Source organism: Cupressus sempervirens, chromosome 3 (genome assembly GCF_028749045.1).
Source record: "Cupressus sempervirens isolate cs-2001-9-10 chromosome 3, ASM2874904v1, whole genome shotgun sequence".
Classification (NCBI taxonomy): domain Eukaryota; kingdom Viridiplantae; phylum Streptophyta; class Pinopsida; order Cupressales; family Cupressaceae; genus Cupressus; species Cupressus sempervirens.
In genome coordinates, this window is record NC_143120.1 from 264,995,364 (window position 1) to 265,137,314 (window position 141,951).

Consider the following 141,951-nt stretch of genomic DNA (forward strand, 5'->3'; position numbering starts at 1 on the left):
CAGGAGGTTTAGGTATGATTTGGAATCCTAGAATTTAAGTTACTCTAAATATATTAAAATCAAATAACTCTTGGATGAGTAGCAGAGTTAAAAGCATTAAAAATTAACCTATAGTTCATCTTAATAAATATTTATGGTCCAATCTATAACATAGATAAAAAAAAAAACTCTTATGGGCACAAATTATTATATTTATTAATAATCATAGTTATAAACTCATTCTTATAGGTAGAGACTTTAATATTGTCTTAAATATAGATGAAAACTATGGAGGCATCCAACAAACCTCCAAAGCATTTAAGGAATTAAAAAATTGGATAGATCTTAACAAACTAATTGATATTCCATTTAATAGTGGTAAGTATACATGCAATAATAAAAGGAAAGACTTCTCTTAAATATAGATGAAAAATTGGATAGATCTTTTCTTAGAGGAGAACTAAGTGAATTAAATTTAGATATTCAATTCTCAATTCTACCAATAGCAAGCTCGGACCACTATCCTATTAGAATTAAATTTTATGAACCTAATAACCTTATTAGAAATCCTTTAATGTGTGAAAAAATATGGTTTTTAGACAAAAAAAATTATGGAACTTATTACAGAATGGTGGAATCAAGGCAATTTTAAAGGTTCTAAAATGTATATATTTGTTTCCAAGATGAAAATGATTAAAGAAAATATACTTAAGTGGAATAAAGAAAAAATCAATAATATATTTAAATAAAAATTAGACATCAAGGAAATATTAAAAGAATTAAACACAGAAGTAATTAAAAAGGGTATGAATAATGACAACTTTCACCTAGAAAAAAAAATTACTTGGTAGGTAGGAAAACATTCTAGCAAAGGAAGAAGTCTTTTGAGACAAAAATCAAGAGAAAAATGGCTAGAAGGAGACCATAATACAAAAAAAAATTGTAACAACACCCTACATAACAAAGCCAAAAGAAAAATAATAGAAATTAAAGATTCATTAGGTACTACCACTAAAAATGCTAACAAAATAGCTAAGACTTTTGTGAGTCACTTTCATAATATATTAAATAACTTTGATAGCTCGAATATGCTAGCTCAAGCAGAAATGCTTGAAGCTATTTTAAGAGTGGTTACTATAGAATATAATAAAGAATTAATTAAACCTATATCTCTAGAAGAAGTTAGATCTATTTTATTCAACATGAATCCTAACAAATCTCCATGTCCAAATGGATTCTAGGATTTCTTCTACCAAAAATGTTGGGACATTATCGGTATTGATCTTTAGAAAGTCATTGAGGCATTAAGAAATGGTGGATCATTACTATCTGAAATCAATAACACCTTTCTTACCTTGATACCCAAAAATGATGATCTTGAAAACCTAGGGTATTGTAGACCTATAGCTCTATGCAACACCATCTATAAAATCATATCCAAAATTTTAGCAAATCGACTTAAATTGATTCTTCCCAAGATTATATCAGAAGATCAAATCAAATTGGTTCCAAGAAGATCGATCCTAAATGGAATACTCATTATACAAGAAATGCTACACTTAGCCAATAAGAATAAAGCAACAAGCATGTTTATGAAATTGGATATCCAAAAAGCTTATGACATGGTTGATTGGATATTTTTATGCAAAATCTTAGAGGCCTTTGGATTCTCACACCAATGGATTAATATCATGTATTAGTGCATCTCAACAACTAAAATTTAAGTCCTTATTAATGGAACTCCTGAAAGCTTCTTTGACACATCAAGAGGTATAAGACAAGAAGACCCCCTATCTCCTTTCCTATACATTATCATGGCAGAAGCCTTTGAGAGAGAAATTACCAAAGCTCACAATGATGGAAAAATAAATGGAATTACTATAACTGAAAATGTCCCCATTATTAACCACCAACAATATGCAGATGATATCATTCTACCAAGTGAAAGCACAACAAAAGAGGCCTTAAACATCAAGTCTATCATTCAATGGTATATGGAAGCTTCTAGTCAAAGAGTGAATCCTGTAAAATTTGAAATCTTTTTCATTAACATCAAATCTGAAATTGAAAAATAGATCTGTAGTATTATGGGATATAAAATAGGTACATTCCCATGTAAATACTTAGGAATAGAGTTAAAAAAAGCTAGTAATATGTAAGGACCCTCCTCTTATGTATTTCTAAAATATGAATGCTCTATTAAAACCGTTATAGGAGATTGAAATGGATATGAAGTAATGCTTCTATTGTGATTGTCTTAAAAGAAACTAAGATTAGCTAATTCAATCATGTTTTATTCCTTAGTGAATCAAGAACTACTACATTATCTCGACTGTTAAAATATTAAGTTAAAATATTAAAATTTTGCTAATGATGATACGAACCATTTTCACTTGATGATAAGGGTGTTGATTTGAAACCTCAATGATTAAGTTTTATGCTTTAGCTAGTTCAATATTCTTTAATTGGTGTTGTTATGATGATTAGGTATGCATGCCTAATGATGATTATTTTGGTACTTTAATCTGAATTAATGAATAAGTTATGTTATATTGATTATGTGATTTCGGATGATTAAATGTGGGTAGAAATGAATTAAATAGTTGATTTTATGAAATATTCATGTTTTGATTTATGTAACTATTCAAATAGGTTTTTAATATATATGCATGTGATTTTCTTGAGCTGCTGATGTGTGCAATAAGTTTGCAGGATATTTTAGCCAAAAAATTTAATGGAGAAACAAAATTGAACCTTATGTATCAATTGTGGAAACCAGGGTTAAATTTGATGAAAGATACAAACCCTGTTGTTCATGCATTAATTGTATCATGGATTGAATGAATGTATCATTTTGTAATCCTTAAATGTTAATGTTCATAACAATGTTTTTTTTATAGTGTCACTTGAATTGTATATGCATTCTAGCATGATAGTTAGAGGGAACCGAGTAACCTAAAGATTTAAGTTGGATCTAGTTAGTTAACTTTTCGTTAATTAGTTAGTATTGAGATTTATTACACCTAATTAGGATTAGCAAGTTATCTCCATTTTGAGGGTTGTTAGTAAATCTTAAAAATTTTCTAGCTTTTGTTAGGTCTCTAATTAATCCTAAAAGCCTAAAATCATTAAATCTAAGTACCTAAGGGGTATGGGTATGGGTTGGGGACATTTTCCACCCCCTTATCCACTTTGGTGACTTTTATGGTCACTCAAAGAGTCCATTTTTGCTTTAGTGTGAAAATTGATTGCTTCCTTCTTAACTTGGTAACCTTGACTCCACCTTGAGGTTTACCTAATGTATAGTTGAGTTAGGATCATATTTGGAGGCATCTTTGAGAAGTTTTGGGGGGTTACCCAATCTCTAGTTTTAGGGAGAGATTTTGAAGATTGAAAGGAAGGAAAAGCTCATCCCAAACTGGTTGTGAAGGTAGGATTCTTCAGCAAATTTTTTTTATGTTGTTCATGTTGTTCATGCTTTTTTCACACATATGTTATTGTGTTTCCATTGGTATGCTTGTATGTATGTTGGGAATGCTTGGGTAGGATTGACACATGTTTTCTTTAATGCTTTTCCTTCATGTTTTGCTTGATTTTTGAAGGGATTTTGTGGGTTGTTTTGGCATTACTCACCCTTGGATAGGGATGAAGTGGCCATGTACGGGGGAAGGGCTTTAGTTGGACTCTGATAGTGTAGAGTCTTTTCTCATGATGAGAAGAGGGAAAGAGGGTAGGGTGTTATGGGCCCCTACTTGTCATCACATACCATGTTTTGAAATTATGAAATTTGAAGAAGTGAACGAATGAAAATCCTTGTATTATTGGCCTCGAAAGGGCATTTGTGGAAGAATGAAAGTTCTTGAAATTTTAGCCTCGAAAGGGCTATGTTATGGTATTGTGGTCAACATCTCCTATTGGAAAAATCCACTTTCTCCCTAGTCTGGTTCAATGTTGAACCTATTGTGCAAATTGGGATGGGAATGCATGCTTGATTTGTTCTTCATGTTATGTTTGTTTTGGCTCCAGGTTAGCTTTCACCTTCTCCATGATCACCATGATGTATTGAAGTTATTGAAAAGGATTCCTTGTTAAGGACCAAGAAGAGAATTCAAATTGTATTGTAATATTATAAATAAATTTAAAAAAAAAAAATTAAACTCTTGTTGAAGTGGCAAGGATGTCGGGCTTTCTTACTGGTTCTTTCCTGACTAAGCCTTGAACCAGGTTGAGCAATAGAAGAAAAAAAAGTTTAAGTAATGTTCGTGCATATGAGATTTTTGTATTTTAGTTTTGCATATGTCATTTGATAGTAGATGTGATGATAATTCTACCTCACTGCGGCATTCTCATGTTTTGTAATCATATGCATTTAATCTAGACTGATTTGATAGAATGACGATATACTGTTATACAATTTAAGATTCAAAGTTTGTTAAAGAAAATTTGATGCTAATTTGGACTTCATTGTATTTTCGTAATTTCATAGGAATCAAAGTAATCCTATGCCTTGGTCTAAAGCACAATAATTGAACTCAATGAATGTAATCAACATTAGAAAGAAAATCAATAATTTTTCCCTTGATGTATTAGATATGGTTGGCTTAACCTAATTAGAAAAGAAAAAGGTATATACATTCCCTTGTCAAAGATGAAATTACATTAGAAAATTTAACACTTAGGGAAAAAAAAATTCCCCACGAGCAAAAACACTCTCTCGATTTTGTATGGAAAGCAAATCAAGTCCCTTTTAGACACAAAGAATATTCTAATTGATTCCTTTAAAAATAATAATAATAATTTCTTTTTCTAAACTTAGTTAATAAAAAAAAAACGGGGAGGGGGACTTTAGCCTTATAAATAAATACTTGAGTCAAATATCCTCATAAGCTTATCCCATAGTCCCACCCACTAATCTTTATGTAATAACTTATGCACTTATCACCCCACTCAATCATTTCCTTGGCATCATATTTGGTCAGAGGATTAGACCTGAACTAGTAACCAAAGTCAATGAAAATGATGGTGGACATGACCCTTGTACCCTCCTAGATTTGCGCAGGCTCACATAGACCATGAATTTGGCAAGGAAGGTGGTTTGATGTGGGGGGGCATTTAAGCCAAGGTCATTACATGAGTGTTTAACACTTTTTCTTGCACCTTTCTTAGCACCTGACTTTTATGGCTTTGTCCACATGCGTGGGAGGGGACCAGACCTACCAAGGTAGGGCTTGGGCAGTGTGTGAGTCTTGGGGAGTGTCCAAGGGAGTCTGGATTAGCGTGTGGCCAAGTGGCCAAGTGGGAGTAGTAGGGTTGGTAGGTAGTTAGGGTAGGTTAGGTTGGAGCTTGTTTTAGTTAGTTTTTTTTTTGTGTATAGAGTTTTTTTTAAATTTAGTTAAAGTTTAATATTTAGTAGTTTTATTATTATGTTTTTTTTTTTAAAATATTAGTTTGTTTTAATATTAAAATTTAACAAAATTTTAAGTTGGGATGTAGTATGGCAACTTTCTAGTTAGTATTGTTAAACTAGAATTTAGTACTAATAAAGTAGTAGTTAGTTAGTAGTAGTATAACTAGTATTATTTTAGTTTTAGATATATTATTTTAAAACTAGTTTCTTTTGAATGTTAGATCTTAAAATTAAGTATTAGTTAAAAGTAAATTGTTATAACTTAGCTTTAGTTACAGGGTGTTTAAGTTAGTTTCAATTTCAAGTAATTGATATGTTAGTACTTAGTTTAGGATATTAATTAGATTTAATTTCAAATGTCTTAATTTAAATTTAGTACAATTTAGATAATGTTAAAATAATAGTTAGATGTATTAATCAAGTTATTATTTAACCTTAGAGTAATGATGGAATTATTATGTCAGTTTGGAATCAAGTCGAGTTATTGGAGGTTGGAGGTTTTGTTTATTTTTTATTTAATAAAGTTTAGCTAATTTCATGATAGGTGTTACTTTAGATAGTTAGTTCTATGATTGTGATATTTCTAAATAATTAAAGTTATATTTATTTTAAATTGTTATTAGAAGAATTCAATTATATCGATTATTAATATTTTGATTAGTTAACGTTATAGTGGATCATAATAAATGTCTTAAACCTTTTGAGTGGGCCTCCCATTCTAACATTAAGTTTGTTAAGGAAGGGTATAATGCTAATTCAGTATTTAGTAAAGTTTTATGTTATAGAAAAGCTAGTATCATTATTGGTTAATATGTTGTCTAAGATAAGTTACTTAGTATATTTAATCTGTTTTAAAAATAATTGAGAATTACTATAAGTGATTATATGGTTCTTAAATCAAAAGTTTTTATTATTGTATATTAAAATGTTTTAGATTAGTAAAGATTGTAAAATTAAGATAGATCATTAGATTAAATTTTAACTGTTGAGTATACATCTAGATAGTTGTTTAGTATCATGGGTTTAAGATAATTTGGTTTATTTAGTTTAATTATAATAGATTACTTTAAATTTAAAGTAATAACAAAACAAATGTCAAAATTAATTTAATAATGAATGCTTGGGTTTAGCGATCTTTTCTTCTCTTTGATTATAAACTTAAATGGAAATGGTAGGACATCATGAGGAGATCACATATATGTTTCTCTTTATGCCTATACTTTATCATGTGCAATTAAACATATCGAACTTAGTAGTGTGATTAACTTTAAAAAGTGGATTTAATTATTATTGTATTATTTTTAAATTAAAAAAAATTTGTGTTTTTCCCCGTATTTTGGGCATGACATAAAATTAATGATGGTTGGCATAGTATTCTTGATAGAATGGATGCTAGGATAGGAGGTTGGAAAGATAAATTGCTTACAAAAGCTGGTAAAGTTACCAAGATTAAATCAGTGTTGTCTGCTCTTCTAACATACCATCTTTCCTGCTTGCTTTTATCTAAATATATCAATAAGAAGATTGAGACAAAACTTAGAAGATTCCTTTGGAATGACTTTGATGATAACAAAAAATTGGCTCTCATAAAATGGGATATTGTATGTAAGCCAAAGGAATTAGGAGGCTTACGTATAAAAAACTTAAGTTGGCAAAATGAAGCATTAGGGGCAAAACTTACTTTGCATCTTTTTGTAGAAATGGAACATAAGTGGGCTAAAATTATGTATAACAAATACCTTAATGTAGATGATCCCTATTCCATCTTTAGAATGAGAACCCTCCCTAAAGGATCTGAAAGTTGGAACTTTTTAGTGAAAAGAAGAGAACTTATTAGTAAATATCCCACATGGGATGTTGGAAATGGTGATGAGGCTCTATTCTAGGAGCATTCTTGGGATGGTTACCCATCAGTAGATAACATGGGGATCCCGACTAGCATCAAAGAGTAATTAGTTAGACTTTGGGGGTATAAGGTCAGCAATTATAAAACTAAAAAAGTTATTAGTGGAATTACAAGTTGGGAATGGAAATTTGTGGAGAATATAGACATGGAACCAGCAATAAAAAAGAATACAAAAAAATAATTTAGGAAAGGAAAATAAAGTAGTTAGAGAGAAACGAAAAACTCATTTGGGCAGCATTCAAAAGATGGTAGGTATAGAGTTAAAAATGGATATAGACCTATCAATCATTCCCAAAGATGGGAAGAAGTGAATATCCCACTTAAACTCCATTAGGATTCATCCTGTCTACCAAAGGAAGGTTTCTTTTTGTGGATGGCAACTCAAAATAGGATCTTAACTATTAATAAAATTAGTAAGATGGGTATTGAGGGACCATCAAGATGTGTTCTATGTAAGAAAGACAATGAAAATATTGATCATATCTTATAGAAATGCCCATATACACAATCCTATTCGAAATGGATTAGAGATATATTGGGTTAGACTACCCGCATGCCAAAATCCCTAGATGAGTTTCCTAAGGGATGGCCAACAAATAGTAGTAAATGTATATAAAGACAATTATGGAATATTTCCCCATCTATCCTTGTGTGGGAGGTATGGAAAGAAAGGAATACGAGAATATTTCATGACAAGGATATGAAGAGAAATGAGATTATTAAAAGAATTGAGGTATGTGTAGTTGAAACTTTAAACATTCACTTGAGGAAAACCCAAATAGAGGAAGGATCATTTTAATTCTAGAATGGATTAATGAAAAATAATTTTAAAAATCTAATTAATCCTCTACTTATTTATAAAAAGAAGAATAAAGAGCCTAGGGACAAATGTAGATGGATCCCACCACCGAATGGGTAGCCCAAATTTAATTTTGACTGAGCCTAAAGTAGCAATCCTAGTACTATTGGAATCAGATGTATCATTAATAATTATTCTAGCAAGTGGATTACCAAAAGGGCTAAATTCATAGGACCAACCACCAACAACCTTGCTAAACTAGAAGCTTTGCAAGAAGGTCTCCAAATTTTCCTAAATCTAGGTTTATCAAAACTTATTATTGAAGGAGATTCACAAATTGTCCTAAATGCCATTAGGAAAAGGAAGATGCCTAAGTAGGTCTTAAACTCAAAAGTAGAAGAAGTACTAAATATTCTACACCGCATCATAAATATTCAGATTCTTTAGATCTTCTGGGAAGGTAACAAAAAGGCAGATCAACTAGCAAATAAGGGTGCTGATGGAAAAAAATATTTTAATCCATAATGATTAATAATTTAAACAGGAATTTCTTAAACATATAAAATTTCTTATTACTTAATTGTAAGGAAACTAATTAGAAAATAAATAGTAGTTTTAAACAAAATTGGATAATGTATCTTTAAGTCATTTTAGCTAAATTAGCCTCGATAGACAATTCAGATAATAATGATACAAACAAATATAATATCTCCATAACTTTTAAATATATATGCACACATTCATATCTTAGTATATAAATACTTTATATATATATATCGCTTTGTATAAACTTGAAAACATTCACTCCACATAGCAAACATAGGGGAAGATGGAGAAAAATGATAAGGACATTCAAAATGGTGATAGAATTGAAAATATAATTTTAAAATAAGAATATAAAAGGTGTTTTTAATTTAAAATAACAAATTTAAGATAACATCTTTTTCAAATATGAATGGAATTCAACAAATTAATATGAGAGCACATTTTTGAATACTATTAGATTATTTATCACTAGATCTAATCATTCTCTATGTTGCATTTTTATGAGTTTCATCTCAAACATTTGTATCCTCTTTATTACTTCCTTATTTTACCCATCATTTCGTGACACTAGGCATCATCATATTCCATTATGATTTGGCTCCATGTAGGTGGCATCATCTCATGGCATCAAAAACTTGAGATTCTTCTAGATTTGAATAAGTTGAAATATGAATCATTATAAAAGAGAAAATATAGGTCTAAAGTCAATTTTTGTTTTTTATTGTTCTAGCTACATATATTATCTATAGCATAATCTAAGATCAGAAGGAAATAAGTTTATTTCCTTGCAATTTTTTGGTGGGAACTAGACCCTTAATTTCTAGCATTTTTTGGCAACTAAAAAGTTATCTTTAAAAAATAGGAAATCTATCATTTCATTTTGCAAATAATTATTAAAAACTATAATCCTAAGCTTCATCCATTTCTACACATTTCATTAGTTTACTTCATTTTCAAATTCTAAAGAATAGTACAAGATTTATATCATTGTAGTTGAACAATTATACTTTTCTTAACCTTTTCCTTTGTAAAAGGGTGACATAGGTTTGTATTTTTACCCTTATACTCAAATTTATATTCACTTCTCGTTCAACTTGAGGTAGCAACAAGCTTAATATGGAAAAAAAAAATTATTAGTTTATTCCACACTACAGATCATGGCATTTAGAGGTAATTTGAAACTAGAAAGATGGAATCAACTTTTAAACCTAGTGCATGACTAGAATTGTTGTGAGTCATGTCTTAGAGGAAGGTATTTTTAACTATGATTTCTCTTGGAGAACAAATTATGACATTGTAGGTTCATTTATAGGTTGTCTAGCCAGAGCCAAAGTAGAGAAGTGGGAAATGATTAGACTTTTCTTTAATGTTTTCAATCTAGTTTGGTGTGTAGGTCTAGAAGAAGCTATTCTGAGTATAGATGAGAAACTTAGGATCCCTCTCCCAAAAATTTACATGGCACATCCACCTAGAAGCTTTGACTTGGCCATCGTACCTAGACACCCCTATCTGGTTATTAGAGAGAATGTTGTTATTTTCCAAGAATGGTTGAAAATGGAAGTTAGTATCCATTTTCTTCTTAGGTGGAGAGGGATCTTAAAAGACCATAGCAAGGCTTGGCTTAGGAAATATATTTGTATCTTTAAGTCTCATACTCATCTAGGTGTGGAGATTGATAATCTGGAAGCATTGGAGTTCTGTATCCTAAATATGAAAAAGTCCAGTAGGGAGAAAAGTGCCTTCAAATTTCCAACAAATTTCCAAACTGAGAACCCCAAGGACATCACAGAAATCATCATTGTGTATTGGAAATAGGATAATGTTGTTATATGGATGTATCATATATGTTGGTTCTATTTAGATGTCAAATTTTACTGATATTGGATGTTAGTTGGAGGTTTTCCCTTTTTGGTTCTCCTATCCTACCTTCGGCCTATATGTAATTTGGTTAGCTCTTGTTTTTCCTAGGCAATTAATATGAATTTAACCAATGTTTATCTAATTTTGGAATAGAATTATAGATTATAATTATCTGATTTGAGTCTTTGCAATATATATAGTATAATTCTAGGCTCTGCATATGGGTCGTTTTATGAATGTATGAATAAATATCAAAATTTTGGTACCAATTTCAAAAAGTGGTTTGCAAGCTTGGTAGCAATGTATAGAAGCTCAAGCCCTTCCTTATCTAGAAATCTTTGTTTGTAAATTCTTGACTATATAAATAAATGTAAATGTTATTATCTCTATTAGTTTGTTGGGATTGACTTTTGTTTTTCCCCCCTTCGAATGGTGTATGATTTATCATGGTTGAAACTATTAAGGATGAATTATATACATTATAAATTCCCTAAATAAAATTGGGTCCTATCATCTTTGGGTTAATTGTTTAGATGTGATAGAGGAATTGATTTCAAAATGAAAGAGACTATCATGATTTATACTAATCTTGGGAGTAGCACAGAGTAGTTTTTGATGGTCTAGACTACTTGAGAATGGTTAAATTGGGAATCAGAATCTAATTTAAGCATACTTTGTTAAGTATAGGAAACCAAATACTCAATTCTAAAGTGAACAAATTCATAATATGTTAATTGAGATGGCATTGAATTGACATGTAAGGGCAGATTTCCTACTTTTCATTTGGGAACTATTGATCAACAAAATTTTATTAGACCTTAGATAAGTATAGGGCTTCTAAATAAAAACCATTTTAAGTAGGACTCGGAATAATTAACAAAGATTTTTATCTAATTTAAAGATTGTTAGGTCCAAGCTTCCAACACAGATGGATATTATGTTAGAGCTTGAGTGAGATCATCCACAAATTTATGACTGATTCTAGTAATCTTTTCCATAATGTTAAACAAAAAACTAGTGGTTTCCAGCTAAGAACTCAAGGATATCTAAATCATTGTTTTTCACTAATAGTACTAAAGTTCATTTTAAGTTGCATCACTAATCAATAGGTTAGCAAGGTGTAACCATTCCTTCTAGAATAGCTAAAGAAGAGGTATTTACAAAGTACATAAAGATATGGTCAAATTTTTCACTCTCATCTTGGATACAAAATAGTATAAATGATCAATATAGAGATCATTAGAGCTTACAAAATTCAAACAAGGATTCTAGGACCATTTATTTTGTATTTAAAAAACTAAAATTGAAAATTGGTAACTAGGGTATGCCCATTTTAATAATGTAATAATAAAGGACCACATTCCTAGGCAAGACTAGAGGTTTTCTTCTCTATTCTTTCCTACCAGTGCCTGTTTGAACAGAGATACTCTAGTGTACTATTATTAAATTAATATAATCAAAGGCTTAAAATTTATTTTATTTTATTTTATTTTTATAATTGATTGACCAGTCGATTAAAAAATTGCAAGTATATGGTGAATGGGATGAACTAATAAATATATTTACTTAAATGACTATCTCAAAAATGTTTGTAGGAATGCACCTCAATATTTACATTGAGTCGAGATACAATTGAAAAGTAGAGAATGTGGAGCATAATTTATGTGATGTATAGTGTGAGACACATGCAAAATATTTAGTCTAACGTGCTTTCCAGGTGATGCAACACAATGGCTTTTGGGTCATCTACTTTTTTCTTAATGCATACCCAATAATAGGGGGGAGGACCCAGTACTTGAATGCATTCCAATAGTTGTGATAGGAGTTGTTCACTTGATACCTACACTTATTGACTTAATGTCCAATTTTTTTGACAACATTGTACCAATACTTGTGACTTTAAAGTTGTTAGTACAATGCTAACTACCCAAAATTGAATAAAATGCACCCTTAGTTATAAAAAATTAAACAATAATGTGATGCCACATCTATTTTTCAACTATGGGTACCTTTTATGCATGACCATTGGTCTCAAATCCTTTTGAGCTATTTTGAACAACTTGGCAAAAAGTATGCTGATGTGGCATCATAATAGGTGATGCGGACTTGAAACCTTAGTTATAAGTAGATAACTCACCAAGAAAGATGTAAAAAATTGGGAGCAATTTGAAATTTTTACGTAGGGTTTTGATAAGCATGAAGTTAGGGTGTTCAAGTATTGGGTCCTCTCCCCTAGTTACCCTAAGTGACATCAGACATTTAAAAATTTTGAGGATTTTTAACATAGTTCACAGAGCTCGCCCCTCAAAAATATTGTTGTATAAATTTGAGAGTTCTTTCATAGCCAGAAAAGAATAAAGTTTTAAAGAAAGAAGCTACACAGAAAAGGAAGTGGCATCCTTTAGACTTTTGGTAGCATTTAGATACTAAAATATGACTTTGGTGATTATGTCTCTAGTTTTCTATTTTTTGATGGCCCTGTTCTAAATAATAAATAAACAAATAACAAGTGACGTGATTTGTATGCACTGCCTATCAAGGTAATATTATTAGGTTTTATTAAGAATGGTTCCTCGTGGTAGGTAATATGTATAACTGGTGGCTTTACAAATAGATTTCATTCAACGTGTCCATTTATATCATATATGAGAATGTGTGGAATTTGTATCAAGTGGTTGGTTCTAACAATTTTAACTAATGCTATAGTTGAGGATATAATTACTTTTGAAGATTATAGATATATATTCTAGTGGAGTTGTATTAATCCTTGCTTTTTTATTTAAATTAAAATAAATATTGAGGGTAAATATTCATAATTTAAGTGATAGGCTTTGTGTAAATATTTTTTTGGCTGGAAAATTGTCAATTCTTATTGTTAATTATTTGCAAACCAATTTTTATCTCACTCCACTTATATCTTGTTTTTTTCTCTTCCTTTACAATTTGGCTGTTAGAATATGATTTAGGAATTAGAATTTGAAATTCTAGATTTAGAGTTCTAGAGCTTGAAATCCATATTAGGATTTTTAGAATTTAGTTTAGATCCATTTGGTTCAAGCCCAAAGATATTTGATATTCTAAATTTATTATTTAAAACTTTTTTTTGGGTCAAATCCAAAAATCATAGAGATTCATGAGAAGCAAGAGATATTGCAACAAACAACCATGAGATTGATAGATTGAGAAAAGAGATTAGACATTCCTTTCCAGTTCATACACATTCTAACTTGGCTTGAAAGCCTTACTTATGACATGCTAAGTTTCAAAATAGGGGATGTCATTGCCAATAACATCTTGGTCTCTTTAGCTCCCATGAGTGGTTATCGTAGCTGAAAATTACTCTTGATACCCCTCTTGTCTTCTCACTACACACAATCTTATCTTGAAATGACTCCTCCTTAAAATGGGTTCCTCATCACTTCCCTTATTACATAAGGTACTTCTCACCAATAGATTTTCTCTAGCCTCAGGTCCACTTGGTGAACCCTCATCATTTCCTTTAATCACAACATTTCTATTACCTTGCCCACTTTTAGAGGATCTACATTCAAAAGTATTGGATACAATTTTTTAATTGTGTGTTGTCTTTGATGTTAGACAAATGTCATATCATTTGGTAGACAATGCTTACCAAGCTTAGTTGGTTAGCAAAGAAAACTTTAAAGTCTATCAAGCAATCCCAAAAATTACTCTATGGAAACAGTGTCTACCGAGCTCACTTGAGCATCGAAGGAAATGTGGAAGAAAGTCAATGTTAACTGATCTCACATGGTTAACAAAGGAAAGTCAATGTTTACCAAGTTCACTCAATCTCCAAAGGATTTTGTAAGGTTCACAATGTTAACCGAGCTTTTGTTGGTTAACACAGGAAATATTTTTAGGATCAGTGTTTACCAAGCAAGGTTGGCCAATAAAGGATTTTGTTGTTTTGGGGAATAAAGTTTAATTATTTCAAGTAATGATTATAGCTGACTAAGTTAATAATTATCAGTAGTTGTAAGTTGTAAATAAATCGACTTGACAATTTGTAAGGTATAAATAAAAGGTCAAATTGAGAATTCAAAAGTGTAATGAGCGAGCATGCAAGTGTATTGATTGTTTGAAGAAGAAAGTGTGAGCAAACTTTGGAGGATGGTCAGATATCATTGAGGAGCAGAAAAGATTTATTTGATCAGGAAGGATCTAATGGAGCAAAATAGAGATTCGTATTAGCAATTTAGTTGCATCTCATTTAGGTCACTTCATTGTTACTTTCTCACCATTGTAGCAATGATTCATAAATCTCTTAATAAAGTTGGTTTAACAACCATTTGTAAATCCTCTAACAAGGTGACAATTCTATTGAATTGTTCTAAAGACCTCTTGCAAGGCCACTCCTAACAAGGTGGTTAAATCATCTAATAAGGTCACACCTAACATTATGTTTTGTAATATTTAACCGAGTTGGCTCCTAACAGGGCTCACTTCAGAAGAGTGAAAATCAGTAGCTAATTACTTGATGGTTTTTCCCACATTGGGTTTCCACTTTAAATCTGGTGTCTCATGTGTGCATGTTATTTCTTTTATGCTTAAATATTAATCATTGTGAATGCTTAGGATCTATTAAAGATATCATACACTACATCTACCAAGTTACAACATTTTTCTGTATGGTTACTGAGTGATAGCAGTAAGTAGTTTTATTAGACATCTAAGGGAACTATGGATTTGTTTTTATGGTAACTAATTAACCCCCCTCAGTTACTCCATCTATATTTCCAAGAATTGGTATCAGAGCTTTTGGTACTTTTAGGAAGGATTTCAAGGATCTAAGCTAAAGATCAGGATGTCTTACAAGAGGGAAATTCCAAGGCTTAATAGGGATAAATTTTCAGCATGGAAACGTCTCATAAGACTCCATCTAGATTCCATTGGAGATATAGGATTGAAATATCTTGATGAAGAATATACAACTCCTTCTAGTACATTATCTATAAATGACATTGCTGAGAAGAAGACTCGTAACACCATGATGATAGACATTGCATCTACTCTAAGCTATGAAGAATTTGATGATATTAAGGACTACAAAACTACTTTTGAAATGTGGAACAAGCTAAAGGAAATCTATGGAGGTGATGACAATGTGAGGAGAGCCAAAGTAGAAAGTCTATAAGGACAATTTGATCAAATGAGGATTAGAGAGGATGAAAACATTGCCAAATATGTTGAAAGGATCAAAGAAAGTGTCAGTGCAATCAAGGCTTTTGGAGGAGACATCAAGGAGGAAACAGTTGTAAGTAAAGTTCTTAGAACTCTAATTCCCATTTATCCAATTATAGTATCTACAATTAAAGAAAGAAGATGTGAAGCAAATCATAACATAAATTTGGATGCCATAGTAGGAAGGTTGATAGCCTTTGAGCTAGATAACTATGACAATTATGTTCCAGCTTCCAAGAACATTGAATCAAGCTTTCACTTAAAGAAAAAGGCAAGAAGATAAAGGACACTCAGTCAAAAAGTGAAGAAGAATCAAAGGAGAGTTCTGACAGTGATCTTGAAGTAGTTGAAGCTCTACTTGCAAGGAAATATTCTAGAGGCAAAAAAAAATACAAAGGTAAAGTTCCCCTAATCTATTTTTCATGTGAATAAATTGGTCATATTGTAGCTAGGTGCCCAAACAAAAAAAGAAAGGATAATAAGAAAGGTCATAAATGCAATGGCAAGAAAGACTTCAAATTATTCAAGGACAAAGGTAAGAAAACATGTTTTATGGCTAAGGACTCTAAAGATTCTAATAATAGTTGGGATGAAATTGTTTGCATTGCTATGAAAGATGAATTTGATAATGATGAGGAAGATAAGATGGCACTCTTCTCTCATGTAAGAAAAAATGATACATGGATCATAGAAAGTGGTTGTTCTCATCATATGACTGGTGACAAAATAAAGTTTGAACATTTTGAAGACTATGATGTGGTAGTGTAAGGTTTGGTAATAATGAACCTGTTGCATAAAAGGAAGAGGCTGAATCTCATTAATCAAAGAACTTGCATGTGATAATGCCTATTGGGTTGAAGGACTGAAACATAATCTGTTGAGTGTCGCATAGCTAATCAATATTGGACTCAAGGTGGAATTCATGCATGGAAAGGAAAGATTATTGGGTGAAAAAGGAAAGCTAATTGGATTAGACATACAAACAAGATGTAACTTGTTTTATCTTGAACTTAGTGAGTGCTCATGTTTTATTGCTCAAGTTGAAGAAAGTTGGTTATGGCACAAAAGGTTAAATCATGTGAATTTTGATAACATGGTAAAGATAAGCAAATTCAGGAGAGTAAGAGGCATTCCTAGTATAAAGAAACCTAATGTTGGTCTATGCAAAAATTGTTAGATTGGTAAGATGGTAAGGACTAGATTTAAAAATAAAAACTATTTGTCTGAAGATATTTTGAAATTGTGCATACTGACTTGTGTGGACCTATTGGAATTCAGAGCTATACTAGAGAAAAAAATTTCATTTTTTTTGTTGATGACTGCTCTAGAATAATGACTGTTATGTATCTGAGAGAGAAGTCAGAAGTATTTGAGAAGTTGAAATGTTATTTGGTGAGAGTAGAGAAGGAAACAGGGAAAAGACTAAAATGTTTGAGATCAAACAGAGGTGGTGAGTTCATTTCCCATGAATTCAACAACTTTTGCATTGAAAGAGAAATCAAAAGATAGGTATCAGCTCTTGGAACTCCTAAGGAGAATGGAATAACTAAAAGAAGAAATATATCTATCATGGATTGTGCAAGGACTCTAATGATTGAAAAGAACATTACTATCAAATACCGGAAGCAAGCTATTAACACTGCAGTTGATACCTTAAACCGAGTATAGTTGAAGAAGGACTCATTCAAAACACCCTATAAGTTATAGTATGGCTATAAACCCAATGCAAGTTACCTAAAAGTATTTGGAAGTAAATATTATATTTTGAGAGAATCAAGAAAAGGAAAATTTGATGTGAAAGGTGATGAAGGAATATTTTTGAAATATTCTTACAAAAGTAAGGCATATAGATGTTTGAATTTGTCTACTCACAAAATCATAGAAAGTGCACATGTGCAAGTTGATGAGTTTACAAAAAGGACTGAAGAAGAAAGCAAAAAGGAACTAGAAGATTATAGGAGATTTTCTTTCATTGAACCTGATATAGTGCCAAATACATCTATCAATTAGGAGACTTCTACTCCCGAGTTTTCATCAGTCACCAAGTTGCAAGAAGTTCAAATTGAGTTGCAAGAACCGAGTCACATTTTGAAGCCACCAAGCCAATGCCTACTAAGTCAAAGCACCCAAAACCTAAAGTTGAAATTCAAAAGGATGACAATGTAATTCATTCAAAAGGCAAGGAACCTATATTAGCTAAGTATGTTAGGAGACATCATGCACCAGATCAAATTATTGAAGATAAATCAGAAGATACTATGACAAGAAGTAAGCTAAAAGGTGCTTGTTTCCTTGCTGATTTTGAACCTAGAAATGTCAAAGATGCATTGGAAAATGAAATTTAGATTGAGGCTATAAATGAAGAGATAGAAAAATAGAGAAGAACAAGATATAGACTCTTGTACCTAGGCTTAAAGATAAAAATGTGATTGGAACTAAGTGGGTATTCAGGAATAAGTTAAATGAAGATTGTAAGGTATCAAGGAACAAAGCTAGATTGGTATGTAAAGGCTACTCTCAAGAGGAAGGAATTTATTATGGGGAGAATTTTGCTCTTGTTGCAAGATTGGAAGGTGTCAGGACCTTACTTGCATATGCTACATACAAAGGATTAAGGGTATATTAGATGAATATTAAATCAACATTTCTCAATGGTATTCTGGGTGAAGAAGTCTACATTGAGCAACCTGAAAGTTTTGTTGATCCAAACAAAAAGGACATGGTCTACAAATTACACAAAGCATTGTATGGTTTGAAACAAACCCCTAGAGCATGGTATGAGAGATTGCATAACTATCTTATTCAGATTGGTTTTTAGAGAACTAATAATAACAGTAGCTTGTACATCAAGAAAGGATGAGATAATAAGATTGTTTTGGCAAAAATATTTGTGGATGATACTTTGTTTATAAGGAATGATGATCTATGTAAAGAAATTCTAGAACAAATGAACAAGGAATTCAAAATTTCTATGTTTGGTGAAATTAAATTCTTTGTTGGTCTTTAGATTTAGCAAAGCAACAATGGTATCTACACACTCAATCTAAATACAACAAGGAGATACTCAAGAAGTTTGGTATGGAAGATTCAAAACCAGTTGGAACTCCCATGTGTACTAGACTAAAACTTACCAAAGATGATGATTCAAAAGAGGTAAATCAGACCTTATATAGATCAATGATTGGAAAAATATAGTATGTAGTTCATACAAGGCTTGATATTGCTCTTGCAGTTGGTATAGTGGCAAGATTTTTATCAAAACCCAAAGAAAATCACATAATGGCAATCAAGAGGATCTTGAGATACTTGAAAGGTACTGAAGATTATGGATTGTGGTATAAATTTGGAGGAAATTTGGACTTGAAAGTGTTTACTGATGCTGATTGGGCAGAAAACATTGATGACAGAAAGAGTACAAGTGGTGGAGCATTCTTTCTTGGAAAGAGGTTGGTATCTTAGACAAGTAAAAAGAAAAATTGCACATCCCAATCTACAGCTGAAGCAGAGTATGTTGTAGTAGCAGTGAACTATTCTAATATTGTTTGGTTTACATAGTTGTTGGAAGGCATAAAGGTTGAAATCAAAGAACCATTTGTTACGTTTTGTGATAATACTAGTGCAATTAACATATCGAAGAATCCAATGATGCATTCCAAAACCAAGCACATTGCTATGAAGTACCACTTTGTCAGAGAATTGGTGCAAGAGAAGGAAATCAGATTGGAATATGCCCATACAAAAGAACAATTTTCCAACCTATTCACCAAGCCATTACCTAAGGATGCATTCTTGTATCTAAGAGGTAAGTTAGGGGTCATTCCACTATCTAAAGCTCATTAAAATAAAATTTTAGTGATGCATCAATATGAACCAAGTTGAAGATCTATTAGTTGATGTAGCATAGTCATGGAAACATTGCATATGAATCAATACTCAAGGTACATTGTTACTCATTTGGTATGTGTTGTCTTTGGCATGTGATATCAAAGAGGGAGAGTTTATTGTCATATCTTTCTCAAATTTGAATCTATTTGAGGGAGAGTTTTCTATTTGGTAAAGAAGCTATGTAATTCCTTCACAGAGGGAGATTACTGCATAAGTGTAGTTTGTGACAAAACATCTAAGAGGGAGAAAATTTCTATTAGAGAAAGACTTGTTTTCAAATTTCATTGTGCTGGGACATGTTGTGCTTCCATCAATGCCAAAGAGAGAGATTGTTGGATATAATTGTTTAATTGTGTGTTTTCTTTGATATTACACAAATGCCATATTAGTTGGTAGACAGTGCTTACCAAGCTCAGTTGGTTAGCAAAGAAAATTTTAGAGTCTACCAAGCACTCCTAGAAATTACTTTGTGGAAAAAGTGTCTACCGAGCTCACTCAAGCGTTGAAAGAAAGGCAGTAGAAAGTCAGTGTTAACTGAGCTTAGATGGTTAACAAAGGAAAGTCAGTGTTTACCGAGTTCACTTGGTCTCCAAAGGATTTTGCAGGGTTTGCAGTGTTAACCGAGCTTTTGGTGGTTAACACAAGAAATCTTTTCAGGATCAATATTTACCAAGCAGGGTCAGCCAATGAAGGATTTTGTTGTTTTGGGAAATAAAGTTTAATTATTTCAAGTAATGATTGTAGCTAACTGAGGTAATGACTATTGGTAGTTATAAGTTGTAAATGAGCTGACTTGACAATTTGTAAGGTATAAACAAAAGGTCAAATTGAGAATTCAAAAGTGTAATGAGCGAGAATGCAAGTGTGTTGATTGTTTGAAGAAGAAAGTGTGAGTGAACTTTGAAGGATGGTCAGATATCCTTGAAGAGCAGCAAATGTTTATTTGATCAGGAAGGATCTAGTGGAGCAAAACAAAGATCTGTATCAACAATTCAGTTGCATCTCATTCAGGTCACTTCATTGTTACTTTCTCACCATTGTAGTAGTGATTCCTAAATCTCTTAACAGAGTTGGTTTAATAGCCATTTGTAAATCCTTTTACAAGAATATTTAAATTTAAAAGACACAAAATGAAGCAATGTTATGACCAAAAGATACACCCACAACCAAAACTAGTAGAACAAATCAATGTGATCTAAGAAACTAACAATCTAACTAAAGAAAATAAAATAAAAAAATAGACAACGATATCGAAGAATAAGATAAAATAATTCCTCCACCATTTCTTTTAGCTCTTGTTGAATGCTTTTGATCTTCTCAATGACCTCTTTGATGTCTTATTTATCAATCTAGGTCTCTTCCTTCTACTTCTTCTTAGTATTGGATTGGGTAGTTTGCCAAGACCAACATCCACCTATTTCTTCTCATTTTCCTCTGGGTTAAGCACTAGCTTCACCTCCTTACCCCACTCCAAGTTACACAACACCCTATTCATACACTCTATATTATCTTCAAGAAAACCCTAGCATCTAGTTAGTGCATCTCTTGTCACATTTTCCATTTAACAAAATTTATGTTCATTTCTTCAATCATCTCCAAATTCCCCTTCTACTATACCTCCTTCTCATTTTTCCCTTGGGGTGAAAGTATGGATCTGTGTCACCTTTGGTGCTAACTTTTAGGTTTCAACAGGATTGGATCCAATCCAATCTAGAAAAGTCATCAACTAGAATCATAAAATACCTTTCACCATATAATCCTCTAGTCTTCATAGGACTGCTAAGATCTGTCTGTACAATCTCCAACTTCATTGTAGTGGTAAACTTCTTGCTAGGAAAAGAAGTTCTATTATGATTTTCCAAAACACACTACTTACAAATTATGTTAGTAGGCTTTACAATCTTTGACAAATCTCTACCAGCAAGCATTCTACTTGTTCTCACAATGTTATCAAAGTTCATATGATAGAATCTCTTATGCCATAACCAATTGTCATCTACCTTTGCAACGAAACATGTCATTTCAGTAAGATTCAATTGAAATACATTACCTCTAGATCTAGTTCCTATTCCAATTACCTTTCCATCTTTATCTCTAATCACGCATGTCTTTTCTAATAGTTGCAACTAATAACCTTTGTCTACTAGTTATCCAACACTCAAAATATTGTGCTTTAAACCATCAAAAAAGTATACATCCTTAGTATTAGTTTTACCATCAAGAGTTATAGATCCAATACCTTTTACTTGGCATGTTGCATTGTTTCCAACTTTAACAATTCCTCCATCCTAACTTTTGAAGTCAACAAACTTGTTCATGTCACTAGTCATATGATGTAAACAACCACTTTCAATTATCCAATTAGATTTCTTCTCAACTTATGATACCAAAGCTACCTTCTCTAGAATTTTTTCCTTAATTTCCACAAATCCAATTTCATCATCACTGGCACTTAATGCTTGTTCATCATAATAATAATCTTCATTTGTATACAAAAAATCTCTATCTTTTCTAGGCTTATGATTTCTCTTATACATTTTCTCCCTTTTAGGACACTTAGATGCACAATGATCATATTCATCACAAATCCAACATTTAAAGATTTCCTTACCTCCTTTTTCTCTTCTTACCAGAAGGCCTACTGCTTCATCAATCTTTCTATCATCTTCGAATCTATTGCTGCTAGCAAAATCTCCTCTAGCACTTGTGCTTCTTGACAAGTTAGGTTGAATACTCAAGGCACTGAAAGTTGTCTCCATTTTGGTCAATTCTTTGGACTATCTGAGTTCATTCTCAACTACTTCAAGTCTTCCAAGCAACGTCTCCTTTGTGAAATCTTTGGTACATGATATCAACAACTATATCATTTGAATTGCTGACTTGAATGGTGGTGTTAGAGTCTTTAATATCTTCCATATAACTTCATTATCATCTTTGGTTCCTCCTTGAGCCTTAATACCTATAGCAATTTTTGATATCCTACCTATATATGTTCTTATAGATTCATCTTCCATCATCTTAGCATCTTGAAATGTACACAAATCCAATTTTGTAGCCTCAACTTCTTCGAGTGTTCATCACCTTCAAAACTATTTTCCAAAGCTTTTGAAATCAAATGTGAATTAGAAAGTGTTTTTACTTGATTGTACTCAATTTTAGGAAGTGTAATCAATAGTGCTTCTCTAGCTCTTATGTCACACATGAAAAGATCTCTTTCTACCTTGATGCAAGTTTCCAAATCATTTTCTTCAATGATTGTCTTTGTTGATATTGCCAAGATACAATATCCCAAACCCATACATAACAAATGTATCTTCATCTTTTCCTTCCAACTATCATAGTTTGTTCTATCAAACTTTGGACTATCTTTTCTAAACATGTTTGCCATGGATCTCCCAAAGTTGTTAAACTTTTTCTTCAAGGACTTGATGCTCTGATACCAATTGTTAGAAACAATAGTCCACCAAGATAGCTGGAGGGGGGTGAATCATTTATCCAACAACTAAAAAACTTATCTTCTTTAAACAAACTTAACCATTCAACCAAAGTAAATAACAACCATACAAAGATGCACATAAAAAATTACACTAGATATGTTGACTAGGGAAGCCCTTGATTAGAGGGAAAACCTTGGTGGTAATGATGGCCACAAGATGATTTACTAATATAAATATTCCATCTTAGAGGATGGACCTTGTTAGGATTTTATTCTAACACTTAGTACAAGGGGTCCCTATTAGGAGACTTTGAATCCCTATTAGGAGATTCCAACATTGTTAGGAGTTGTGGCATAATGTATGCAAGAAGAGCACATTGCTCAAATATGCAATTTTTGTTGGTCTTAGATGGTTTTGATATTTGAGTGTCAACACACTTAACCACTTTCTACGTTGAATCTGAGTACACTATGTATGTCAAGCCATAGTGTGTGCCAAGTCAGATTTCCAATAGGTGTCAAGTGACTTCAAGTGCCCAACAGTATATAAGTGCCAAGTGATATATAGGTGTTGAGTCATAGTTGATGTCAAGCAAGATCGAATGCTTCATATGCTGAGTGAACCAGAATCATTTATGTGCCGAGCAAGATAGAGTGTAATAGGTGCTAAGCAAGCTAGGATAGTATGTGTGCCGAGCACCAGTAGTCTAGTATGTGTCAAGTAACATAGAATCAACATATGAGTTTGTGCCCTCACAAACTCAGATGTAAACCATTTTTGGAGCTGACATAGAAGGATTTTGAAAGAGAAAAAGGATAAGGATGAATCTTTTATGGTTCCTATGCGATCAACATGTAGCCAATCAGAAAAATGGAGAAGGCATGCAACCAATGAAAAAAATGTAAGGAATGAGTGGAAACTTGAGATTCAATATGGATCATAGATCCATACCTAACCCTAAGTCTTCACAATCTTTAAAAGGAGGTCGAAAACCTCATTGTGTGTGTGGAAGAGAACATTGTATGGGGAGATTATAGGGAAATTTAGAGTGAAAGTGTAGAAGACTTAGAGGAATAGAGAAACAATTATACATCTAGTTAATCAGAATAGTACAAGGGACAAGAGACATGACTAAATATTAGATCTCGGAGGATCAAGGTTAGAAGGAGCAGAACAATTACCTAAAATCAGCAATTGCAATCAGGTCAAAGATTTCTAATACTTTCTTGCCATTGTATTAGAAGTTGGAGATCCTATATTGATAGGTTAGCTTAACAGCTATGTAGGAGAACCTTTGGAGAAGGTGATTGAAAATCCTATTGTATTAGATGGGTTTAATAGCCTATTGTAAATCCTTTAATGGGGTGACACTTCATATAAAGTGTCTATAAATCCTCAAACTAGGTCACTATTGATAGAGTGTAAAGCCTTTAATAGAGAAAGCCTTTCACAAGGCAGACCATCAGATGTGATCAAACATTTATTGCTGAAGTGATTTTTGTGGGTATCATCCCCACCCCAATTTTACCTTCTTATTCCTGAGGGATTTTGGGTTACCAAATATGATGTTATGTGTTATTGCACATGTTTACTTTATGTTCATTTATATGTTTACATGGATGTAGTTTACTTTTCACTGATTTGATTTAAATGATTTGAAAAGGTTAAAAGTGTGATACTTCTGATTCACCCCCCACCACCCACTCTCAAAAGTACTCTTCCCATTTTGAACATTCCAAAAATTGGTATCAGAGCAGAGGTTCTCACAAGGAGAAGCCTAACAACTTAAAGAAAAGGTCTAAAGATGGAATTCTTCAAACTTGGAAAGATCATAGACAATCATGTGATTGGTGTGCACCTAGCTCTATATAAAGTGGAAGAAGCTAGAGAAGAATTGAGAAAGTCCTTAAAAAGAAGGAAGGAGATAGCCATAGCTTAAAATGACATACATTACAAGGAGATTGATAGCACACAAGTGTTTTCCAATGGAGACTCCAAGGAATTTGATGCAACAATAGTAGAATTGATGGAGAGAAACATAGCACAAGCTGAAGAAATCAAATTACTCAAGCTTGAACAAGAATTGCAAGCCATAATACTTTGTGAAGTGATTGAACAAAAGAAGAGAGCCATTGAAGACAAGGCCATGATAGAAGATGACAAGAGAAATTTTTCCAATATACTGGAGGAGAAGATAATTGAGTTTGAAAGGATCTCAAACATGTAGCTGGACACCTTAAGTCAAATGATGAATGCTCATCATGAACTGAATATGAAGGACATTGAAATTTCCACCTTGAAGATGTAGAATGAACAATTGTAGAATGAATTGAAAAGAGAGAAGGAGATAGCAGAAAGATACAACAAACCCAATGAGGCTATCAAGTACTTTGGGCAACTACTGAAATCACCAAGGGCTAGTAATGATACTTCAGGACTTGGTTACACTAGCACTGAGCTGAGAGAATCATCCAAGACTACAAAAGAAAAGACCATCAAAGCTAAGAATACTAAACCTACTTGTCATTTATGTGGTAAAAAGGGACATACCTCTAATGTGTCCAGGAGCAAGAATAGTCACCAGCATGATAAGCCTACCAATGCAAGCTTTTGTCACAAGTGCAAAAAGCAAGGACATCAAGCACATGAATGTAGAACCAAGACCATGAGGGCATCAAGATTTGAAGGTCACTGCTACAATTGCCAAAAATATGGACATAGAGAATTTGAATGTAGATAAAAGTCTATGTGGACACCTAATTAGCTTGCAAGAGGAGACAACCATGGTCATCACTACAATTGGGATTACAACACCAGGTATAGTTGTCACTATTGTCAGGAGTAGGAACACATTCCTAAAAATTTCATTAGGACACATTTTAGAGGGAGTTATAGTAGATGGTTAAGTCAAACTACATATTTCAGTTGCTTGAAGACTAGACATATCAATAGAAATTGCTCAACAAAGTCAAAAGCATCCAAGATGGAAGTCAACAAAGGAAAAGAGAAGGTTGATGTTGAACAAATAAGAGGGGAAATGAACAAGACTTGGAAGAAGAAAGGTGAGTGCAGCACATCAAATGGAGAGATCACTTAACCCAAGAGGTCAAGTGATCACACTTCATCCAACTAAGCAAAATGAAGGTGTATGGGACTGATATACAAAGCTAAATCATACATCAGTTCCAAAGAACAAAGGAGTACTACTTGAGGAAGAAATCTACATAAGAAAAGATGCTAGGTCAAAATCTAAAGTTTTTTTTTGCAAATACTACCGAACTATCCTCAGATGCCAAGTAAATCTCTAATGGATGCAGAGTTTCCAATAGCTATCGAGCTGATAGTTGAAGACGAGTGAAGTAGAAGTCTAGTGGAGGCCGAGTAAATGAAATACAATGGGAGCCAAGTCATGGTGAAACCTTCAACTACCAAGTTTATAGTTGTATGCACGAAGCATTTAATGCTAAGTCTTTGATAGCTATAAGGTCAAATTTGGTTCATTTTCATGCCATTTGAACACAGAGAAAAGATGAGAAGAGTGAAGAAGCAATCAAGTAGCAACCTAACAGCCATTTGCAAGGATTTCAATAGCAATTCAAAACACATTTATCAATTCAATGGTATTTATTAAGTGTTGAGCTACGTAGAAGTTAAAATTTTAATACATTTAAACCCTAGTTTAGTAAAATGGCCTCTAGTTCAAGAAACCCCAAGGCAAAGGGAGGTCATGAGATTCAATTAGTTAGTAATGAGGTCAAACAACCTGAATTTAGGCCAATCCCTAAAGTTGCCTACAAAAATGACCTAGCTGGTGCATTATCCATCATTCCACCTAAAGTTGTCATGGTGCAAGATGTAAGAAAGTGCTACAACTGCAAAATTAGTGCCATAGGTGATCTTGAAATCTTCCATGCCTATGATAAGTTATGTGACAATGGGATATTGAAGGATGAGTTCCAAATTGTTGAGAAGAAGGGTCTAACAAAAACACTAGTTTTTCCTATGGTGTTTAAGATAGAATGGATTCACATTGTTTTGAGTAGAATTTATGATGGTTGTCTATGGTTGGAGACAAGACCTGTCAAGATTACAAAGAGGATAGTGCATAGGGTTACAAGACTCCCAACCCTAGATTGGCCAAAGACCTTGAGAAGCAACAGAAAGGAGGTCATTGAGAAGAATACAAGAGCCAAATGGAACAATAGGGGAATGACCATTTTCATTGTAACTAAACCCCTACTTGACTTTGCTATGAGAATAATTTCACACAAATTACACCAATCTAATAGACTGAATAATGTACCCTACATAGCTATTGATGTAGCTTACAAGTTGGTAAAGAAAGATCATACCTATGATCTCACAGAACTAATGCTTTAGAAAATCAATGAAAATTTGGGAGCTATAAGAAGATCCAAGGGAGCACAATGCAAATTTGGATCAGTATTAGTCTACATATTCTTTTATGTTATGGAAGAATTCCCTTCAATTGGGAAGGTAAATTGAAATTCCAACAAGTCTTTGGTCACACAAATCAATGAGTTCATTGATCATATGGGAGATAACTTTGAGGCTCAAATGACTAGTTAGTTTGAAGACTTTAAGAAATTCATGAAGCAAAGAATGAGAATACTAGTCTCATTGGTTGAGAAACATGTCAATGACATATGCTTCTTGGTTGGCATTGACTACACCTACATCTAGGTAGCAATACCAAGAGTAAGATGGCTAAAGTCATTGGGATATGAGCTTGATGTAGATGAACCCTCTGCAGCAATCACAAAATTGCTAGCAAGAGAGATAGATAAGAACGCTCCTCACGTTGGAACATATGATGTTGTCAATTCCAAAGTTGAGATTGAATTGAAAATAGCTTCTATTATAAAAAAAAGAGAGATAAAATGGTAAAGAAGACATTTGGAGCAAGCACTGAAGGAGAAGCAGGTGAAGAAGAAGAAGAAGAAGTAGAAGGAGAAAATGAAGAAGAAGGAGAGCAAGGGCAAGGCCTAGTAGAGCTAACAAAAGGCTTAGGAGAAGACAAGGAGGAAGGTGATGAGAGAGAAGAAGTCAAGGAAGCACCTACACCTACCAAGCAAAAGAAAAGAAAGGCTAAAACTCAGCCTGTAGCTCAACCAAAGGTCAAAAAGGCAACTAAGCCAGCTCAAGCTAAGCCAGTTCCAGCAACAAGGGCTAGTACAAGAGCATCTACTCAAAATGCTAAAGAAGCATCAAAAGAGAAGAAGAAAGCCATTGTATAGCCTACTGATGAGCCAAAGAAGAGAAGAAGGTATGTGGCATAGATAGATACAGATGAAGAAGAGCGAACAAAGTTAGAGGACATCAGCTAATTTAAAGTGGTAAGTCATCCTCCAAAATCTACAATTGATAAACTTTGTGATAAGATTAAAAATGCAAATTTGAAAAATTTTAAGCTTAATTTCAATAAGCTCAATAGGCAAGATAAGAATAGAGTAGAGGAATCTGTGTATGCCATGATGGCAAAATTTAAAAACACACCTCTAGAATTTGACAATACTATGCCTAAGGAACTATATGAAATAATTGAGAATAAATGGAATTATTGTCTAAGAATGGAAAAGGAGATTAGAGAATCCACCTTGGCTCAAGTAAAGCTTGACATGACAAAGACTCAAATAACTAAGGCAAATAAGAAACATGGTGGCAAATCTGCACCAAAGTATAGAGCCTTCAGCATCCTTCAAAACAAGATTGAGGATGTTGTGAATAAATTCACACAATTGTGGAAAACAATTTATAAAATAATAGATGACAAATTAGAAGAAGAAAATAAGGCAGAAACTAGTGCCAAAGAGAAGGTAGAGGAAAAGAAAGTAGAAGAGCATAAAGGAGAGGTAGAGGCAAAGGAAACATAGAAGGAGGAAGAAGAAAAGAAAGAGGAGAAAAAGAAAGGTGAGGAAGAAAGAGGAGAGGAAGAGAATAAGGAGAAAGAAGAAGAGGAATCGGCTAAGGGAGAAGAAATGGCAATAGTTAAACATTAGCAAGAAGAGGAACAAAGTGTGCAAGACACACAAATGCCACCTCCTAGCCCTCCTCATACAACCATCACACTTGCAGAAACAGTAATCATTAAGGACATTCCTAACAAGTCAACTCAGAACATGAATCCCCTTATTGCAAAGGATCTCTCCAAGATCCTTCACCAATCCACTCTACAGGCATAGTTATGCTCAAGCCCTGTATTGGTGAGTGTTGATGAGTTATGAAAGGTAGTAGCAACACCACAAAAAGAAAAGGTGAAACCAAAGGAACCACCGTTCACATATACAACTACTTGCACTAAGATTTTGATGCTTCCACCACCACCTCCACCAAGAGCAACAAATAACATTGTTTAGATGCTAAGTGCAGAGGAAAGGAAGTCAGATGAAAAAGAGGATACCTCAAGAGAAAAGGACCAGGCCACCATACAAACATTGGTAGAACTACCAAAGATTGGCACTCCTACAAAGATCATTCAAAAGTTGAGCACTGAAGCCACTCCTTTGCAATTCTCAACTCTAGGCTTGAGTTCAACTAGAGTGGCAAGGGTACTTCACTATGGAGACCCTGAATTAGATGAAGATATTTTTATAGCCTCCTATGATTCCAAGACCATCAAAATGGCACAAATGACTGAAATGCAAACTGCATTAGATAGAAGGATGAGGCAGGAAACACTTAGGAAAGAATTCAAACATAAGCAAGCACTTCATGAGATCAAAGACATCTTTATCGATGCCTTTAGCTTGTAGTCACCAGATGAAACAAAGCCAATAATAGAGCAACCATCAAATATAGTTGACCAGATGACCAATAAAGACCAAGATAATAATGTTAAACTCATGGAATGGTCAGAGAGAAAATTTCAAGGAAAAGTGAATGAGAAGATATCAAGTGGCATAGCACTTAAACAAGTAGAGTTGGCCAAGAAAATAGATAAGGTCAAAGTTGTCCTTGAAAACATTTTTTCATTGTACATGAAGCTGTGTGATTTTTCCAATTTCACACAAGAAAAAAATTAGAGAATAATGAGCTTGGAAAGAAATTTGAAAATTTCTAGCATGCAACTACCAAAAGATCCAGCTCAAAGTGAGAAGCATTTTGCACAAACGCTTCACACTTAAAGGGAGTTAGCTGTACTTATAGCAGAGGAAGCCAATATTAAGGCTAAATTGATGCAAATCCAATCCTCCATAGCCCCACATTTAGAAGTCCTCCACAAGGAGCAAGTGTATGCTGAAACAATTTTAAAGAAAGATCGAAATCTTTCTAGACTTGATGGACTTGTACACCTTATTGCAGAGACTTCCATCCAACAAAAGTCACTTGACATTGCTTTGGAAAATTGGGATGTAGCTCTAAAAACAATAATGGAGGTAAATAGTAATTTTTTGGCTAAGTTTGGTATTACTCCTTAGAACCCTTTGACATTAGTGTTAGAAAGGGGGAGATATATGTTTTAGGGGAGATATAAGAGAGATGTAATATTTTGATGAAGATATAAGACAAACTGAGTGGGAGATAAAAAATCAAGCATATAGAATACAACAACACACAACTACAAATTACAGATACAGGGCAGAGGTAAAAGAATGTCAAGGCACAATCAGCTCGAGGAGAGTAACAAGGTATTTTGAATAAATTTTGAAAAAATGTTGAATTTTTGTGGACGAGGTACTCAAAAGGACAGATGAATAAATGTCTAGTTAAGTGTTTTTGACACTCTTGTCAAAGGGGAAGATTGTTGGTCTTAGATGGTTTTGACATTTGTGTGTCAACACACTTAACCACTTTCTACATTGAAGCTGGTTGAGTTAGATTTCCAATAGGTGTCGAGTGACTTTAGGTGCTAAGCAGTATATAAGTGCCAAGTGATATATAGGTGTCAAGTCACAGTTGATGCCGACCAAGCCAAAATGCTTAATATGTCGAGTGAACTAGAATCATTTATGTGCTGAGCAAGATAGAGTGTAATAGGTGTTGAGCAAGCCAGGATAGTATGTGTGCCGAACACTGGTAGTCCAGTATGTTTCGAGTAACATAGAATTAGCATATCAGTTTTTGCCCTCACAAACTTAGATGTAAACCATTTTTGGAGCTGACATATAAGGATTTCAAAAGAGAAAAAGGATAAGAACAAATCTTTTATGTTTCCTATGTGATTAGCATGCAACCAATTAGAAAAATGGAGAAGGCATGCAACCAATGAGAAAAATGCAAGGAATGAGTGGGAACTTGAGATTCAATATGGATCGTAGATCCATACCTAACCCTAAGTCTTCACAATCTATAAAAGGAGGTCAAAAACCCCATTGTGTGTGTGGAAGAGAATAGTGTATGGGGAGATTATAGTGAAATTCAAAGTGAAAGTATAAAAGACTTAGAGGAACAGAGCAACAATTATACATCCAATTGATTAGAATAGTACAAGGGACAAGAGACACGACCAGATATCAAATCTTGGAGGATCAAGGTCAGAAGGAGCATAACAAGTGCCTAAAATCAGCAATTGAAGATTGTATGCAATTAGATCAAAGATTCCTAATACTTTCTTGCCATTGTATTAGAAGTCGGAAATCCTATATTGATAGGTTAGCTTAATAGCTAGGTAGGAGAAGCTTTGGAGAAGGTGATTGAGAATCCTACAGTATTAGGTGGGTTTAACAGTCTATTGTAAATCCTTTAAAAAAGTGAGACTTCATGTAAAGTGTTTGTAAATCCTCTAACCAGGTCACTATTGACAGATTATAAAGCCTTTAACAAGGCAGGCCTTTCATAGGGTAGACTATTAGAAGTGGTCAAACATTTATTACTGTAGTAATTTTTGTGGGTATCATCATCACCCTAGTTTTACCTTCTTATTCCTAGAGGGTTTCTGGGTTACCAAATTTGGTGTTATGTGTTATTGCACGTGTTTACTTTATGTTCATTTATATGTTTACATGCATACAGTTTACTTTTGAGTGATTTGATTTAAATGATTTGAAAAGGTTAAAAGTGTGATACTTCTGATTCACCCCCCCTAGAAGTACTCTTCCTATTTTGAGCATTCCAACAATTTCAACTATAAGAAGAGCTCACTACTCAAACAAATAATTTACTATTATTTTCTTCTTTTCTTATTCATTCCTCTATCCTGCCAATTAAACCAATTACTATCACACCTTGTAGACAAGGTCATAAACCTTAGATCCAAATTCCAAACCTCAAATCACTCATCAAAACCTCAATAATGAAGTTTCTTTCACTTCCGCACTACTTTTCTCAACTTTGCATTCTGCACTCTACTACTTTCTAAACATTCAACATTTGCATATATCCATGCCATGATAAAGGAAAATATCCTTCGTTTATACCAAGTCCATAAAACAATTCCTTGAGTCAATTGTTAGTCTTTCTTAATTAATTATTATAGGACCACATTAAGAACATGTTACACTTAGCGATGACACAAATATTCTTCCTTGCAAATTGAATAACACTGCATACACATAATATTATGAAGAGCAAGCTTAGCCACATTGTCCTCAACATGTCTTCTCCATGTTGTTAACCTCGACCCTCAAGATATCAAATCTGCTAAGGGATAGAACAAGTTTACTAGAACATGCCTCTATAAACTCTATTTCAGAATAGATATCACCAAAACTTACATAACTTCTTCTAGACTTATACTTTCTGCTTCTCACATTAACCACATATGCCAGATACTAAGAAGTATCTCTCATACCGCATATGCTAGATACTAAAAAGTGTCTCTCATAACCTCAAGTGGTTATCATGCTCAACTAGCCATCCGTATCAACTTGATCTTTCCATTGTTCTTCTATCTGATACCACAGAAGACATCACACATTCTATTATGACATCAATGATGAACTCAATCATGAATGTGACATATCATCATCAAACCAATCTTCCAACAATCTCTCTAAACTTCCAACATTATTACCACAAGATAACCAATCATCTCATTCTTAACAAAACACAATGAGGGAGGGGAAACTAGGACATTACCACCCCCAAACAATCTTTCAACAAATTCATAATTTTAAACTTCATCTAGAAAAATTGTATCCATCTTCACTTTCCCCTTCAGCTTAGTCACTCATTTCTCTTCTTCATATTCACTTTCTTCTTCAAATTCCAAGATAAGCTTCAAATAACTCACCTTGACCTGCTTTCTTTTAGTTGGTCTAGCATAATCCATACCTAATTCCCCTAAAATCCTTTTACCTTTTCCTACCTTTTCCCACAACCTATCATTTTACCACTATGTTATGAAATCTTCCTTAGAATAGGGCTAGGAATAATTTGTTTCACATAAGTATTAATTATCCTAATTAGACCCTCATACAAGACGAGGTTTTTTTATTAGACCTTAAAACATTAATACAATGAGACAACTAATACATTAGATAGAAGGGGACAAACACCTTGTTATATATCTAAAGTGATTAAGAAGTACAAAGTGGTAGGTATGAGCCCTATCATATCTCCCTTGAAGAAAAATATATTCTATTATAGCAATAATAACATGCCTCCAAAGTATCTTAATTGATGAAACAACATAAATACCACCCTCCTTGTTCTCAATTGACCATTCATATTTTTGGAAAATTTCCTAATTGCCAGTTTCGAATATTTTAGGTCACAAAAAAAGCATACCTTTATCACTGAGATCTAGTATTTTCACCATTTCAACTACATTGAGCTGCAAGTTCCTCCCACCTAGGTTAACTTCGCCATTATTCCAACCTTTCAAGAACATATTCATGAATTTCAATTTTTCTATTTTCATTTTCTCCTTGTATGGATTTAGGCACCCTTCAACCAAATTTTCCCATACTTCCTTCTCCTTCCTCCATTTTTCACAATTGTTGGGTTACCTTCTTCTTGATTCCCACCCATGGTCACAGGTTGTAAACCTAAACTATCTAAATATTCCTCATGAATAAAGTTCTACAAGAAGAAACAAAACTAAAATGACCCATAATACACGTGGTTCTTCTATTATCGTACTATCACAGCACAAGAACTTCTTGAAATTATTACATTTTGTTTCTCAAAGTGCTTCTGTTCTGAATAGAAATGAATGAATTAACCCCATTTTTTCTTGTTGTCTTATCATGATTAATAAACATCTTTATTTCATAATTAATCCAATCCTCATGAATCCAAGATGACATGACTCCCTTTTTTACCACCACATATGTAAGTGAGTCAACAACCTTATTTTCTTGTTTAAATAAATGAGACATATAAACTTTGTCAAACTTAATTATTAAACATTTTTCTTCCTTGATGACATTTTCAATGGACTAAGAAGCATTGGATAGACAATTTAATATATTCAACGAATTCCCTTCTATCCGTATTCCCTTAGGTTTTATATCACTAAACAATTTTAACCCATGAAAAATACCTGTTGCTTTTGCAAAGTGGTTGGTTTGAATACCAAGTGAGATAATCATCACTTTTAACATTTTTATCCCATCACACATAACAATAGCATTGCAACTAGCTGGACCTAGATGTCCCTTTGTGGCTCCATCAAAGTTCTTCTTAATCTAGCCTCTCAGAGGATGATCCCATCTTGCATTTTATCTTTTACTTTTGGCCACTACATCTAGATCCTTATTTTTACTTAAATTTCCACTAGCATTGAAGTCCACTTTCACCTCTACAATGTATTGAAATTTTTTTAGTGATAATATGATTGTAAAACTTGCAAAACCTTATTAAGGTTTCCTAGGATTTCTCTCAAAACTATCTTGTTCTCAAAATTTTCATAATATATCTGACTATGTTTGTTGCATCGTGATCTTACTGTCATTCCTAACATGAAATATTACCTTTATCTTATTTGTTACACTTTCATTGAAATATTCATTTAGATCTTATCACTAATATCTATAATTCACCATTCTAATCAATCTATGTAGATCATTTTTCCTTCGATCAAGATTCAACAAATATTCCCATAACATGAATGATTCAATCCTTCTTCCAAAATTGTTCATCGCTTCCATGTTTTTTTGTATAACTGGTCAACTAGTTTACATATTATCCTTCTTTTTTTATTTTTATTGATTATTATAGGTTATTGATAATAAACGAAACTTACTTAGTACTAATAACTCTTAACCAGTTTGTCCCATTTAACGATTATGTGTAGTTTACCTATTTGAATCATTTCACCTATGGTACTAGTTCACTTGTTTACTTCTTCTCTCTGATAAGGTTTTTATGCTTACTTGTTATCTTTTTGTATTCACTTATTTATCTATCTCCTGAATGATGACTATTTCCATGATTTTTCCATTAATAGGACACCATTAGAAATAATGTTATTATAAAGCTTATCCCCAAGAAAGACCTCTTTCCAAATGACATTATGTTAAAAATTGACAAGTCATTATAAATGAAATTCCAACATTTCTTTTCAAATAAAAAATGCTAATAGAACATGTGTAATATCTTTAAGCATTTGGAAAAATTGGCAATTAAATGGTTGGATCATTTAATACACTTTGTCCTATAGCCAATGTAAAATTTACAATGTAATATCTTCCATGACTTTAAGTTTGCCTTGGAATTGATTTTTATATTCATATTTGTGCTAATAAAATTACAGTCTATATAAAATAAAAAATATTATTTTCATTTTAAATAATTAATACAATCCTAGAGAATATAAAAACTATATTGACATCTTAATCCTAATTCTATTACATGTTCTATAAAACAATAAATACAATAAAACATACATAAAATTATTCGATATTTTATATTAAACTAAACTATTATTATAAAATAAAATAATGAGCACAAATTTTAACTTTGTGGAATGAAACTAATAAATATATTTTTTAAAAGACCTGTGTCTTAAATCTACAAATACAAGGACCTTGAGTAAAAAAAATTAAATCCAAAAGAAGTTGCTACAACTGATCGTAATGTGCCGCAACAGATACACGCGGATTCATGGCTCTGATTTTATTCAAATATTCTCCGCCTTCTACAAATAAGTCAACAAGTCCCTGCTCCGCAGCGAAGTAGAAGCTCCGCAGTCTTTTCAAGAGCTCCAGTCCCTCTCCCACTTTGATAAGATTGCTGCATCGGCTTAAACGAAAATCCTCAAGATATGGCATCGCTCCCTTCTCCAGCTGAGGGAACTCCTTCAAATCAGCGAAGTTATAAATTTCTAGAAAGCGGAGGTGTGGAAATCCTCCCGACATTCCGAACGCCTTTGGAAATTCTTTGCACCCTCTATTATGAACAAAATCTAATTTGACGAGATCGGGCATTCTTTCGAATTCTGGAAAGTGACCGTATTCACAATAACTTAAAAACAATTCCCTTATACTTACCAAATCGCTTATCCAACTAGGCACTGCAAAGCGCTGCAACGTAAGTTTTTCCAGATGTTTCATACCTCTCATTGTCTCCGGAAACTGCAGAAGCTCCTGTTTACTATAACTGTAGGGAAACAATTCCAGACGACGCAAGTTCACCAGCTGTGCAACGATCTCCACCTCCATGTCATTCTTAACACATAAATGTATATCCCGAAGATGAGTCAGCTTTGCCAAATCCTCTTCAATGGGGAGCTCGATGCAGACTATTCGCAGTACTCTCAGAGAGACCATTTTTGATATTACCCTCGGCCCAAAAGAAACATTCGGGACCTCTAAATGCTGAAGACGTTCTAGTTCTGTTATCCACTCTGGGAGGGGCAAACATACTTCACATTCTTCTATTTCTGTCATTGCAAGAAACAGGAGTCCTTTCAGATTTCTGACACACTCGGGTAGCTCATTAATCATTGTACCCCTTAAATTCAGGACTTTAAGAAGTATCATCTTTCCAACACATGCAGGCAATGCAGAGATCCTTGTCCAGCTCAGGTCCAGAACACGCAGTCCCCTCATGGCATTAAACATATTTTCCGGAATGCTTTTAATCCTCCCATTCTGAGATAGTGAGAGTGTACGGACATAAGGAGGACGGCAGCGTGAGAGGGCACGATTGTCGATATCTTTCTTGGCTAGTAAAATGTGGCACCAGCCAGAGGCAGCACTTGTATGTGTAGCTTCCTCAACAGAAAAAGCACATCTATTTTCTCTAGATATGTGTATTGCCAGATCATGCAATAAATCATGAACTTTACATTGTGTGTTTAAGAAGTCAGAAAATTCTCTGTCTTCCCATAGTTCAACCAAACACAGCTGGGCAAGCTTATCTAACCAATCCCACGCCATATCCAACTGTTCATCCCCTGCTGGGATGAAACCCTCAGCGATCCATAGATATACCAGGTAGTCAGGCTCTATCTCCTCATCCTCGGGGAAGAAAGAGAGATAAGCGAAACAAGGTTTAAGATGTGGTGGCAGTGAATCGTAACTCAACCTTAAATTATCCATGACAGGGTCATGCCCACCGAAGGGATCAAGACCTGGCTTTCTGAGCTGATCGCGCTTGGACTTCCATTTACTGAGGGCGGCGGTATTTGCAAGAGATGCCGCCGTCGTTTTGATAGCCAGGGGTAAACTTCCACACTCCTTCACAATCTCGCGACCCACCTCTTCCAAGTGCGATGGCCCTCTATTTTCTTCAAATTGGGGAAAAGCGTAAAAACTGAACAGATCCCAGCCGTCTTTAGCGGACAAAATTTTCATCTCATAAACATGAGCTTTCGATTTTTGGGCAACCTCCTTGTTTCTCGTGGTCACCACAACTTTGCAATCTCCATGGGCTGGCAGACCAAGTTTATCCATGAGATTATTTTCTGTTGACAGCTCCCACAAATCATCAAGTACTATAAGACATCTTTGCCCTTGCAGACGCTCATTAATCAATTCGGCCACTGTTTCTTCAGAATAATCAATTTCACTTGCTAAATCAATGCGCTTGGCTATATCACGTTGCAATTTCTGTACAGAATAAGATTTAGATACGGAAAGCCAAATAGATATGTCAAAACTGGATTTTGCTCTGTTGTAGACATTTTGGAGAAGAAACGTTTTGCCCCAGCCGCCCATACCAACGACGGCTATAACTGGGTATTGTGGGTCTTGGAGCAGGCTGAGCATGTCTTCAATTTTGGAATCGATCCCCACAGGATGTGAATTCCTGGGAAGAAGACTGGATTTCTTGTTGACCTGTCCTGATGTACTTGTTGAGGCTCCTGTGTCTGCATGAAGGCATATCTGATCTCTTGCAACTTCCACAGATCGTGGGAAGCCCTTGGATGTCTTTCCCACCGCTTCTTCCACAGCCTTGACAATCTTTTCACACAGCGTCCCCACATCACTTGCAGTTTTAAGCCAATGAGAATTTAGATAAGTTTTAATAATCAAATATGGGCTGGTTAAGAAAAGCAGGGATAAAAGTAAACATAAACATCACGCACACTGTCACAACCATCTTTCCTCAAACAGAATAAATCGGAATTCTTTTTCCACCTAGATTTTTTTTAAAATTGAATCCTTTATAAAAGAATTTGATTAGTTTCTTAATGCACCCGTGGCCAAGAAACATTTAAAGAAAGCTTAGTGGTTAATTAATATAACCATATAATAACAGAGATGGGTAGAATCGTTGGGTACACAGGGCAGCCAATATTAGCAGGTGATTTTTTTCAGGTTTTTGGCAGTTGCGCTCACATTTATTATGGTTGTTCCGTTCGCTAATTTCCATGGATATGTAGGTGGTGGAATTCTCAAAGCGGCTAGATCATACATTTAAAAAGAAGCCTTGGAAAAACATTAGCGTTACCAAAATTACCCAAATTGGTTTTATGTTGGGTATCATTGGAGGGCATGTGGCTGCCATATACGAGAATTTGGGTATTGAAATAGGGGGCTTGCTGTGGATTGTGCTCTTTCCGGCTATGACATTGCAGATCGATGCAGTTTTTGGGCTCTAAAGTTTACAAACGAGATAAATCACAACATTGATGGAGTAATAGAAAAGAGATTGGGGAAGGAAATAAAAACACCCGACTGGATATGGCTGGTGGAAAGGACTGGCAGGAAAAGAAGCTTGGGAAATCGTGTTTCAACTAGGTCAAGACCAGGTTCTTATATTTCTAGCTGTTGCAGATTTTTTAATACATTTCTTTGTTTCAGTACCAAATTGTATGAAATGTGAATGAAGTTCTCGCTGATTGTTGATAAGTTTCCTAAAATATGGTTTGAACATACTTGCAAAAAGAATCGTTCTTTTCTAAAATTTGGATGCATGTTGGCCTCTATCTCTCTTACAGTACATTCTTGTTATTTAGAAGGGAAAATGAACCGTGGTAAGGCTTAACTTATATAGCGAAAACATCCTATTACATTATTCATGTTTTTGATGCATCTTGTGGATGAACATCTTGTAAAAGAAAACCATGGCCGTTGGATTGCATTCCAATAAAGGATATTTCAGTCAATACGATAGATGGCAGTTTTGTAGACGGTTCAAGGGTTGCCTAAACTGAGTTTTGTACCTCTGAGGCCATCGTGTCTTAATCTGGATTTGTACTAAATGAAACACGAAAAGAGGAAATATAGATGCGTAATAAATTAGACATTAACTCAAACTAAGAGAAATCAATTAGTATATCTAATATCTCCAATTAGCAATATGTGACGTGTGACTGACTTTCCAATTATATGTCCTGCTCATATTGAATTTGGTTGAGATGACCCCTGATATAACCAGCGATGTAATCCATCCACGGACACGGTGGAGGTCATATATTTTGCTTAACTTTTTGGAACAGTGGTGAACTCAAGTTACAATATTACATAACTTCCAATATGATATAGGTGAAAGAGAGAAGGAAAACAAGAAAAATGAGGTAGAGAATGAGAGAGGTGATAACGAAATGGTGATGGAGAGAAAGAAAGAGGGGGAGAGAAAGATTGGTGGACATGTTAGATAGTGTGAAAAAAATGGGGGAGAGTAATACAAATGAGGTGGAGTAAGAGGGAAACAGATGAGAGAGTATGATAACTGCGATGTTTTTCTTATTTAAACCATGCACTCAATCTAAATAGAACCCTAGCATTAATAGGAAAATAAATATCTATCTATGTATGTATCTATATATTCTCTTGTAAGATTGCATTTGTAGCATTAAAGAAAGTCAAAGATCTATATGATTCTCATTCAAAGCTTGAAATCATTCAATTGCTAAGGAAATTATACAACTTAGAGATTAAAGATAGTGATCTAATGAAATTAGCCTACAAAATTAGAGCATTACTTCATGATATTGAAGCCATAGATGTAAAAGTTGATTTGCAACTCACTACTTCTAAATGTTGAGAAAATTACAGAAAGAGAAAGGCCTTTGGGAAGTAATCACTTTCAAATGTTGAGATTTTGAGTCTTGCATACCTGGGGAAGACATCCAAAGGTGATTTTTCTAGACAAGACATTACCAACAAAGGTCGTGGAATTTTTTTCAAGGTGATTAACAACATTATACGATAGATCTTTCATGAAATAAAGAATCTTAGCATAATGAACAAGGTTGTTACTAGCATGTTGAATGAAAGTCAAATTAAGTCATTTAAATTTTATACATTATAAATAATAATAAAATATTTCACTTTTATACAAATATTAGTTCTTATTAGATAAAGCGGGATAGGGCATGAACTTGTACAAATAAGAACCAACAAGATCATATTTAAGTAACATTAAGTCAAAAAGATAAGAGATAAGAAATCCATGAGAAGTAAAATTAAAAGCATTTTGAATGAAGCCACAACCAAAGGGACCAAAATGCAATGGAGCAAAGAAACCAAAACACACCAAGTAATATGGAGTGGGAGCATTGGAAGAAGAAAGAGTCAATGCAAACCAAAAAATAAAAGTTTACAGAGAGAAGGCAACCGACAGCCTCAAACAAGAAACCAGAGAACCATAGAACTGGAACTATACAAATTGTGAGAGGGAAGAAGTATTTGAAGAGATGGACAAACAATACCAACAACACCCTTACACTCAATAGGGGAGAAACCATAGTGTAAAGATGGTTAGAAAACAATCACCAAAATGAACCAAAACACACCAAGCAATACGGAGTGGGAGCATTGGAAGAAGAAAGAGTCAATGCAAATGGTTGGAAAACAATCACCAAAATGAACCAAAACACACCAAGCAATACAGAGTGGGAGCATTGGAAGAAGAAAGAGTCAATGCAAACCACAAAATAAAAGCTTGGGGAGAGAAGGCAACCAACAACCTCAAACAAGAAACCAAAGAGCCATAGAACCAACTATACAAATTATGAGAGGGAAGAAGTATTGGAAAAGATGGAGAAACAATACCAACAACATCCTTACACTCAATAGGGGGAGAAACCATAGTGATAAGATGGTTGGAAAATAATAACCATAATGAACCACCACAAAGTCCCCAAAACCCTAGGTTAGAAAGGCAAAGCATAGAAGAAGGAGAAGAAGGAACATACAAGTCAAAAATAGGTTAGAAAAGGAGAACCAAATCCACCAGCCATGAAAGAGCGAAGTATAGGGAGAAGATGGAGAAACTAATACTACATCAACACCACCGTTGAAAAGAATGAGCATCCAAATTGCCAACGACAAAAAATGAGAACCACAGATCATGAAAACCCACACAAACTGAATACCACAGAAAAAAAGAATCCTAGTCTAGCCTCCCAACACACCACTTGAAGAAGAGGAACCCCTACAAAAACAAGAACTTCCCAACAATAACGAGCCACCTCAATAGGGTTTCTACCTCAACAAGAAGCAAGGAAGATGAAAAAGAGAAAGAAAGGCCTCAATCCCCACTGAGAAATGGACAACAAATCCCACCTCAAAGGAGGTAGCAAGACCAGGAAAAACCCAACATGTGACCATTGAGAAGAGATAAAAAGGCAGAAAGAGAAAGGCAAAACCCCCACCACTAGATCTGACCCAATAATCCTCATCGACAAAAAAAACACACAAAAGGAAAGACCCACAACCCATAAAGTGGCAGGGGATTCACCAAATGCCCAGATGATTTTTTTTTTTTTGAAAACAAGGGCTGCGTGTAGCACTAGTCCCTGCCTTAAGTGAGTTTTTGAGTTTGGTGAGAGGTGTGTAATGTCAGACACGAAAGCCAGTCTCCTGCTACTTGGCTTGCCTAGATAGACTCAAAAATGGCTATTACGTAAATTTCTATCTTATATAGAACATAGTTTCATGGTCACCCACCGACTTGATTCAATTCATTCATGGCAGAATTGGCTGATCTGTGCCTGGAATGACTGAGAAGAGTAGGGACTTGCTGCCTTCCCATTAGATGGTTTTTGTAAACACACAAGGTACATGAGTTTATATAAACCCTATGAAACCCAAACATACATAAAGAAGGATATGGACTTTGTGAAATTCAGGTACTTGAGCATTAGAAATAGAAAAATCATAAAACATCGAGAGCAATCACAATCCGACTCACCTTCAAGAGCAATCATTCTTTGAAGTGATGATTTTGAAGAGACCTTCATGAGATAAAACTACTAGTGCAGAAAACAAAACAATAGATTTACCTATTCGGAAGGAAAACCAGTTTGGAGAAAAGGCACCTTTAGCATCATCCTAGACATGCAAACAGGAGGAGTTATTGTACGTTATGAAAAGCTTCGAATGCCCGACAATGGAATGAGTCTCATCCATGTGTATCTATACGTGAAAATCAATAGTGTATATACTAGAGGAGAAGGAAAATGAAGAGAACTCAAAGCAATTTTATGTCGACTGTGAAACCCACTTTTGGACACTTGAAAAGCACTGGGCATTTGCAAGAAAATTGTTAAAGGTTAATCTTACAAAAATGCCACATGAAATATTGGGCAAATGACAGGGCTACCTAGAGGCTTATTTTCACTCAAATTCCTCCATGAAAAAATGAAAGAGAAGGCTACCGGTTCAAATAAACACACCCAATGAAATAGCACAAAATTCAGTTTGAAAATGCAAAATAGTAGGTTGAGAATAATTGACTATCCATTCAGAAGTCTTATCATGTTTAACTTGCATCCATTTACATAATCCATGCAACTATTTCACTCTATTTGCTATATTCCCTCCGTAAAAATTGTAAAATTCAGTGTGATTGTCTTATGTCAAATATGCATACATAGTATTTTGCAAGATTACCAATCCTGTTACCATTCCATCAACTAAATTTTGTCACACTACTACACACTAGCGGTATTAAAGACAATACGTAAAGACAAAATAGGTATTTTGTCTTTTAACACATTTTTTATATTTAAAAAACTTTTTAGTTCATTTTTTTTTTTAAATGGACAATAAGGAAATCGTGACTTTACCTAAAAATATAACTCATTGTTATCTTTCCCAAACTTATGGCGCTTAAATCAGTTTATGGACTACTGCTCGAGTTTTCAGCTGAGCATCATCGTCTGTTCTCAATAGAGGCGGGAAGGTTCATATGAGTCGAAGTCAGGAGGAATATCATGATTCTTTTTATCTATCATGCCCTAGCCGTCATCTTCTTCAGCGGCCTGTTTGAAATTATTCAATCATCTGCAAACAATTCAGATCTGTACAATAAACAGGTAAATACCCTATAGATCTCTTATATTTTTTCTGAATTTGAATATTATATATATTAGAGCATGGTCGGGTCTATCTCTGCCTTTAATATCAATTTTGATCTATCATGCCCTAGCCGTCGTCTTCTTCAACAACCTGTTTGAAATTATTCAATCATTCTGGAACAATTCAGATCTGCACAATAAACAGGCTAGTACCAGGTAGATCACTTGTATTTTTTTTTTTTTCAAATTTGAATATCATCTATATTAAAGCGTGGTCGAATCTATCTCTGCCTTTCTAGTTACCTCTCTTTCTAGTTATCATGGAGGTTCCCACCTCGTGTGCCATGCCTTCCTGGAGTGGGGTAAGCCCGTCTAAGCCAAGCTTGCCAACGAATACGGATAAGCTGCCCATTGAAAAGTTTTTTTAGAAGTCGTTTAAACCCTTCCTTGATCTGTTATTTGGGCAATTTCACCCTACTACTCAACTACACTTTGAAATTAATTAATTCTTTTTCTATAAAAGTTATGGTATTAGGTTTAACTTTGGCCCCGGGCTAGGAGGACCAAACACAATTTTTGTAGAATGGCACCGACATTGTTTTTTACACCTAATAATTGTTTCTGCAACAGAAGTTGGATAAAAACATGTAGACACCGTGATCTGAAATGCTGGAGAATATTGTCGCTCTCGTGGAAGCTTTGCATTATGGACGATCTTGACGCAGAACTGAAGTGAGATTAAAAATACTGTAGCATGAAGAAGGCCTCCATGAAAATGAAAATCACCCTGTTCTGCATAATTGGGATATCATTAACAGAAAATTGGGCACCGAATAAAAGCCATTTTCATTGCATTCAGGGCACCTGACCACTCTATTTTCCTCATTAACAAGCTTGTAGCTTCTACTGCATTTCAAGCATGGCACAAATCTCACTCCTTCACAGCCATCACAGATTGCACCTGGCACATGGGTCAGAATTCCCTGAAGAAGATGACCTAGTTGCCTTTCTTCATGAATCTTTAGAACCTCATCCGCACCCCCAATATACCTGCCCCTGATGAAAAATCTGGGCACTATCACATGTTTTCCCATGAGTTTCTTGAGCTCATTAGCGAAGTCCAGATGCATAGAACATCCTTCCCGGTCACACACATCTCAGAGCTCACCAGGGTATCTCTCACATTGTTGCAGTCATCAAAAGTCTTCCTAATTCCTCTTAGTGTGGTGGTATATAGATCAACTACATCAGCTCCACCAGGAGGATATTTTGGCTCAAAACTCTCAAGTGGGTCATCCTCATCGTGACATTTTGATTTCATCGTCTCACCATGACTATAATTCCCCTTTGAATTCCTTATAAAGTTCATTTCCTCCTCACTCAACTCTTCAAGAGCCTTCTCCAGAGTGACCACCAATTGGGGCCTAATTAAGGGACTATCGGGCTCTGTAATGAGGTCCATAGAAAGCCAAATTTTGGAATTGAGCCTTCTGGTTGGACTGACCTTCAAATCAATCATAACTTTGATGTATTTTCTTAATTCTATAGAAATGGAGCTCTTATTTTCCAATAAATATATAATCCTATATGCTCTCTTATCACATTAGTCACCCTCCTACCTGTATTTTTCATCCATTTTTCTTTAAACAGAGTTATGGTTAGGTTTTTAATGTTTTCAAAGTTTACAAATTCCTGTGTTTAGTCTTATGTTTATTTCTTTTCTACAAGTTGGTTGTTCGTTCTATGGTATCAATTTATTTAATTCATTATCTATTCCTCTGTTAATAATCTGTTTTTGAATTCCTTTGTTAATAATATGTTTGAAGGTTAATCTGTTTTGAGCAAAGGGATTCCTCTTCATTCCCAGGTTAATAATCTATTTTGAAGGGAATCAAAAGATTCTGAGGTTTTTTGCGTTCTCTTCTAGCTAGAGACTGGTTGATTACTTTACTGACAAATGAGAGCAAAAAATATCATAAAACTACAGGACAAGACAATCATGATGAAAACCATTACTTGATTGCACAAGAGGGAAGCTTTTCAGCAAGATCCAGAGAAGAGCATTGCATATAATGCTTTCAATGCTTTCAAAATTTTATGGTTTTTCTTTCGCAAATATATGAAAAAGAAAAAGATTCTAGATATTCATATAGATATCAGTGATACTTATTATAATAGTTGCATTTATCTCCGTCATCAATATCCTGATGTGTTGCTAACACTGCTTTGTAAGCGAGTACTATACTCCCTCAATAGTTCAAACTGAATACAACTTCTAACAACATCATCCCGAGGACCTTTGGAATGTATGTAGAATAGATGCTGGAGAGCAATATGTAATTTCTAGAATTTTCAGGTTCCAGCTTGAAAAGATGATCTTTCATTACTCCACCAAGTCTCCAGCATTATCTCTCAAATGGAGGCCAAATTTTTTTGAGCTCCATCACAAAGTATAGTCATCATATATCTTGAAAGTGAAATCATTTTTTACTATAAATTTTGAAATTTTAGAACCATGACTTGCATGGGGGTATTCATCACTTGTTGATATTCGATTTTCCTGCAGGAAACATTAGTAGTACATCAGAGTTGTCTCTGGTTTAATTCTATGCACACCTCCAAACTCAATACCCTTCCTTCATTTGAACGTATTTTGTTTTTTATAAAGATGACAGTTTTTAATTGGCCCACTACTTATGACCTGCCTCTTTACAAGCTTCCTATCTATTGCAGCATTGAAATTTATACATATCTATTGCAAAAATATGATATGTCTTTAGTAAGATTCATTTTTAGTCAAAGGATATAACTTTTATTAACTAGTGTTTGGTTTTTTGCAGGGTTGGTATAAAGATGAAGTTGAAACTTTGCATATAAAAGTTACTCTTCCACTATATTGGGTAAGTTCTATTTTTTATGGGTTGTATTTTTATATATGTCAATGTCTATTTATGTAATGATCCTAATTCGCATCCACACATTTTTCTTTGTAGATTTCTATTAAGATATCTTCTTGGTCTCCATACGAAAAGGCAGATAAGGTACTTTTTTTTTTTTTCTCCATTTAGTGAGTTGTAAGTATGTTCATATATGCCATTAAAACTGTGAAAGAAAAAAGAAAAATCTTCTATTTTCTTCCTCTCTTTTTTAACAATTCTAGATATGCAAGTTGCTCTTCCATTATGATTGATGACTCTGTTTACTAAACAGGGGTTTCCACTATTGAACTTTATTATCTAGTTTATTGGGAAAACTCTTTCTATGATTCTATGGTAGATAATACATCTCTCTTTTTATATATATTTTCAATTGCTCCCGATTGTTGATCATAACTAAAGGCTTTTACTTGATATGGCTACATATCAAATTCGCAATGTAAAATGGAAGAAGGGCTTTTTATGTGTATAGCTTTGATGTACTAGCTAAATGTAAGTTGTTTGTTGTAGATATGTACTTGGGTTTTGTTATATAAAACTCATTTCATTCTTGTGGCTCTGCTTTGTGTATACTGTTGGGATCACCATGAAGGCCCCTTGTAGAAAACATTAGTTTCTTTCTCTGTTTCTCCTTTCAAAAATGACACTCTAGTATAGATATGCCTTTTCTATTTATCTTTCTGTTCCCTTTATTTAGATCATTGTGAGCTTCGTTGCAACTAGGCTCATGACTCTGTAATAACTTTGAAAGTGTCGTTTCTATCATTTATTGCTTGACATATTGGATGCTTGTTTATTGGAATAAGGCTTATCATGACTGTTAATGAGGATTTCTCCTCATTGCGAACTGTTTCTTGAAGGCTTCTCCTACATCTAATGATTGTCATATGATTTTACTTTTCTTATTATAGGGCCTGCACAATGAGACAATCACGTGGGTTAGAACGAAATATACCATCTTATTTTGAATTATCAATGTTTATAGTTCAAAACAGAAAATGTAATAGCAGCAGTAAATGTTGACACAAAAAAACAATATTAAATTGACCATTTTAACAGAAAACCTTGAGCACTTTCAAAATTGTTAACAAAAGAAGCAAAAATTTACTGATGTCAGCCCAATAAAAATATTACAATCTTAAATCACACTTTTGTAATGTTTTAGGTGAAAATTTTATCGCACTTTTTTGAGTTGAATAAAGTTATAAAAAAGTATATAAATCATTATTTGTATATATATTAAACTTAAATTAAAATAAACATGAAGTGAAATTTTCAGATGTCCTTGTGAGTTGATTGTCACGTTTGCGAGACTGAGAGAAGGTTGAGAGGTGGAGATGGGCTCTTGTGGAAGGAGCCCTACCATTAGATTCTCGTTCATATCGGGAATGACCTGTAATAGCTTGCATTTATGCTTACTCTTTTCAGCATGCTGTGAGTTTTCTATAAGAGAGCAGCGGAAGTAGAGTTCAATTTTTATGATCTGTTGGGGTATAACCTGCTCTTGAGGCTCTTTATTTTATAGCTGAGCATCAATTTTGCTGCCTAAGGTCCTTTGTTGCAAACCTTAGGTGAAATCTAGTGGGTAAGACCCCAAATCAACTGTTGTGAAGTCCTTTCGAGAAGACAGACAGTGCAGCTTTCACATCCTATTGAGGCTTTAAAACAGTCAAGGAAAATGTATGCTTCACTAGTATGAGAGGAACTAATATGGTGGATCAGGATGAGCTTTCTCAATTGCACTACCTAGAGGCAACAATGAGAGATACCCTCCCAAAGTTTCATTCTTAGCTTGAATGGCATTACGGAAGCCTCTGTTCTTGGTGATTGTATATCTTGGTGGGGGGGGCACTTGTGATTTTTGTGTTTGGGACAATATTGTAGAATTTATTTCCAAGAGATTTTTATAAATTTATAAGTGAATATACAGGAAGGAAAGGTTATAAAAATTATTTGCCCTGGCTGAAGCCTTGCCATGCTTAATGTTGAGCGAATTGTGGCCAAACTTGGGCAGAAGTTTGAGTGGCAGAGCAAACCAGAGGGAATATTGGACCGTGTGGAGAGTGATGAGTTCATTGCAGAAATGAAGGATCCACTACAAGCCTCAGGAGCTGATCACAAAGGTCATAGGAATCTATGAATGTTGGCCTTCATTGAGCATAAGTAGCAGGCTAAAACTGAGCCGCGTACAGGTTTAAGCCTTTTTCCCTTGGTTGTGCATTGATTTTATTTATCTATTTACTTAATATATACCCTACAAATATTTCATTCGATATGCAATTGTGATATACCTGGTAAGAGTCAAAGGTTTTATATTATTTTTGATTCTATGAATGGATATGTATTGATTTTGTTCATGTATCACTTAATACATAGAAATATTTCATTTGATATGCACTGAACAATGCAATGATTGTATTTGGTGTTACAGGTTCATTGTTTATGACACAAGTATAGGGGTTTATTGTTAATGGTAGTCTTCCTGACCATATTTAAGAGTTGTCAAATATTTCATTTGATATGCAACAATGCGAGGATTGTATTTGGTGTTATAGGTTTCAGTGTTTATGATACAGGCATAGGGGTTTAGTGTCAGTTGTAGTCTGCGGGACCATATTTAAGAGCTGTCTATGTCTAAAGCATGACTGATTAGGGCAATATGACATCCATAATTTAACTTTAATATGGTGATTCCCTTCTCTATTTGTAGTTCTGGTGATTCACTTATTTGCTTTTAACTTTTTAGTTCTGGTCTTAATAATGGGGCATGGTTTTTCCAATAGTGCTTTTTCTAACATTAGTAGTGGCGACTATATACCAGTAACCATGGTTATTTTTCGTAAAATAGATGAAAATTTCAAGGTCTTAAGGTTTGGCTATTTTTATGATTTTGAACAATATTCTATGTTCAAGTATTTGGAATTCAAGGAATGCCCTATGGATGAAAGATAATTGACATTTATAATGAAGGGAAAATATGTATTTAGACAAATATTTAGTGTCATGTGTTTTTAAGAAGATAAGGTTACTGTAATTTTAATATTTTTTCTCAAGACGTTCTCTGTTTATTGTATTTTTGTAAGATAGCTTTAAGCTTTCTTTCTTACATTACAAAATGCAAAGATGGAGTCAATAGTTATTTGAGCTAATATTGTGAATAAGAAGAATTTCAAATAACCTAACTTGTTTGGAGTGTTTCAAAGTTTGTTCTCAAGTTATTATGATAATTAGTAGCAATATTTATAATGGATAAATCATTTATGTTAAAATTGTATTCAAACTAATCATTTGACGTTCAATAGCCTGGCTTACTAATCTTTTACTTGCACATTCTGGCTAATAAATATTTAACATCCACGTATCTCTTTACCTGTCTCACAGTTAGTTTCATTTAGGTAATACATCGTATGTTGCCACTGGGGGTGGTTTTTGAGCATGAAAACAATGACATATCTCTCTGCTGCTTTTCCTAACAAACTTCTGAAATATAATTTCTATAAGTTGTCAAAATTAGATTATATGAATTCTTCTGCAAGCATAGGTGTTGCATTGAGACATTTTTAGATAGGTTTGGTATAGACAATTTTTTCATTTTAATAAATTATAATGATGATAATAGTGAATTTTCTTCCATGTTTAATTATTTTCTGGTTCTTGAACTTTTAGGTTATTTCTTCTCAAAATTGGTCTAAACTCAAAAAGGATGCAAATTTGGTAATATGTTGAAGCACATTGGTGATAATTGGCTCAAGAACTGGAAAGACCATGTGAGAGGCACAGTGACCGGGGGCATGATAAAGTATGCATTGTTTTTCTTATTCATCTCTGGACCTCAAAGGTTTTCACAGAGTCTAAAAATTGAGTAAATAGACCATAAAATTTCAATATGTAATAATAGACAATAGTAATAATGTGTAAGATGTAGAAAATGTTAAATTAGTGCCAATGGCTTCTTAATAGTAGGTGACTATTAGTCTTTTGCGTTGTTTAGAGTCCTTTTATTGTATTGAAATAATGGTGCCTGGAAGAGAGAGGGAGACTGAAGACAAACACGAGTCTCTTAACCATCTAAATTGCATCTATAGAAGATATTACCATATCCTTTCTTCTTGACCATAGTAATAAAAAGTAAAACATAAGGTGGCTGCGTTTGGAAGATCGTGGAAGCCCTCTAAAAAATCAACTGAATTTTATGGTGTACGAAAAACCTGCCATAGCCAATGCAATATCAACTACTAGTCTTCAACCGACAAGGGTTAACATTATCAGCATTGTCGTCTTGTGCTTTACTTATTCAAGTCTTACCCTTGGCTTTAATATCTGGGAAGAAGTTCTTACTAGATTCATAGAGTCTATTGACATCTTCCAATCTTTTGGTTATGTCTTGTGAAGACAACAGATCTTACAGTAGGTGTAGCATTCTTGTCATTTATATCAGCTCTCCATAATTCTATATCATTGCAAGGACGGGTAGATTCAATAGTTAGTGTTTTACAAAGCTATTCTCAAGATTTACCAGCAAAATCAAAATCAAACCAAGGGCTGTCTGGTCTTATAGAACGTCAACATGAACTCTAAGGGCTTTGAAAGTGAAATGTGGAATAGGGAGACACATAATCAACTTCAGAGGTTGGTACTAGACAAAAGTCATCAAGATCAAGACAAAAAACTAATTCATCCCCTCAAATATTTCAGCACCTATTCATTAATCATCTTCGAGAAGCTCTTACGGATTAGGACCTGGTCAATCTTAGTGGACTGGAATGGAGATAGTGGATGAGAGTGCTGGCAGGATATCAGGTCAAATCTCACCCTCCCGAGACAAGTATCTACGAGACCATGGTCAAAATAGAGGTCTTCTCTTACAAACAAAGATATATCCATAGAAGAAAAGCCTCAAGAGTTTTTGGCTGATGTAGAGGAAAAATGACAGACTCTACATCAAAGATGACGACACCTGCAAACTAGTCTCTTGTGACACCACCACCAACCCTTCGTGGAGTTGGTGGTCGCTCTCTAGGTTCTATCACGTCAGGATCTATCTTGGGCACTCCAAGAACAACTCCCTTGCGGTCTGTCAGAATGTTGCCAAATTCACAAAAATTTAAGACATCTCCAAATAAGGGAGATGTGACCTCCCACCTCCTTTGTCAATAGAACAATCAATAGAAGCCTTTCAAAATTTGGGATTGTATCCTCGTATAGAACAATGGAGAGACCAGCTTTGGTAGTGGTTCTCTAAAGTTCTGCTAAATCATTTTGTTCAAAAAGTTGCTGCCAGTCATATCCAGGTTATGCAAGCAACAAGAAAGCTTGGTACTTTTATCACCATAACACAAGTAGGGAATAACGTACCAGATTTTGGAGCATCCCCTGCAGCTTTATCTGATAATTCTTCTAATCAATGGCACACAACATATACACTTGATGAGGATACTATCCTCCATCAATTATGAACTACTCTCAGACAAACATGGGATGCACCTCCTACTCCACAGCCATCATTACTAGACCTTCAACCTCCACAAGAGAAGCCTTTTGATCCTGTTATATAGGAATTCTTGGATGCTGTAACAGAGCATCAGAGGCTTTGTGCACTAATGAAAGGGGATCAAGTTAAGGGATTTCTACCACAAAGTAGTGTTCATGCTGATTACATTGTACAGCGGATCAGAGAACTTTCTGAAGGAATGATGCAGAGCTACACCTTAGGAACACTTCCCAAGGAATAATCAACTCGATGAGACATCAAGACATCAAACGACTCTATCACATCATTTCAGTATCACAATCCTCAAAAGCATTGTGAGATACAGCTTCCCACATCAAATATCCTTATTCAAAACACTAATCAACTTCCCATAACAAGGGACAACATTAAGGTTCTCCTTTTACCTCCAAATCCTATCATTCAATAGGCCTTTAAATGGCCACTCAACACCTAATACTCACCTGGTTCCACATATTAAATAATTCTCTCACTTTTTCAGCATCTATACTCTACAATTCACCAACATCCTATGCAATCATTTGCATATCAGCATTCATATAGCAACATCCTATAATCTTTGTTGGTTCTCATTCCAACACTCCTCTACATACCTCATACTAGGGATCTAAGACCAGATTGTTCACTGTTCTGTGTCTACCAACATGAGACAACACCAAACTTGTTGACTGAACCCAAACTCTTAATCCTACTCTAAACCTTGTGACAACTGGTAATTCCTTAATAGTTACCAGCACACTCTGTTCTTACACATTAACCACTCTCAACCCAACAATCCGATTGGTGTACCACCTACCTAGCATCAAGCACAATGTACTCAAGGAAGTGTTTCATTATTCTTCTACCAAAGACTTACCAACAACCTTCTATGCAATCAAACAAACACAACTTACCAGTTGCTATACTTCATCATAAAAATGCACTCCAGTTTGCAATTCCTTTGCATCAACTCATCTACTTGGTGGATCTGATCTCTTCCAACTTTCCAAGTCTTTACAATCATCTCTCCACATTTCTCTTATGGATTCAAACCACCTTTATACTCCAACTAAGTGGACAAAGGCCAGATGCAGTGTTGCTTTATCAAAACAAGAACTTCATGGCTTATCCCATAGATCTGTACTGAATTGTTTGTATCTTTTGAACCCAATAATATTTCTTTGATCGCTCCGGTGGGCGTCTTTGTAATTTGGTTCCTACAAACATATCAAAAACTTAGCACTATCCAATGGTTGGTTGCAAAGATGTGACCCCCGCACTGGGACTATTTTCTCAGACAGTCATCCTTTGTTCTTCAGCAAGCTTCCATTTTCCACTCAAAACATAGGTTACCTTCAATATAAGTTCCTGCACCTTCAATACAGTTCCCTGCCACACTTCTTTCATGAAACTATTATACATTTGTATGGCCAGCTATCGGGCCTTATTCCACATTAAGTAGATTACTAAACTACATTGTAATGATACCTAATGCCCCACCCCATGGCTAGTGGATCGATTTCAATTCAAGATTTTGACTTTTTATAACAATGAGGTGGAATTCTTTAAATTTCAAAAGATGCTGCACTCAATGGAAAGAACATATGCAATCCAAGTAACTTCAAAATATTACCATATTAAAGATCATGACCACGCTTTCAAGGCACAATAACAAGAAATCAGAATAACGTAATTTGCAGAATACTTCAATTTATTGTTTTTAAAATATCCTTATACATCGATTCATGTATATGTATCGGATTTCACTATTTTTATAGACTCACTCCCTTTTTGGGGGCAAGCAACAACTATTTATAATTGTCATTGAACTGACTGTAACTGTTCCTTAACAGTGTTAACCTTACTGTTTTTTTGGGTTGTCTAGTTGACAACAGCTCGACAAGCTTTACTGTTATCCTTGCATCTGTCATTACATATTTGTCTTAGTACATTTAAATGACCATATTAAGACTCCTCTAACATCAGACCTTAAACTATCAACCCTTCCATTTAGCCCATGTAGGCCTTTTGACAAGTAAAATAAATATAGTTCTCAACTATTGAATGCATTGCAAGAATAAAATAAGCTCAACCATGCATAACTGGTTTTCCGGAAAATTAGTATAGCATAAATTTGGGTTCGGGAGCTGTCATCATCGACTGCGGTTTGAAGCCCCAGTCACGTCTAATTTAGTTAAAGGAAAAACAAAGAAATAGATGCAACATTATCATTTAATATAAATGCAGAACAAATAGATTTACGTTTCAGTACAGCTCAGGGATTTGTATATGATCTCATCCTTGTTTGGAAGATGCTATTTGGGTAGGACTTGTATTTGACTTGGTATATGCATACCACTTTTGGCTTGCTGGATATCATAGATGTAGAACACGTTTTGAGGGAATTGATCAACTGACAAAAAAGATCACAAAATCCTTCTATTATCTTTTCTTGGAAGGAATAAGCATACGGCCAAAGCTATTGGATATCCCTTCTGATACCTTTTCTTTTCAGGCTAATGGGTCTGGTGGAATTATCATAGACTTTGGAACAACCATCACTTATTTGGAGCAGAGTGGTTATGATGTTCTGAAGAAAGGATTGGAGTCCACAGTTAAGCTTCCATAGGCTGATGGATCTTCTATTGGATTGGACCTACGTTATACTTCTGCAGTTGCCACTACAAAATTTCCAAGTGTTACTCTCCATTTCAAAGGAACTGATTATGTTTTACCAAAGGAGAATTACTTGATTCAGGATACCAGTGGTGTTGTCTGCCTTGCAATGTTGCCCAACTTCTGGCCTCTCTATATTTGGGAATGTTTAATAGCCGAACTTCCATATCCTTTCCAACCTTGGTGAAAACACCTTGCCCTTTGTTTTCACTGTTTGTGATAGCCAGTAAATAATTAAGCCTGGATCTGTGTAATGTATTGTTCTAGAGATCCCTTAAATTTGGAGTGAATTTCTTCGTTATGTATCTAAAATTGAAAGCAACTTCTCTCACTTTATAACTTGCACATAAATCTCTAATAGATTGTAAATGTTTGCATTGAATATGATAAATATACATCTTGTTACTGTCCTTTTAATGAATTAGATCCTGGAAGAGTTGATCGAAGCATATGTCTTATAGTACAGAAGAATGATTATATATCCATATACTGGAAGAAGAATAACCATAGGTATGTCCAATGTATATTGGCGTATGAGTACAGATGCACTTGTTCTCTCAGAACAATTCTCTATATCTTACTTATGTTTATAGCTGAGCTGTGATTGCAATTAAGTGCTCTCATTCATATCTTCTGGTCACCCCAGATGATGTTTACACTGCTCTGTGATTAGCCTGTACATATCTCTAATTGCTGGCTGTACTTTTTCCTTGCCACTGATTGGATACTTCCCTCAAACACAATGTGTATTGCTAGCTTCTTAATTGCTGCTTATAATCAACTAGGCCATGAAGATAATAATTGATGACTTTAATATTGACCCCAAATTTTGGGTACTAATTTGTATTGTGGTTGTTGATGTGTGCATCCCTTTATGACTTACTTTGAGGTAGTGCTAACTGAGTTTCTTGCCTTGCATATGTCCTCGATATGAATAATTTACCTTGCAACTATCTTTTATATGATATCATTTCCACTGATAGTCACGTGAGTTTTACTTGCTGACCATTATATTGGTATTGCTGACTGTTCTCTTTTTTTCATTCTTGAAGGCTTGTTGGGTGTATAATTCAGACTTCATACTATTGGTATGATATTTTGTTACTCATACTATAGTCTGCAAACTTGTCTTTTCCAATCAAATGCAAATGTCTATATGGACCAACTAGAACATCAGAAATATACAAGGAATATGCCAATGCTTGAATGTGCAGATCCGACAAGTGGAGAAAGTTTGTAGTTGATTTCCCGTGAAAGCCTCAATTTATTGTTTGAGATAACAATGATCTTGTTACCCATGAGTTTATTGGTGGTTTGAAGACTGTCTATGTCATTGGTGCTGGGAAGTTTCTCATTTTTTATTATTTCTCTTGAAGTGCATTGGGTTGTGTTTGGTAATACAATTGCAAACATAATGACCATTTTTTTGTGCACAAATTCTTGGAGATCATCTTGGCATGTGAATGCATCTTCTGTAGCAAATATTTGTGTTTTTTAGGATTACCAATGTTGAATTTACCATTCAAATTTTACTAAATTATTGTGTAGGCATCATTATTTTGGTTGTCCTTTTTTCTATTGTCTCTCAATATGCATATGTTCCACACAAACATAAACATGTGTTACTCCGTCAAAAGTCAAGGGAAGTAGGCACAGGGAGAATTTAGTGTCTACGATTAATGGACTGCCTGTGGTTATGTACCAATCGACAAATGAGATCGAATTAGTGTTTGAAGAATAAAATCCATGGTGGATACTAGAAAAGTTCTGAATCTCAAATTTTGACGTTGTAAATTTGTGTGTGTGTGTATATATATATATATATATGTCATAAAAGGCACTTTTCTTGAGTTTTACCTCTTTTGCATGTTTTACAAAATCAAAACAGAGACAGACTTTTCTAAGAGAGGCATCAGTGGAATGTATGTAAGGAAGGTGCACACCATCTCATCGATGTCTAGTGTAAACTAGAATAATTTTCTCTTTTAAGAAAAACATAATAATTTTGAATTTTCTAATCCTAAGAGCCTAGGTCATCTCTGCAGAGTTCAAACCTCTAAATCATTGAAAGGCCATAGAGAAGAATATATGTACTGCCTATTTTAAAGCTATTTTGTCATCAGAAACTAGCTAAAACCTAACCCGCTTTGCCAAAAAGTATAAATCTTGCTTTTTCCTCTATTTTTCTAGATGGAACATTATATGTTATATTATGTTCACTTTTTAATCTTCATAATAAATTAATGATTTCTAAAAAATTTGTTATTCTTTTTATTGGAAAATCCACTTTTGAGCAGCAGGTACATAATTACATTTTTGTGGATTACATAAGATAGCAGCATGTCTGCGGGGTTTTTTGAATAAAGGTTCTTTACAATGCTACACTTCAACCTTGAGGGCAATTTTCAAATAATGTTTCACACATTGTTTCTATTCTTAATATGTTCATTTCCTTAATACTTTCCTTTATTCCTAATCTAATGGATAGCTTCTTGTTTTGCTTTTTTTTTCATCATTTGGCCTGCATATTAAAGAATTAGCAACAAGTGTTAGGGGTATTTAGATCTTACATATTCTTCAAGAGAATTTCATATTTGATTTCTTAATCTTTACTTGGTTGTGGAGTAAGTATCACTTTTTCTCAATGTATAAATAATTTTAAAGGGTGCCTGCACACTTCTTGTGGTTTCATCATAATTTAGAAGTAGGTGACTTATATGCTGCATCTGAGGTCTCGCTGCTGGCAGATTATTTTATTTTGTATTTTTTATGTAAGGCATGGTTGCAGCTTTGACAAATGAAACTGCAACTAGTAAATCAGTCTATTTTGCCCATTGCACCTGAGAAATGATATTTTTAATGAATATGCTTTCTAAACAACCTAAAAATTGGCTATTTGTTTGTTGGCTGATACATATGTTACATTATTGAAGGGATGTATTGCATGGTATGGGAAGATGTTAGACAAAAGGGAATTGAGGCTGGAAATGGGTGAGAACGTCAAAGGCAAGGGAATGATGCAGGTAATAATATTATGGCTTTTCATAGGTTCTAAAGTAATCTCCTCTGTTCTTACTTCCAATAGAAAATGATTGACCTCTTCAATACTAGATGCCTGCTCAAAATATTTACACCAATATTCCTTGTGCATTTTTTTCTTCCATGGACCATCAAGAGACGATATAATTGACCCCTATATGTAGAATATAAGCAAAAATGTCTGGAAATTGACAATGTCTCCAAGTTTTCTACAGAAATTGAAAATGTTGGAATTCTTTGTCTCAACAAAATAAAATCATATTTTTGACTAAATCATCATGCACCACAAACCACATCCACTATCTAGTCCACCTAACCGTCCAACCATCCATCCCACTCATCTGCCTACTTTAGTTTAATATTATTGTTTGTGCAGGCTGTTTTAAACTACAACGATTCACAGATTTTGGCCAAGGGGAGTTTCTTCACGGAGGATCTAGATATCAATGATACCAAACTGGTGCAGAGCAACTGGATTTTGGGATCAAACTAAATTTTATCTTCGAGGGAATTTTTCTATCAATTGAATGTTATTGGTTACGTATTATGTTATATCTAGGGTTTCAGATTGAGGAAAGAATGAGGATTTTCTTTGAGATAAAGTGTCATATGATAGTTCATTAAGATTTAGTGTCATCTATAGGAAAATGGATGTTCTTTTCTTATTTTTGGGAAGAAGTACGGGCACCAGATTTCAGCGACATAAGATTCAAATATATGAGGAGAGGTAAGTGGATTCATTTGCTGCAGACCATAAATGTGTTTTTTAAAATTTTCATGATTCCGATTTGCCAATAAATTTGTATGGTTTTGGTAAATGTGTGTAGGGCATAGTATATGATAACATTAAGCCAGTGGGCTTGGATTATAGAGAGAGCTTATCTTATAAACATTGGGATGCATTGACATCTACCATTGCAGGTTCCTCTACTATTCCCTTCTTCTACAAATGCACCAAATACTCCTCGACCCTTAGAGTCTATTGTATGGAAAAAGTACACTTCTTGCAGTGGGATGGCTTGTATGGAACACTTCATACTTAGGGGGTCCTTAATACTTGTTTATATTGCAAGTTGAACACTCAAACTGAATAATATCTAGTATTTAGGTTGTTTCTTATATGGTTTGTATTTGTACATTTGCAGGTTGCTAAAGATGGCGGTGAGAAATGGAAATCTCTCTCATAAGAGGTTTGCACCTAGGCTAAAATATGGTTAGTAGAATGTGTAATTCTGTTATCAATTATGCAAGATTTTGATGGTTTGTGTTTTTATCTTTTTGATTGATTTTAGGAGAAGAAGAAATATACTGAGAAAGTTATCGAGTTGAAGGTAGAGTATGAGAAGGCCATGGCTACGTATAGAAAGGTATTTAATCTCAAAAGTTGGATTGACATGATCTATATTTTAGATATGACACCTTACTAAAGCTTTTAGTATACAATTTACAGGAGCATAGTGCAGTGTCAGAGGAAGCCAATGATCAAGAGATGGTTAGTTTGACTATTTATTTGGTTGTGCATTGTTCACTTTATTTCTATCTATTCAAGTTTATAAAATGGCTGAAATGATTGTGTTGTAGGATGGTGAGGCAAATGGATCTGAAGCATAGGAAAGTGAACGTGATGACTCAAATTTCACATTATGAGTTTTTGCATAATAAAGTGATGACCAATTACACACACACGTACTCTCTTAAGCTTGGTGATTCTCAAACCTGTATTTTAGCACAACTCTTTGTCTTTCTGTTGAGTTTTTTTATTTCTTACTGTTAATATTTTGCTTTATTTGATTTTGATACCTTATCATGTTTTTTTAAATCTTAGATTGTTTTCAGTTTCTGTACCAATTGGTAGGGTACTAAATTGGTCTTTTGAACAGGTTCCTTGGCACACAACTTGTGGTGGTGTATGTAATGGGGATTGTAACTTGGTATGGTATCTTTCTATTTCTAATTTGTTAAGTATAAGGATTTCTTTTAAAAGACAAATTTTATTTTTTTGTACATCTCCATGAAGTGGTTTGGGACAAATTATTATGTTGAATAGCTGACTTCAAGTTTATGCAATCCAGGTGTTTTAATTACTTAGTGAAGGAAAGCTTTTGAGTCTAGTGGATCCAAAATGGGAGACAATTATTGTGTAGAAGAGGTTTTGAGATTTATTCAAGTGGCCCTTCTGTGCACTCAAGGAATGCGTGCGTTTTTCTCGACCATAAATGAGCCTGACGCTTTCAATGCTATTAGGGGAGGCTTCCATCGAAGATATATATGTAGAACAAGCTTTGAAGATTCTGTAGATAGAGATTCACTACACTTATCAAGTACAAAAGCATTTCAGACCACTAGCACTTACTTCAACTCTTATGGTTCTTCATTCACTTTTCAAAAATGTGGAGGGCTATTTGGTGGGCTCTATGGTTCTTTAATCACTTGTCAACCATTTTTCCTCATTGCGGGAAAAATATAATCCTATCGGCTCTCTGTTTCATGCACATAAACATGCAACTGCTAGTGTTTAATGTCGTGTTCATGTTATGTTCCTTTTTCTTGTGGATTAACTCTCACATTAGTTTGTAAGACAACATTGATAATAAATGCAATAAAAATGATTTTTTGATTCAATGAGAAAATTGTGAACCTCTTAGGAGTCAATGAGAAAATTCAGTATAAGCAATCTCCGGTAGGAGACTTTAAATCCCTATTAGGAGATTCTAACCCTATTAGGAGTTGTGGTACAATGTGTGCAAGAAGAGCCCACTGCCCAAACATGCAATTTCAACTACAAGAAGAGCTCACTACTCAAACAAGTAATTTACTATTATTTTCTTCTTTCCTTGACTAATCTTTGATCTTCAGCTCGATCTCAGATCACCAGATAGCTCACATAAAACTTTGCCGATATCACTTTTACAAAAGTTTGCTCATCACAATTCACAATTCATAATTACATCCTCTCTTAAGATAGCATGCTTTTTTCACTAGAAGTCCTTTGCATAAATACTATGCTTTTACACAAATTACTGTTGGGTCGGCTATGAACACATTTTAATTTTTCAAGTTAGAGTAAACATCTAGGATGTCGGCCTTAATTGGACAAGTAATTGTTTTGTAAATAAAAATAATTCTTTTCTTCAATTCCGATGTCTTGCATCATCAAAACATGATTATCTTTGTTCCATACAGTTCATACAAACTTTGAAGGTCAACATGTATTCTATCTTTTGCTAGTCATAATATGACATTTGCAACATGTTATAAACAAAAGGATACATTGCTGTAAACCAAATTCTATACTTGGACAATTCTTTGATTACCTAACACTAAGTATCTTTATTTCTGAGGTTTCCTGTCAGCATGTACATCATGTGTTGCCATTAATGACAACAATTACGTAGCACTATTAGCCAATTGTCAACAATAGAAACTAGATGTTTTTAAAGTAATGAGGAATAATATGTCCGTGCATCTTATATTAAAAGTTACGTCTATAAAAGATTTAGAAAAGTATATATAAAAATTTAAAAAAATTCTATATTTTTCTAGTTGACTAACATTTCTTTAGATTTGAAAAAAGAGGGCTAAAAACTTTATTGAGCTTTAGAACATAACAATACAACACAAACAGGGCCAGAGCCCCACGAGACAGCAAAAACTACAAAAAGGGCAAGAGAAGGATCATCCCCTCCCAGCTCTATTTACATCCTCTATAAGAATCCTCTCCAACTCTTGACATAACTCGCTAGGCATCTGCACCCACTCATCAATTATCCCACCATCTATATTTCCAGATGCCCATTTGGCCAAGCTATCAGTTGCCCTATTCCACTCCCTTGGAATATGGGCAAAAGACACTGACTCCATCAAAGAGCTAACCTGTAAGATTTGCTGCACTATCAGAGACAATTGCCAGCTAACATCTATAATCTTTCTCTCAAGAAGAAGATTAACCAGAACTTGAGAGTCAGATTCACAAATTACCTTATGCCACCCTAGAGCATAAGCCCGCTTCAAAGCATAAAGGATAGCCCAACCTTCCATCCTATTAACAGTCTGCATCCCTTTATTAGCCGAAAAAATAAAAACCACTGATCCAGAAGAGTCCCTACCAATCCCACCAATCCCAGCTGGGCCTGTATTCCCTCTAGAAGAACCATCCGTATTAAGTTTCAAAAAACCAGCAGGAGGGGGAAGCCAACTCCCCATCCGATGAACTTTTTGCTGCCCCCGTCTACCTCTCCTTACACAGACTGAGGCCGGAGATATCTCATGTAATCCAAACCTATCCACCATCTCAGCCTGATCTTTCTCAAGCGGCAACACTACCTCACTCTTAGCCATGATAGTCTCACAGATCATCCCCATAATTCTGAGCCAGACCTGTTGAATCCCCAAATTTTCACTCCGAAAAATTCTACGATTCCTTTCCAGCCAGACTTGCCACAGCAGAAAGATAGGCCCCACATACCACACATCCTACAAAAAAGGGGCCAAGGAGGGGGGCCTCCCCAAAATCCCCCAGAACTCTGCCAGGGAGGAGGCATGAATGCACAGGTGTTTCCAAACACCCCACCAGAAATGCCAAAGTTGCATGGTGAAAGAACACTGGAAGAACAAATGCGGAGAGTCCTCCTCCTTACCGCAAAGAACACACCTCGAAGGGCTGGAAAAACCCCTCTTGCGAATATTGTCCCAAGTCAGGCATCGATTCCAAACCAAAGTCCAGGTAAAGCAATTGCACTTCGGCCAAGAAAACTTATTCCATACTTTCTTCCACCATTGAACCTCCCCCCCCACAAATTGTTGGGAGAGCAATTCCTGATACCCAGAAGAAACAGTGTAAACACCCTTGGGATTGGGGGCCCAAGCCAAAACATCATCATCCAAAAGAGTGCTACAGTTACGGCCAGAAAGAATGTACTGGAGCTCAACATGTTCCCCTTCCAAACCAAAGATAGGCCATTCCTCTGGGTTCTTCCATCTTGCCTCTACCACCTGCCCCTGAAAGGAAAAAGACTTAAAAGTTGTGCACCTTTGACCAACCAGCTTCACAAAACCTCTGGGACAAAGTACACAAATGAGGATATTGAACGACTATGGGAGGGTGAACATTTCTTTAGATTTAAAACATCTTAAATAAATTAATATTATTCTAAAAAAAATTAGTTAACAAAATTGTTATTTTTTAAAAATTAGAAAAACTCCATTTTCTATTATTGATAATCCTTTATGAGCTATTTGAATGTGAATTAATATGGTTAGGAATAAAGGGGGAAATATTCCTATCTCCTTACATGGAATATAAATTTTAGATTAATAAATCAATGGTACGACATTAAAATTTCTTGATTATTCTTAGACTATTTATTTAATATAATCCTATGATTAAAAAAGGGGTCTTAATTGTTTGTGCAAATATTAATTTATAACCCTAAGTATAATTAGAACCTACTAATAATCAACCCTTACCATAACTAAAGATTATCCTATAATCAAATTCCAACCCTAACTTGACCTTAAATTTATCTCTAATAATACTTTAACCATAATACTAAGTGAATTAAAACTTTATCCCCATTTGACCCCTTGCCATAATTTAACCATAACTATAACCAAATTCTTAACCCTAACCCTAATATTTCCCCAACAAAATTTCAGTTTGAACCCTAACCAAAGTGTAATGAGAACCCTAGCCTTAGTCCGAAACTTAATCATAATTCTAACCCTATGAATAACACTATATATAACACAATAATTTATCAAAACCTAATCCTAACCCTAACCCAAAGTACAATTTACACTAAAACACAAAAAAAACCTTAATTATACTTCTAAACTAAACTCTAACTCTAATGATAATTATCATCTTTTCAATTAAGATGCTCCAAACCCTAACTATGACACATACCCTAGAACCCAAATCATATTCCCAAACCAAAAATTTAATCCTATGTTAATCTAAATACTCACTCTAGCGCTAACCATGATCCAAACCATAATTTTAACCATAATTGAAGCACCCAAAACATTATTGTTAGAAACTACACTTGGAACAATTGTTATTCTGTCATTTATGTCAAACCTTATTGGTAAGATAATTTTCTATTTGATTTAACTATCATATGTAGATGATTGATGGAGAAGATTTGAGAACTGGTCATAACAATATCACCTAGAGGAAAGATTTAGTTATGGATAGGAAACTACAATGGAGACTTGATTAATTAGAACTTGAGAAGATAAAGTGATTGTTTAAATCATGTTAAAAGTGAAAAAGATAGTTGTACTGAAGCTTTGAAGAAGTCATCAAAGATTGACCAAATAAATAGGATTGATTGAGCAAAGGAGCTAAATATTAACAAAATTATAATTCTTGTCGAGTGATGCTAGTGTTGATCAAGTACTAGTATGTGTCAAGCAGAAGTAGTGTTGATCGAGCATGAGTATTGACTGAATGTTAGTATATGTGCCAAATAGAGAACAAAATAGCAATTGAATAACCTAGTGATGACCAAGCGTCATTAACATAGTGTTGGTTAAGGGATAACATTTTAACAGTTTGTGATAAAATCATGATTTCAAGCCTACAGAGTTGATTTCTTGGAATATGTAAAGCATGTTGAAGATAAGGATGAATGATTTGGAATATTTAATTCAAGAGAAACCATGTTTGCACATTTTTATGGAAGGAATCAAGGAGAAGTTTGGAGAAGTTTCTAGAAGCGAAGAGAGGAGATCAAGTGTTGGAAGGATTCAATGAATCTAACAACTCCTAATATCTACTGTGATATTTAAGTGAAAAATTATCATAATTAACTATTTAAGGAGGTACAAGGGCTAACCTAAGGGGGTTAGCATAGTAGTTGATGCTATTGATTGCTAAAGTTGAGAAGGAGGCTGAGAAGAGTTGTAAAGAGGTGAGAGTGATTTATTGAAGGGTTGTCAAGCATATTAGAGATAGAGATGATAATGAAGGCCATTTAGGGGATCAACATGTGAGATAGATTGTGATCTATATTTACAAAGTGAGTTATATTTGTTAGATCAATACTTCTTCTTAATTTCTAACCATTGTATCAATATTGAAATCCTTTAATCAAGGTTGACTTAATAGTCATATGTAAATCCTTTAATGTGGCATTCTAATGGAATGTTCTAAAGTCCTCTAACAAGGCCACTCCTAATAGGGTGATTAAATACTATAAAAAGGTCACATTTAATAGCATATTTTCTAACCTTTAATAGGGTTGTCTCCTAACATAGCTCACTTTAATAGAGTGAAATATTGGGGACATGTTACTAGTGTTTTTTTTTTTTTTTCCAAATTGGGTTTCTATGTTAAATCATAGTGTCAAACTTGTGTGGATGTTATATGTGATGTTTTATTTTTAATGTGTTACATTCCACAAGTTTCTTATTATTAGGATAGTGGACTACTAGTTTATGTTACTAAAATTTTATAATAGAGACCAAGCTGATCGATGCTAAAATCTGAATTAGTTTAAGTATTTGATTGTTGACTTGGTACATTGGGACCTTGGATAATTGATTCACCCTCCCACCCCTCAATTATTCTAAATATTCTAAAAAATGGTATTAGAGCTTTGGCGCTTGTAGAGAAAAGTTTGAAGGTACTTGAAGCTAAAGATCAAGATGTACACGAAAGAGGTGTCAAAGTTAATCAAAGAGAACTTTCCATATAAAAGAGTTTAATGAAGTTCCATCTAGCTAGAATTGGCGGTGGTGTAATATATAATACAAAAAATGCATATGTAACAATTACAATAGTTTTATTGACAATCAAGCAAATGAAAGACAAGGAAGAACACAACCAAGCTATGTTGGAGAGTGCATCAGTAGTAAGTTGTGCCAAGTTTGATGACAAAAGAATGTAAGACTGCCAAGGAAATGTGGGATACATTGCAAACCATCTATAGAGGAGACACTAATGTTTGATGAAATGAGAATTATGGAAGGTGAAAATATCATCCAATATTGTGCAATAATCAATGATGTTTTTAATGCTATAAGAGGAGTAAATGAAAAGATTGATGATGACACTATGATCAACAAGGTATTAGAAAGAGCTACTTCTTATTTATGCTATTAAGGTTTTTGCAATACAAGAATTAAGATGTACTCTTGCTAATAACCTAACTCTAGAAGGTATGATTGATAGACCTACTGCTTTTGGGATGTCAAATTTTGATAACTTAACTCTTGAATCTAGTTTTAAATCACAAATGGTTCTTAGTAAGAAAGGAAACGGAAAATATGTGAAAAGTGACAATGATGTTTCTCATGATGAACTTGATGAGATTGAAGCAATAATAGCTAGGAGACTTTCAAGAGGCAAAGGAACATACAAAGTTAAACTTCTTATAATTGTGTTTTATGTAACAAATTTGGTCATATTGCAAAAAGATGTCCTAAAAGAGAAGACAATGATGAAAGAAAGGAAAAAAAGTAAAAAGGAAGAAGAGATGACCAAGACAACAGGAGAAATAAGGACTGCAAAAATAAAAGTAAGAAATCTTGTTACATTGCTGAAGAATAAATTGATAATGAATATGAAAGTAATAATGAAGAAGTATATATTGCTATGAAAGAAGATTTTGATGAAGATCGAAAAACTACATTAATCTCCTATGTGAGTGAAGGTGATAGGTGAATCATTTGTTGTGGTTTTTCACAACTCATGACAGGTGATAAATTAAAAATGAAACCATGGGACCATACAAGGGTAGCTATGTTAAGTTTGGTAATGATGCACCATGTCTTGTGAAAGGTAAAGGATCAATAAAATTGAATAATAAGATCAAGTGTGACACTGTTTATTGGGTTGAAGGACATAACTATAACTTGTTGAGTGTTTTAGAGTTTAAAAAATCATGATACAAAGATGATTTCCATCACAAAAAGGCCAAGATATTTGATGACGATGGTGAATTGATTGGAAGTGGTAATCAAACAAGAAGTAACTTGTTCTATCGATATTTATATAATAATATTTTTTTTGCATAGTATAAAGATATATGGTTATGGCTTAAGTGGTTATGTCATGTGAACTCTGACAATTTGGTATGCATTAGTAAGATGAAAAGAGCAAGAGGTTTTCCAAAATTGAATAAACTTGATAATGATGTGTAAGCAACATTAATTAGAAAAAATGACAAAGTCCAGTTTCAAGAGAAAGACATACACATCTAATAAAATTTTGGAATTGGTTCATACTAACCTTTGCTGACCTATTGATGTTCAAAGCTATTGTGGAGACAAATATTTTATTCTATTTGTTAATGATTATTCTAGGTTGATGACTTTGATATTTCTTTAAAAAAAATTGATGATTTTTAGTTGTTCAAGTCGTATTTGGTCAGAGTTGAAAAGGAAACAGGTAAGAGTCTGAAGTGCACGACATCTGATAGATGTGGAAAATTCATCTCTAATAACTTCAATATATTCTTCAAAGATAGAGGAATCTAAAGGAAGATGTTAGCACCTAGGACCCCTCCCAAAAATGGAATAGCTGAAAGGAGAAATAGATCAATCATGGACTGTGGTAGAACACTAATGATAGAGATGAATGTATCACATAAATATTGGAGAGAAGTTGTAAGTACAATAATTTATACTTTGAACAAGGTGCAAGTCAATAAAGGTACAAATGTTACACCCTTTGAACTGTGGTATGGATATGCACCTAATGTGAAGTATTTTAATTTTTTTGGAAGAAAATGTTATATACTAAAGGATAATATAAATGAAAAACTTGATGATAAAGCTGATGAAGGTATACCTAGGACATTCCACTAAGAGAAAAGCTTATAAGTGTTTGAAATCTAACACTAACAAAGTAATGGAAGGTGCAAATGAGAAAGTTGATGAATATGCAGAAAAAATAAAGTTGAATGAAAAAAAGGAACCTGAAGATTATGACACATTCATATATGTTAATGAAAGTATTCCCTACACCCTACCCAAGGAAGAGAATAAAGCTCCAAATAAGAAACAAACTATGAATGTTGAGATGAAACAACTAATTGTCGAGTTTCAAACCATGGATGCCAAGGAATGTACAAAAGATGCCAAACATTAGGAAGACAATGTTGAGAAAGAAAAATGTGAACCAGAGAGATAAAATGAACTTGAAATCATTTTTCAAGATGAACCTATAGAAGAAGACAGAAGGAAATAACATGTACTAGAAAAGTATGTAAGAAGACTTCATGCACCTAATTAAATCATTGGAGATAAGGAATATGGAGTTATGACAAGGAAAATTCTCACAAGTGAGACATGTTTACTTTATGAGTTTGAACCTAATCATTAGGAGAACGAGGCTTGGATTCATGCAATGAATGAAGAAATTAAAGAGATAGATAAGAACAAAACATGGACACTGGTACCCACACCTAAGGACAAGAATGTTGTGGAAACAAAGTGGGTATTCAGGAACAAGATAAATGAAAAAGGTGAAGTCACAAGGAACAAGGTGAGACTGGTATGTAAAGGATGTGCACAAAAAGGAATAATTGACTATGGGGAAACATTTTCCCATTTTTCCATATTAGAAGGAATTGGAGCACTACTTGCATATTATGCTTATAAAGGATTTAAGGCATACCAAATGAATGTCAAATGTACATTTCTAAATGGAATATTTGAAGAAGAAGTCTACATCGAATAACCTAAAGGATTTGTTGAGCCCAACAAGAAGAACATTGTATATAAGTTGCACAAGGCTCTATGTGGTTTGAAACAAGCCCCTATAGCATGGTATGCGAGGTTGCAAAATTATTTGTTGAAGATTTTATTTGCTAGAACTAATGACCACAACAATCTATACTTGAAGACTAGTAATAACAATGAGGGATTGTTATTTGAAATATTTGTTGATGATATCATATTTAAAGAGGAAATGAAGCATTATGCAAATCATTTGCTAGTGAGATGAAGAAGGATTTTTAGATATCTATGTTTGTTGAAATCAAATTCTTTGTTAGTTTACAGTTATATCAAATGAAGCAAGGTATCTTTATTACTTAATCAAAATACATTAAGGAGATACTGAAAACTTTGGAATGGAAGATTCAAGACTAGTCAGTACATTAATGAAATAAGTTATCTAAGAATGATGATTTTACTAATGTGATCCATATATTATATAGATCAATGATTGGGAAACTATAATATATTATTCACAAAAGACTTGATATTTCATTAGCATTTGGGATTGTTGCAAGATCTTCTACATGTCCTAAAGAGAATCATATGATGGTAGTGAAAATAATACTGGGATATCTAAAAGGAATAGAAGAGTATGACTTATATTATAAGAAGAATGCCAAATTTGAACTGATGGTGTTAATTGATTCAGATTGGACAGGAAATATTGATGACAAAAAGAGTACAAGTGGAGGAACTTTCGTTCTAGGAAAGAGACTAGTTTCATGGACAAGCAAGAAGCATAATTGTATTTCTCAATCAACAACTGAAGTTGAATCAATGAATTGTTCAAGCATCATATGGATCAAGAAATTGTTCAAAGGATAAAGGAAGAGATCATCAGTCCAGTTGTTATCTAGTGCGATAACATAAATGCTATAAACATAACAAATAATTATGTGATGCACATAAAGACTAAGCATATTTCTATCAATTATCTTTACTTGAGAGAGCTAGTTCAAGAAAAAGAAGTGAGATTAAAGTTTGTAAACACTAAGGAGAAAATTACAGATATTTTCTTGTAAGGATTTACCTAAGGATGCTCATGAATATCTAGGACGTAAATTAGGGGTGATTCCTCGAGACAAAGGAAGTTAAGATGAGATGGAGCTTTGCATTAGATATGTTGATTAAAAGATCTGACAAATTGATACAAAAAATCTTACTTTAGGAGCTACCTAAAGTGGTAAATAAAGAAGAACATAATATTTTATCAATCATACACAAATGATAGATGATGAATTTAGTATTAACATAAGGGAATCTACATGATCAAGATGCATGAGGTAGATAAATTGTCTTTAGCATTATTGTCAAAGAGGGAGATATTGTGATTCAATTACTTATGCAATAACAAGCAAGATGAAGAATATGTCAAGAGATTATTTTGAAGATTTTGCAAAGAGGGAGAATGTATGCAAGGTGTTTCCAGAAATACATAGGAAGCTAATTGATTTCATCTGATATAAAAGAGGGAGATATGTGTTTCATATCAGATTTGCACGGAAGAGAATCATAATGAAATTGAAAAGGAGAGATTATTGGATGTAGAGCTGAGAATCAAAATGAAACTAAGGATATTAATATAGATATGATACTAAAAATAGAGGGAGATTTCTCGATACAATACATATTTTTGATTGCATGGTAACTAGAGGTGTTTCCATCAATACCAAAGAGGGAGAAATTTGGAAACTACAAGTGGAATAATTGTTATGTTGTCATTGATGTTAAACCTTATTGGTAAGTTAATTTTCTATCTGATTGAAGCGTCACATCAAGATAATTGCTAAAGAGGATTTTAGAAGACGGTTATAACAATAGCACCCAGAGGAAAGGTTGAGTTATGGAAAGGAAACTACAATGGACACTTTATTAGTTAGACCTTGACAAGATAAAGTGATTGTGTAAATCATGTTACACGTGAAGAAGTCGATTGCACTTAAGCCTTGAAGAAGTGATCAAAGATTGAGAAAATAGATAGGCTTGGCCAAGCAAAGGAGCAAAAGAGTGAGGAGCTTGTAATGTTTGCCAAGTAATGATAGTGTCGACTGAGTTCTAGTATGTGCCAAGTAGAAGAAGTGTTGACTGAGCATTAGTATTGACCCAATGTCAATATATGTGTTGAACAAAGAAGATAGTAGAAACTAAGTAACCCGGTGATGATTGAGAATCAGAATATAGTGTTAGCTGAGGGACAACATTTTAATAGTTTATGAGAAAATCATGATTACCAGTTGATAAGAGTTAATTTCTTGGAATATGTAAAGCATGTTGAACATAAGGATGGCTGATCTGGAACATTTAATTCAAGGTAAATTGTGTTCTCACATTTCTATGCAAAGATTCAAGGAGTTTCTAGAAGAGAAAATAGGATATGAGATATTGGAAGAATTTGATGAATCTAACAAACCCTAAGATCTACAGTGATGTTTAAAGGATAAAATATCAGAATGACCTATTTAAGGAGGTACAAGGCTAATCTAAGGGGGTTGGAGCAGTAGTTAATACTATTTATTAGCGAACTTGAGCAGGAGGTTGAGAAGAGTTGTGAAGAGGTGAGAGTGATTGATTGAAGGGTTGCAATTCATATCAGAGATAGAGTTGACAATGAAAGCTAATCAGTGGATCATCGTGTGAGCAAAACTATGATATGTATTTGTAAAGTGGGTTGTATTTGTTAGATCAAAACCTACTATTACTTTTTAACAATTATATCAATATTAAAATCCTTTAATCAAGGTTGACCTAATAGTCATATGTAAATCATTTAATCAAGGTGACATTGTAATGGAATGTTCTAAAGTCCTCTAAACAAGGCCACTCCCAACAAGGTGATTAAATCAATTAACAAGGTTACATTTAATAGTATGTTCTGTAACCTATAACAGGGTTAGCTCCTAACAGAGCTCACTTTAGAAGAGTGAAAGATTGGTGACATATTATTTGTGTTTTTTCCCAAATTGATTTTCCATATTAAATTCTAGTGTCAAACTTGTGTGGATTTTAGTTATTTATTGTTAATGTCTTAGATTTTGCAAGTTTGTTATTATTAGGACAACAGACTATTAGTTTATTTTACTAAAAGTTTACAATAGAGATATAGCTAATGGATGTTCAAATCTGAAGTAGTTTAAGTGTTTGATCTTATGAATTGGTACATATGGACATTGGATAACTGATTCACCCCCCTTTAGTTATTCTAAATATTCTAACAACTATCGCTACCAATAATTCTATCTCTAGCCTTATTTATAAGCCAAATTCTAACCATGATGTAAACCCTAGCCTTAACCAACATATTAACCCGTATCTTAAACCTTACCCCTAACCATTACCCTAAGTCCAACCCTAAACACTAATCATAGAAATAATCCTTACCTTAATGCTAACTATATCTAAACCCTAATCCTAATCCTTAGTGCAATCATATGTTCAATCCCTAACCTAAATCTTAACCATAATGATAATTTTAAGCCTTTCCTTAACTACATCCTTAACCACAATGTATGCACTAGAATAATAAATGTAATGCTTAGGATTTAGGAATAGGATTAGAATTCCTGAATGATAATTTTTCCTATATGTGTGAGAAAGGTGGATGTCATTGGCTACAATATTCTAGATAAAAAATAGATAAGATAGTTTGCATAGAATCCAAAATAAAAGACTGTTACCTACATGTAATAAATATATGTAATTCATCACTAGTTGTGTCAAATATGGTATTTCCTTGTTTACAGATGTTTCATATTCAAGACTTTAATGGTGTTTGTTGGTAGTAATAGTCTATTATGAACTTACATATATTTACTATTCATACATGCTATCTGGTGCCACTATTTTCTTATGGCTGGTAGGTTAGCTATCTAGTTTATTTTCATTCGGTACTAATTATTTTATATATTAGAAAAAGGTATTGCTAAGGTGATTCAATACTAGTTTCTCTCCTTTTGTTAGTCCATTGTAAGAGGTCATGCATCTTCTTGTTGTTTTGAGCCAGTCACCCTATTTGGACTACTTTTATTATTAAAATCTCCATAGATAATCTAAAAGGCACCAACTAGTACACAAAATTAATAATTATCTATTTTTTTTAAATAAAAATGAGATTTTAGGATATGCAAATGTAACCAATTCATTGATGTGAATTCCAATGGACCCCAAGCTGATTTATGCAATTTTTGTATAAGAAATATGACTATTTTGAAAATCTTAAGGATAAAGGATGTCCACAATACATAATATGTTTATTCCACCAAATAGATGAAGTGAAAAGGCTAACTTTGCCTTACAATGGAACACCTCTCTATCTTAACAAGAACTAGAACTTTTCAAAGCCTTCCAGATTGATTAGAAAGGACAGAAGCTTTAATTGAGAATTTTTTTGCATTAATAATTGTCTCATGAGCCCACTCCCTAAAATTCGCCTTTAATCGAGGTAGGTTAATTATATTTCATATAAATATTCTTCACAATTTATCTCCATATATTGATCTCCACAAATACATTTCTTTACCATACAAACTCTATTGAGGCTTGACATCAATGAAAACATATTGAAACAACAAGATAATTTATATATGTTATGTATTGACTTGGCTTCGTAGGGTGAATTATCTAACTCCCATGTGATCTTGTTAAAAAAATTACTCTTAGCAAGTGGATATATGTGCAAAGTTTTATAAAAATCATGAAGTCATTGTTTTATAGAATCATTTCCATCTCCAAAATCTTACAAGTTCATGATAGAATATATAAACAATAGTTGTAAATTTATATACATGTAAAATTACACTATATTGTTGTTGAGATCTGATTGAAAAGATTATTGCTGAAAAATGGAGATTATTTAAGCAGAACACATGTTTCAATCATTGTTTTGTCACTGATGTCAAACATACTAATTGTTGTTAGACAATTTCTTATAAGATCCAAGTACTATCACTTATTTGATTGATGAAGAGGATTTAATTAGTAAGATGTAACAATATCACCTATAGGAGAGGTTGAGTTATGGTTATGAAATGAAGTACAAGGATTAGTTAAGACAATGGTGAAATGATGTATTGATAATCCACTTGAAGTTACAAAGGTTGGCTACACTTAGAAACTTTAGAAGAACAAGTAATACTAAGACTGTCTGCAAAGCTTGACCGAAGTTGATAGTAGGTGCCGAGCAAAGTTAGTTCAAGCCAAGCAAGAAATCACTTGGAGCCAAGTAAAAGCAAACTCTAGTGTGTGCCGAGTAACACAATTAGTGTCGAGTAAATACAATAGGTGCCAAGCATCAGTAAATTGTAGTTGATGCCAAGTGAACTCATAGTTGATTCTGAGCAATGGAGTATGTGCCGAGCATCAAAAGATTAATAATGTCGAGTTGCTGCATTATTAGAAAAGTTAAAGATTCACCAAATCTGAGCTGATAAGTTTGTTTTCTTGAAGTCTGTGAACTAGGTGGAAGATAAGGTTGATGAGCTGGTGGTACAAAATTTGAGGTAAACCATTTTTAGGTGAATTCAAATCGATTCTTGGAGATGTTTTTAGAAGAGAAGAGATATGGGGTAGATACATTGTATCCTACCTAATCCATCCAGAACCCTAAAATGGACAATGGAGAACAAAGTGACAAAGTATTCTAATTTCCTATTTAAGGAATGTCTGGTCATGAAGAACAATGTAGAAAGGGGGAGATATTGAGAAGGTCAAAAAGGACCAAGGAAGAACAAAGATAGAGAGTCAAGGACTTTGCTTTGTCAAGTGACCATAGAAGTGACTGCATTGGTGTACTAAGCAAGAAGGCTTAAGGAGAGATATGCTTGAAGGGTGAACAAGTTGTTAGAGCTGCAAAGAATGAAAACCAAAGCAAATTAAGGACTGAATTGTGATTTGAAATCTACAAGATAAAGTTGTAAGTTGTATCAAATCAAAACTCTACTATTACTCTCTAACAATTGTATCAATTAGAGTAAAATCCTTTGGACTAAGGTTGACTTATCAATCATTAAAAAATCTTTTAATAGGGTGGCATTCCAAGTGAATGGCCTAAAGTCCTTTAACTAGGCTCACTTCTAACAGGGTGATTAAAATCCCTTAACTGGGTCACATTTAACCATGTGTGTTGTAACCTTTAATAGGGTAGACCTTTTATAGGGCATCACTTTAGAAGAGTTAAAAATGAGTAGCATGTTACTGGTGATTTTTACCAAATTAGGTTTCCACATTAAATCACTGTGTCAAGTGTGTGGATGAGTTTTCACATTTCATGTTTTTATTGCTGCATGTTGATTTAATAGTAACTTGCAAGTTTTAGTGACAAAATTGGATACATGCATAGATATGGATGTTTAATGGATTCACTAAGCTGAGTGAAAAGTTTTATTGGTACATTTGGACCTTGAATAGCTGATTCACCCCCCCACCCAGTCATTCTAAAGAATTCTAAAAATTGGTATCGGAGCCATCTACTGACACCACTAGTTTGAAGGTACTAGAAGCATAAAGAGCAAGATGTCCAAAAGAGAAGTCTAATGTGACTGCATCTTGGAGGAATAGGAGATTATGCAGAATCCACCATTTCAATGGGACATGTTGATCCAACTGGAGTTCCTACTGCTAAAGATATGAGGAAGAAGAAAGAACATAATTAGGCAATATTGGAGATTGCTTCTACTCTCAGCTATGCAGAATTTGATGACATCAAGGGATTTAACACTACAAAGAAGATGTGGGATGCCCTGCATACCATCTATAGAGGAGACAAAAATGTTCAAAGAGCTAAGGCAAAAAGCCTCAAGGTAAATTTCATAATATGAGAATGGAGGAAGGTGAGAACATTGCTCAATATGTTGCTAGAATAAAAGAAGTTGTTAGTGCAATAAAAGGTGCTACTGGTCATATAGATGATGATACTATTTTGAGCAAAGTCTTAAGGACATTACTGCCTGTTTATGCTATTAGAGTTTCAGCAATCCAAGAATTGAGATGTATTCTAGGAAACAATATAACTCTTGAAGGTCTAGTAGGTAGACTCACTACTTTTGAGTTATCCAACTTTGACAATTATAAGCTAGAGAGTCTTGAATCTACTTTCAAGACTAAGTTGCTATTGAAAGATTCTAAAGAGAAGAAGCATAAGAAGAAACGAAAGATAGAACATGTGTCTAGTGATAGTGATACTGATGAAGAAGATGTTGAACAACTTGAAGCACTATTGACAAGAAGATTCCACAGAGGAAAAGGCAGGTTCAAAGGTAAATTACCCATCATTTGTTTTAATTGCAAAGAGATTGGTCATATTGCTGCTAGGTGTACAGAGAAGAAAAACTACAAAGGAAATGAAAAATATAAAGGTAGAAGAAATGAAGACAACAAATATTACAAAGATAAAGGCACGAAGTGATACATTGTTGAAGAAGATGATTCTGATGAACATGATGATGAAGTAGTTTATGTTGCAATGAAGGACAACTCTGATGAAGAAGAGGCAACTGCACTTGTGACTTGCATAAAAAAAATGACAAATGGTTCATTGACAATGGATGCTCACATCACATGACAAGAGATAAAAGTAAGTTTATTACCTTAAACCATTATGATGGAAATAGTGTTAGATTTGGTAATGATGGTCCATGTCTGATAAAAGGAAAAGGTCCATTAAACACACAGAAAAGATCTCATGTGACAATGCTTACTATGTTGAAGGATTGAACTATAATCTGTTGAGTGTGTCACAACTAAGCAATGTGGGATGCAAAGTTGAATTTGGAAACAAGATTGCCAAGATATATAACACAAATGAGAAACTGATAAGAAAAGGAGATCAAACGAGAAGCAATCTATTTTACCTTGATATAGAGGATGCTACTTGTCTTGTTGTGAAATTTGACAATGTGTAGTTATGGCATAAAAGGTTATGTCATGTTAACTTTGATAACTCGATTGATATTAGTAAAATGAAGAAAGTTAGAGGTTTGTCCAAGCTGAAAAAGCTTGATAATGTGATATGCAAACAATGTAAGCTAGGTAAAATGACTAAGTCAAGTTTCAAAAGTAAAACTTATACCTCAAAAGAAATAATAGAAATTGTTCATACTAACTTGTGTGGACCTATAGAAGTACAAATTTACAAGGGAGATCTAAGTACATAATGTTATTTGTAGATGATTACTCTAGAATGATGACAGTCATGTTTCTAAAGAAAAAGTCTGATGCCTTTGAAATGTTTAAGTCATTCTTGGCAAGACTTGAAAAGGAAATAGGTAAAAGTCTGAAATGTTTGAGATCATACAGAGGAGGAGAATTCACATCAAAAGAGTTTGAAATGTTATGTAATGATAAAGGAATCAAAAGATAGACATCTGTACCTAGGACCCTTCCACAGAATGGAATTGTTGAAAGAAGAAATAGGTGAATAATAGACTATGCCAGAACACTTATGATGGAGAAGAATGTCGCTCTAAAATACTAGAGAGAAGTTGTAGGTACAACTGTCTATACCCTGAACCAAGTGCAAATCAAGAAAGGAACTAATTCAACACCTTTTGAATTATGGTATGGTTACTCACCCAATGTAAAATATTTTAAGGTATTTGGGAACAAATGTTACATTCTTAAATATGTAAGGAATGGTAAGTTTGATGCAAAAAGTGATGAAGGTATATTTCTTGGCTACTCCACAAGAAGTAAAGCATACAAGTGTTTAAATACTAACACTAACAAAATTGTGGAAAGTGCAAATGTAAATTTTGATGAATACACAGAAGTTCATGATGTTGAACACATCAAAAGGCCAGAAGAATACAAATTATTTGTATACTTCTATGAAGGAATGTCTGCTGAAAAAGAAGCTACCAATTAAGTTGGAAACGAACAACAAGTTTCAATTATTGCCGAGTCATAGCCAGTGAATGCCGAATTGAATTCAGGAATTGAGCTACATTCAAATGTCAAGTTACAGAATGAAGAAATTGTACATTCTAATTTTGAAGTTAGTGTACATGAAAGAGATGCTGAGATACCTAATAGAAACATACATAGTGACTGAAACTGAAAGACAAAATGAAGAAATAAGAGCTGAGCCAAGACTGTCCAAATATATTAAGAGATATCATCCGACTAATCAAATCATTGGAAACAATGATGCTAGACCAATGACAAGGAATAGATTGAGGAATGAATCATGCTTGATAAATAAGAAAGAACTCAAGAGAGTATAAGATGCATTAGGAGATGATAATTGGTGCAAAGTAATGGAAGAAGAAATTGAGAAAATAGGAAAAAACAAAACTTAGACTTTAGTTCCAAGACCAGATGACAAAAATGCAATTGGTACCAAGTGGGTATTTAGGAATAAGTTAGATGAAAATGGTGAAATCACAAGCAACAAAGCAAGATTAGTTTGTAAAGGATATGCACAAGAGGAAGGAATAGACTATGGGGAGAAAATTTGCCCCAGTTGCAAGAATGGAAGGAGTAAGAACTCTACTTGCATATGCTGCCTACAAAGGATTTAAAGTTTATTAGATGGATGTTAAGTCTGCATTTCTGAATGGTATACTAGAAGAGGAAGTCAACATAGAACAACTAGAAGGATTTGTTGATGACAACAACAAGGATATGGCATGTAAATTGCACAAAGCTCTTTATGGTTTGAAACAAGTGCCAAGAGCATGGTATGAAAGACTTCATAAGTATCTTGTGAACATTGGATTTGAAAGACTAATGATAACAACAATCTGTACATAAGGATAGAAAAAGGTAAAAACATTATGTTATCAAAAATTTTCGCTTATAATATTTGGAGGACAAGATGCTTTATGCAAGGATTTTGCTAATAAGATGAAACTTGAATTTGAAGTGTCAATGTTTGGTGAGATCAAATTCTTTGTGGGACTACAAGTTTATCAACTGAAATATGACATATTTATCACCTAATCAAAGTACATTAAGAAATATTAAAAACATTTGGACTAGAAGATTCAAAACCAGTAAGCACACCCATGATAACACGACATAAACTATCAAAGAATGATGACTCTGCTGAAGTGAATCAAATACTATACAGGTCAATGATTGGTAAGTTGCAATATGTTGTACATAGTAGACCTAATATTGTATTATCTACTGGGATAGTTACAAGATTCTCTACCAATCCCAGAGAAAATCATTTAATGTCAGTGAAAAGAATAATGAGATACTTGAAAGGAACAAAAGAGTTTGGCTTATATTACAAGAAGAATGAAAAGTTTGATTTAAAAGCCTACACTGATGCTGACTGGGGAGGCTATATAGATGATAGAAAGAGCACCAGTGGAGGAGCATTTTCTTAGGTAAGAGACTACTTACATGGACTAGTAAGAAATAAAGTTGTACCTCACAATCCATAGTTGAAGCTGAATATGTTGATGCTACTATAAACTGCACAAACATTGTATGGATCAAACATCTACTCCAAGGAATGAGGGTAAAAATAACAATACCTATGATACTTTATTGTGATAATACTAGTGCTATAAATATATCAAAGAATCCAGTGATGCATGCAAAGACAAAGTACATTGCAATTAAGTATCATTACTTAGAGAGCTAGTTGATGACAAAGAGGTGATGATGGAGTATGTCAATTCAAAAGAACAAATTGCCGATATCTTCAAAAAATCATTTTCTAAAGATGCATATGAATATCACAGAGGTAAGTTAGAGGTGATACCCCTATCAAAGACTGTTTAAGTAACATGAGGACTGCCCTGCATCAAATAGGTTGATTGCCAAGTGTCACAAATTGATGCAAAGGATCTTACTTTAGGTACTGCCTAAAGTAATCAAAATTGTTGAAATTCCAAATTAGTCACAAGCAAGGTGACAGAGGGAGAAACTTGAGATACTATAAATTCGATATCTACATGTTAAGATGTAAAGATGATATGTCTTTGGCATTGCTGTCAAAGAAGGAGAAATAGTAGAAACTGATCAAAAGCTAAGAAGGAGAAATAGCAAAGAGAAACATAGCAGAAACTAATCAGGGTGACAGATCAAAGAGGGAGAAAAGAGAAAGTGTATCGGAGAGGGAGATAATTATTGATGTTGCTGATTAGAAGTAAAAACATGAGGGAGACATCCTAATCTACCTTGTAAGAGTGAGCTATAAGAAAAGGAATTTAGAGGGAGTCATAAGAAAGAATTTTGTAACTTAATCAGAAGTTGGAAGTTGCTGATAGAAGGAACAATTTTGAGACAAGTTTTCTTTTTTGGCACTGTCTTACTGTTTTACTTAGTCAGTTTGGTCAAACAAAATGTTTTACCATTCAGGTGACTTGGTTGATCAGTTTGGTTTGCCATCAATGCCAAAGAGGAAGATTGTTGAGATCTGATTAAAAAAATCATTACTGAAAAAGGGAGATTATTGAAGTAGAACATATGTTTCAATCATTGTTTTGTCACTAATGTCAAACCTGCTATTTGCTTGTAAGAAAATTGCTTATAAGATCCAAGTACTATTACCTAGTTGATTGATGAAGATGATTTAATCAATAAGATGTAACAATAGAACCTAGAGGAAAAGTTGAGTTATGGTTATGTAATGAAGTATAAGGATCAGTTAAGACAATGATGAAATGATGTATTGATAATGTACTTGAAGTTACAAAGGCTGGCTACACTTAGAAACTTTAGAAGAACAAGTAATACTAAGATTCTCTGTAAATCTTGACCAAAGTTGATAGTAGGTCCCGAGAAAAGTTAGTTCAAGCTGAGTAGAAAATCAATTGGAGCCAAGTAAAGGAAAACTCTAGTGTGTGTCGAGTAACATAGTTAGTGCGGAGTAAACATAATAGGTGTCGAGCATTAGTAAATCGTAGTTGATGCCGAGTGAACTCACAATTGATGTCGAGCAATGGAGTATGTGCCAAGGATCAAAAGATTAATAATGTTCACCTGCTACATTATTAGAAAAGTCAAAGATTCACCAAATCTAAGCTGACAAATTTGTTTTCTTGAAGTCTGTGAACCAAGTGGAAGATAAGGTTGATGAGTTGGTGGTACATAATTTGAGGTAAACCATTTTAAAGAAAATTCAAATGGATTCTAGAAGTTGTTTCTAGAAGAGGCAAGATATGGGGTAGACACATTGTATCCTACCTAATCGATCCAAAACCCTAAAATGGACGATGGAGAACAAAGCAGAAAAGTATTCTAATTTCCTATTTAAGGAATGTCTAGTCATGAAGCAAAATATAGAAAGGCAGAGATATTAAGAAGGTCAAAAAGGACCAAGGAAGAACAAAGATAGAGTGTCAAGGACTCTACTTCCTCAAGTGACCACAAAAGTGACTACATTGGCATACTAAGCAAGAAGGCATAAGGAGATATATGCTTGAAGGGTGAACAAGCTATCAAAACTGCACAGAATGAAAGCCAAAGCAAATTGAGGACTGAATTGTAATCTAAAATCTGCAAGATAAAATTGTAAGTTGTATCAGATCAAAACTCTACTGTTACTCTCTAACAATTGTATCAGTTAGGGTAAAATCCTTTGGACTAAGGTTGACTTAACAGTCATTGGAAAATCCTTTAATAGGGTGGCATTCCAAGTGAATGGCCTAAAGTCCTCGAACTAGGCTCACTTCAAAGAGGGTGATTAAAATCCCTTAATCGAGTCGCATTTAACACTGTGTGTTGTAAACTTTAATAGGGTTGGCCTTTCACAGGGCATCACTTCAGAAGAGTGAAAAAGGAGTAGCATGTTACTGGTGGTTTTTCCCAAATTGGGTTTCCACATTAAATCACTGTGTCAAGTGTGTGGATGAGTTTTCATGTTTCATGTTTTTATTGTTGCATGTTGAATTAACAATAACCTGCAAGTTTTAGTGACAAGCTTAGATACATGCATAGATATGGATTTTAATGGATTCACTAAGCTGAGTGAAAAGTTTTATTGGTACATTTAGACCTTGAATAACCGATTCACCTGCCCTCTCAGTTATTCTAAAGAATTCTAACAATTGTAACTCCAAAACTTTTTTAAACATGAAACATTACATTTGATTAAAAATAGAAAATAAAATAAAATATCAAAAATAAATATGCTAATAAAAACTATAATAAAAAAAAATCCCATTAAATTTACAAATTAACCATGATATATTGTTCCACTCTTGAAGAATAACATGGAATATATACATTCTATTGTTTTGATATTTTTATCTTAATAAAGAAATTGATTAAATAGTCAAGATTATAAGGCCTATAGATAATATATCATAAAAAGAAATTGTAAACTTTCAAAAATCTTATTATTATTAATATTATCAATGTAAAATTGAAAGAAGATAGATATGAATTTAATTAAATATAAAACTATTTAATGTATAATTTAAATAGAAGAATAATTTTAGTTACACATTAATATCTACTCTCATGAAGTAAATTCAATTTTGAAATATACCGAATTTGAGTTATTTTTTAAAAGAAAAGTGCAAATCATATTATATTTATAATTAAAATTATATTCTACATAAAATTCAAATATTATTTTTAGTTTAAAATATATATACAATCTTACAAGATATAAAAAATATTTACACGTCTTTAACTTAATTCTAACACATGTTCTATAAAATAATTAATCTAATATATTCCATAAAACAATTAATATAATATATTCTAACTTAATATATTTCGATTTTTGAAATGATGCTCCCGCCTGCGTCACAGAAGCTCTTGCTCACGTCATCGCTGAAGCTCCTGCTCGCGTCGTCGCTGAAGCTCCCTGCGCAGAATGAGGAAGAGCCAGTTTTGCCCGTGCTGCTTCTTGGCCATGGCCCTGGCCTTGTTGACTCTGCATTGTTTTTCGGGTTGCGCAGCTGTCCTCTAGCTGTTCCTACTGGGTCAGCGACTGAGACTCGTGGTTCCGCCTTATCCTATGCAGACGTTGCTGCCTATGAGGCAACTTTAGGTGGTCAGAATGTGAGGTCGGATTCCTAGGCAGCTTTGGGGGTCCGAGGGCACATTTGGGGTCCAGGGATTCTGTGCCAGTTGTTGTTGGCAACTCGCTGATTCTGGAGTTAGATCTGTCCATTGTTGAGGATATTTCTAAACAGTTGGAAGATTTCTCGTCTTCATCTGCTATATTCTGCTTCAAGGGTTTCTGGCCCTCACTTTTGGACTTGCATGCTTGGATTGGTCATGTATGGGAACCCTTTATTCCCGACACAACTTAGATTTACCCTGTTGCCAAGGGTTTTTTCATTGTGAAGTTTGATTCTACTGAAGACAGAAATGCTATTCTTCGTCAGGGTTTCTCTTGGGGTGAGAAATTTCCCTTGATGGCTAAACCCTAGCTAAGGGACTTTGACCCATCGACGGAATCCTTTAACAAGGTCCCTCTGTGGGTCAAATTGCCGAATCTTCCCCTTCACCTTTGGGTGGATTCTGTTCTGGAGGCTTTGGGGGATGCCCTTGGGGACCTTTTGCTTGTGGATACTGCTTCTTCAAATGTGTATTGCACCACTTTTTCTTGGATCCTTGTTGAGGTTGACATCTCCAAGGGTCTCCTAGCGAAGATTTGTTTGGCCTCTCTGATTGGATCTTGGGTCCAGAGTCTTGATTATAAAGGAATCCCTTTCCATTGTAGGAAGTGCCATTTGACGGGTCACCTTGCTGCTCGTTGCTCCTCTAAGAAATCTAGACCTAAAAAGTCTCGTTCTTGGTGGAAGAATGCTACAGATGATCACTACACTGTGTACAAAGACCCTTCCGTTGGGGATGGTGACTCTTCTTTGGTCTCTCAGGTGGCTGCCACGCCTGCTATCCTGAATGGCTCTCCTACGGCTTTGGTGCCCTGCTCTGTTCCACCCTTGTCTGCGGATGCTTCCTCTGTTGATGCTTCTTCGGTGGAGGCAGAATTTGTTCTTCCAACTCCCTCTCCCGCCCTAGTTCTGGATGTTCCTCCTGAACCTGTAGGGAGCCAGGACACTATTCCTGCTCCTGCCCTTGCCCCTGTTTTGGACTTTCCTTCTGGATCAAAGGGTGACCTACTGGCTTTGAGCTCTTCTCGAGAGTTTGTTGTTTTATCAGTTTCCCCTAGGCGTTCTACTTCTTCAAGGGACTGGACTGCTGAGGTAGCCAAGGTGGAGGATGGTTGGACTACGGTAAAAAGAAAAAAATCTAGGCCATCTGCTTCTCCTTTAGAAATGAATCTTTGATCATGCAAGGGAGACTCTAATTCAAAGGGCAAAACATGATGTATCTGGCCCTGCCTCTTTGCTGGATCTTTTGTTTTAGGCTGGTGATAGGCTTTTTTGTCACCTTGGTTGTAAGGAAACTCAGGTGCGGAAATAGCTTCCTACACTAATCTCATAAGGAAAGTATGATGCAAATCCTATTAAAAATCTTCTACACTTAAAGATTCAATATCATGTAAACAACAATATTGCAGCCAACCATGCATACATAAAATAGATAGAGAAAGGAACACATAACACAAGGATTTGCCGGTGGGGAAAAACCTTTCGGTAAAACAACCCCACCCCTTCAGAACCTTCACATTGTATTATCTTCAACACGAGGTTACACACAATTCAAGATGTCGACACATCAACATTATTTGCAAGAAATACATTTTACAAAACAAATAATAAGAATAGGAATTATACAAGGTTGAGACACCTTATTCCTAACATTGGTTACCCTTAGTTTGGGGGGTGACTAGCTCTGAGTTTTTTTGTTGTAACTTGGGTCTATGTGCTCATTGAAAATCCTTAGTCCTGTACAGGGTTTCAGACACCCTTCAAAACCTGTTTATCTTATCAACAACAATTAATATAATATAATGTATATATGTTTCATGAGAATGTTTCACCATTTTTATAAAGAACACTAACTTAAATAGTGGAAACATTTTAAGACTTACAAGTACAATGAACTTCAATAAAATTAAAAATATTAATATATAAAATTCTTAAAATTTTGCATTAATTGTGCTTTGTATATTGAAAACAGGCCTACATAAGTTTCACCATAGACATAACCCAAACAAATACTACACAAGAATTCCTTGCTTTGATTTGATTCAAATATTCTTTGCCTTCTTCAAATAAGTCAATAAGTTCATGCTGCCAACTCCCTTCTGCAATAAATTCTAAACTCTATCCCACATCTGACTAAATGAAAATTCTCATGATATGGCATTGCTACCTCCTCCAATTGAGGGAACTCCTTCAAATCAACAAAGAAAAGGATTTCTAGGAAGCAAATGTGTGGAAATCCTCACAACATTTTGAACACCTTTAGAAATTCTTTGCATAGTTCATTCCCAGAAAAATATAAGGCCACTAGATAGGGCATTCTTTCGAATTCTGGAAGATCACTATATTCACAACTACTAAATAATCATTCCCTTATACTTACCAAATTGCTTATCCAACTAGGCACTACAAAGCACTTCAACGTAAGTCTTTCTAGATGTTTCATACCTCTCATTGTCTCTAGAAACTGTAGAAGCTGATGATTAATGGGTATGAAACTTCTTGAAGTCCTAAATTTAAGGGGTATAATGATTAATGGGCTACCCAAATTTATCTAAGATATTCTCTTCTGAAGACAACTTCCACAGATCATATAGCACTATACCTAAGACATCTTTCCCCTTGCAGATGATCGTTAATCAATTCGACCACTTTTCTTTAGAAATGACACCACTGCAATGTCACTTGCTAAATGGATGTCTACAACTATATCACATTGCAATTTTTGTACAGAATACGATCTAGATACAGAAAGCCAAATAGATTTGTCAAAACTTGATTTCAATTTGTTGAAGACATTTTGGAGAAGAAACATTGTGGGTCTTGGAGTAGGATGATCATGTCTTCGACTTTAGAATCGATCCCCTCAGGATGTGAATCCCTAGGAAGAAGACTAGATTTCTTGTTGACCTGTCCTGATGTACTTGTTTAGGCTCTTGTGTCTGCATAAAGGCATATTTAATCTCTTGTAGCTTCCACAGATCGTGGGAAGCCCTTAGATGTCTTTCCCACTGTTTCTTCCATAACCTTGGCAATCTTTTCACACAGCTTCCCCACATCACTTGTAGTTTTAAGCCAATGAGAATTTAGAAAAGTGTTCAGAATCAAATACAGACTGTTAAGAAAAACCACAAATAAAAGTAAACATAAACATCACACACGTTGTCACAACCATCTTTCCTCAAATCAAATAAATCGACATTCTTTTTTGACCTACATTTTGTTAAAAAATTAATCCTTTGATAAAGTTGTAAAAGGAAACATTTTTTTCATATGCGAGAGAGCGAGGAGAGTTTTTTGTCTACTAGGGTTTGATGCATTTTTTGAGTTTCCTTGCGTACAACTCTATGTTTGAGCTTTCCTTCTGTGTTCACCACCTGTCAAACCACATTTAATGTGGGAGATATTAGGGCTAGTTTATAATGGCCCTAGCCAGCAGTGATCCAGTTGTTGATACTAGTGTTCACACTGTTTCTGTAGAAAGCCATGGCACCTCCATTGAACAAACATAATTCATCTCAAAGATCTTTCATGAGGTAATCCTAATATTATCCTTCCTCTAGAAGAATTTGATGTTGATTGTAATTGGTTAGAACAACATACCTTGATAGGGTATTTTTTGGGTAGGACTCCTCCTGAAGTCATGCTTTGAGAATGGGTTAACAAGAGTTGGACTCCTCACGGAGTCTGCCTTGATCCTATTCAAAACCTTACCATAAGTTTTGTTTTATTTCATTTTGCCAACCCATCTCAGGGGGATGCCATTTTTAACAATGACCCTTGGTCAGTCCATTCCTCTCTGCTAGAGTTTCAAAGATGGTTGTGAGACTTCACTGTCTCTGATGAAAAAAGCTTAAGGTTCCTATGTGGGGTTGAATTTCTAGGTTTACCCTTGATGTGTTGGCTTCTTATTGAGTCCATTTCCAATATTCTTGAAAAAGTTGTTACTAATGAGCACAACAAGTTTGTTAATGCTCATCCTCAGAAATGCATTTGTGTTGAGGTAGATCTCGCCAAGGATCTCAAGGACTCTGTGGAGATACATATTGGTTCCCAAACTTTCTCTTTGAAGTTGCTCTATTTGAACCTACCCAACACCTATTATATGTACCATTTGATGGAACACAAGAATATGGATTGCTCTTTGGTAGTGCCCAGGGTTAAATCCCCATCTAAGGAGGCCCCTACCAAACTAATAGAAGCAAAAAAAAAGGAGGAATGGACTACTATTGGGTAGAAGGGCAAGGCTTCCTTGGCTCCTAAACAATCATATGTTGATGTCATTTCAATTCCTCCTATTGTAACAGAAGCACAAATCTCAGCCATTATAGAGTTGACGACAGATTTTTCAGAGTTAGATCTTTTTATTTCTTACGTTTCAAACCCTATTAGTTCATAGGGGATCAAGGAAAATGCAAGGGCTACCACTCCTATTTTCTACATCATCCATTGTGATTCATAATTTGTGTTGTTGTCGTAGTCCTCCTTGATGTGCTATGAAACTACAGGAGAAACAATGGGCTATCAGTCCAAAAGAGTTCCATTCTAGCTTCAACCAAGTTTCTACTTTCTTGAAAAATAGCTACTCGTCTCTTGAGCACGAAAATGATATGGAAGAGTTTTCATGAATTTTTTTTTATCATGGAACATGTGAGGTCTTATAGACCTCTCTAGAAAGTTGTTATGACTTTAATATTGGTGTATATAGGGTTATGAATAGTCAACTTGTGGCTATCTTAATCCTTAATTAAGTCATGTTATCATTATTATATTATTATTTATGTAGGTAGGTTAGCCTAGGTGTTATGTAGGATTGTGTCTATTCAACCTAAGCATAATTAGGTATATATAGGAGGTTGTGAGTCTTATTTCAACATGAGATTGTGAAGTGTGTTCTCATTGGAGATATTTGGAGGTTTCCACTTCAAAGTGGCCTATTACTCTCAATTATTATCAAGTATTCTTATAATATTTCATATTATTTTTTCTATTGTACAAGTTATTTCATTACAAGTGGTATCATAGCATGATCTTGGCACCATAGAGGCCAATTTTTTTCTTAATATTGGGGTGATTTCGAAAAGAGCATAACTTTTAGATTTGAGAAAAATTTTTAAAGATTTTTAAAGGGTTTTTGAAGACCATATTAAAGAAGCTATAGTCCAAAATTTAGAGGAATTGGAGAAACTTTGAGAAAATTATTGCAGAATTACTATTTCTACATAATTTATTGAGATCTTCATATCTCTCACATCTTGCCAAATTGGATCATAACTTGTATTGGGTTTTTGAATAAATATTAGAGGAGCCTAAATTTCAAATCTTGGAGAAATTCAAAGAAAAAAAGGAAGATACATTTCATTTGTGTGATTTATTTTAAAAATATTGGTTTTCATCATGACGAGGCCTTCTACAAGAGGCAAAAAGAATGCTACCACATCGGAGAAATCCTCTGTTCAAGATTGGAAAGCAATAGAGGATAGTAATCCCAATGAGGAACTTAGTAAGCTTAAGGAAGAGGTTAATAGGGATATGTGTGACCTATGAAGAGATATATTAGATATACAAAGCATGTTAAGCACCTATATGAATGAGACAAGGAAGGAGTTCTCAAGCAATCAAGGTGAAACCTTTAAGCTGACTAATAATGACACAAATTTTATTAATCCAATGAGATCTAGGAAATTTCATTCCAAAGGTGGATATGCACAAATTTGATGACAAGGATCCTCTCACATCGATAAATCAAATGGAGATTTTTTTGAAGTACATCAAATCCCATATGGACAAAAGGTCACGATGGCTTCCTTATATCTAGAATCAAATCAATTCATTGGTATCGTTGGCTTTGTACTCATAGGAGGAAAAAGGGACTCACTGTATCATGGTCAATTTTTATAGAAGAACTCCAAGCACAATATAGCAATAGTGTGATAGAAAACTTCTTTAGCCAACTTTGTAAGCTTCAATTAACAAGATCAATTAAGGATTATATTCAAACATTCCAAAATCTATCCTTAAGAGTGGATACAATTACAAAGGAGAACTTGCATGAATTATTCTTGGGTGGTCTCAAGGATCACATTCAACATGAGGTGCCCATGTTTTGTCCTAGCTCAATAAATGAGTCTTTTATATTGACACATAGGGTAGAGTAGAAGTTCTTGATTCATAGAAAACAAGGGGCTAATATGATAGGAGAAAAAGGATATTCAACACCTTCTCTTCCTCAACCTACTAGATTGACTCCACAACAAATTAAGGAGAAAAGAGCAAAAGGGTTGTGTTTCAATTGTGATAGCAAATATAGTCGAGGACATAAATGTAGTGAAAAGAAATTGTTCTATATTGAAGGTCCAAGTGAGGAAGAAGAGGATGAGTCCATATCAGAGGAGGATAGGGAGTCAAGTGAAGAATTGAATTATTCTCAACCAATTTTTTCTTTTCATGCACTTTTAGGTTTTAGTGTTCCACAAACTCTCAAGGTAGTGGGTTTCTTAAAGAAGCAAAAAGTAACACTGGTGATCGACTTGGGTAGTACTCATAATTTTATCAACAAAAAGTTGGAAACTCTTCTAAATTGTTTTATATATCCAGCCCTAAATTTTCAGGTTTTGATTGCAAATGGGGGCACAATTAGTTGTTTAGGGAAGTGTCATAACATCAAATTATCCATGGGAGATTATCAACTTGATACCCCAATGTATGTGATATCCATGGGCGTAAGAGATATTGTTTTTGGAGTACAATGGCTTACTACATTGCAAACAATTGAGATGAACTTCCAAGAACTATTCATGTGATTTCAATCAAAAGGAAAGGTAGTGGAGTGTTAGCCACATTTATAGTCGCCAATTCACTTTCGGTTTTAATTTTTCTCTCAAGCGCGTCCACTTTCCTTGTCGCAGTAGAAACTTAACGCCCTTGAAGTGCCCAGCCAAAGCCTTAAACTCGTGCGGTCAACCCTTTTTCCCCCATTCTGAACCACTTTGAACAATAGTTCAAAATAGTTCAAAGTAGTTCAAAGCGGTTCGATGCGATTTTTATTACTAACGCTTTCTTTGCGCAGGTAATGTATCTCACTCGGTGGTTTGTTCTTCTGAAGCACTTTGAACCACTTTGAACCTCGGTTCAAAGTAGTTCAAAGTGGTTCAAGACTTACGTAATGATCACTTTCAAGCGTGGAAAGACAACATGCCGCCTTTCACTCGTGATCCTGTCAGATGAGTGTGGTCTAAAGGATAGTCCTATTTCCAAGGAAGATAATCATTGTAAATCGTGCTGAAGATCTTCAAGCCGTCAAAAGGACTCAATTTGATTAATGTTGAAGCGTCCAAAAAAAGGAAAGAATTTAATGTGGAGCTCATGCAAAGGGTTTTCAAGCATGCGAAAGCTGGCGGAGGTGATGTTGAAGTAGTGGGTAATTATTATCCCGTACCCTCGCACGAAGTTACTGCTTTCCTTTAAAACTCATGTAATTACCTCCAAAGTCTATTATCACGCGAGAAGCTGGTATAGACGGGGAGCTGTTAAGGAAATAGGAGAGATTTTCTGGGTTTTCGGCGAAGAACAAGTGAGAATTTGACAATCCTGTTTGCTCTGCAACTATATTCGTTTCCAGATTTGTCTGTTTAGTCTCTGCATTTTTTTAGATTATCACGAGGACGGTCTTGCATTTCTTGGGTAACACTTCTGGTTTGGAATGCAAGAGACCAGTTATATGTGATACTGATCTAAGAGGGGTAAAGATAGAAAGCCTACAGACCAAGTTTTTAGAATATTCTAATGAAAATAATGGGTGCATGGAAGTGTTAACCAGTGGGTTGATAGAGGCCGCAACGTTCCCCCCATCATTTGTAAGCCCTGAACTTTTGCAGTTGTGTATAGATCACTATGATGTGAGGAGTAAAAGTATTCCGAGCGAAGATGGCACCCCTATTCTTTCCATTTCGAGAGAAACTGTTGCCTCAGTCCTGCGTCTAACGACTAATACTTTTGCAGTATTTTCACCTACCCAAGCCTTGGCTGAATACCGGGCGAATCCTAATACATTTTGAAATACCTTAGCCAGGAAATGGACTGAAGTCAATTATGGGGGTGGGTCTAGGCAACCGAAAGTCATTAAAAAAGATCACATGCAACCTCACATTCATGACTTGGTCGTAATGTTGCATCGTGTGAAGGGTTCAGCAGATGTTTCTCTCTTTGAGGAATGGATGTTTAGATATATAGAAATTGTTTTGAAGGGTGAGCAATGGATGGATTGGGCAGAAATCATTGCTACCTCTCTAAGGACACAATTGAGGCGTGCCAAAGAGTTCCGTGAAGATTTCTACATGGCCTCCTATCTGACCTATTGTATTGCATGTACTTGTGACCTCACCCCTTTGCCTCATGGTACTTGGAATGAAGAAATGTGTGTGTTTCAGTATTGCCCTCTATTGCAGAGAGATAATGTCTTAGAAGATTTCCACAAGGTTCATGATGTGCTTCTGGATAATGTCCATATGTCTTTGAAAAAGACGAAAATGCCAAGGCTCTCCACAGAAGCTCAAAAGTTAGTACTGCACTATGGGAGCTTCTATATACAGTTTCCCAGGTTCACATACTTAAGAGTTGGAGGTTTTGAAGAAGAACCTATGAAGTTACCTAGGTACACCCTGGATTGTTTCATTTTGGCCGAATTGTGCAGACAACTCTTTTTTGTTGTGAAAGACAATCTGCCAAAACAGAACTAGAGGTTACTTTTTCCCATTGAATTGAGTTCATTTGTCTGCAGCAGCATGGATAATGCTTCCATCATTGGGAGCAATTTACTAGGGTTCAATTTTGGCTTCTATTGCGGAAGGAGGGATTTTGATAGTAAAGGCTATGCAACTGAGACTCTTGGCCTAGAACTGCGTCCTTCGACTTTTTCATATTTAGAAGATATTTGGGAAGATTGCAGAAATGAAGAAGTGCTGCAGAAAGATCATACAAGGCTAACCCTTCAACAAATTTTTGCTTTCAAATTGAAGTTCAATGTAGAAGGGATAATGGATGATGGCCTTAATCTGATTGAACCTGGTTGGAAAAAGTTAGACGAAGCAAGGTTCTTGGCAGTAGACTGGTTCAAAGAAGAGGAAGATGACATTAATAGAAGAATCAGATTCATCCTTACCTTTACAGATGATTGGTTGCAGCAGAGAGCTAACAGGAGTATCAGAGAGCCTCCTGTTGAAGTAACTTCTTCTCTTGAATTTTTTCAGTCTGACATTTCCTCTCCCCCTGTTGTAGCTGACACAGTCATTCAAACAAAGAAGGAAAAATCTCATCTCCAGCCACAAACAACGGCCCCCAGGACAAGATCTCGCTCCAAATCCGAAACTCTAGAACAGGTCGAGGACCGAAAGACCGAAATGGCATCTCAAGGCCTAGACTCGGGTGAGGGATTGGAGCCATCTGATAGTGGAGATGGAGATGTCCAATTTAAAGAAGCCCCCAAGACAGACCAGCTCAGATTCCTGACTCCGATCAGGGATACACAATTGAGGCCAGCAAGCCCTGCCATCCCCTCCTGGCTCTCGAATTCAATCAACAAGAAAAGAAGCCTACAACCTGTGATTACGCCAGTTAAGGACATTGTCACAAGATATGCGGCGAAAGGTTCAAAGGCCAAGAAAATGAAAACAGACGCCCAGTTGGTAAAGGACCCCCAAACTGGGAAGATAACTGCGGAGGTGGCCACTTATACACAGAAGCAAGATTCCACAGAAATCAATGAGGAAGGACTGAAGGTCACTTCCATTGACCTGGGGACTATAAACAGGAGCACTGGCAACAACTTTTTCAAGTTTTCTGCCGATCATATGCTCACACAATCAGAAAAGGACAGCAGAGAAAAGAAGGAGCTGAAAGCTATGGTGACTTCCATGGCCGAGTACATCGATTCCTTGGTAAATCTTTGAGTCGCGCCAATCATCCAGTTTTCGCAACCCTTCGACCCCAACTCTGCAGAAAGCCAGCTGCTGACAAGACAGGTGCAAAGGGGGAAACTCTTGATGGAGGCCATGGGAGTCTGGGTAAACAACATAATTCAGGAAGGTAACAAATTTATTTCAGAATTTACAAATGTCTATGCAGAAGGAGAAGCACTGTCAGGGGAAATTCAAACGTTAGTACCCGTGTGGGAAACAGAGTTATCACGATGCCAATCCCTGGTTTCCCAGGTGACAGAGATAGAAAGCTTCGGCGTCCTTAAGTTCCTGGGTGAAAACCCTATGAAAACCGTAGACCAGCGCATGCTATTCGTCCTGAGTGCATGCTATTCGTCCTGAAGAATAACATGAACTGGAAAAAAATGGTCTACAGGGAAGCAATTAAAGAAATCCAGAGCATTGAAAGCAGGATTACTAACGTGCACAAGGAACTTATTAAGGACATGAAGATAGTAAACCCAATGGGCATCCTGCAGTTTGATGAGAGAAACATGGACGTAGAGGCGCTAACGAAGAGCTTCACCGAAGTGGCAGAGCAGATCAGGGACAACGAACACCCCAAAGCTGAAGATTTCTCCATGCTGGCGAGTGTTGAGGCCATGCTGAACCGAAACCTGATGCCACGACAGAACTTGAAGATGAAAGAATACAGGTGGCAGAAAGATGCATGTCGGGCCCGGCTTTTAAGCCTGAAAAACACCCACCCTGCCGCAACTCAAGAATTGGTGGCCACGTTTCGTAGCTAGAAATTAGTGCGGCAGACGGTCGAAGAAGAAGAGGAGGAAACAGGTGAAGGCGCGAGAGTTTAAAGGAATAGCTAGGCGTCTTTCTTTTTAGTTTTTATAATTGTTTCTTGTTTTTAACCGAAAGAGCTGGGTTTTAATGGAGGCTCTTTTCGGGATTTCATACTATAAATGCTGGGGCATTAAACCTTTTTAAGTTTCAAGTAATAGTATCTTTAGCAATAGATAGTTAAGTAGTAGACAGTGTTTAAAAAAAAAAAAAACAGCAAGCTGAGATAATATATGCATCTTTGAGCTTTCAGAAGACTTTGAGCATGAAAGCTATGGTATTCATATATTAAAGATTTGGGGTTTACGCTTTGAGACTTTGTGTTCAAGGCATTATGTTATCATTACTTTGTGAGTGAAAACTGTGAATCTCGAATTCTTAGCTGATGTTCCTTTTTATGTAAGTTGATTGAGAATTAGTTTAGTTTCAGTATCGTTTTTGCTTGAAAGGTTGCATGTAATGAAGCGAGATCATGCTTTGAAATGGACTCTATTTACATGTTAGTTTTCAATTTCATTATTGTTTCATGATTGATGCTGTTAATCACCTCGTTGCCGAAGAGAAATCGAGAGACCCTTAAGCATTTTCTGGTAAAAGTGCGAAAATAATTTCAATTCATTGTAAATCCGAAAAGGGAGCTGTACTTTGAGAAAATTGAGAGAAGAAGTTAAAGAGTAGGGTAGAAACTTCTTCAATTGTTGTGAATAGTTGTTTTCCCCTAAGAAATGGGCATAGAGCAAAATTAGTTAATTGTAAAGGTGGGACAATCTATTCACCGACATGGAGCTAAGGGGATTGAAGGAAAAATCCCCACAAATGGTAAGCTCTTATCAAATACAAAAAAATCTTAAGAAAGGTGTGGATGGATTTGTGGCCTAGCTATGTTCATCAGAAGTCTCTCAATCTAATGCTCTTACTCATCTAGATTTACAGGCAATAACTGATCATCACTCAATGATTCTTGGAGATATGCCTAAAAGACTTCCTCCTAAGAATGATCATGACCATGCCATACAACTAGTTCCAGGGAGCCAATCACCAAACATCAAGCCTTATAGGTACCCGCACATACAAAAAAGTGAGATAAAAAAAAATGTTGAGGAAATGCTAGAGGCAAGAATTATCAGGCATAGCCAAAGTGCTTATTCTTCACCTATTGTGATGGTGCATAAGAAGGATAAAACTTGGTGCATGCATCGAGATTATAAAGTGCTCAACAAGTACACCATTATAGGTAAGTTTCCTATTCCAATCATTGATGATCTTCTAGATGAATTAAATGGAGCTATGCATTTTAGCAAGTTAGATCTTAGATCAAGTTATCACCAAATTTGGATTAAGGAGGAAGATATTTGTACGAAAACATTTGAATGAACTCATGAGGGTCATTATGAATTTATGCCATTCGGTCTTACCAATGCACCATCTACATTCCAAAGTTTGATGAATTCCATTTTTAAGAAGTTCTTGAGAAAGTTTGTGTTAGTGTTTTTTGATGATATATTAATTTATAACAAGACCTGGGAAGAACATTTGCATCATGTAGATCAAGCATTACAATTATTTGAAGATCATCAACTCTATGCTAATCCATCAAACTGTACTTTTTGTCTTAAGGAGGTGGAGTATTTGGAACACATAGTTTCACATGAAGGAGTAAAGGTGGACCCTAACAAAATTAAGGCTATCATGGAATGGCCTATTCCAAAAACTATTAAGAAGCCACTCTATTGAAGAAGGATTCTTTTTATTGAAATGAATCTACTAAGGTATCATTTGAGCAATTTAAGAAGGCTATGTGTACAACTCCAGTGCTTGCCACTCCATACTTCACCAAGGAATTCATTGTGGAATGTGATGCTTTTATAAATGGTATAGGAGTTCTCATGCAAGAAGGTCATCCAATTGCTTTTAAGAGTCATCAATTAAAAGGTAAAAATCAACTCAAACCTATTTATGAGAAGGAAATGCTAGAAATCCTTCATGTGGTCAAAAAATGAAGGCCTTATTTAATGGGTTGACACTTCAAGGTTAAGATAGATCATGATAGCCTAAAATATTTTTTAGAACAAAGATTATTGTCAGAAGAGCAAGAAAAATGGGTCACTAAGATGTTGGGATATGACTTTGAAATTGTATACAAGAAAGGAAAGGAGAATATTGTGGCCAATTCATTTTTCGAGAAGGATGAAAAAGATAAAGCCTTATTGTATGCCCTTTCAATAATACAAGAAAATTGTATGGTAGAAGCCAAAGAAGAGTGGCAAAATGACGTTGTAACAAGTAATCTCATCCAGCAAATAAAAAGTGACCCTAGTAGTTCATATAAGTTTTGTTCAAAGGGGGATATTCTTTGGTATAAAGAGTGCTTGTATCTCTAGAAGAATTCCATTCTTAAACACAAGATTCTTAAAGAACTACATGATTCCCCAATTGGTGCTCATTCAGGATTTTTGAATACATATCCTCGAGTCAAGCAATATTTTTTTGGAAGGGCTAATAGGTGATGTTCAAACATTTGTGGCTGAATGTTTGGTTTCTCAAAGAAATAAGGGAGAAACAATTAAGAAACTAGGTCTCTTGCAACCTTTATCTATTCCAAACCAACATTGGGAAGAGGTGTCCATGGACTTCATCACAAGACTTCCAAAATCTAAAGGTCATAATGTCATCATGGTAATAGTTGATTGCCTCACTAAATATGCACATTTCATTACATTATGACATCATTTTACAACAAGTATAGTGGCAAAATTTTTCTTGGAGAATATCCAAAAGCTACATGGTACACCTAAGGTTATTGTTAGTGATCATGATCCTATCTTTACTAGTCACTTTTGGAAAAATTTATTCTCATGTTTGGGTACTCAATTGGCTCATAGTTCTTCATACCATCCTCAATCAGATGGGAAAAATAAGGTTGTTAATAAATGTTTGGAAAGATATTTATGTTTTTTCACTTTAGAAAAACAATCTCAATGGGTAGATTGGATACATCTTGCAGAATGTTGGTACAAAACTTCTTTTCATAGATCATAAAAAATGTCTCCATTTTTGGCACTTTATGGATATCATCCTCATTCCATTACATCATAATTAAAGGTGTCACAAAGATTTTAGGTAGTAAAGGACCACTTGCTTCATCAACAATAGGCACTTTTAGGACTCAAGGAGAATTTAGCTATGACATAAAATTGAATGAAACAACAAGCGGATCAACATCATAGTGAAAGAAATTTTTAAGTTGAGGACTGGGTCTTCTTGAGATTGCAGGCTTATAAAAAAATCTCAATAAAGAAACAAGAAAAGAATAATAAGTTCTCTCCAAGATATTATGGACCATACCAAATCATGCAAAAGATTGGTAGTGTTGCCTACAAGCTTGAGTTGCCACCAACAACAAAGATACATTCAGTTTTTCATGTTTCTTGTTTAAAGAAGGTAAGTGGGTAGAATATTCCTACTCAAATAGTACTACCAAAACTTGATGAAGAAGGAAGAATAATTTTGGAACCAGAGTGCATTCTTCAAACATGCATGAAGAAGCTAAGGAACATAAGCTTAACTCAATATCTCATCTCATGGAAGAACTTACTATTTCAAGAGGCCAAATGAGAGGATGAGGAATTCATTTAAAACAATCCACACTTGGTTACTGTTGAGCACAATGCTTCTTTCAAGAGAGGGGGCATGCTACACCCTTAATATTGTGTATATAGGGTTATGAATAGTCAATTTATGGCTATCTTAATCCTTAATTAAGTCATGTTATCATTATTATATTATTATTTAGGTAGGTAGGTCAGCCTAAGTGTTATGTAAGGTTGTGTCTATTCAACCTAAGGATAATTAGGTATATATAGGAGGTTGTGAGTTTTATTTCAACATGAGATTGTGAAGTGTGTTCCAATTGGAGATATTTGTAAGTTGCCCCCTTGAAGCGGCCTATTACTCTCAGTTATTATCAAGTATTTTTATAATATTTCATATTATTTCTTCTGTTGTGCAAGTTATTTCATTACAAAAGTACTATGTTAGGGACACTCATCATAGACTTGGTAATTTAGTTAATGCTTTCTTTTGCATGTCACATCATTTGGCCAGATGACATTATATTTTCCTCTCAACTAGAACCTTGTAGAGGTGGTGTAGTTACTCTTCTATCACCTTGTCTTTATTTTGCCATTATTTCGCATGGTTCTGACCCTATGCACAGAATAATTTGATTTCACTTTCTATCAACAATCATTCCTTTGGAGTAGTTAATGTTTATAATTTCAATGATGCTGTGGAAAGATCTCAATTATGGTGCTGGATGGCTGACAACTTGCCTCCAACTACTTGAATTATGTGTGGTGATTTTAATATGGTTGAGCTGGCCTTTGACAAAGACAACATTTTTCCTTTTCACTAGATACCTAGGGAAAGGGAAGCTTGGTACTACATGCATAATAAATTGGGCCTTTATGATCCCAATACTAACTGCCGCTAGCATAGTGGGATCTGGCACACTTGGTCTAATTTTTGAGCTGGCTTTGACCTCATTTTAAAATGTCTCAATCGTGCCATGATTACTACATAATCCTTTTTATCCTTTTTTGAGCATCGAGAATTACTTGTCATTCCTCTGCTAGATGTGATGTTATCAGACCACTATACCATTTATTTTACCATTTCTTGGCATACATCTTTCCAACAAGCTATCAAGATGTAGTTTTCCCTCAATATGTCAGTACTGATGCATGCTTCCACTATTGCTAATATCCTACATGTCTAATTTTTTGGAGCCACATCCGCATTCTTAGATAGGTTAAATTCAATGGTGTAACAATGTTGTTTCCAGAACTACTAGATTTCAGCTCATCTATGGGTGGCAGTTGGTAGTTTTCAAATGACGGTCTTATGACTCCACTACCAAGGCCCTCAAGGAGGCTTCTAAAGCTCTCACCCTTAACCCTTTTGATGTTGATTTATAAATTTAGCTTGCTAAGATTCTTCATGACAAGCAGATTGTAGATAATTATGCTGCTAGAGGGGCCCAAATCAAAGCATGCCTCCATTGGTTGGAGGTTGGTGATAAGGCTTCTCAACAGTTCTTCCAAGCTCTTAGAGCCCATCATACTAATTTTGGGATTAAAAAGATTCAACAGGACAATTTTTTCCTCTTCAATCTCCTTGACATCCTGCAAGACCTTTTTCACCACTAGTAAAATGTTTTAGCTTCACAAGGAAATTTGGTTGCTCAAGAAGAAGCTGTCAAAAAGTATATTTATGTTACTCCAAACCACCTAACAATCATGCAATGTGCTTTTTGTGAGCAGCTTCTCACCATCCAAGACCTCAAGGAGGCTATCTTTTCCATGGATGATGACAAATCCCCTAGGTGTGATGGCTTTCCTTGACAAGCACTTCTAGGAGTCTATTGGTCTAGACCTACATAAAGTTTATCTTGAAGACTATTATTCTAAGACCCATTATCAACAAGGGAAACATCAAAATCATACCTAAAGATGGCGATACTGAGGATATCTGTAGCTGGCAGCCCATCACTTTATTTAATATGTCATATAAGATTATTGCTAAGGTAATATCTCTTAGAATTTGCCATCTCCTACCTTTAATTGTGCAACTAGAGCAAACTGGCATTATTAAGTCTATGTATATTCTTAACAACATTATTGCTATCTTGGAAGGCATGGAATGGGCTCGCAAATCCAATCAAAAGTCTATGTTTTTGAAAATCGATTTTGCTAAAGCTTATGATTGAATTGAATGACCCTTAATTTTGGCTATGCTTCAAGCTTTAGATTTTAGTCCCAATTTTCTTCAGTCTATGGAGATGCTTTTTGGAGATGCTAATGCTTGTATTACTATCAATAGCTCTTAATCTAAAGCCTCTGGGCTCTTTCACTCTATTTGGCAGGGTTTCCATTTGGCTTCAACTTTATATGTTCTTTCTACTGAAGGGTTTAGTTACTTGCTAGCCCACTTCATTTCCTCTAGTTTGGTTCATGGAATCTCCTTTCTAGGTTCCTCATCTCAGTTGGTCAATAGGCATGCAAATGAACCAAAAATGGTTTAAATAAATTCCATGGATGATTTGGAAACATAAGGTATAGTCCTACCAAGTCTAAGATGTAAAAAAAATAAAAATGCACATTGACAATTTTGCAAAAATTGCAATTTTTCATGTGAAAAGTTGCAAATGTGATTAGAAGTCACAAGTTGGTTACCAATGATCAGAAGTTGGTTCAATTAGTTGGGAAATTATTTTTTAAATCCCTCCAAGTCACTAAATATGTATGGTTGGAAGTTTTGGAGTTGTACGGATGCATATAATAGACAATGACTTCAATGACTATTTGAATGAAAGAATGGGATTTTGATTGAAATGAGATTGAATAAGTTCTTTTTCATTGGAATCTAGTTTCTGCATTAGTTATATTTGTTTCTTTTTTTGGTTATAAGTTCTTAGCAACCAGTTTGTGTTGACATTAAATGTTTTAGGAAACAACATGTTTGCTGGCCAGTACTTGGGTAGACTTTCGAAAATGGTGTCTACCAGCATTCCCCATGGTTGAAACTCTCCGAAACCTTGAGAAATTCTAGTTGACACCTTGTACATTGTGTAGTAAGAAGAATGGAGCAAGATGTAAAGGGCCAAGTAATTTCCTTAGAAGCCCTAAGCGAGACAAAGTTATACTCGGATAGAAATTGAGCCAAGAAAAATAGTTTTCTTGCAAGAATCAAGCATTTTGAATATGAAGGGTGTTATGGAAGGATAGAGAATTGAATGGAGACTCTATTGTTGCAAGGAGGAGTGTTGGAAGTCCCTAGTGTAGGAGCAAAAGTGGTTTTGTTGTTGACTAGTCTGTATTGATGGTAAACCCTAGCAAACCCCCAAAATTGGGTTAGGGCATGTGGTAGATTTTGGGAACTTGAGACCTCAAGAATCTTGAAGGCCTTTGAAAAGGGTATCTCAATCTGATGTAGTTCGGGACCTTCTTAAGGAAATATTTTCACAAATCCAAATTCATTCCATGAGGAGGGCTAATTGAGGGCTATTAGGCCAAATAGGAGTTTTCCATTGGTTTAAAGAGATCATATAGAAATTCAATGTATGGATTGTTAAAGATGGATGGAAAGAAGTCCAAGACACCCTGGAAAGAGCTTGCAAACATTGCAAGATTAGATAAGTCAGCAAGGAAGCCTAAAATGAAATTTCAAGCTAGTATGCAAGCCTTGATGGGTAGGTTAGTCTAAGAGAAATTTATCTCTAATTGATTAGGGTTAACCTTGTGTAAGAAGGTGATGTCAAGGAGTGCATATCAACTATCCACACTACCCTAGACTAATCCTATCATGTATCTTTAATTGTACATGTGTATCCATGGTAATGACTGGTTGGATCATGCTTAATGATATTCATTATTTTCTTTACCAATAAATAAGGTACATGTCGCATGAAATATTTGAATTAATGTTGTTCATTACATTATTTATTATAGGGAATGTAATACCATGATTGATGAATGAACTAGCATTGTATTCCTCATGGTAAGTCACATAATAGTAATATAAACCCCTTGTTCATCATTGTTATGCATAATGTTATAGGCAAACTTGGATGACATCTTGAAGAGTTGAGTTTAAGAAAACCTTTTTGTGATTTATTTAACTTTACTTTGGAAACCACCTGCATTAATGCATATGCGATGATAGTGCAGGTGAATGGAATATCTTCTGATTATTGGAAATTAGTTGTTATTTGTTGTAAGATATTGCGTATTATTTTGATTAAGTGCTAGTGTTTCATATAACTACTATTTAGATTGTTGTCAACTTGATGAAGAATGCTCAACCTTTCTCACTTCGAAAATGAGATAGGATTTGTATGCTTATTAGAAAAAGATATAAGTATACATAGTAGAATGAGCCTTATTAGTGTACATCTTGAAAGACCATCATAAGTGTTCTGTTATGATACATATAGTGTATTGGAATTGTATCAATTAGTTGATAAAGCATGATCTTATGAAGAAAAAATAGGAATGTTCAATAATTTTTGTATAATTTACTCATGTTTTAGAAGACTAAGTTTAGTCTTATATTGTAGTGGAACAAAGCCTTCTTTTGTCTATAAAGAGATGAGAAATGAATTTTGTAAAAGAAATCATAGATATAGTTATTGAATGATGCACATGTGGTAGGTATTGAACAATTTATATTCATGTGTTAATGACCTTTTTCATTTCTTGAAGAATACCTTCTGAGATGAGCTCTTGATATGATGGATTCTGAGGTGCTTGATATTGAGCATGAAATTGATTATAGACACAATTCCATTACTTCTCTTGGTTTTTCTCATTGAGTCTTCCTTGTTATTGGGATGGCTATCTTTAATGTCAGGAAAGATTTTGGGGAAGCTTAACAACTTCATGGTAGGGTAGTAAAGCACACCTGCAATATTCTCGCCCTTGTGTTCTTTGACAGGTTCTGGAGCTCCTTTACATTTTGGCCATCTTGTTCAAACCGTTTCAGTATTTTAGTACTTGGTATCTAGTATCTGGTATCTAGTATCTAGTACATGTATCATTTTTGTTAAAGTTAATGATAGTTAATCAAATAATGTTGACTCATCAATATTCAAATGACTTTGACTCATTGAATTTTTCGCATTTTATGAAGATTGTTGATGTGACATTGGTTTTGTAGGGGCAATCTTTAAACACATGAAATTATTGCTTCAGATATGAACCCCATTTAAACATTACATTCCTGTTTGCTTAGATTTTTCATTAAAACAGTTTGTCGTTGCCTAGACAATCATCCTTGCTCTTTCAGTCCAATCGTGTTGATGGAGTAAGGTGCGAACTCCTTGCCATGGGTTGTGTACATATCTAAGCTAGTCAATTCTATTTAAAAGTTTATTAATTGTTTTAAATAAATTCAAAAGAAAGTTTTAGATATTTGGATTAAGTAAGTTTAATTATAATGTTCTTATTCTAATGTTAATTTTTTTTTAATTGTAATATATTTATATAATATGATGCAAAAAGAGTAGTATTTGATTTCAATAAATGATCGATTATTATAATTAGTAAGTTATATTTTTCATTTTTAAAATTATATTGTACTTATCCTATTTTACTTTTTACACATTAGAAGAATGTGTTTTAAAAATATATAATTTTTGTAAAAGTCTATTATTTAAAAGTTTATGATAGTCTAAAGTTTAAAATTTATATTTTTATTGTAGTTCAATTTCTATAATCAAATGTAAAAAAATATTGTATAGAATTTTCACAGGATTATTTTATTGAATGGTAGTAATTTTAATTAAAATTCTTATAAGTATATTACGTCCTTTATTTTATGTAGTATAACATATAAGGTACATAGACCATAATATATAATATATTTAAAAATAAAGAGAAGGATCTCCTTAGGAAAAAACTAGCCGCGAGGCTCTGCAGTCACACCCTTGAATCTGTCAAGGACCAGAGAGGCTATGCAGTCACATAAAGACCCTTAAATCTGTGAAGGACCAGAAATTCGTGAAACACCAGAAATCCTTAAACTCAGGGGATAGGATATTGTTAAATTTATTAGGGTGCATAAAATTAGTTGTAACGAAAATGTAATGATATGGGGAAATCGTAGCGATATGGGATCACATAATTTGAATTTCTTGGGAAAACCGTTGAGAGCTTATTGAGAATGAAGAAACATGTTTAGGGTTCCTTAAATCACGAGAAAAGAAAGAATAGTTGAAGTAATGGCATTTTGCATCGTGAAAAATTAGTGAAGCAACCATTTCCATGAGGTAGGAGGAATCTGGTAAAATCCAGAGTAGGCGTCCACCATTATAGTTAATAAACCAGATTCTTCTCTGGACTTCAATGTTTGTTATTATTATTCATTTAACAATAAGTATGGAACATACTAGTTGATGCTGAAAATTGATAGTATTATTGTGCTACCTTTATGGTTTAATTTGTTTATTTATTCCTCATTAATGTGATTAATATCTTCCTCAATCGCCATTGAGAAATGGACAGCAAATCCCACCTCAAAGGAGGTAGCAAGACCAGAAAAAACCCCACATGTGGCCATTGGCAAGAGAGAAAAGACGGAAAGAGAAAGGTCAAACACCCACCACTTGATCTGACCCAAGAATTCTTACCGGCAAAAAAAACACACAAAAAGAAAGATCCACAACCCATAAACTGCCTGCAGGGGGATTTACCATTAGATCTGACCCAAGAATCCTTACCGGCAATAAAAACACACAAAAGAAAAGACCCACAACCCATAAACTGCCTGGAGGGGATTTATCACTAGATCTGACCCAAGAATCCTTACCGGCAAAAAAAACACACAAAAAAAAGACCCACAACCCATAAACTGCCTGCAGGGAATTTCCCACTAGATCTGACCCAAAAACATACAAAAGAAAACACCCACAACCCATAAAGTGGCTGCAGGGGATTTACCAGATACCCAGATGATTTTTATTTTTCTTAAAGACAATTACAATCTATAGATTTACGAGATACTCCTGCCTTCAACTTTATTGGAGAGTGAAAAAGAAATGGCTATGAATAAGTGGATGATCCACGCACAATATTTATATACAGAAAATAAAGAAGCAAGCCGGAGGAAAATCAAACGGCAGACTGTAAACTAACGATCCATGCACAATATTTGTAACGGAAGGAAAAAAAACAGGACAAAAGTGGAGTTCACATTGAGGTACACATTAACTCTGTATGCTGCTTAAATCTGGCCATAAAAAGACAAAATCCTAACTGATTGAAATCAAATTACGAGTTCAACGAAATAGTGTTAAAAACTTATAAATGATATGAAGAGGGTATGACATACTCGTTAGATGTGCTGAATTTGTAACCAGATTTGAGTGAAGAAGAGCGAAGGGCACCTTTCCATTGTTTGAGCCTCTTTTTGGTGATTCTCCCCTTTCTTTCATGTTCAGCAAATGCATCTTTATAAACTCCTTTCTCAGGGTAGCGAACGTCACAAGGCTCCACATCACAAAATACAGGAATAAACCGAGCCTTGGTTTTCAACATGCAAACCAGCTCATCTAGACACCAAATGGACTCCGCATATCCTGGTGAGAAGATTGCGATCTGCACTGCAGAAGAGTAAATGGCATCATCTATGGTAGACTCAATTGAATCTCCAGGTTGTAATTCTTGAACATCAAGAAATGTCCAAAAGCCCTTTTCCTCCAATGAATCGTAGAGTGCAAAAGCCACAGTATCTTTCGTGTCGGGGCCTCGGTGGCTGATGAATGCATCATATAATTTCTTTGATGCAGCGGACGTTTCCCTTTCACTGAAACAACACTTGCAAAATGAGGAGGAAAAACAACACTTGCAAAATGAGGAGGGAGCCGCCATGGGCTCGAGGGCACGACCAGATCGAATGAAAATTTAACTCAGAATTAAATTTGGACTGGATTTCTATAAGGAAGAGAAAATATTTCCAATATATTTCTATGTAACATTGACCAAATGCATAGCGGGACCAACAACTGATATTTTAATCTAAGATGCCTTCCACTGACTGTAGCATGGCTCAAAATGTTCCAGCGGCGTTTTCAAGTGATGGGACACAATGACTTTCACATTATCTACCTTTCTTTTGCTCGCTAATTTCAAGACAAAAGTATCAAAACATTTATAAAAAACATTTTTTTCAAATTTACTAAAACTAGTGAATTTTTTTGTTTGATAACTGGATCGTTTTCAAAAGCTCACTAACCGCGTCTTACAATAGAGGCTATAGGAGATACTGATAATTCTTCGTCATCAGTGCACGTCTATTTCCACAAAACCCACTGACAACACGAATTTTTTTAAATTGAGTAAAAGAAGAGTAAAGTTTTAAATTGAGTTGATGTAGAGAACACGAAATTTTTTTAAATTGGGTAAAAGAAGAGTACAGTTTTAAATTGAGTTGTTGTAGAGAATACGAAGTTGCCTCTTTGCACTTTCGGCAAATTTGGACACGCTGTGGTCCATTTAAAAATATGCCCCCTTCGTTGTCCACGTCCCCCTAAAATACATTGTGTTACAGAAGCGAGTTAATCGTGCATCTGCTATCTACGGAATTTAATTAACTAATATATAATGAAATAATTAGATTGTATATAAATATATATAATGAAAAGAGAGAATATCACAAAATCCATATTAGATCTGTATTCAAGTAAGATGAATTATAAAATTTGTTTTTAGTAACGTTAGGATTAGGGTTAGGGTTACGTTTTTAATAATCTATAACGGATGGACGTTTGAGTTGAAAAGCATTATGATTGAGGTTTAATTAATGCTATAGGGAAGAGCGGTTTAATTAATGCTATAGGGAAGAGCACATAGGGCAAGAGTATAATCTATATTTCTAAATGATTTTTAGTTCTTGTTTATGGCAACATAACTAATGGATTCATTTGATGCAAACTTTTCTATTTTGATCAATTTGATTAATTAATAGAAATTAAGTATTAAATTTTATTAAGTTAAAATTTAATAATTATTTTTTATAATTTTAAAATGTGATTTTTCTTATTTATGATTGGTTTTAACAATTAAAGAAATAATTCTTTTCTAAAAAAAAAATATAATTTGTTCAATAAGGATAATTTTGAAATTTAAAGCTTCTTCTAGAAGCTTTCCTTGGAAGTTGTAGATTTTTTATATTGCAAAATCTACAACAAAATTGATAGAAACACATGACTGAATTTTTACATTTCAAGATCAGGAGATTCAATCTCTTCGTTGACAATAGAGCTATTAGTCGAGTTGGATATAAATATATATTGATGAAAAGAGAGAATATCACAAAATCCATATTAGATCTGTGTTAAGTAAGATGAATTATAAAATTTGTTTGTAATAACGTCATTTTAATAATCTGTAACAGATGGACATTGAGTTTTAAATTGAGTTGTTGTAGAGAACACGAAGTTGCCTCTGCGCACTTTCAGCAAATTTGGACACGCTGTGGTCCATTTAAAAATATGCTCCCTTCGTTGTCCACGCCCACCTAAAATACATTGTGTTACAGAAGCGAGTTAATCGTGCATCTGCTATCTACGGAATTTAATTAACTAATATATAATGAAATAATTAGATTGTATATAAATATATATAATGAAAAGAGAGAATATCATAAAATCTATATTAGACCTGTGTTCAAGTAAGATGAATTATAAAATTTGTTTTTAGTAACGTTAGGATTAGGGTTAGGGTTACGTTTTTAATAATCTATAACGGATGGACGTTTGAATTGAAAAGCATTATGATTGAGGTTTAATTAATGCTATAGGGAAGAGCACATAGCGCAAGAGTATAATCTATATTTCTAAATGATTTTTAGTTCTTGTTTATGGCAACATAACTAATGGATTCATTTGATGCAAACTTTTCTATTTTGACCAATTTGATTAACTAATAGAAATTAAGTATTAAATTTTATTAAGTTAAAATTTGATAATTATTTTTCATAATTTTAAAATGTGATTTTTCTTATTTATCATTGGTCTTAACAATTAGAGAAATAATTTTTTTCTAAAAAATATATATAATTTGTTAGATAAGAACAATTTTTAAATTTAAAGCTTTTTCTAGAAGCTTCCTTTGGAAGTTGTAGATTTTTTATATTGCAAAATCTACAACAAAATTGACAGAAACACATGGATGAATTTTTACATTTCAAGATCGAGAGATTCAATCTCTTCAGTGACAATACAACTATTAGTCCAGTTGGAACAACACATTGAGAAAACACAGAGTTTGATGAAACTTAAAAAGTGAAAGAATCAAAGAAACCAAAAATGGAGAAATTGCACAAAAAGACATCCCAATGGAGATACTTGTTATAGATTTGTGATGCCTAGCCCTGACTAATCAAAATTTAAGACATTTAAGACATTATATTCAATGAACTTGAACATTTATCAATATTGTTTATGTCATGTGTTGATTACTTCAATATGTTTTATTTATGATGTTTTAGGTATATCCATGCATTATGATGATTATCTCAATATTTTAATCTGAATTGATGAAAATGTTATGATATTTCAATTATGCAACCAAGCTATGTTGTGTTCAAGTGCCGAAATGGAAAAGTTTATTTAAAAATAGGTTTAGAATGTTTTGTCAATTGATTATGCAATTTGGTTTATATATACATGTGATTTTATCGAACTACTAATATTTGAATTGAGTGTGCAGGAAAATTACCATGAAAATTAATTGGAGAAACAATAACTGACCCTATGTTCAATCTGTGAAAGCCAAGGTTGAACCTAATGAAGAGGTTAAATCTCATTGTTATGTATTTTATTTGTAATCATAAATTGAATGCGTCTATTAGATTATTTCATTTTATGGTGGATTTATCACCCAATTTATGTAATGTCATTTCATGGTGTCACTTGACACTTGTAATGTTTAAATGTAAATGTTATATGAAAAAGTGTTGGCAAGAGATACCTAACCTAGAACTAAATAATTAAGATGAACCCAACTTAAATCCCACTTACCAAATAGAATCATGAAAGGTCCCATCATCATGAATTTAGAATTCAAAATTTATAGTGACTTTTGAGTGCTCAAAAGTGGTCCTAGGGTGCAAATTTAGTAGAAAATAAGTTCCCATGTGATACACCTATGGGTGGGGGACAAGTTTTACTATAGGACAACTTCATTTGGACTTTAGAGGCTCAGTAAAGATAGAAAATTCATGATGCACGAAATTGCCCACTTACCTAAGTTCCCATCTTGAGCCATATGGGAGAGGAGGGACTTAGATTTTTCAAAAAACCACTATATATCTTGAGGGAGGAGAATTTTGGATGGGAAAAAACAAGCTAAAGGGATCAGGGTCTTCTCAAGCATCATTTTTCCATAACACTTATGAAGGTTGGCGATCTCCTTTCCATGCAATCTTGTTTCTTGTTTTACAATTAGATTAGTAAGTGTTTATGATCTCTTACATATGTGTATTATGTAATTTGTGACATTTTTATGTTAGGGATATGATTTTGGTTTGATTTCATACTTGTTCATGTTCTACTTTTCTTTTTTCTTTTCTTGAGGGAATTGTGAAGGGTGTGATGGCATTACTCAACATGGGATACAGAAGAAATGGCCATGTATGGGGGAAGGGGTTAGTTGGACTCCATGATAGTGTAGAATCTCTTCTCATGGTGAGAAGAGAGATAAAAATGCAAGGTGTATGGTCCCTTGCATGCCATTGTTATTAATTTTGTTTGTAAGGAGATAAGGAAAAAGAAGTATGGAAGTTGTATGTGAATTTTAGCCTTGGAGAGACGTGTTTTTTAGTATGTTTTTCATTGGCATCTCCTACATGGAACATCCGCCTTCACTCCTTGTAATGAGATCATGGTGAAACCCAATTGTGAATATACCTTGAATGGGTGTTAATATTGTGAATATGTGTTTGTGAATTGGATTTTTTTGTCACCTAGTTGGCTATTTTTTCTCCTAGCTCGGTGGGTGGTCTTCTTGAGACCTAGGTTGGGAGGTGAGGTCTTCATGGTATGTCTTGTGTTTACTTGTAGATTTTGATGGATTCAAATAAGGAGCAAACTTGGAATGGGATTCTTGGTGCAATTCTTTAGTCACTTTGTATGGAGACTTCTCCATTGTCACACTTTCTTGTTGAACTTGTAATCATGTATTGGAAAGGAATTGTATCTCCATTATGATCTGTTGGAATATATTTCATGTTGTAGATATCACTTTCAATAAGAAAAAAGGATATTATTTTATGAACAAATTTTATAGTATGATGATAAGAATTCAAAATCGATTTCACTTTAAGATTTGCTAAGAAATGAAATCGAATAGCATAGTATCAAAGTTTGATCCAATTCATAATTTAACTTCTTGTAATCTTGAATTTCAATAATGAAAGAAAAAGAAATTTACATGAATAGGATCATGGCATCTCATGAGGGAATTTAAATTGGAATTTGATTGTTGTGTTTTGCCCATGGCTTTTTGGGCATGACATTTTGGTATCAGAGCATGATTTTGTAACACTTGGACAACAATGGGTCCATAATTTAAGTCTTGAAAGCTTGAATTATCAATAATGTAGGAAGAGGTTGATATTTATAAAGATCTTAATTTTGTATGAGGAATTTAAATTTAAGTTTGAATAATTTTTCATAAAGTTCAAGGTAAGATTCAATGTCAATTTTTTCATTCCTCCTATATTGCATCTTAACTTACCTAGTAAATCCAATGGTTGAACAACAGATTAAAGTTCTTAATTTGAAAATATGGAAACAAATTTAAAACATACCTCAATCTATATAAAAATATTAATTACCATGTAATTAAATTCAACAATCAAAATCATAAGAGATGGAGAAACAAAAAAAAATATGTTGACAAAGAAAACTCAAATATAAATCTACAAGATGCTGAAAAATGTATGAATTAATAAAAATGCTTTCCACAAGAAAATTGCAATCCACTAAAAAATAAAAATATTAAGAAAAGATTTAGGATGATTTAAACAACCCTTTTATACCCCATAGTGGAGGGGGAAAAACCTTTTTAAACAAAAAATAAACATTTTAAATAAAACCCACTTGGGAGGAGGATGAGATAACACGTGGTCCCCACCCCACCTCATATTCTCTCTTATCCAAGTATAGGCATTCAAGAGCTTAGGGGAACGTGGAAAGCAAGTGGAGTGGGCCACTTGGCAAGTGGCACAAGGTTTAGGTGGAGTTTGGGTAGGTATACCCATAGAGTAGAGTTTGGGTTTGTCAACATGTTTAGCCTCTTTTAAATATGTTTAGTTTTAGTATAATAAATAATTTAGGATGGTAATAAACTAATTTTTGTGTGACATGTATGTTTTTATCCATTTTCTTATATAAAATAAATAAATTAAAAGGGGTATCTCATAAGTGGTAGGTTTAGAGTGGTTAGTTAGGATTGGTCAGTAAGTTTTAGTTAGTAGATTGTCTAATGTTCACATTTTTTACTAGTTTATTTTGAGTTTACTAAGTTGAAAATTAAAGATTAGTTAGTAGATAGTTTAAATATGGAATTTAATGACATGTTTTCTTGGAATGTGTTTTGAGTGGATTGTATTATAGTTTAAATTATTAGCAAATGGGACAGTTAGTATTACTAGAAAGGTATGAGTAGTATTTCAAATAGAATTTATGATTGGTTAAGTGTTTAGGGAATTGTAATAAATGTCTTGTATAGATTATTTTATTATTTATTTTATTTTGGTTGTTTCAATCAACTTACGTAAATGTATAGTTGAATATAAGGGGAAAGGTTAGCTTATAAAGCTAGGGATAGAAATAGTTGTCTATTTATATTTTATATTTAAAATGAATAATATTTTCTTAGGGAGTTATTTTGGTATTAAATTCAATGTTTTAAAATAATATTATTTATTTGTAAAATGGTTTTAATTGGCTAGTTAGGCTAATGTTAAGGTTAGAAGGTGTTATAGAAAGGATCTTGTATAGATGACTTGTTAGTGGATTAGGACTTAATGTTAGGAGTTGATTTTGATGTTAATGTATTACTTAGTTATACTATGTTATGATAATAATTGGAAATCAAGTATTAATGTATTGATAGGTAAAGCTATAAGTGCAAAATCATACACCAAGGGGATTGAACTATTTTAATGAAATGAGTGTAAGGTATCAAATTAAACCTAAGGTAATTTATGTAATTGGTCAAACCTAATGTTGTGGAATGAAATATAGTTAAGTAAGGGTAACCTAATCATTAATTAGGGTTAAAATCTGAATGTGTTAAAATTTTGGTGTTTTTCCCATCCTTATGTTAGAAGGTGAAACATGTGAACCTAACCTTACTAAAACTAAATCTATCTATCTTGAATTCAACTTAGAACTTGGAAAACCTAAATTCTTCTCAAATTTGATATCATACCTTAGGAGACATGAAACTATGGTTTAAACAACCGAATTAAATCAACCCAAACTAAATGTTCCTATAGCACTAGAACTTATGGTTCTGGACCAATGCAGTATGTTTGGACACTAAGTTTACATTCCTTATGAACTATAATCAAAATTTAATTATTTTCCTAAACCTTGAACACTAAAAAGCTCTTTCATGTACACTTTAATTGTACCTATTTACCTTTACCCAAATCAATTTTTTTAATTATAACCGAATCCCTAAAACTCTAAGAAAACTAATCATGCAACTTCGAGACTTGAAAACTCAACTTTTCTATGTCATCATCTTTCCACAACACATTCATTGCTGTTATGTTTGCAAGTAACCATTGAGAACCTGAATGGTATGATAATAAATCAAAGAAGCTATTTTGACAAGAGATTTAGTCGGTTCCACTATAAAGGATAGAACCCTAATTGAGTAATATAATTATCTAAATATGATGGTAAGAATGTAACTAAATGGGGAGTAGTATGCAACATATGGCATAGGAGATTCACAGTTGTAGTTAAGACAATATTTATGAAATGAAGCAAAACACACTTTTACATATGAAAAAAAAGCATTGTTTACAACAAATAAAGTGTAAAACAAAAGATTAAACATGATAATTAAGGTCCTCCTCGTGAAGATTAGTTATTTGGTTTTCTAGTGGGGGTATTTTCCCCTCATACAGTCTCAAATGATGAGATTGGAATAAACTTAATCTTGTATTCTCAATAGTATAGTACAAGTATGTTTAATACACATATAAGCTCTTGAATAGATACTAGTAATACATCACATTAGATATTTTATGAAGTAGATTATTGGATATACCTTGGATATATGGGTATGTGTAGGATCATGGTCAACCAAACTATACCCTTAAGCGGCAATGAAAAATTAGTATATCACAGTTATGTCAACTTGATGTACAATTTTCTACTTGTTATGATCTTTCTATCAAAAATTGAGAGAAAAGAATCTCTAGGAAATTGACTTTAATTTTTAAATTACTAGGCCTCATCAGAAAATAATAAACTTTGATTGATTAAAATTTTGAATTTTAATGCAATAGTATAGAAATTTCAGAACAAAAATAAGAAGTAGACATATGTATGACCACCTTAATCAAAATCAAATCAGAATATTTTAAATTAATAAGATTCTAGATATAAGAAGTAGACTCATTCTCAAATGCAACACATATTTTTGGGTATTTTTATTTTAAACAAATAATTAATTATGAATTTTCTACTACAGTTTTTTTGGAATAAAAAACTCTCATGTTTGACTACCTTAATTAATTCAAAAATTTGAAAAATTTAATTTAATTTTTTTCCTTTAGAGTAGAAGAAGCATAGAACATGATGCATCTTTTGGATTTCAAAAATGTTGTACCATTTGAAAGTTATAGTTGTTTTTAATCAGTGTATCAATCAACACTTTATACATAAATCCATTAGAAAATAAGTAATAATTACTTCTAAAACTTGTAATTTGATAGAAATTACATTTTGGAAATCTAAGAACATTCTTAAGAAACCCTTTTTGTTTCATCAAATTTGGGTGAAAAAAATCTGTCAGGTATATGTGTGAAGTAAAAAAAAACATACATAATAGGCCAAAAATAGGTTTTTGGGATGTTTTTAAAGTTGACCATGTAGGGTTTGTATCCAAAGATATATCAGGCCTTATAAAGGTATTAATTATTTGGTTTGATATCAGTATTAGAGGGACACAAGTTGGAATATACTTTGAAATGCTTTAAGGCATTTCAGAACTACATATTTTCCATATCGCCAATTTTTGGCATACCATGATCCTATAAATACCCTTACCTTAAAGCACATTAAAGATTAAATAAAATACCAAATTATATAAATACTAAATAAATGTAATTATCAAGACTCTTTAGTCTCTTTTGTAGAAGACCGAGTCTTTGGATCTAGGGTAGGGGGTGCATCAACTATTATGACTCCTGATGTTGAACCTCTTAACTCCAGAGTCGCTTGTCCCTAGTTTCTATTCCTTGAAGATTATATACCATCTTGTCCTCTTATCCTAGACAATTGTTGAGGTTGATGTATATTGGAAAATATGGCTTGACATTGATCTACTTGTACTCCCTAATGGTACAGTCCAATGTAGTATGTTGCTTCTCACCTAGCATTTTTTTGATCTCTCATGACATCCAGTGTAGGAGTTAATAGTTGGACTACACCAGGGAGACTCAGTGCTTGATGAGCAACGTATCGATCTCCCTCAAATATTTCTGCGATCAATTTTTGGTGATTTCTATCAATTGTCGATTCATCGAACTATTGTGTTAAACTATCTACTTTTTCCCCAATGGTATCTAGTCGCACCTTCATCCAGTCTAAAAGTAATTTTCTCTCTTTTGTAGCTTCCTGATATGCCTCAACTTGAGATTAAAGTAAGACATGTCTAGTTTTTGGACTCTTGGCTCGTGCACGTTCTCTTGTCACTTCAGAGTGAAGAGAGTTGGTCACAATTTGAGTATTCTTAATTTGAGCACTTTTTATAATATGCTATAACTCGACAACCTCTATAATAGATAGATCAGATCTGTACTTTTCATCTACCAATGACCATTATAGGCCTCATCTCTTTGCAAACACCACATCATGTTCCTTTTGTTGCATGAAATCAAGTGGAATCCTTTAGAATGGCCTAAAGGTATGTTCTGAAACTCCGCACTCTGCCATTGGTAGTGGTATCACTTGACCCTCAAATAATAAGGGAGGTACCCTTGCTACCACTTTCTATGGTATCTCTTTTAGATTTGTTAAACCCACAATAGGATGGGGTTCATTTGGAAACTAAGTTTCTCCATTGGTAGAAAACTATGGGCAACCTTGTACTAGGTCATCCACAAGATCATTGAATCTAATTGGTTGGTCTTGCACTTACCCAATTAAGTTCTCCTCACTTGCACCTCACATAAAGTGGTTAAGGTTGACATGGGACAATAGTGGACCTTGATCCTGTTGCCGAAACTTTGCCAAGTAAGTTGTTGACTAGGTTCAATTCTTTTAGAATCATCCTCATCAATTTTTCTATCATTCCTTCATCATTTCAATTATCCTCTCATGTACACATGTTCTTCTTTCTTTTGAGAATCTACCATCATTGAATTTTGGGATGTTTAAGTTTACAAATACTATTAAAGCTTGTTAGTAATTGGAGATGAAAGGTTAGTCTATTTATAAAGGTTGAACTATCAGAAATACTCTACCGTGATAAAACCGCTCACACCTACTCTTTGGAGTTGTTGTCTTGATCCAATCCAACATCAAAGTGTGTTGTCAATTCAAACTAAAACATTTTCTTATGAGTGTTGTAGTTTCAAAAGAACAATACCAACATAAAACTCATCACACCTTGTCTCTTGAATAGTTACCTTGGGTCATTCAAAATTTTGTTAGTACGACCACATCAACACTTTTTGAGACTTGATACAAATACGCGATCTTTGATTATAAAGGAAGACAATACAAAAAAAAATAATATTAGTTAAATAAAAAATGTATCTTTATCTAAATGTTGATCGATGTCCACCTATAAATACTATTATGGTTGGAAAATTATCAGTCACATCATGTTCCTCAATAACCCTGGTACAACCATACCTTGTTTGTAAATGTGAAATTCTTTTTATTGGGCACTTTCTTGTGCATTATTTCTTTTGCCTTATTGTAATTGCCAACAATGTAATATTTCATGTTGGGCTACTTAGCCAAGTTTCATTTTAAAGGTCCAATTTTACCTTAGGGACATGTGTTATTTTTTAAGGTTTACTATGTGGCCACATTTCAATTTTTTTATTGAAATGATTATTTTCACTTTTGGTTTTAAATTTATTTATTGAGGATTCTTCTAGTGTAAAAAATAGGCAAGTGTGTTGTGTTGTAATTAACGAAATGGTCATAACCAATAGGGATGTTTAAAAAAAGCATATGGGGAGTAAATCACTAAGAAGATCTAATTCGAGAGACATGAAATTCCTATAAAATCATTCTTTTCTATGATCTAAATCTACGAATATTCTATTACCAGTATTAGCAAGAACTACATTCTTGCTTAAAATTAGTAAAGGTTACTAATAGATAGTATGTGGGTAACATAATAAAGACACATATATCCAATGATCTAATAAGATTAATTAATGAAATTCAAGACTAAGAATTGTTAGTATCATAAGAAATTTTTTAGATTGAATTATACCATGTACTAAAGGGAGCCTCATTTATTAGATTCTTGCATATGTATTTATATTCTAACCATGATACTTTCAGATATTAGGGTTACCTATAAAAAAACAATATCATGGACTCGATTAAGGATACTTATATTGAAATAACTTAAAGTTGTTGATGTAAATTGCATGTTTATGATACTTAATAATCATGGAATACCTAATCTTGGAGGATATGTATTCACTATAAATAATAATTCACACTTCATATTTCATAAAGTTATACAAGAAACATATATCTAATATCTATGGGTGTACATGCGATTCCTATATTAAATTTACTCCTTAATTAAGACTTAGTTATTGCTAAGGTGCAATAAGGTCCGACAATGTGATGTATGTCCCTAACTTTTCTTGACTTCCAGGAGTAAGTCAAATACATGGTGGGGGGAGTGTGAGGCCTCACCTTGAATTATCAAAATTCAATAGATACATTTGTTTGATACATTATGATTAGATATTTGAGACAATATATCAATAAACTTGAACATTAATTAGTATTATTTATGCCATGTGATGATTACTTCATTATGTTTTATTTATGATGTTTAAGTATATGCATGCATTATGATGATTATCTCAGTATTTTCATGCAAATTGATGAATATGTTATCATATTTCAATTATGTAATCAAGTGTATTTTATTCAAGTGCCAAAATGGAAAAGTTTATTTAAAAAGATATTTAGAATGTTCAGTCAATTGATTATGCAATTTAGTTTATATGTACATGTGATTTTATTGAAGTGCTAATATTCAAATTGATTGTGTAGGAAAATTACCATGGAAATTTATCAGAGAAACAATAACCGACCCTATGTGCAATCTATGAAAGCTAAGGTTTAACCTAGTGAAGAGATTAAATCTCATTGCTATGTATTTTTGTGTAATCATAAATTGAATTTCTCTATTAGATCATTTCATTTTATGGTGGATTTATCACCAAAATTATGTAATGTCATTTTATGGTGTTACTTAACACTTGTAATGTTTAAATGTAAATGCTATATGAAAAAGTGTTGGCAAGCGATACCTAACCTAGAACTAAACCTTTAAGTTGAAGCCAAGTTAAATCCCAATTACCAAATAGTTCCATGAAAGGTCCCATCATCATGAATTTTGAACTCAAATTTTATAGTGACTTTTGAGTGCTCAAAAGTGGTCCTAGAGTGCCAATTTAGTGGAAAGTAAGTGCCCATGTGATATACCTATGGGTGGGGGAGAATTTTTACTATATGAAAACTTAATTTGGAATTTAGAGGCCCAATAAAGATAGAAAATACATCATGCACGAAATTTCCCACTTGTGTACTCCCATTTTGAGCCATGTGGGAGAGGAGGGACTTAGCATTAAAAAAACACCACTATCTATCTGTTTCATGTTGTATATTTCACTTTCAACAAGAAGAAATGAGATTATTTTATGAACAAATTGTATAGTATGATGATAAGAATTTAAAATTGATTTCACTTCAAGATTTAATTTTCTAAGAAATGAAATTGAATAACATATTATCAATTTTTTGTTCATTTCATAATTTAACTTCTTGTAATCTTGAATTTCAATAATGAAAGATTAAGAAATACACATGAATAGAATCATTGTATTTTATGAGGGAATTTAAATTAGAATTTGATTGTTGTGTTTTTCCCCTAGATTTTTGGGCATGACGAGATCATCAAAATAGTGCTAGTGATGTTTTCATGGTACCCTCTAACTCAAATCCTTCATAGACCAAAGGCTTATTTTACAATTCATTGTACTTGTTTTAAAATGAAATTTGTTCCTCTGGTTACCTCTCAAAATTACTTGGGAAAGTTCACTAGGAAAAAGGGTTAGACACTTCAAATGCTCTCAAATTGGTGTAAGGAAACAAAGGTGTGCGGAATTGATTCATACACTAATCTTTGAGAGGATGATTATGCAAATTCAACTAACTATTATAGAGATCTCAAGAAATGCATAATAATATAATCAAAATAAAAATGAATGCATAAAACAATGATTACCATGGGGAAACCCTTTTGGGAGAAAAATCCCACCCTCCAGAACTCGTACAATGTATTCCAAAATCAAGAAGATTAAAATACACTTGCAATGCAAGTTCTTATAGGAGCACATGACCACAATTCAAACTTGCACTCAGACTCAGAGAGACTCCTTCTAGCACCCAGTCTTGTAAATAGAAGTTGATGATTCAAACACCTTCCCAAGCCCTCCTTTTATAATGATTTACAACTTCCAAACCATTTTTGGTCTTACAAAACCATGGGCCAAAACCATGAGCAAATAAACCATGTCACATGTTACCCACTTGTCATTTGTAACTCCAAGAATAACATTTTCATCCATAATTTTGTCCTGTAGTTTAGACCTCCATAAAATTCATATAATAAATTGTTTATACGCTAAAAATAGTCCTCCTATATTGTACTAGGGACTAGACACATTTTTCCAACTCATAAACTTGTGGAAATCTACCACAAACAACTTCTAAAATTTATCAGAAAAGGTTTGCAAGGTTGAGATACAATTCTCAACATTCTCCCATTTCCTTAACACCTTGCAAGATGAAGGGGATCCAAAGTGTCATAGGCTTAATTGTTAGGGGCCAAGAGGTCCATAAAATCTAAACAACATCTGAATTTCTCTATGCTCATGAGCTTGGTTAATGCATCAACAACATTCACCAAAGTTTCTACCTTCTCAAGCTTCACCTTGCCATCCTTGACAATATTATTGGAATTATAGATGAAGTAATTGAGAGAGGGGTGAATTAGTTACTTACAAAAATTAATCCACAGATCCCTTAGATGTCTTAAAGATCTAGTTACTGTTGATACTTGGTAAACAAATGCTGTAACTCGATAAATTAAATTATTACTTTATCCTTAAGCATTCATGCATGCAACTGAAAACAAAGTGGACACAAGAGACACTAGATTTAACATGGAAACCCAATATAAGAAAAACCACCAAGTAACTAGCTACCAATTTTTCACTCTTCTGAAGTGAGCCCTGTTAGGAGCCAACCCTGTTAAAGGTTACAATACACACTGTTAGGTGTGACCTTGTTAAAGGATTTAATCACCCTGTTAGGAGTGGCCTTGCTAGAGGTCTTTAGAACAATTCAACTAAACTGTCACCTTGTTAGAGGATTTACAAAATGGCTGTTAAACCAACTCTGTTAAGAGATTTGAAATCACTGCTACAATGGTTAGAAAGCAACAATGAATTGGCCTGAACAAGATGCAACTGAACTTGCTAGATACAGATATCTGTTCAGCATCATTAGATCCTCCTTGATCAAATATGGCTCTGCTACTCCTCAATGATCTTTGATCATCCTTCAAATTTACTTCCACAATAATCAATCTTCATATCACGTTAATTTCTCATTTCTGCACTTCATACTTTTTGAATTCGTAACTTGACCTCTTACTTATATCATTTAGATTGTCAAGTCGGCCCATTTACATGTTACATTTACCAATAAACCATTCATCAGTCAGCTATAGATATTATTCTTAACCAAATAAATGTTATTTCATAAGACAATGAAATCCTTTACTGGCCGACCCTGCTCAGTAAATACTGCTTCTAGAAATTTCCAGAGTTAACCTTCTTGACTCGGTTAACATTATAATATCCTTAAAATCCTTTGGCTGCCAAGTTTACTCAGTAAGAACTGCTTTTACCAAATTAACTTTGATGATCGAGTGAACTCGGTAAGAACTGCTTTTACCAAATTACCTTTGATGACCGAGTGAACTCGATAATAACTATTTTTACCAAATTAGCTTTGATGACTGAGTGAACTCGATAAGAACTATTTTTTACCAAATTACCTCTAATGACTGAGTGAACTTGGTAAGAACTATTTCTGTCACATTTTCTTTGATTATTGAGTGAGCTCAGTAAGAACTAATTTTCTTTGATTACCTTGAAAGCTTGGTAACCAACTGTCTACTCGGTAGTTACTGCAAACTATCTTTACTAACCTTTTGGGCTTGGTAGACATTGTCTATTACCTTGCTGACCTTCTGAGATCGATAGACACTTTCCTTTGCCTTGCTGACCTTTTGAGTTCGGTAGACACTATCTGATGATTGATATGACACTTGTGTAACATCAAAGACAACACACAAAATTTTGAACAATTGTATCCAACAATCTCCCTCTTTGGCATTGATGGCAACACAACATGTCATAGAAGAATGAAATTTGAAAATAAGTGTTTTAATGACAGAATACAAAACTCCCTCTTTCATAATAATCTCCCCCTCTTGCACAAACTCTTATTATTTGCAAATATTAGAAAGATATGACAATATTTCTCCCTCTTTGACAACATATGCCAAAGATAACTCAAAACAACTGAATAACATTGTACCTGATGTACTTATTCATATGCAATATCTTCATTGGTTTGCTACATCAACTGATAGATTTTCAATTATGTTCCTGTTGATGCCTTACTAAAACTATATTTTAGTGAGCTTCAGATAGGGGAATGACCCCTAACTTACCTCTTAGATACAAGAATGCATCCTTAGGTAAAGGCTTTGTGAATATGTCAGCAATTTGTTCCTTTGTATGCACATATTCCAATCTTATTTCTTTTTCTTGCACCAATTCTCTAACAAAGTGATACTTTATAGCAATATGCTTGGTTTTTGAATGCATCACTAGATTCTTGGAAATGTTAATTGCACTTGTGTTATCACAAAACATAACAATTGGTTGTTTGATTTCTTGCTTCATACCTTCCAATAATTGTTTAAACCACACAATGTTTGAGCAATTTACTGCTTTTGCAACATATTCAGCTTCTGTTGTGGATTGAGATGTACAATTTCACTTTTTGCTTGTCCAAGAAACCAACCTTTTTCCATGAAAGAAAGCTCCTCCACTGGTGCTCTTTCTGTCATCAATATTTCTTGCCCAATCTGCATTAGTAAACACCTTTAAATCTAGTTTTCCTCCAAGTTTATACCATGATCCATATTCTTCAGTTCCTTTTAAGTATCTCATGATCCTTTTGATTGCCATCATGTGATTTTTTTTGGTTTTGTTGAGAATCTTGCTACAATTCCTACTGCAAGAGGAATGTCTAGTCTTGTGTGCACTACATATTGCAACTTTCCAATCATAGATCTATACAATGTTTGATCCACTTCCTTTGATTCATCATCCTTGGTGAGTTTTAATCTAGTACACATAGGAGTCCCAACTGGTTTGCAGTCTTCCATACCAAACTTTTTCAGTATCTCCTTGATGTATTTAGATTAAGTAATGTAGATGTCATTCTTATTCTGTTGAATTTGAAGACCAACAAAGAATTTGATTTCACGAAACATTGACATTTCAAATTCCTTGTTCATTTGTTCTAAAAATTATTTTCAAAGATCATCATTTCCTATGAACAAAGTATCATCTACAAATATTTCTGCCAAAACAATCTTATTATCTGATTTTTCCTTTATGTACAAACTGATGTTGTCATTAGTTCTTTGAAAACCAATTTGAATAAGATAGTTATGCAATCTTTCATACCATGCTCTAGGGGCTTGTTTCAGACCATATAATGCTTTATGCAATTTGCAGACCATGTCCTTCTTGACTAGATCAACAAAATCCTCAGGCTATTCAATATAAACCTCTTCATCTAATATGCCATTGAGAAATGCTGACTTGACATCCATCTGATAAACTTTGTATCCTTTGAATGCAGCATATGCAAGTAAGGTTCTGATACCTTCCAATATTGCAATAGGAGAAAAAGTTTCTCCATAGTCTACACCTTCTTCTTGAGAGTATCCTTTGCATACTAGTCTAGCTTTTTTCCTTGATACCTTACCATCTTCATTTAGTTTGTTTCTGAATACCCACTTTGTTCCAATCACATTTTTGTCTTTGGGTCTTGGTACAAGAGTCCATATCTTATTTTTCTCTATTTTTTCTATTTCTTCATTCATAGCCTCAATCCAACTTTCATTTTCTAGTGCATCTTTGGCATTTCTAGGTTCAAAATTAGGAAGTAAACAAGTGCCTTTCAACTTACTTCTTGTCATTGTTCCTTCTGATTTATCACCAATGATTTGGTCTGGTGCATGATGCTTTCTAACATATTTGGCTAGCACGGGCTCCTTGTCTTTTGAATGACTTGCATTGTTATTCTTCTATGTCTCAACTTTTGGTTCTGATTTTGGTTGCTCGGGCTCGATAGATGCTAATTCCGTAGGTTTAGTTTGCAACTCAGGTTCTTGCAGCTCGGTAGATGCTGACTCGGTTAATGAAGACTCTGGAGTTGAGGATTCCTAATTAATAGGTATAATTGGCATTGTATCTGATTCAATGTAAATAAATCTTCTATAGTCTTCAAGTTCTTTTTTTCTTTCTTTTTCTGTTCTTTCTACAAACTCATCAACTTTCACATGTGCACTTTCTATGACTTTGTAAGTAGATAAGTTCAAACATCTATATGCTTTGCTTTTGCAAGAGTATCCCAAAAATATTCCTTCATCACTTTTTACATCAAAATTTTTTTTTCTAGATTCTTTCAAAATGTAACATTTACTTCCAAATACTTTTAGATAACTTACATTTGGTTTGTAGCCATACCAAAACTCATAGGGTGTTTTGAATGAGTCCTTCTTTAGTTGTACTCGGTTCAAGGTATGAACTGTAGTGCTGATGGCTTCCTTCCAGTATTTGATAGCAATGCTTTTCTCAATCATTAAGGTTCTTGCACAATCCATGATAGATCTGTTCCTTCTTTTTTTTTATTCCATTTTGTTTAGGAGTTCCAAGTGCTAAAACCTATCTTTTGATTCCCCTTTCAATGCAAAAGTTATTGAACTCATGTGAAATGAATTCATCACCTCTATCAGATCTTAAGCCCTTCAGTCTTTTGCCTATTTCCTTTTCTACTCTAGCCAAATACCCTTTGAACTTTTCAAATGCTTCTGATTTCTCTCTTAGGTACATGACAGTCATCATTCTTGAATAATCATCAACAAATCGAATGAATTTTTTTTCACCAGTATAACTTTCAATGCCAATGGGTCCACACAAATCAGTATGCACAATTTCTAGAACTTCTTCAATCTGATAGTTCTTACTTTTAAAACTAGTCTTTCCCATTTTACCAATTTGACAATTCTTGTATAAACCAACTTGAGGTTTCTTTATGTCAAGAATACCTCTTACTTTCTTGAATTTACTGATCTTTATTAAGTTGTCAAAATTTACATGACACAACCTCCTATGCCATAACCAACTTTCTTCAATTTAAGAAATGAAACATGAACATTCACCAAGTTCAAGATAAAATAAGTTACCTTTTGTTTGAGTCCCTGATCCAATCAGTTTTCCTTTGCCATCTAGCAATCTTTCTTTTCCATGCATGAATTCTACTTTGAATCCATTATTGAGCAGCTATGCCACACTCAACAAATTATACTTTAGTCCTTCTACCCAATATGCGTTATCACATACAAGTTCCTTGGTTAGTGAGATTCTTCCTCTTTTTTTTATACAACAAGGTTCATTGTTACCAAATCTTACACTGCCACCATCATAGTCTTCAAAGTATTGAAACATAGTTTTATCACCAGTCATGTGATGAGAACAACCACTATCTATTATCCATGTATCATTTTTGCTCATATGAGAAATGAGTGTCATTTCCTCATCATTATTAGACTCATCTTTCATAGCAATGTAGACAATTTCATCTTCATCATCATCATCAGAATCATTAGAATCTTTAGCCATAAAACATGTTTTCTTACCTTTATCCTTGAATTATTTGAAGTCGTTCTTGCCATTGTACTTGTGACCTTTCCTCTCATCTTTGTTCTACTTATTTGGGCACCTAGCAGCAATATGTCCAATTTTTTCACAAGAGAAATAGATTAGAGGAACCTTACCTTTGTATTTTTCTTTGCCTCTAGAGTATTTCCTTGCTAGCAGAGCTTCAACCACTTCAAGATCACTATCTAAACTAAGTTATGATTCTTCTTCATTGTCTGATTAGAGATTCTTTATCTTTTTCCCTTTTTCTTTGAGTGAAAGCTTGGCTTCAAATGCTGATTCAACATTTTTGGTAGCTGGAACATAATTGTCAAAGTTATCTAGCTCAAATGCAGTCAATCTTCCAACTATGGCTTCTTATGATTTGCTTTACATCTTCTTTCTTCAATTGCAGAGACTTTGATTGCATAAATGAGAAATAGAGTTCTAAGAACTTTACTTATAACTATCTCATCCTTGATATCTCCTCCAGATGCTTTGATTGCACTAACACATGCTTTAACTCTTTCAACATATTTTGCAATGTTTTCATCCTCTCTCATCCTCATTTGATCAAATTGTCCTCTCAAACTTTCTGCTTTGGCTCTTCTTACATTATCATCTCCTCCATAGATTTCTTTTAGCTTTTCCCACATTTCAAAGGTAGTTTTGCAATCTTTGATGCCATCAAATTCTTCATAACTCAGAGTAGATGCTATATCTATCATCATGTTGTTGTGAGTCTTCTTTTCAGCAATATTATTGATAGATAATGTACCAGCAAGTTCTATATATTTTTCATCAAGGTACTTCAGTCTTGTATCTCCAATAGAAGCTAGATGGAGTCTCATCAATCCTTGCCATGCTGAGAAAGTGTTTCTGTTAAGTCTTGGAATTTCCCTCTTATAAGACATCCTAATCTTTGGCTTAGATCCTTGAAATATTTTCCTACAAGCACCAAGAGCTCTGATACCAATTGTTGGAATTATAGATGAAGTAACTGAGGGGGGGGGTGAATCAATTACTTACAAAAATTAATCCACACATCCCTTAGATGTCTTAAAGATCTAGTTACTATTGACACTCGGTAAACAAATGCTGTAACTCGATAAATTAAATTATTACTTTATCCTTAAGCATTCATGCATGCAACTAAAAACAAAGTGGACACAAGAGACACCAGATTTAACGTGGAAACCCAATATGGGAAAAACTACCAAGTAACTAGCTACCAATTTTTCACTCTTCTGAAGTGAACCCTGTTAGGAGTTAACCCTGTTAAAGGTTACAATACACACTGTTAGGTGTGACCCTGTTAAAGGATTTAATCACCCTGTTAGGAGTGGACTTGCTAGAGGTCTTTAGAAAAATTCAATTGAACTATCACCTTGTTAGAGGATTTACAAAATGGCTGTCAAACCAACTCTGTTAAGAGATTTGAAATCACTGCTACAATGGTTAAAAAGCAACAATGGATTGACCTAAATAAGATGCAACTGAACTTGTTGGATACATATCTCTGTTCAGCATCATTAGATCCTCCTTGATCAAATATGGCTCTACTGCTCCTCAATGATCTCTGATCATCCTTCAAATTCGCTTCCACAATAATCAATCTTCATATCACATTAATTTCTCATTTTTGCACTTCATACTTTTTGAATTCGCAACTTGACCTCTTACTTATATTATTCAGATTGTCAAGTCAGCCCATTTACATGTTACATTTACCAATAAACCATTCATTAGTCGGCTACATATATTATTCTTAAACAAATAAATATTATTTCATAAGACAATGAAATCCTTTACTGGCCGACCCTACTCGGTAAATACTACTTCCAGGAATTTCCAAAGTTAACCTTCTTGACTTGGTTAACATTATAATATCCTTAAAATCCTTTGGCTACCAAGTTTACTCGGTAAGAACTGCTTTTACCAAATTACCTTTGATGACTGAGTGAAATCGGTAAGAACTGCTTTTACCAAATTACCTTTGATGACCAAGTGAACTCGATAAGAATTTTTTTTACCAAATTACCTTTGATTACTGAGTGAACTCGGTAAGAACTATTTTTACCAAATTACCTTTGATGTCTGAGTGAACTCGGTAAGAACTATTTCTATTGCATTTTCTTTGATTATCGAGTGAGCTCGGTAAGAACTAAATTTCTTTGATTACCTTGAAAGCTTCGTAACCAACTATCTACTCGGTAGATACTGCAAACTATCTTTACTAACCTTTTGGGCTCGGTAGACACTATCTATTGCCTTGCTAACCTTCTGAGCTTGGTAGACACTGTCCTTTGCCTTGCTAACCTTCTAAGTTCGGTAGACACTATTTGATGACTGATATGACACTTGTGTGACATGAAAGACAACACACAATTGAAAAATTGTATCCAACAAATATCTGTTACAAAATGATATCGTACATCAATGTGCATGCTCCTGACATGAAATGTCGATTTCTTCACTAGGTAGATTGCACTCTGACTATCACTATAAATTATCACTGTACCTAGTTTGAACTCTATATATTTAAACAAGTCTATTAAGCTAGATAGCTTCCTTGCAGGCATGAGTAGCTACCATATACCGTGCCTTTGTAGTGGATAAAGTGACCACAGCTTGTCACTTGCTTATCCAACTGATTACACCAACAAATAATATAAACACATATGCATTGGTGGATCTTCTTCTATCAACATTGCCAATCTAGTCTGAATCCACATAGCCTTAAATATCCAAGGAATGCTCATTTCCTATTCTATTGAAACATATAGAGTACTCTGAGGTACCCCACAATTATTTGAAAACTCTTTTTACTACATCCCAATGTGCTCTTCCTAGATTAGACATGTAATGAGAAAGTACTCCCACTGCTTATGCAATGTCTAGTCTTGTATAAACCATAGCATACATCAAAGTTGCAACAACACTCTGATACGGTACTCGACTCACCTCTTCCATCTCTAATGGGGATGTAGGACACTATGAGATAGAAAGCTTTGTTCACATAGTAATAGGAACACTCAATGGTCTGGAATCTTGCATATAATTGAACCTTCTCAGAATATTAGCAACATACTTACTCTGACCTAGCCAAAGCTTTATGTTCTCTCTATCTCTTATAATCTCCATTCCTAGAATGTACCTTGCTACACCAAGAATCTTTCATTTCATCTCTACTGAGAGTTGATATTTTAATTCTGCAATCAAACCTTCTCCTTTACCAATAAATAACATATCATCAAAATATAAGGCAATAACTAGGAAATTATCACCATCAGACTTGTAATATATTCAGTGATCAGATTTGGATCACACAAATCCCAAACTCAATACATATGTATCAAACTTCTAGTACCACATCCTAGGACTTTATTTTAAACAATACAAAGATTTCTTCAATTTACAAACCAAATGACCTTTACCTTTCACCACAATGTGCTCTGGCTTTGTCATATAAATTTCTTCCTCCAAATCTCTATAAAGGAAAGTTGTCTTCACATCCATTTGCTCAACTTCTAGATCATAAGATACTGTAGTAGAAAGTAAAAACCAAATGGATGCCATTTTGTTATAGGAGAAAAAATTTCATCATAATCAATTCCTACAACCTAGGAATAACCTTTTGCAACTAATTGTGCCTTATACTTTTGAATGCTTCTATTTGAACCCATCTTCCTTTTGAACACCCATTTACAACCAATAGGCTTCCATCCTTTAGGCAATGGTACAAGGTCCCATGTGTCATTCCTCTTAAGAGCTGCCATCTCTTTTTCTATGGCTATTTTCCAGAACTCTGAATCATTCATACCAAGAGCCTCTTCTATAGATTTTGGTTCATCAATATTATCATACAAAGAAGATATACTCCTCCAATGATGAGGAGAATATCCATACCATTTTGGTGCTTTCCTCTCTCTACTAGACCTTCGAACAAGATCTGGTTCAACTTCATGTTCAGGTTCATGATCAGGTTCTCCCTCTTTCTTTGATGATTTGCAACTTGTAGAACTCTCTTCATCGTCTCATCTTTCTACGGGCCTTGATTCAACTTTCTCAAGTGTAGTAGGAAGTTGAATCACGTCTTTCTTTTCTTCCATTTGTTCTGGCTATACTGTAATAGAAGAAGGATTAGTTTCTCTAAATATAATACTTCTGGAATAAAATACCTTTTGTGTAATAGGATACCAAAGCTTGTATCCTTTCACACCATAACTATATCTGATGGAGATACATTTGATAACTTTTTTGTCTAACTTTTTCCTCTTCTCCTTTTTCACATGAGAATATGCCTCACAACAAAGAACTCTCAAATGTCTAAGTGAAGTCTTGTGGCTTGACCATGATTTCATTGGTTTCTTATCGACAAGAGGTGACGTAGGAGACCTACTCATCAAGTAGCAGGAAGTGGGTACAACTTTAGCCCAAAATTTTTGTTCTAGTCCAACTCCACTCAACATAATCCTAGCCTTCTCCATCAAGGTCCTATTCATTCTTTCTACAACTCCATTCTACTATGGAAAATACATAATTTTCTTCTTTTTTTTAATACCAAAATCTTTACAAAATGTGTCAAAATTATTGGAGCAAAATTCACCATCATTATCAGTTCTCAAACATTTTATCTTCTTTCTAGTTTGCAACTCAACCATTGCTTTAAATTCTTTGAAATGATTGAAAACTTTAGTTTTACTCCTAACGAAATAAACCCATGTTCTTCTACTAAAATCATCAATGAAAGAAACATAATAAATTGATCTACCAATAGAAGGAATTTTAGATACACCAAATACATCCGAATGGATTAGATTCAAAATGTACGAGTACTTACAAGAACTTGAGTAAAACTAAATGTAGTTTTGTTTACCATAGATACAATCCTCACAAAAATCAAACTAATGATCACAGTCATTCAACCCATCAACAAGTTTTTTACTTTTTAAGGTTTGTAGACCCTTCTCACCTATGTGGTCGAGTTTCAAGTGCCACAACATAGTCTTCTCTATAGATAGCTTTGATTTAGTAGTTACAACACCCTTGCGTACCCAAAAACTACAACCATCTATTGAAAAAGAAACCCTCTCCTTCTCCAAAAAAGTTGTCCTCTTCACAATCTTATTAGAAGTACTATTACACTCAACCATGCATGCATCAAGCTGTTACAATGTACATAATCTGCTTTCTCTTGCTATTACCAGAGCAACTCTCACCATTTTCACACCTGCTTCAGAAAACTATACATGCACACCTGCACCTATTAGTTTTTTAATAGATAAAAAATTCCTCACTAGTCCCAAGATATGCAAGACACCTTCAAATCTTCTAATTTTACCATTAGAAAATTTCAAATGAATACTTCCATGACCAACAATATTAAGAATTGAGTTATCACCCAAATACACCTTACAATCATCAAACTTTTCATACTTACTAAACTAGTTTCTATTAGGAGTCATGTGAAAATATGCACATGAGTCTATCAACGATGCATTGTCACCTATATGAGTGGCCAAGGTTGTGATGAAAACATCTCCATCTTTCTTCTCAGACTTAGAATTAGAATCTTGCTTCTTCTTTTTCTTCTTCCTTTCTTTGCAGTCCTTTTAGAAGTGTCCAAGTTTTCCACCATTCTAGAAGATCACCTTGGACTTATGAGGATATTTTGATCTCTTCTTGTTCTTGGACTTAGAATAGCTATGTTGCTTTTCATTCTTGCCTCTTTCTTTTGATCTTCCTTGAACAGTCAAAGCCTCTTTGGCATTCAGAGAGACCTTCCTTCTTATGTCCTCAGAAAGTAGAGAACCAACAATGTCCTCCATCATCAAGACAACTAAAGTGATCCCCATGGGAATGAAAAGGCTATTTCATGAGTCTGGTAATGAACATAACAAGATTCGACACCTTTCTTCTTCATCCATCGACACCCCAACTAAGGTCAACTGAGTCAGTAACATATTAAAACTTTCAAGATGCTTAGAAATCTGTTCACCTTCTTCTATTCTCAATGAAAACAACTTCTTCCACAATAAAATCTTGTTCACAAGTGATTTCTCTTAATAGATCTCACTTAGCTTCTTCCGAAGCTTCTTCACAGTAGGTTCTTCATGGACATTAATCAGAATCAAGTCTGCAAGACACAACCTGATGATACCTTTAGCTTTTCTATTTGTCACATCATATTGTGCGTCTGAAGTCAGATTAGTGGGTCTTAGCTTATTCTCATCAATCACATCCCATAGATCCCAATCAATAAATAGATCTTCCATCTTTAGCTTCCAAATTTCAAAGTTTGTGCCCAAAAACTTCTTGACATCAATCCTCCCTAATATGCTTGCCATCTTCGCAATCTTGCAACACAAATATGAAAACCTCTACATAAACTCCCACTAAAACCTAGATTAGCTCAAAAAACCTTGTACCCATAAAATAGAACCAAAAATGGCCAGGCACTAATACCACTTGTAAGGAAGCAAATTTGTGCATAATTACTTCCTACATTAACTTTTGAGAGGACAATTACGCAAATTTAACTAACTATTGCAAAGATCTTAAGAAATGTATAATAATATAATCAAAATAATAATGAATACATAACACAATGATTACCGTGGGGAAGCCCTTTCGAGAGAAAAACCCCACCCTCAAAAACCTGCACAATGTATTCTCAAATCAAGAAGATTACAATACACTTACAATGCAATTTCTTACAGGAGCACATCACCACAACTCGAACTCAGACTTGGACTCAGAGAGAATCCTTCTAGCACCTAGTCTTGCAAATAGAACTCAATGATTCAAACACCTCCCCAACCCTCCTTTTATAGTGATTTACAACTTGGAAACAATTTGTGGTCTTACAAAACTATGGGCAAAACAACCATGCCACGTGTTACCCACTTGTCATTTGTAGCTCCAAGAATAGCACTTTCATCCATAATTTTTTCCTCTAGTTTAGACCCCCACAAAATTCATATAATGAGTTGTTTATACTCTAAAAATAGCCCTTCTATATTTTACTAGGGACTAGACACATTTTTAAAAACTCATACACATTTTTCCAAGCCATAAACATGTGGAAAACTACCACAAACAAATTCTAGATTTTTTAAGAAAAAGTTTGCAAGGTTGAGACACAATTCTCAGCAATTGGAAATTGATATGTTTCTTGTTGAGTAATTTCATGCATGGCCACTTAAAAACTCTTTCTATAGCTAACAATTGACTCTTTTAATTCTAGGGTCAATATTGCATTGGAAAGAAAACATACTAAAGAAACAATCAATAAATTTTAGACATTGGATCTTAGAATGTTCTTTCTTGTAATCTGTGTGCCTTAATTTATAAATTGTTATAAATTTAGCCTTGAAGATGTTCATACACATGATATTTTGATGATACATTTTGCGAACTTAAGAGAAGTCTGAATAAACCTTTTTTAATTAGTAATATGTCAAAGGTCCACTCTATTTTTGTTGCGTTTATTCATTTAAAAATAATTCTACCTGTTAATTGAAGACATTGATGTTGTGTTCTTATTAATGTCAATTTTTTTTGTAAAAAATAAATAAACAAGTTAGATAAGTCATTTCCATCATGATTAGAGCTCCTTAGGCCCCTATTTTTACTTAATTTTATTCCTTACGTATTCCTAACTTGCTCCCTTTCGTATAGAGCTTAGAAACTAATTCCTTCACCATTACACTTGTTTTCTTCCTATAAACTCAAATGTCTTAATAACACAAACCAAATGTATATATACAAATAAAGTTCTAAAATTTTTCTTAGACAAATATTGTAATCAAATATAAACAATACTCAATAAAAAATACTTAATGATTACAAATACATTTAAAATTTTAAAATTTTCCTCAAATAAAATAATATGAGAGAAATTACCCACTCCATTTGTGGTCTCCTAGTGGAGGATTGGCTGATGAGGCTGCTAGGTAAACCCATCAAAGAGGAGAGGGTGGATTTGAACAGGGAGGAGCCTGAGGAAAAAAAGGTAGAGGAATGAGGAGAGAAAGTAGGCAATTAGCCCATAGTTCTTTTTTGTTTTTTTTTTTCATTATATTTTGGATCGCATTGACATTAATGCCCTATGGGACTTTTATTATGTATATGGTCATGAACTTGACTAGTAGTAGCAATAAGTTTCTTTACTGCTGGTATAATTTCATTATATGCTTATTAGGGATAGCATTATTGATAAGGGTTACTCTTTTTTGGAGCTAGCCTTTATTTGTTTTCAGAAGTATAATAATGGTATTAGTTAGATAAGTGGGAGGTGACTTCCAACTAATCTTCAGCCTTTTTTCACTTTGGGTTTAGGACCCCTTTCTTTTGTCTACTATCTAATACTTCAAAAAAATTAACTCTATCTCTCTTACCAAATCCTAAGCCCTCATACTTTGTCCTTGAAATGGGATGGATGGGCTCTTTTATGCATTTCCCATGCTTGTCTAATCCACTTCCTTTGAATCCCATTTTTTGTATAGTCTTCAAACCAATATTGTTTTTAAAACATCCATTATTATCATCATCATCATTTCTATCCAAATATGCAAATGCCTTCTTACCTTCATCTTTACCTTACAAAATAGGAGAAAAAACCAAATCATTTGTGCAACAAGAAACTACACAACAAACCAAATTTTTTGTGCTACAAGAAACCTCACAAACATATTGCTTTAATGTCAAGATCTCATTATCTTTTTCCAAAATATTAATTTTATTACCCAAATTAACATTCTCCTTATTGACTTTATCAAACAAGACTAATTTTTCTTTCAACTCATAATTTTCCTTTCTAAATTTCTCTAATTCTTTTCCAAGATTCTTATTTTCACAAACTTTCTCATAAACATCTTTTCTCAACTTTTTCAACTTACCTACTATGAATTACATTTTTGAATTTTCTTAATTCATAATTTAAAATATCTTTTTCACAAATCAAATTTATGTTATTTTTAAAAACCTTTTGTCATGTCTTTCCCATTGCACTAAATAAAATTCCTAAACAATAAATGACCCGATCTTTCTTTGTTGCCCATTCATTTATAACAAGAGAACTTATTCCCTAAATAATACTATGCAACTTATCTCTTCATATTTTTATTCCAACAACCTTCCACATACAATATTGTGCTGATAGCTCTACAATTTTGCGATCTCCTCCCTTGGTACAAGGTTTGATATATGCAACATCTTTAAACATGCTCCAAGATCTATTATCTTCAAACACTCATTCCCAATTCTCTCCTTACTACTTTGATACCAAATGTAGAATTTGAAATAGCTAAAAAAATAGAGCGGAACAAAACACAAAGAGAAGACAAAAAAATTACACACAAAGAATGAATCTTTTATTCATATCTTTGAAATACATATTTTCTCTATCATGAAGTCTTACACAATGGCTATCACACTTTCTATTGTGTAACTTAATAAACTCAATAAACTAAGATCACTATATAGAGATCATATCTCCTAAGAAAAAGTTGACTCTATTTGTTTAGATCTCATGCATTCAACATGCATTATTTAATACATCTCACAATCATGCAAAGTATAATTTCTTTTCATTGGTAGCCTTCTACATGCCCAAAGATAACTATTATCTATGCATGCATATCATGCTTTATTGGGAATCCCTAAATCCCTAATAATGAGTTATGCATGTAAACATACACTTATTCCTTGGTTTCAAATCAATAAATATTCAAGTGGAAGCTATAAAATAAATAGTGCATAACCAATCAAATTTATTTAACTCCCATTGATTTAGAAACTGGTAGAGCAATGCTGGAACTGGAGTTGATGGTAAATTCAACATCACTATTCAACAAAAATCAGAATATTTATATTTGGTGGGAATGGAGATGAATCAAATAAGGAAATGGCTTGTCTTGGAAATCTTAAGGATTTAATACATGGAAATTTTTCATGCCTGAATTCTTATTTCTCCTTCAAAGAATTTATAATTGATTTCATGGTCTAAATTTGATTTATGCATCAACTATAAAATCTATAATTCACTTTTGACATTTGTGAAAAGACTATGATCCATTAGATTTTTAGCTTTGAGTTTCCAAATAATAAATTCATTGCGCTTCAATGTATTTAATGCCAAGATTTTAACATAAAATGTTGTTAAAGTGAGTACCCTACTTTATGTTTAAGGAAGGCAGGCTTTTAGAGGCTAGAGAGAAAGATGATGTCAAAAGTATTGATGGTATTCAAGTTTATAATAATGGTTGTATGCAATAATCTTGATACATTGGTTATTGGATCCTTCATCAAGCATCTATTATGGGTGTTTTTTTCTCCTTATATTTTCAATGGGAAATTTGTATAAACGTATTTTCAAATCTAGATATTTCTCTCTATTTTTAAATGAAGTTGTCATTGATGCTAGTTCCAATTTAGAGTGACAACCTATTACATTATATTTGGATTTATGAGCAATTACAATACGTTTCTTTGACTACACAAATATTGAGCCTTGATATTTGGCCTTTTGTAATAAAAATACCAACAATCACATATTTAGAAGCATACTAGACAAGCTAAAATAATAATTCCATTATGTGAGATTTGTCAAATCTTTGTTTACTACACATATCTCAATTAAATTACTTCCTTTCATTATGACTAGTAAGTAATTTCATAAAATTATTGTACATAGAGACCAAGAGTTGGAAAAATTCTTTGTGGTAAATGATTTGACATAAATTAGGACAAGTTAAATTAATGGACTTTCAACTAGTTTAAAAATCAATTAGATTTCTTAAATTTATTATATTAAGTTTTATACATTTTAAATTTAAGTCTATTTATAGATACTAGATACAATTCTTTTAATTTAAATTTATTTAAAAATGTGTGATTTATATGATTTTAAATGATTTCTATGCAACGAAATTAAAAAGGTTCTATCAAGGTAAGTTAACTTCTTTTTAATCAATATTAAATGATTTACATGTAATAAAGATGAAGTATTCTATGGTTCAAAAATAACCTTAGCTTTATAAGGTTTTCAATTTTCTTTTCATTCAGTTCTAAATGTTTCATATTAGTTGTATTATGGGGCCATAATTATTGATTATATTTACTTAATTCAAAGCATAATATATTTTTATCACAACACTATGCAAGTATTTATTTCTTTGGATGGTGATTTCATGTTGAGTTATATTTTCTAAATCGATGCTTTATATGAAAAATATATAATATTTGTGAATATTACCTATAAGAAATGATTTTTCATGAAATACAAAAAAACTTCAGCAAAACAATAGAAAATAGACATTAAAACATGCAAAATTATTTTTATTGAGAAGATTCCTATTTTTATTTTTAGTTTTATAATTAGAAATAATTTTGATCTAAATTTAAAAAGTCAAAATATAAAACTAGTTGTTTCTAAAGTAGTAAGAAGTAGACACATTTTTGTTCTTAAACTAAAACACCAAGATATAAATGTTAGAAATAGGGATTACTGAGAGGGATGGGGGCGTGTGTGTGAATCAGTAATCTACAAATTTTAGTTGCCAACTGGATATTATTACGTTTACTTTAAACCACAAATAACAAACCAACAAAGTAATGCTGAATAGTAACAATAGCAATGCACAAAGATAACTCATAACACCATATTTTGTTAACTAGGGAAACCCTGGCCAAGGGAAAACTTTGGTGGGGATGATACCCACTAGATAATATAGTGATATATCAGTTCCTTGTTAGAGGATGGACCTTGTTAGGAGTCAATGAGAAAATTTAGTATAAGTAGTCCTTGTTAGGAGATTCTAACCCTATTAGGAGTTGTGGTACAATGTATGCAAGAAGAGCCCACTGCCCAAACATGCAATTTAAACTACAAGAAGAGTTCACTACTCAAACAAGTAAATTATTATTATTTTCTTCTTTCCTTGATTGATCTCTAATCTTCATCTTGATATCAGATCATCAAATAGCTCATATAAAACTTTTCATATAACACTTTCACAAAAGTTCGTTCATCACAATTCATAATTCATAATTACATCCTCTCTCAAGATAGCATGATTCTTATCACTAGAAGTCCTTTGCATAAATACCATGCCTTTACACAAAATAATGTTGGGTCAAGTAAGACCAAAATTTATTTTTTCAAGTTAGAGTAAACATCTAGGATGTTGGCCCTAATTGGACAAGTAATTGTTTTGTAAATAAAAACAATTCTCTCCTTCAATTCTGTTGTCCTACATCATCAAAACATGATTACCTCTATTCTGTATAGTTCATACAAACATTCAAGGTTATAAACATCATCACCAACATGTATACTATCTCCATGGAACTTTGCTTGTCATAGTATGACGTTTGCAACATGTTAAAAACAAAACAATAAATTGCAATAAACCAAATTCTATACTTAGACAATTCTCTAATTACCAAACACTAAGTATCTTTATTTTCGAAGTTTCTAGTCAGCATGTACATCATGTGTTGCCATTAATGACAACAATTACATATCACTATTAGCCAATTGTCAACAATAGAAACTAGATGTTTCTAAAGTAATGAGAAATAATATGTCCATGCATCTTATATTAAAAGTTGTGTCTATAAAAGATTTAGAAAAGTATATATAAAATTTTTAATTTTTTCTATATTTTACTAATTGACTAACATTTCTTTAGATTTAAAAGATCTTAAATAAATTAATATTATTGATTATATATATATATATATATATATATATATATATATATATATATATATTATAATAATAAATTATTTTTCTAAAATTATTATTTATTATTCTAAAAAAAATTAGTTAAGAAAATTGTTATTTTTTAAAAATTAGAAAAACTCCATTTTCTATTATACTAATAATCAACCCTTACCATAACTAAAGATTATCCTATAATCAAATTCCAACCCTAACTTGACCTTAAATTTATCTCTAATAATACTTTAACCATAATACTAAGTGAATTAAAACTTTATCCCCATTTTACCCCTTGCCATAATTTAACCATAACTATAACCAAATTCTTAACCCTAATCACAATATTCCCCCAACAAAATTTTAGTTTGAACCCTAACCAAAGTGTAATCAGAACCCTAACCTTAGTCCTAAAGTTAATCATAATTCTAACCCTATGAATAACACTATATATAACATAATAATTTATCAAAACCTAATCCTAACCCTAACCCAAAGTATAATTTACACTAAAACACAAAAAAAAACCTTAATTAAAATATTAACCTTAATTATACTTCTAAACTAAACTCTAACTCTAATGATAATTATCATCTTTTCACTTAAGATACCCTAAACCCTAACTCTAACTATGACACATACCCTAGAACCTAAATCATAATCCCAATCCAAAAATTTAATCCTATGTTAACCTAAATACTCACTCTAGCACTAACCATGATCCAAACCATAATTTTAACCATAATTGAAGTACCCAAAATATTATTGTTAGAAACTACACTTGGAACAATTGTTATGTTGTCATTTATGTCAAACCTTATTCGTAAGATAATTTTCTATTTAATTTAACTATCATATGTAGATGATTGATTGAGAGGATTTGAGAAGTGGTCTTAAGAATATCACCTAGAGGAAAGGTTTAGTTATGGATATGATACTACAATGGAGACTTGATTAGTCAGAACTTGAGAAGATAAAGTGATTGTTTAAATCATGTTACAAGTGAAATAGATAGTTGTGCTGAAGCCTTGAAGAAGTGATCAAAGATTGACCAAATGCATAGGATTGACCAAGAAAATGAGTAAAATATTAACAAAATTGTAATTCTTGCCGAGTGATGCTAGTGTTGACCGAGTACTAGTATGTGTCAAGAAGAAGTAGTGTTGATTGGGCATCAGTATTGACTGGATGTTAGAATATGTGCCAAATAGAGAAAAAAATAGCAATTGAGTAACCCAGTGATGACCAAGTGTCATTAACATAGTGTTGGTTGAGGGATAACTTTTTAACATTTTATGATAAAATCATGATTTCTAGCCAATAGAGTTGATTTCTTGGAATATGTAAAGCATGTTGAAGATAAGGATAGATGATTTGGAACATTTAATTCAAGAGAAACCATGTTTGCACATTTTTATGGAAGGAATCAATGAGAAGTTTGGAGAAATTTCTAGAAGGGAAAAGAGGAGATGAAGTGTTGGAAGGATTCAATGAATCTAACAAATCCTAAGATCTACGGTGTTATTTAAGTGAAAAATCATCATAATTACCTATTTAAGGAGGTACAAGGGCTAACCTAAGGGGTTTGGCATAGTAGTTGATGCTATTGATTGCTAAAGTTGAGAAGGAGTTTGAGAAGAGTTGTAAAGAGGTGAAAGTGATTTATTGAAGGGTTGTCAAGCATATTAGAGATAGAGATGACAATAAAGGCCATTTAGGGGATCAACATGTGAGATAGATAGTGATTGATATTGACAAAGTGAGTTATATTTGTTAGATCAATACCTGTTGTCAATTTCTAACCATTGTATCAATATTGAAATCCTTTAATCAAGGTTGACCTAACAATCATATGTAAATCCTTTAATGTGGTATTCTAATGGAATGTTCTAAAGTTCTCTAACAAGGCCACTCCTAATAGGGTGATTAAATCCTATAAAAAGGTCACATTTAATAGCATATTTTCTAACCTTTAATAGAGTTGTCTACTAACATAACTCACTTCAAAAGAGTGAAATATTGGTGATATGTTACTAGTGGTTTTTTTTCCAAATTGGGTTTCTATGTTAAATCCTAGTGTCAAACTTGTGTGGATGTTATATGTGATGCTTTATTGTTAATGTGTTACATTCAAAAAGTTTTTATTATTAGGATAGTGAACTACTAGTTTATGTTACTAAAATTTTATAATAGAGACCAAGTTAATAGATGTTAAGATCTGAATTAGTTTAAGTGTTTGCTTGTTGATTTGGTACATTGGGACCTTGGATAACTAATTCACCCTCCCTCCCCTTAGTTATTCTAAATATTCTAAAAAATGGTATTAGAGCTTTATTTCTTCTAGAGAAAAGATTGAAGATACTTGAAGCTAAAGATCAAGATGTACATGAAAGAGGTGTCAAAGTTAATCAAAGAGAACTTCCCATATAGAAGAGTTTGATGAAGTTCTATCTAGCTAGAATTGGAGGTGGTGCAATATACAATACAAAAAATGTATATGTAACAAGTACAACAATTTCTCTGACAATCAAGTAGATGAAAGAGAAGGAAGAACACAACCAAGCTATGTTGGAGATTGCATCAGTAGTAAGTTGTGCCAAGTTTGACGACATAAAAAATTGTAAGACTGCCAAGGAAATGTGAGATACATTGCAGACCATCTATAGAGGAGATACTAATGTTTGATGAAATGAGAATGATGGAAGGTGAAAATATCATCCAATATTGTGCAATAATCAATGATTTGTTTAATGCTGTAAGAGGAGTAAATGGAAAGATTGACGATGACACTATGATCAACAAGGCATTAGAAAGAGAATCCTAGAGAATCTATATAAAATAAAAAAATTATTATTTCTCAATTTAAATAATTAATACAATCCTAGAGAATATAAAAAATATATTGACATATTAATCCTAATTCTATTACATATTCTACAAAACAATAAATACAATAAAACATACATAAAATTATTTGATGTTTAATATTAAACTAAAATAAAATAATGAGCACAAATTCTAATTTTGTGGAATGAAACTAATAAATATATTTTTTAAAAGACCTCTATCTTAAATCTACAAATAAGTTAGTGGTCCCTTGGTCTACTGGTGAAGATGAATGGCACATAAAGAGCCCACTAGAGATCAAGTCTTACTAAGTGCAAGGCTCCAACACCATAACGGATGAGGTTGGGATCATGCCCTAGGTGATTTTAATGGCATGGGTGTCCCTTATTCCTTGGCTCTAAGCCAAAGAGGTTTCAAGAATGCATGGGCCCATATTGGGTTCATAAAACTTAAAGTGGTGGGGTTCACTTGTTGGTAGCTCACAGGCCTCGTGCCTCACTGGGTTGCCTCACAGGTTTGAACCCTCCATCAAAAATTAGGTTGCCTTATAGGTTCGAACCCTTCATAAATTAAAAAAAAAAAAAAAAATCTACAAATACAAGGACCTTGAGTAAAAAAAAAAAAGCCAAAAGAAGGCGCAACAACCAATAGTGATGTCACTGTGTGTAACACCCACCAAGGGATCCAAAACAATTAACCTAAAGTTTTAATAAGTTTACCAAACATTTAAAAAAAAAAAAGAATAACATACTCATTAATCCTAGAGTAATGGAAGAAATAACATAGAATCATACATAAGAAAACATAACAGATTACATTCCTTAAGGATCCCAAGACGTTGAGTCAAATTTAAATTTAATTAATACTAAGTCTAACAAATACGACATCCACATGAAAGAACAACTAAAAGTCCAAAGTCCATTTAAATAATATACATTTGTTGGGAATGCCACTTGGCAATAACATTTGGAATGCTCATTCATCCACTATACATGTCACAGGGTATGAAAGGCTAAAAGAATATACATTTATAAAAATAGATTACATCATTTCTTTTGTATCCAAGAAATAAAGTAGAATACAATAAAGGAAACCATCCATCATAAAGATATAACTATCCATCATAAATATACAACCATCCATCATAACGCATAGAGATAGAATGAAAGGAAATATAAGCAAGGAACTCCAACCACAGTATCAATGGACCAATCTCAATGGTAAGAGTAAAAAGCACTACCACCCGACCATGTGGTAACCCAAAAAAGCCCACTCCCACCATTGTAAGGAGATAGTCTGAAGTCCCAAATAAGATATCAATCTAAATAACAAAAGAAAACTCTAAGTCCAGGAAACCCTAAAAGTAATCTAACTCAAAGGTTCCAAGATAAATTGACATCTAGACCCAGAGGCACACAAAGACACATAGGAAATCTACTATGTAAGAAGGCAAGTGTCATCGTATGAATCAACGCTAAAGTTACCCTGGTAGTCTCTTAAGACCCAACCCCCTAGTGATCCCTATGCAGCAGTAGTATCCTCTCATATTGACAAGGTATACTAATAATGCATGGTCACAACCAAGCGTTCTCTCAACTCCCACCCTAGTCTATACTAGCACTCAAGGTATGGGCAAGAACATACAAAGAATCTTATTAGGTTCATTTATTCCCATTTAGTGTAGTATTTTGACTTATTAAACAACTTACAATGGGTTGCCCTGGTAGCCATTTAGGGCCTCAGCCTCCATTGCAAGTCACTTCCCAACATTACATATAGATAACCTACCCTAGGCTCAGAAAAGTATAAATCAAAGTATCATATAAAATCACCTCAATCCTATACAAGTGACTGGAAAACATCAAAAGATAATTCATAATAACACATCAATTTTCTATGAGCAACTGGAAAGCATCCCAAAAATATTGATCAAAGACTCAAAATGGTTAAGTCAAATATGTCATAACATGACATCACTAAGAACAAATCATACAAACACATCAGTCCTATAGAAGTGACTAGAAAGCAATCCAAATACAATTGATCAAAGACTCAAAAAGGTTAAGTCATGTATGTCATACATTCACCTCAGCTTCACACAAGAACATTGGAAAGCAATAACGAACAATAAATACAAGCTCATCATAGAACATACCAGCATATTACCATGGTTAAGTTTAAAATATCAAGATCAATTCCTCATAATATCACAAATACATAACTTCCAAGCCTCTAGTAGACATCCTAAACTGGTCAACACTCTAGTCAACCCAAACTTAAAACATAGACAACACACAAAAAATATAGTATTCTCACAGTTTGGTTTGATTTGAAAATATGCAGTTGAGTTAAATAGTAAGGTAATGTTTTCATTCAATGTAAGTTTTCGAATACCTATGATTTACCATTTAACCCTTACAATTTACCCCATTCTTATATTCGAATAAAATGTACAATTACCCCTATTTTGATTTTAAGTCAATTTTCTAAAATATTCCAATTGTAATTATTTATTTACATTATTATAATTAACACTTTTTCATTTGCAAATAAAATAATCTATGATTTTATCAAAATCAGTATTATAATAAATAAATAAATTTAAAACTTAATTGAATGCCTTCTATTATTAATTAATCTTAATTAAATTATATTTAATTAAATTAATTTTAATAATCATATAAAATTTTCATATTTAATTTTTTCATTAATTATTTATAAACATAATAAAATTCATTAATTAAAAATTAACTAAATTTAAATCTAATTAAAAATTTATTAATAATTAAATAATTAATGATAAATAATACTTATTTATAAAAATTATTAATTAATATTTAAATTAAAATTTTATAAAATTAAAAAATCACTACAAAGGTCATTAACCATCCCTTAAAGTGATTGCTGAGTGGTGTACCTTGATGTTGTAGGGCTTGTCGCAAGTACTGTGACAACAGTCATAGGGTCGCTGACAAGAGACAAGTGGGGAGAGGGGAGCATGTGAGAATTTCCC

The 141,951-nt window shown here is 33.7% G+C and overlaps 2 protein-coding genes across 3 annotated transcripts; one reads left to right on the top strand and one right to left on the bottom strand.

Moving 5' to 3' along the window:
- Positions 1-35,877: 35,877 nt before the first annotated feature.
- Positions 35,878-104,918, bottom strand: LOC149565918 (disease resistance protein RPP8-like). The gene is made up of 2 exons (XM_089819374.1): positions 104,165-104,918; positions 35,878-38,357 (listed from the first exon to the last, which is right to left on the bottom strand). Exons 1-2 carry the CDS (start codon positions 104,701-104,703, stop codon positions 35,987-35,989), a joined length of 2,910 nt encoding a protein of 969 aa, XP_089675500.1. The 5' UTR covers positions 104,704-104,918; the 3' UTR covers positions 35,878-35,986.
- On the top strand, positions 42,094-60,299 carry LOC149565919 (uncharacterized). Of its 2 annotated transcripts, XM_089819376.1 has the most exons (12): positions 42,094-43,638; positions 46,461-46,520; positions 46,614-46,661; positions 57,654-57,743; positions 58,136-58,486; positions 58,587-58,680; positions 58,905-58,949; positions 59,052-59,126; positions 59,210-59,251; positions 59,341-59,462; positions 59,640-59,690; positions 59,832-60,299. In XM_089819376.1, the coding sequence occupies exons 1-5, from the start codon at positions 43,537-43,539 to the stop codon at positions 58,250-58,252; spliced, it is 417 nt and encodes a 138-aa protein (XP_089675502.1). In that variant the 5' UTR covers positions 42,094-43,536; the 3' UTR covers positions 58,253-58,486; positions 58,587-58,680; positions 58,905-58,949; positions 59,052-59,126; positions 59,210-59,251; positions 59,341-59,462; positions 59,640-59,690; positions 59,832-60,299. The 2 variants fall into 2 exon arrangements, with proteins under 2 accessions (XP_089675502.1, XP_089675503.1); XM_089819377.1 differs by lacking the exons at positions 57,654-57,743; positions 58,136-58,486; positions 58,587-58,680; ... (4 more) ...; positions 59,640-59,690; positions 59,832-60,299 and adding an exon at positions 48,571-48,844.
- Positions 104,919-141,951: the final 37,033 nt, after the last annotated feature.

Bases quoted from the DNA above. Each gene is read 5' to 3' on its own strand.
- LOC149565919 (XM_089819376.1), top strand. From the start codon at position 43,537: ATGATTCTTTTTATCTATCATGCCCTAGCCGTCATCTTCTTCAGCGGC. The intron at 43,639-46,460 runs GTAAATACCCTA...GGTTTTTTGCAG, and splicing joins CAGATCTGTACAATAAACAG to GGTTGGTATAAAGATGAAGT. The intron at 57,744-58,135 runs GTAATAATATTA...TTGTTTGTGCAG, and splicing joins AAGGCAAGGGAATGATGCAG to GCTGTTTTAAACTACAACGA.
- LOC149565918 (XM_089819374.1), bottom strand. From the start codon at position 104,703: ATGGCGGCTCCCTCCTCATTTTGCAAGTGTTGTTTTTCCTCCTCATTT. The intron at 38,358-104,164 runs GTATGTCATACC...TAAAACTGCAAG, and splicing joins AAATTCAGCACATCTAACGA to TGATGTGGGGACGCTGTGTG.